This window comes from Corapipo altera, unplaced genomic scaffold, assembly GCF_003945725.1.
Source record: "Corapipo altera isolate COAL_440 unplaced genomic scaffold, ASM394572v1 150, whole genome shotgun sequence".
Taxonomy (NCBI): Eukaryota; Metazoa; Chordata; class Aves; order Passeriformes; family Pipridae; genus Corapipo; species Corapipo altera.
In genome coordinates, this window is record NW_020884941.1 from 1,584,828 (window position 1) to 1,693,328 (window position 108,501).

At 47.6% G+C, this 108,501-nt stretch overlaps 6 protein-coding genes across 8 annotated transcripts; 2 read left to right on the forward strand and 4 right to left on the reverse strand.

Moving 5' to 3' along the window:
• Window positions 1–1,358: 1,358 nt before the first annotated feature.
• On the reverse strand, window positions 1,359–5,417 carry RITA1 (RBPJ interacting and tubulin associated 1; the record flags this gene model as incomplete). The annotated part of the gene is made up of 3 exons (XM_027661551.1): window positions 1,359–3,634; window positions 4,107–5,022; window positions 5,257–5,417. Coding segments are annotated over 2 exons (696 nt in total), but the record flags the coding sequence as incomplete, so codon positions are not given.
• Window positions 5,418–5,579: 162 nt separating this feature from the next.
• DDX54 (DEAD-box helicase 54) lies at window positions 5,580–11,486 on the forward strand. The gene is made up of 20 exons (XM_027661651.1): window positions 5,580–5,621; window positions 6,196–6,343; window positions 6,430–6,500; window positions 6,583–6,768; window positions 6,849–6,898; window positions 7,009–7,050; window positions 7,292–7,387; window positions 7,490–7,611; window positions 7,806–7,867; window positions 7,984–8,115; window positions 8,418–8,628; window positions 9,051–9,185; window positions 9,420–9,641; window positions 9,731–9,804; window positions 9,886–10,083; window positions 10,248–10,393; window positions 10,472–10,585; window positions 10,672–10,776; window positions 10,984–11,087; window positions 11,174–11,486. The coding sequence occupies exons 1-20, from the start codon at window positions 5,580–5,582 to the stop codon at window positions 11,395–11,397; spliced, it is 2,484 nt and encodes an 827-aa protein (XP_027517452.1). The 3' UTR covers window positions 11,398–11,486.
• Window positions 11,487–11,587: 101 nt separating this feature from the next.
• Window positions 11,588–14,918, reverse strand: CFAP73 (cilia and flagella associated protein 73). Of its 2 annotated transcripts, none has more exons than XM_027661654.1 (7): window positions 13,904–14,918; window positions 13,277–13,412; window positions 13,008–13,112; window positions 12,750–12,941; window positions 12,437–12,658; window positions 12,017–12,085; window positions 11,588–11,921 (listed from the first exon to the last, which is right to left on the reverse strand). In XM_027661654.1, exons 1-7 carry the CDS (start codon window positions 14,101–14,103, stop codon window positions 11,826–11,828), a joined length of 1,020 nt encoding a protein of 339 aa, XP_027517455.1. In that variant the 5' UTR covers window positions 14,104–14,918; the 3' UTR covers window positions 11,588–11,825. The 2 variants fall into 2 exon arrangements, with proteins under 2 accessions (XP_027517455.1, XP_027517454.1); XM_027661653.1 differs by having other exon boundaries at window positions 12,017–12,175.
• A 98-nt stretch (window positions 14,919–15,016) lies between these two features.
• Window positions 15,017–22,377, reverse strand: VSIG10 (V-set and immunoglobulin domain containing 10). Its single transcript, XM_027661652.1, has 8 exons — window positions 21,889–22,377; window positions 21,390–21,674; window positions 17,602–17,883; window positions 16,510–16,803; window positions 16,258–16,368; window positions 15,984–15,996; window positions 15,703–15,863; window positions 15,017–15,572 (listed from the first exon to the last, which is right to left on the reverse strand). The coding sequence occupies exons 1-8, from the start codon at window positions 21,971–21,973 to the stop codon at window positions 15,502–15,504; spliced, it is 1,302 nt and encodes a 433-aa protein (XP_027517453.1). The 5' UTR covers window positions 21,974–22,377; the 3' UTR covers window positions 15,017–15,501.
• A 406-nt stretch (window positions 22,378–22,783) lies between these two features.
• PEBP1 (phosphatidylethanolamine binding protein 1) lies at window positions 22,784–25,223 on the forward strand. Its single transcript, XM_027661655.1, has 4 exons — window positions 22,784–22,971; window positions 23,299–23,408; window positions 23,990–24,090; window positions 24,392–25,223. Exons 1-4 carry the CDS (start codon window positions 22,837–22,839, stop codon window positions 24,607–24,609), a joined length of 564 nt encoding a protein of 187 aa, XP_027517456.1. The 5' UTR covers window positions 22,784–22,836; the 3' UTR covers window positions 24,610–25,223.
• Window positions 25,224–26,193: 970 nt separating this feature from the next.
• TAOK3 (TAO kinase 3) lies at window positions 26,194–87,688 on the reverse strand. 2 transcript variants are annotated; one of them, XM_027661648.1, is made up of 21 exons: window positions 87,668–87,688; window positions 73,942–74,031; window positions 72,580–72,794; window positions 70,296–70,367; window positions 69,211–69,312; window positions 68,255–68,300; window positions 67,253–67,349; window positions 64,547–64,660; window positions 63,581–63,672; window positions 61,483–61,576; window positions 60,000–60,081; window positions 54,749–54,916; window positions 51,719–51,925; window positions 42,826–42,960; window positions 34,134–34,370; window positions 33,438–33,566; window positions 32,345–32,548; window positions 29,790–30,029; window positions 28,428–28,640; window positions 27,870–28,052; window positions 26,194–27,765 (listed from the first exon to the last, which is right to left on the reverse strand). In XM_027661648.1, exons 3-21 carry the CDS (start codon window positions 72,697–72,699, stop codon window positions 27,604–27,606), a joined length of 2,697 nt encoding a protein of 898 aa, XP_027517449.1. In that variant the 5' UTR covers window positions 72,700–72,794; window positions 73,942–74,031; window positions 87,668–87,688; the 3' UTR covers window positions 26,194–27,603. The 2 variants fall into 2 exon arrangements, with proteins under 2 accessions (XP_027517449.1, XP_027517450.1); XM_027661649.1 differs by lacking the exons at window positions 73,942–74,031; window positions 87,668–87,688 and adding an exon at window positions 75,656–75,661 and having other exon boundaries at window positions 72,580–72,665.
• Window positions 87,689–108,501: the final 20,813 nt, after the last annotated feature.

The window sequence follows — 108,501 nt, forward strand, 5'->3', positions numbered from 1 at the left end:
TTCCCGTTGGCTGCAGGGATCAGTGCGGCCCCGAGTGCACCCCAGCCACACAGGTAGAGCAGGTGCTGTGAGGGCCCCACCATGGAACACACATCCCAAGGCCGCGGGATTCCATCTATGCCTGATGAGGTGAGGATTCCCAAGCTGGAAGCCAGCAGCCTGTGTAATGAATAAACCTGTTCCAGTGGTCCAGGCTGGGTGTTTCTCCCACAGGCAGCCCCCAGGACAGTCCCTCTGTGCTGAGTCCTAGTGGTAAAGCCACCAGGCTCTGCCCAGTGGCTGAAATGGATTTTGACACTGGCAGGACTCCTGTCAGTGTTAGGAAGGGGTAGGAAAAGCCTCTGTCTGGCTGGAGCATCCCCCTTGATATCAGAGCAAAGCTGTCCAATCTTAAATTACCCACACCTTTGCAGCTCAGCTGATTCTTCCATGTGCCCTCTCCTTCTCGGTGGTATTTCCTTCACCATCCAGGGCTGGATTTACCAGGACAATGTGATGTGAGATTCCAACAAAAGCTTGCAGGAGCTGGCTCAAAGTTCAAGACCCCAGACCAAGTGGGAAGTGATGCATCATCAGGAATGGGAGCCACAGGCTTCCCCAAAGGAGGTGTTGAGCTACAGGACACAACCCCCCACACCTGTATGGGAGCACTGAGAAGCAGCACTGGCTCTCAGGAAGGTCCTGCAGGAGATTAAACCTGTTGTAGTGCTGCAGATCAGGCTGTTGCTTGTGCCAGGCAACCCCCTGGCTCCTGCCAGCTCCTGGTGCACATGCTGGTTTTTGGGGTGCCCCTGCTCCACTTCAGCACTCTGCTGATTTCACTGGAAGGCAACCCTGCAGCAACACAACTGCAACCCCCAAGCAAGCAGCTTCTTCACAGGACTACCTTTTCTCCCCATCCCCTGCCTCAGCCCCAAAACCCGCTCCTCAAAGCACTGTTCCAGGTCAGAGGGGCTGCACACCAGCTGCTGCAGATCTCCACACACACAGGTGTCTGTGTAGAGAAACAAGGGAGCTGGTCTGGGCCAAGCAGAGCAAAGGTAACACTGCCCACACACCAAAATGTCTTTTATAGTTGTTTGTAGCACCTAGGGCTGGGCACAGGTGATTTTGGAAGCTCCCAGAGCAGCTGGTACTTAGCTGAGAGACTCAAGTCAAAGGAGCCAGGGTTGAGTGAAAGGTGGAAAGTGAGATTTATAGCAGTGCTGAACAGACAGAGAAATGAGAGCAGCAGCAGGCAGGAGTCCCAGCTTGATTCAGGCCTCTGCATCAACAACTCTTGCCTGAGCCAAGCATCAGTGACATTGGACAGGGTGGATCTGGAGCTAGGAAAAAAAATGAACGTTCCTCCTGCCTCATTTTATACAGATTTAATGGTTTTTTACCACACAGGCACCAGTTCCAGCAGGCAGGGCAGCCCCAGCAGTAATGGAGCAGCTTTTGCTCTTGTGCTGGGCTGCACAGCCCCGTCAGAACAAGAAGACAGAGCAACAGTAAAGCACTGAGAACTGCAGAACAAAATGCAAACAACCCATATAAACCCATTTCTATTTCACCAACATTGTCCTCGTGGTATAAATAGTGAGGAACTGCCAGGTCTGACCTCCTGGAAGCCCTCGGTGACACCCTGGGACAGGAAAGTGTGTGGCTGATGTGATGGGCTTTGAGTTTTCCCTGCTGATTCCTTGGAGCCTGAACACAACAGTAGGAGCAAACTGGCCATACAAGCCCCTGTCAACTTGCTTTTCAGATTAAATCTCTCTTCATTTTAAGAGGCTCCACCTTTCAAGGTCTCCAGCTCCCCAGTATGGCACTGGTTCAGTTCTCTGCTGTTGAGATCTCGGGGCAGTTACCCCAGTGGGCTGATGATTCACTCCACTGCATCCAACTCATCCCCCTGCCGCTGGGGAACAGTGTTCCTGCTTTTCTGTCTATCCTCAACCCTCTTGTCTCCATCTAGTGTCCAAATCACACCCGGATTCTCAGCCTTCACAGGTTGCACATCACTGTGCCCACATCCCAAATTAAGCTGAGCAGGCTCAGGTTCACCCCCAACCCCTCTTCTGAGAAGGCCCCAGTTGTTCCATGTCCCTCCAGTTTTTACCCAGGTGGAGAAGAGCTGCTGGACTGCCACAATGGGAAGTGTGGGGAAAGATCTGAGAGCTTGGAGCTAATCCCAAGGACCCTCACTCACCTTCTCAGGTTTTAACATCAGGCTATTCTTGCTTTCTACCTGCCAAAGGTGGCGGGAGCACCAGGCCCAGGAATGCTGGGTCCCCTAACCCTCCTCCTGTGCTGAGTGCCACCAAACCCAACTGTCCTTGGCTTTCTGGGGGAGGTTCAAAGGAGCATGAAAGTATTTAGACCTGGCACCTCTTGAAAAGTCCCGTTCAGGCACATTTCCTTCATTTGGTCCCTTGGGAAGGCTCAGTTCAGCAGCCAGGGGCAATTCTACCCAGATCTGGGATAGGTAAAAGGATCCCTTTGTAGGGATGTGCAGGAGGAACCTGCTCAATGCCCTCAAGTTTGCAGGAACTGGCACCTGCTGCCTTGGCAGGCTGAACCAGAGGTACTTTGTGCTGTCTGCACCCAGGAAAGGGCTTGTCCTGAAGGAGAAACACACCGTGCTTACCTGCTGTTCCTGGACACAGCAGGAGAATGAGTGGGATGGGAGGGATACAGCCACAACCTGAGCTGTACAGCCACAATACCCACATCCAGAAAAGCTGCCTATTCCAGCCATTCCTCATGCTGGAGATAAAGAAAAAGGGAAGGGGCAAGAAGGCCAAGAAATAAGCACAAAATCCCTGCAGGGCAGGCTCCTGGCTGGCTCCAGCTCCACGTGCTGGAGTGGGTCAAGGCAGATTCCTTGCTGCTTAAGGTGCAATAAAATAATTTCTGGGGGCAGAATGATGCTCTTAACCTGGCTCAGTGTGTCCTGGGGTGTATTTGGAGTGTTTCCCTTTGCGTTGGAGGGAGTTACCAAACTGCCAGGACTCTCCTGTATTCCCTGAACCTCATGGGCTCCTCCCCACAGCCTCCTTCCCTGGGCAGCAGTGACTGCAAACCCCAAGTCACCCAGCCCATGTCCTTTATCTGCCTCCCCACCTACATTCCTACAGATCAAGCTGCTCTTTCCCACCTCAGGGATGGAAACTGAGGAGCTGCTTTACTCAGCCTTTGGAGATGCCCAGATGGCTCAGCAGCATCCCACGGACCAAACATGAGGTCCCAGATTTGTCTTGGATCATTTATTTGGTGACAGCATGGCACTGCTGTGAACAACCCTCAGCACAAGCCAGAGGGTTACGTGTCCACTCAGCAGCTCATCACCATGAGCTGCCAAAATCCCTGCAGCTGGTCCTCCTCTGTCACAAACCCCACCCAGCCTGGGGCCATCCCACCACCAGCAGGATGCAGGGTGATGCCATTCCTCATCTCCAAACTCGTCCTCCTTTCTCCAGACTTGCCAGAGGAGACCTTAAAGCGCCGATGACACGGAGCAAGGACAGCAGGGAGACACCAAGGCCGTCAGGGCTGGAGCACACGTCCTGTGCACGGAGGCAGAGGGAATGGGGCTCCTTCTCTGGAGAAGGGAATGTTTTGGGGGGGGCTAAAAGCAGCCTCCCAGTACCTGCGAAGAGGAGGTGTCCATGAGAGTTGGGCCAAGCTTTGTGCTCGGAATGAGAACAGACACAAATTGAAACAACAAAGGCTCTGACTGGATATAAAGGGAAAGTCCTCTTCGAGGACAGTGGAGCAGTGGGATAGGGGCCAGAGAGGCTGTGCAGCCTCTACCTTTGGAGGTTTCCAGCACCCGACTGGATAAAGCCAAAGCTCAGCTGCCACGAGCAGGAGGTTGAAATAGGGATCACCTGCATTCCCACAACCACGAGCGATCCTGTGATTGCACGTGACAGGCAGGACAGAGCAGGACTTCTCTCCCCAGAATTGTCAGCAAAGGTCCCCTTTGGGACCCTCAGACCTCAGCTGCCCTGGCTGGCCTCACCTGGGACCCCCACCCCGGTGGCACCCCCTGCTCCCTCTTCTGGGAGCTCCATGAGCTCAGCCCTGCCTGTCCCTGTCGCTCTGTGCTGTCACTGTACCTGCGCATGGTCCTTCTCCTGGATGGGCCTTGGACTGCCCTGTGGGCACTCCTGTCTCCTGCTGCTCTGACTTCCCAGCTGGACTTTGCAGACAGCAGGAACCCGACTCGTTACCACACCTCATCTGATCACAACTGGACATCCATGGAAGTGGCTGTTCCCACCAAGGCCATCCCACTCTGGTACTGTGGGATGTGGGGTTGTGCCCTTCACTGCCTCTGGTGCTGTGGTCACCTCCAGCTCCTGGCTTGTCCTCCAGCATGGAACAGCCCCATCCTTTGTCTCCAGCCACAGAAAAGCGCAGGGTCCTCACACACTTGGTCACTGGGAGGTCTCAGGTAGTTCTAAGGCTGTTATGTACATCCAGAGGGACATTTGGCATCACTTCCAGGGTGGTCTGGGCTTGCAGCCACCTGCATTCCTGGCCACAGGAGGTCCGGACAAGCTTTTGGACCTGCCCCTCATCAGAGGGCCTCCGGAGGAGGCAGGGGTTGTCGGAGCACTCTGGTTTTTCCACTTTTCTGTCCCGAGGTTGTCTGAAGCCAGGTGAAGCCTTTCCAAGGGGGCGCTGAGCCGGCTGACAGACTGGGAACGTCCTCTGACAGGAGGCCCCCAGCCTTCGGAGCAAGCATTGCTCTCGGGACACTTGCAGCCACCGGATTTGCCCCTGTGGCCGGGCTCTGAGCCCGCTGTGGCCGGAGGGGCAGAGGCTGGTGGGTGCACGGCTCTCAGGGGTGTCCCCCTGGAGAGAGGGGAAAGGCCGGGCTGGTTTCGAGGGGCGGGCGGGGGGCTCCAGAGCAGCGTATGGAGCTTGGCTATGTCTTGTTTCCTCATCCACGGAGCTGCCCAAGCGGCACCCTGGGGCTTGGCACCGAACAGGGACTCGTCGCAGAAGGACGGAGCGTGGCTTCGGGACCTTGGCGAGGCGACAAGCGGAGAGACACGTGTTGGTTAGAGCGGCATCACCGGGACCCGAGCGGGATGGGGAGGGATTCACGAGGGGGAAAGAAGACCCCTGTGGGAGACTGAGATCCCCCGCCAGACCCTCCCGGGAGCCACCGACCCCCTTCCCGCGTAGTGAGCCCCGAAATGCGGGACAGCGGGGGCTGCGGGGAGCGGGAGCGGGGGAGCACCCTGAGCCGCCGCTCACCTGCACTGACTCCTCGGCCGGGAGCCGCCGGCAGCGGGAGCCGGGGGAGCCGCCCAGGGCGGTGCGAAGGCGGGCGGCGGCGGGCGGGACCCCGCGGGGCGCCCGAACAGCGACTCGTCCACGAAGGAGGCCCGTGCCCGGCGGCGGCCCCGGGGGACCCGCGGCGGGCGGGCGGCGGCGGGAGCGGAGCCACCGCCCGGGGCCGGTCTCGGTGCCGGTCTCGGTGCCGCTCCCCCCGCCCGCATGGCCGCGGCCCCGGGGCGGGCACGGCCCCGGCCCAGCCCCTTCCGCCCCCGCCACGTGGTTCCGCCGCCGGTCCCGCCATGGCGCCGCCGCGCAGCCGCCGCCAGCCCCGGGGAGCGCCGGTACGGGGAGAACGGGGGGAGCGGGGAGGACCCCGAGGTGTGTGCGGTGTGTGCGATGTCCGCCGTGCCCGTCCCCGTGTGCCGGTGTCCCCGCTGCGCCCGGGGCTGGCGTCCTCGGCACCAGCGTTCCCGGTGCCCCTGTGCCCCGTCCTGGTGTCGCCGGTTGCCGTGTGCCAGCGCCCCCAGTACGGCTGTCCTCAGTGCCGATGTCCCCAGTGCTGATTTTCCCAGTGCCACTGTCCCCAGTGCCGATGCCCCCAGTACCTACCTGTGTCCCTAATGCCAGTGTCTCTAGTGCCAGTGTCCCCAGTGCCGATGCCCCCAGTACCAGAATCACTAGTACAAGTCCCCGTTGCCAACGTCCCCAGTACCAGTGTCTCCAGTACCTACCTATGTCCCCCTTGCCGATGTCCCCAGTACCAGTGTCTCCAGTACCTACCTATGTCCCCCTTGCCGATGTCCCCAGTGCCAGTGTCCCTGGCACCCCCTGTCCCCAGCATGGATGTCCCTGCCCTGGATGCCGGCAGTGCAGAGCTGCAATGCCCTGGCCCCACTGTGACACCCATCCCCACAGGCGTGTCCCCGGGTCCCCGCGCCCGCCCTGCCTGCCTTCCCCACCGCTGCCGAGGAGGACGATGGCGCTGACGCCGAGCTGGACACCCAGGCGATGGTTCGGGCCCAGAACCAGAAGAAGAAGAAATCCGGGGGCTTCCAGTCCATGGGTGCGTGTGGGGCAGGGGACAGCTGTCCCTGGGATGGGGACTGTCCCCTCCTACCCACGCCCCCTCACCTGTCCCTGTCCCTTCAGGCCTCAGCTACCCTGTCTTCAAGGGCATCATGAAGAAGGGCTACAAGGTGCCCACCCCCATCCAGAGGAAGGTGAGCGTGGGGGGCGGTGGGTCCCCTCCCCGAGGGGTGGCGGGGGGGCGGTGGCAGTGACGGTGATGGCACTGTGTCACAGACCATCCCCGCCATCCTGCGCGGCCGGGACGTGGTGGCAATGGCACGGACGGGCAGCGGGAAGACGGCCTGTTTCCTCATCCCCATGTTCGAGCGGCTCAAGGCACCCAGCCAGGCCGGGGCACGTGCCCTCATCCTCTCGCCCACCCGGGAGCTGGCCCTGCAGACCCTCAAGTTCACCAAGGAGGTACAGGGGAGAGAAGGGGCGAGTGGGGACAATGGGAGCGATGGGTTTGGTTTCCAACATGCTTCTTTCTCACCCTTAAGCTGGGCAAGTTCACAGGCTTGAAGACAGCCTTGATCCTGGGAGGAGACAAGTAAGCTGTCCCTGTGTCCCCCACCGGTCCCTGCTTCCCTAAAACCTCCCCAAAACCTGGTGAGGGGCTGAGCTGCCCTGTGCCACTCCAGCCTCTCCCCTCTCTCACAGGATGGAGGACCAGTTTGCTGCCCTGCATGAGAACCCAGACATGTGAGTGGGGCACAGGGAGGGGACCTGGTGGGGAAATGGCCCCTGGAAATGATATCTCCTCTCTAGGGATATCACTGATATTTAGAGCCAGTGTGCCTGAGGGATGTGTCCTGACGGCCTTGGTGTCTCCCTTGGAGCATCTTCCTGCGGAACTTCTTTGGGTTGGATTTGGGATCTGCTCCCAGCATGGGGTGGGGACACTGTCACCTCCCCAGTCCTGTCACCACATCTGTCCCCACAGAATCATCGCCACCCCCGGGCGCCTGGTGCACGTGGCAGTGGAGATGAAGCTGAAGCTGCACACTGTGGAGTACGTGGTGTTCGACGAGGCCGACAGGTCAGTGGGGCACAGGGGGGTCCCGAGGCTGGCAGTGTCCCCATATGTGTCCCTGCAGTGGCAGTGAGGGACCTGCCACATCCCACGTCCCCTGCCCTGCAGGCTCTTCGAGATGGGCTTTGCTGAGCAGCTCCATGAGATCATTGCCCGGCTCCCAGACTGCCACCAGACCGTCCTCTTCTCCGCCACACTGCCCAAGCTGCTCGTCGAGTTCGCCCGGGCCGGTGAGGAGCAGGGGGCAGGTGGCACTGGAGGAGCCAGGGGACGGGGACACAGCACGGTCCCACAGCTGGGCTGAGCCCAGCATTGACAAAACTGAGCTGGATTAACGCTTGGTGTCTCCAAGCCCCTCAGTGGGGCTGGTCCCAGTAGCACATCCCACGTGTGACCTGTGTCCCGCGTGTCCCACATCCCACAGGCCTCACCGAGCCGATGCTGATCCGCCTGGATGTGGAGTCCAAGCTGAGCGAGCAGCTCAAGGTGAGACAGGCTTTGTGCCCGCACCTCCTACAGCCACTTGCTCCTGAGGAGGGGACAAGGGTGGCAGGGCTGGCACAGGGTGGGGCACAGGGCTGAGCGCTGCCCTCCCGTCACAGCTGGCGTTCTTCCACGTGCGCGGGGACGACAAACCGGCCGTGCTGCTCCACCTGCTCCGCAGTGTGGCGAAGCCCCAGGACCAGACCGTCGTCTTCGTGGCCACCAAGCACCACACGGAGTATCTGAAGGAGGTAAGTGGCACTTGGAGGTGCCCAGAATGTACCCCTGGGGGTGCCTAGGATACCTTTCCAGACCCACATGGGGTCTTCAGCCGTGGATATCCCTGCTGGAGCTTCTGCTACTGTTTCAGTGGCTTGAAGAAGAAATCCCAGCATATGTAACAGTGGAGGTGCTGCATTCACCTACCCCTCAAAGAGGTGGAGCACAGTGGGAGTTGGGTGTCTGAGTGGGCACCCTGGAGCCTCAGGCCCTGTCTGTTGGCTGAGGGCACATGCCCAGGTGGGATCCCGTCTCTCTTCCTCCCCTTCCCCAGCTGCTGACAGCACAGGGCATCCGCTGCACCCACATCTACAGCTCTCTGGACCAGACCGCCCGCAAGATCAACATCGCCAAGTTCTCCCAGGGCAAGTGCCCGGTGCTGCTGGTCACTGACGTGGCCGCCCGCGGGCTGGACATCCCCATGCTGGACAACGTCATCAACTTCAGCTTCCCCGCCAAGGCCAAGCTGTTCCTGCATCGTGTCGGTGGGTGCCAGTGCCCCACACAGGGTCCTGGGGGTCCCTCAGGGTGATGGGGAGGGTGTGAGTGGGCTGTGCCTTGTCCCCTGTTTTCCCCATCCTTGTGGCCTGCTGAGCTGGCACTGGTGTCCCTGGCTTGGGGCAGGAGGTCACCAAGTCATGACAACAGGGGACAGGCTGGAGACAAAGCAGTGTCAGGAGTGTCCCCGATGTCCCAGTTGGACTGTGGGAGCTCTTGGGGGCAGAGCTGGCACCTTCTCTTTAGGATGGCACTGTGGTGGGCTCCTTTTTGCCCCTTCCCTAGCCTTGCCCACCCAGTAAATGTCATGTGCATGAGCTCCCAGGGACACCAGTGGGTCCTTATCTGGGTGGGGACAGGCTGGGCTGGCACGAGGTCTGGTTTCCCACTCTCCTCCTCCCCTTGCCAGGTCGCGTGGCCCGAGCTGGCCGGAGTGGCACTGCCTACTCACTGGTGGCTCCTGATGAGATGCCCTATGTCTTCGACCTGCACCTCTTCCTGGGACGCCCGCTCGTCCTCGCCGGAACCCAGGAGATGCCCGCTGGTGAGGCAGGCAGTGGCTGCATGGCCAAGCTGAGACAGTGGCCACGGGGCCGCTGGGGCATTACCTTTGGCCAGTGCTGGAGTCTGTGGTCCTATGGTTGGCCCTCACACAGAGGAGCGATGCGGAAAACAGGGTGTTGGGGGTGCTGATTGAGCACTGCCGAGCTCCCTGGGGCTGCTCTGATAAATGCAGGGTGGGTGCTGGGGAGGTGACACGGTGTCCCCTGTGCTACAGACGCTGGTGGGGTCCTGGGCCGTGTCCCCCAGAGCCTGGTGGATGATGAGGAGTGCCTGCTGCTGACAGACCATGAGGGCTCGCTGGAGCTGCGCAGCCTGCGCCGCGTCGCCGACAATGCCCAGAAGCAGTACCTGCGCTCCCGGCCCGGCCCCTCGCCTGAGTCCATCAAGAGGGCCAAGGACCTGGATGTGTCCCAGCTGGGCATGCACCCGCTCTTCAGTGAGTGCCTCGGGGGTGCTGAGAGAGGGGACCCCGTTGCCTTTGCCAGGGAACTGATCTGTGCCACTCTCCGTGCCCGCCTTCCCCAGGCACTCGCTTCGAAGACACTGAGCTGGAGAGGCTGAAGTTCGTGGACAGCATTAAAACCTACAAGTCCAAGGCAGTGAGTTGAGATGCCTGGGTTTGGGTGGGAGGGAAGGTCCATGTGGCTCACTGGGAATCATCCTCCCACCCTGGGCGACAGACCATCTTCGAGATCAACGCCACATCCCGGACGCCGGCCAGCACCGTCATGAGGTCCAAGCGGCGCCACGACAGTGCCCTGATCGAGAAGTTCCAGCGTGGGCAGCAGGAGAAGCGGGCAGCAGCACTCAAAGGGCAGTGCCCCACCCCGCCTGGGCCCCAGGATGGGGAAGGAGAAGGAGAGCAAGAAGACCTCCAGGTAACAGGGTCATGGACAGAGGAGCTGCTGCAGAGTGGCTTTGGTCCGGTGATGGCAGCAAAATTGTGCCCCCAAAATGTGCTATGGCTTGGGGGTGGTGCACAGACTTGCAGGGATGTTGGGGGGGTTGTGGCTCCCCCAACCCCTCCACTGTCCCCATGCAGGATGTGTTCTCTGATGTGGTGGGCCAGAAGCGAAAACGGGGCCGAGGGGGAGAAGATGGTCCCAGGAAAAAGCCACAGCAGCCGGCACAGCAGGTCGAGGACTTCTACATCCCATACCGGCCCAAGGACTTTGAGAGCGAGCGGGGGTGAGTTTAGGGGGGGGGGTTCCTGCTCCTGTCCTGTCCCAGCCTGTGCAGGGGCCACTCTCATGACCCCCCTTGCAGGCTGAGTGTGGGCGGCGAGGGCAGCGCCTTCGAGCAGCAGGCGGCCGGGGCCGTCCTGGACCTCATGGGCGACGAGAACCACAACCTCAACAGGAGCAAGCAGCTGCTCAAGTGGTGAGTGGGGTCTAGCCATGGGCTGGGGGCAGAATTAGGGCTGGGGGTCCCACCACCTGGTCTCACCGCACTCCCCTCTCTCGCAGGGACCGCAAGAAGAAGCGGTTTGTGGGGCAGACAGGCCAGGAGGACAAGAAGAAGGTGCGGACAGAGAGTGGGCGCTACATCAGCAGCTCCTACAAGAACAACCTGTATCCTGCCTGTGGGTGCTGCTGCCTGGCTGGGGGCTGGGGGCTGGGGGAGTGGGACTGGACCCACTGGCAGCTGCGTGGCATTGGACCCTGCTCCTGCGGATCCATCCCCTGCCAGGGCAGGGGCCGGGAAGGGAGAACAATCAGACACCACAGCAGCTCAAGTGAGGAGAGTCTCCACACATTCCCTTAACCTGCCCATCCCAGCTATGAGAAGTGGAAGCAGAAGTACAAGGTTGACGAGCGGGATGAGGATGACGAAGGCCAGCACAGCAGGGAGCAGTTCAGAGGGAAGCACAGGCGCGGGCACGGTGAGTACCCAGAGCAAGTGACGGAGCCCCACATCACCCCCCCCGGCTCTGCCCCCCGCCCTGAGCGTGGCCATGTCACTCCACAGGGCCCACACAGCCCCCGGCCCAGGGCAGGGTGCTCTCAGAGCTGAAGAACAAGCAGCAGATCCTGAAGCAGCGCAAGAAGGCGGCCAAGCAGCGGTTCCTGCAGAGTGGGGGCCTGAAGCGCCTCAAGGCCAGGAACCGGCAGCGGGTGCAGGAGCTGCGGCAAATGGCCTTCGGGCGCAGGGCGGGCACCACCAAGAAAGGCAAGCTGAGGAAGAAGATGTAGGGGAGGGGACTGTGCCCCCAACACTCTCCCCACACCTGGGCTGGGAATCAGGGAAGGAGACAGTAAAAACTTGGCTGGTTTTGCATCCCGACTCTTCTCTGACCTTGCTCCAAGCATCATGCCTGGGGTAATTCCTCCTCCCTCAGGCCACCCCCAGGCGCAGTCCTAAAACAAGTGAGTCCTGCATCTGCACAGCTGGGATGTATTTTGATGGGAGACACCTTTGGAGATACCAACAGCAGCTCCCTGTTCCTGCTCCAGAGCAGTGCCACCCCAGTGTGCCTGTGCCACAGCCGTCCACGTTGCCTCTCATCATGGAGTTAACCAGATGCGTCAGAGAGCAACCTCCATCCCCAGGGGTCCTGTGTCTCCACACTGGCCCTGGCAGCCTCTCCCTAGCCCTGGGAGCAGCCAGGTGTTCCCAGGGGCTATTCCTGGCTCCAAGACAGCCTGGCACCCCTGTGGTGCAGTGGGTGCCTGCTGATGGCACAGATGTCAGTCAGGTCCCGCAGGCAGAGCAGCAACTGCAGAGATGGGAGCCTGATGCCACAGCCATCCAGGGACACGAATGTCCCTGTGTCCCCCAACCCTGCTGCCCAGGGGAGAGGGCTGCACTGACCATGTCCAGCTGGGCCTCAGTGTCCTCCAGGGCCACATCCATGGGGATCCTGAGCCGTGCGGTGGAGAGCTGGAGGAGGTTCAGCACGGCCAGCTTGATCTGCCCCAGCAGCAGGATCTTCTGGGTGGCTGTGCTCTGGACATGGGCCCAGCAGGACTCCTAGGGAACAGAAACAAAGTATTGGCTCCCTCCCACCACTGCCCTGTGTCTTCCTGCACCCCCCAGGCCAGGATGGGGGACCCAGGAGTCCTGGCTGTGGTGTATCTCCCCATGCAGAGCTGCTACTTTCTGGGCACGTGTGGGGACCCTTAACTCAGCCTAGGGGGTGGAACCCAGCATACCACCACCACTTTGGGCATCTCCCCTCTGCAGACACCAGGGGTCTGTGCTTTCCCTTGGTCACCCCATATCCCCTCTTACCCACTGGAGCACTTCTTGGCGGGCGGCCTCCAGGCGCCTGTGGAGCTGGGCCAGCTCATTGTTGGTGCTCAGGAGCTCAGTGCTCATCTCCTCCTGGTACTGCTGGAGCCGTGCCCTGCCCTGGGCCAGCTGCTCCTGCCCAGCTTCTGCCTCCTGTGCCAGGGCTGCCCGTGCCTCCGCCAGCACCCCAAAATGCGCCAGCATGGCTGGCACATCCTGGAACTGGGCAGTGGGAGGTGGGGCTGAGAGGCTGCGGGAGCTGCTGCCCTGGACAGGGCTGGCCCCCACCACAAGGTGGCTCCGCAGGGCTCACCTGCCCCATGCTGGCCAGCGCGTCCCGCAGGTAGTCCCCGAAGCAGCGGAGGCTCTGCAGGCGCCGGGCCAGGCGCTCCCTGTGCTGCAGGAGCCCCTCGAGCTCCCGGTGCAGGCGGGCGGCCTCGGCCCCATGGGCCACCGCCCGTGCCCGCTCCTGGCCCGCCCTCCGCTCCCACCTCGCCGCCGCAGCCTGTGGGGCGGGACGGGGTCAGCGCGGCCCCCGCGGCCAGCCCAGCCCCGGCCCCCGCCCTGGCACCTTCAGGAAGGCGTCGAATTTGAGGGCGACATCCCGCAGCTCCTCTTCCCTCCGGGCCAGCTGCTCCCGGCGTTGTGCCAGACGCTCCATCCTCCGCCGAAACTCCTGCGGGACAAACCGGGTGAAAGCATCACGCTGTGCTGGCGCACCCGAGGCAGGGGTGGGTGCCCGCCCGGGGACAGCTGGGGACATGCCGGCTCTCTGCTCGTCCCCAGGGCACGCCACAACCCCTGGGGAGGGGGAACACGGCGGGCTGGGGCCGCCCTTACCTCCCGCTGGCTCTGCAGCTCCTGCTCCACCTCTGCCACCTCCCGCCTCTTCAGCAGCACGCGAGTGGAGGGCATCAGAGTGGCTGCATCCCGCGCTGGCACCGTCCTGCCATGGGCTGCACGGAGCTCAGCATGGCTGGAGGGAAAAGAGAACCCGGGCAGGGGCATCTGCCATCGTGGCATGGGCAGGACCCCCATGGACCACCACTGCCTGCAGAGCCTGGCCACCCCCCGCGAGTGCAGAGACCCCACAGGGTTATCTCTACCTGCATTTGGGTTCTTACCCACCCTCGTTCCTGCCCATCCCTCCTGCTTCAGCCTCCCCCCACCTGGAGACCCCCAGCGCCAGCGCTGCCCCCCAGGGAAGGACAAGTCACAGCACAACCTCTGGTTAGACCCTGGCAAATCCCCCTGCCTCCTCCCAGCCCACAGCTGGGGTGCCCTCCTCCCCAGGGACACAGCACCCACACCCAGTGACACCCACCTTGGCAGCGGCAACACAAACCGAGACCCTCGGGGACACAGGACATGCTGGCCCCATCACCAACCCCTTGCTCTGCTCCAGCCAGCAGTGCCCACCGTGGGAGCAGCTGCCCGTCCCCGGGAGGACAGAGGGGTCTCACTCACAGCAGCAGCCGTAGCTTGTCCTGGAAAGCCGCACGCAAATGCTCCTCCAGGTCCTCCGAGTCCATCTCGGCCGGGGTCTCCTCCTCGCCCCGGGGCCTGTGGAGGAGCTGGGAGCGGGGCAGACGAGATGGCAGCAGCACACAACACTGTTGCCAGGGGCAGCCAGAGGCTCCTGCAGCTCCCTGGGATTTTCCTGGCATGGCTCTGAGCGTCGCTGTGAGGGTTCAGTGCTGGGCACCGGGAATGCACCAGGGCTGCCTGGGGACAGCTGCAGGCGGGTCCCACCCTCAGCCCTCTAACCACAGTTCACACTCACACTCCATTCCCTCCAGCCCTCAGATCCTGCTCCAGCCCCTCAGAACTCTCTGTTTGGGTTCCACAGCCCTTCAGAGACCACTGTGCACAGCCAGACCCCAACCACCATCCCACCAAGTGCTCAGGTGTCCCCACCCCTCTGTGCCCCCAAATTCACACTGTTCTTACATCCCAGGGATGGCTCAGCCCCCCTGACTTCACCAGTGCCCACACTGCCCCTCCCCACATGCCCCAGGAGTGCTTCCTTTCCACTCCATGTGCCATTAGATTCCTTTGATCCCCATGTGAGTGCTCATGCCCCCCCCATTAACCTGCACACACAGACCCCCTGTGTGCACTCCCTCCCTCCTCCATCACTCTACACACTCTCACACCACTCCCCACTTTAGTTTACTCCTGTCCCCTCTTGCAGAGTCCTCTGCTCCCCTATCCCACCCCACACTCTGCTCCATTTGGCCATTCCCATGAGTGTGTTGATCCCCCCACTCCCTCCATGCACACTCAGATCCTTCCCTGCTCCCCTCTGTGCCTTTTCACCCTTCCCTTTACCCCGCAGGGTGCTCAGACTGGACCAGTCCCTGCACCCTTCCTGCACATCCCAACCCTCTGTCATGCACCCCACAACTCCCGTGATCCCCTCTGTGTGGATCCTGCTTCCCTCTTTCCCTCCCTGTATAAGTTCTCTCCATGCTTTCCATCATGCTTTCCATGCCTTTCCACCAGGCATCCCCCTTAAAGCCACCCTGCAAGGAACAGACTAACTCCCGACTCAGACACAGAGCAACATTTCAGACAGAATAGGGGAAAAAATATTTATAATAAAAACAATTCAGCCTCCCCAGAGTCAGCATCAGCCAGGTCCTGCCTGCACACTTGTTTCTTCCCTTATCCCAGGACCACTGTGGCCCTGTGGTGACTTTCCCCATCCCAGCACTGCTCATGGGGACTGAGCCAGAATCCCACGCTGGAATTCGAGTCCGTCACAGGCACCAAGGTGAGTGGGTTACTGTTCCCATGCTCTGCCTGTGCTGGGTGTCACCTTGTTTTAAGGACACCCAAGACAAAGAGGAACACGAAAAGAGAAGAGAAACAGAGAAACATGGCTGGGGAAGGACGGAGTGAAACTGTGGAAGGGGCAAGTGGAGAAAGGAGTGGGAAGGCTCTGACTGAACTGGCCTGTCGCAGGACACCGACAGCCTGTGCTCAGCCACACGCAAATGAGGACGTGCTTGATGCTGGATTCCAGCTGGAGCTCCATGTGCTTCCTCAAGGAGGGATGGAAGTTATGAGCCTCGTGTCTCTTCTCCCCTTGCTTCCTGTAGAGACACTCTGCCGTGCAGCTCTCCATCGTCACCTGTGCAAGGCACAGACCAGCAGCATCTCAGCTACAGCCAACAGGCAACAGGAACTCCTCCCTCCCTGGCAGATGCTCCAGGAAGACCCACAGCTTAGCAGGGAGCAGGTGGCTCTGCCCCAGGGCTCACCTTCCATGAGGTAGTTCAGATAAGCAGCCTGGGCACTGTTCCCATCGACCAACGCCATCACCTCCTGCTTGGTGCAGCTGCTCGTGGCCTCCTCATCCCCCTTCCCCTCCTCGTCATCTTCAGAGTCCACCAGCACTAAGACATCACCTGAGTCCGAATGCCTGGGAACAGCAGAGCACGTGGAGGTGGGCTGAAAGGCTGAGGAGAGCCTGTTCCCTGCCCTTCAGGAAGGCAGACTAGTGAGGCCACGCAGGACTGGGCTGAGGAATGTCAACACTCACCTGAACGCAGCACCTGAATGGGACAGAAGGGAAAGGCAGGGTTAGAAACCATCCCCCTTGGGCAGTGCTACTGGTTTTATTGGGCTGCACAACCCCTGCCAGTCCTGTCTCCATGTCTGTGCCTCCACGTGGAGCTGCCAGCAACCGGACAGTCCCCACGCAAAGGTACAGACACAAAGGTGACCTGTCCACACATGCAACCCTGACTGACTCCAGAATACCTGGAGGGACAGGCAGGTTAGGAATAAACCAGGAAGGAGGAACCAATCCCTACCTCTCAGGCACAGGAGGGGATTGTAGTACAAGACAACCCCGGTAACGGTGAGAATACCCAGGAGGGACAGGACCACCACAGCACCCACGATCCCAACAATGTTCACTGGCTCTGTGGAGAGGGGACATAGGCTTGTCACCAGGATACAGATGGATGAAGAATTCCCAGTGCAAGTCAAAGAGCAGGTTCTCAGTGGCAAATGTGGTGTGTCCCCACCCCCTCCCGACTCCCTGCCACGGCAGCCCCACTCACCCTTCACCGTGAGGCAGACGAAGAGCTCCCTCAGCCCCACGGGGTTCTGGGCCTTGCAGACATAGCAGCCCCCGTCGGTGTCCTGGGAGCAGTTCTGGATGGTGAGCCTGGACACGTTGCCCTCCTGGGTGATGAGGAACCTCCCTCCAGGCTGGATCTCCACCTCTGGCTGGGTGATGTCCCGCAGCCAGCTGATCCGTGCCGCCGGCGTGCTCTCGGTCACACGGCACGTCAGGGTCACGTTGTCACCCACAAAGCAGGTCTTGGGGGGCTCTGACTCCAGTGAAGGGATTTCTGAACAGCCCAAGGGGAAAAAGAAAAGACAAACAGGAGTCAAGGAGGGAATGGAGGCAATTAACATAACAAGCAATCAGCCATCTGACTGATTAATAATCATTAACAGAAGGGAGCCAGGCAGGAGTCTGGCAGGTAAGCACTGTGGGTTCAGCATTCAGTTCACTCAGGAGCCTCCTGAGCAGTGACCTGAGCAGCTTCCATGGCGCTCAGTCCCTTCTGACACCTGTCTTTATATCCCCAGGGAAGAATGGTCTGAGGGTAGCCAGAGGGAAGATGGCAGAGAGGAGAAAGGCAGCCCAGGAAGTTTCCTTGGGATCAGAAGAGCTCTTGTGAAGCCCTGACAACCCCTGGGAGATAAATACAGCCTAGGTTCTCAAAAGCCACTTTAGACAGATCCCTAAAATGCCTGAAGGAGTCTGGGGGCACACACGACCCTTCTGTATCCCCCACCCTACTGAACTTAATCTCAACCTGAGCAAGGCACTAAAACCAGCTTTCACTTTCACACAGGCACGTGCAAAAGCTTTCCACAGGTAAAACCCTGCTGTGCTGAGATTTGGGTTCCCTGAAGGTGGACCCAAAACACAGTTCACCTGCAACTATGTCATGATGGATCTCAGCTGCAGGATGTCTGTGCCTTATGCTGTCACCTCTGCACAAGCCAAGCCCTGCCATGCTGCCTCCTGGCTTCCCTGACCACCTCAGTGCTCCAGAGGGCAGGGAACGACTGGAGTACCCACCTGCCCAACTGTTAGCAGGCAAATTAACAGTTAATGAGGCAGCAAATCAACTCACTTATCTCCACAGTGCACGAAGGCTGCTCCTGCCTGACCACATGGTTGCCGACACACTTGAAGACTTTGCGGTGGGAGAGGTGGGAGCTGTTCAGTGTCTCCACATGGGTGTCCGAGGAGTTCGTGGAGCTGATGACCCAGCTGGAGTTCTCCAGATCATGCCCCTCTTCTCTCCAGTGCAGGGTGGGGTGGGGGTAGCCCCCAGGCCAGCTGCAAAACAGCTGCAGCATCAGCCCCGACGAGGAGGTCTCAGCCCAGCACTTTGGGGTTGACTGTGGTGCATCTGTCAGCAAGAACAGCACACGGTCACAAACACTTCCAGGTCACAGCTCTCAGCATCCCAGGGTTGGGACTCTAGCAAATGTTCATTTGTCACCATTCCCCTTGAAAATCTTCCTGGTTTGCCTGCTAGTCTTGTTACCTGACCCGTGTCCCACAGTCCCAGGGGAGCACAGCTCTGGGTGACAGATGACAGGGACCAAGAAGGGGCTGTCACAGCCCCCACAGCCAAGCCTTGAGGGAGGAAAAGAATCACTGCCACAGCTTTATCCAATGGAAAATTGGATAAACACCTAAAAATGCAGTGGGAGAAGGAAAACTCCACACTGCCCTGGTCCTCATGTCACAGCTACAAGGGGGTCACACCGACACGAACTCTTTGGGAACAAGGTTTTGCCTCTCCCTGTCATTGATACAAGCACACAATCCACCTCAGCACAAGAAAGAACTGCCCAGGGAGGGTGTGGACCCTCCCTCTCTGGAGACATTCCAAACCCATTCCAAATGAGTTCCTGTGTCACCTGCTGCAGGTGACCCTGCCTTCGCAAGGGGGTTGGACTGGGTGATCTGCAGAGGTCCCCTCCAACCCTAACAATCCTGTGATTTCCCAAGGGAACATGGAAAACATCAGGGCTGTCGCCCAGGGACAAGTAACCAGTTTCTCAGAGCCACCAGCCCATCCCTGGCTGTTCCTGGCTACGAGGAGCTCTGCCCACAGGGACCCTGGTGACTCCAGGGTCAGTGACAATGAGGCCAAACCAGGCGTGCTCCCCTCCTTCCTGACACCTCTGGCAGCAAGCAGTGGGGACAAACTCCAGCCAAGAACACAGGTAGGGCAGGTCCTTGTTGGCCTTGTGCCAGGGCCACTTCCCAACCATGGAGAGGTATGTTATTAAACACAGGAATACCTACGGGAGCGGGTCAGAAGCCAACACAGAGAGTCAAGTGCAGTCCCCTCAGGCAGGGCAGAGCAGGGCTCACGTTTCAGGCACAGTCCCATCTGCTCCTTCCACACACAGATCCACACAGATGTGCTTGGTTAACAGCCACAAAGATCCTGGACTCTGATCCAGGCAGATTTAACACACCATGCCCCTGCGTGTGCCTAACCCAGCGCTGAACAAAACCCCACTGAGAGATGAGACCAAAGCAAGCCCCACACCAGGTCTGCATCCCCAATGAGGTTGCAGAGGGATGCCTGAGGTTTATTTTGGGAAGCATTTATTCAAGTGACTTTCAAATGACATGATTAAAAAAAAAAAAACAACATCATGGCAAACCCCCAGGTGAGCTATAAGAACATACCTTCCTGGGGCTTGGCTCTCCAGGAACTATATACACACATCTCAGGTGATCTTTGAAACCACCCAGCTCTGGCAAGAAAGTTCTCTGCAACACCTCCTCTGTCCCAGCTCTGGAGAGGATCATAACTGATCCCAAATCCTGGTCTGGTCAATAGAGCAACCTGTCAGTTTGAACCAGCAGAAAGTGCCCCACATCAAGGTGGACACAGTCCTTCCAGGACACCGGGGTGCACACATCCCTTCCGGGACCTCCACGTGGACACAGCCCTTCCAGGACGTCCACATGGACACAGCCCTTCCAGGATGTCCAGCCAGAGCTGCACTTTTTGGCCTGGCCCCAGGAACACACCTCCTGAAGCCACCAGCTTTACATCCTGAACTTCCAGGCTCTCCCAGTACAACTCTGTCTAAACATAACAGAGATCTGCTCCCCAAACATAAACAAACCAAAAACTTAAAAACCTCCACCCCCCCCACCATAAAACCGCACAAACCACCGGCAAAAAGGACCTGTTGTTTGACCCACAGAAGAGCCAACAGTGCTTGTATCAAACCACACACAGACACGCCAAGGAATCCCTGGGAGGTGTGGAACTACACGTCTCCTTCACACCAGGTGCTTCCCATCCAAAACAAACACAGAACCGCAGCTCAAGGCAGGGCTGCACCTTTGTCCTGTCACTACAATGTTTACTCTACTGCTTGGGGGGGTTTTTAAGTGCAGTTTTAAACAAAAAGAGAACTTTTGGGTACTACCCATGGGACGGGTTGAAGACTGCCAGCTGCTAACTCCCACACAAAGCCCCTACAGGTCCCAGGAGGTTGGTTTACAGCGGTGACAAGTCTGTGTCCAAAAAGGTTCACTCCAGCCCAAGCTAAGTTGTTTATGGGTATTCCAGTGTTCCACATCACCTTTGTCATGGCTGGAAATTAGTTGGCACATTCATTCCAGGCTAATAAACGAAGTTCAGAGTGCAGCACCAACACCTGGCACATCATAACTACAGTTTGCTCCTGAGTGTTTTGCCCCAGTGCTCCAGATTTGGGGCTCCCACCTCCTAAGACCCATGCCCACGTATATATTCCCTGAAGCAGTGTGGGGTTTGATTCCTTCACTCCAGACCTCTGTGCGACCTTTCACACCCCATCTGAATGTTCCTTGCTGCAGGAAGGAAATTTTTAATCCTGTAAACTTTCAGAGATTTAATCTGTACAAAACAGGTACAACATTTACATACACGGAGAAGGAAGGAACACCCCGAAGGCAAACAGCAAACAGGTCACACATGGCAGGTGCTGACAGAAAGAGCAAGAACAAGGGGCCAAGAGGGCACAGAGGGTCAGTGAAACAGGCAAACTGGCAGTGGATTTTCCTCCTTCTCAATCCTGAAGTGACCAGGAGTGGCACCAGCCACAGGACCTGTGCTCCCTGCTAATCTGGAGGGGGCTGTTTCCATGGAATACGTGAGGAATCCAGGCAAGATAAAGCTCCCTGGCAGAAGCAGGAAGGACCTGCAGCAGCTGTAAGCAAACTAATCCACCTGAGTACACTCCAGCCCGAACTTCCACACGTGCTCTGAAGATTTCTGAGAATGAATGAACCAAATAGAGATGGAAATGGAAGAGAGCACCAAAAGGCACAACAGGGCTGAAGGAATAGCCTGTGCTGATAACAGGGGCAGTTCCAGGACAATATTGCCAGCAATAAATCCAAGGAATGTGGTGCTTCCATTGAGAGCAGAAGGCTGCCCTGTAAGACTCGACAACTGGGGACCCTCCATTCTCCCACCAAAACCATGGCACAGCACATCTACTTCCAACATGTATTCCAATCAAGGGAAAAAAAGACAGTGAGCAGCAGCGCCATCCTAAAGTTTATGAAGGCTCAAGTCAGCCAGATTCTGAGGCAAAAGGAACAGCTACACCCTGGAACATGCTACAGGGAAAGATCTACCCAAAAACTTATCACCAGCAATGAAGAAGAACTGAAGAGACACAGTGAGGACTTAACAGCTGGCATTGCACACACCTGATCTGTGACAGGCCATCTGGACTCATGTTTTGGTGCTCGTAAGTGGATGTGAGAGAGATTTTGCACGATAAACCCACCTTGTGCCTTTTTTATATTATTTTTCCACCTGTGCCAGACAGATTTGGGGACCTGCAAGACCGAGGGGAGGAGGTTCAGTCAGTGGGACTGACTTACTGGCTACCAGGAGCTGGACCCTGTGCTCGTGGTCCGTCTTGTTCAGCACTTCCCTGCAGGTGTAGTTGCCTTCGTCCTGCACTCGCAGCCCCGAGATGCTCAGGGAGCTGTTGTTGACCAGGGAAAAGCGGACGTCCGGGGGTAAGGAGAGCCTCGAGGAGAAGAGAGGCGGGAAGGAGTGCGGGTCCCCTTGGAACCAGGTCACCTCGGTTGCCTCTTTGGAGACGTTGCGGCATAAGAGGAGGATGCTTCCTCCGACCTGCCCAAACACCACTTCATCTGTTCCTGGAAAAGAGAAGGGACAGTGTTAGGGATGTAGGGAAGGGGCGAAGTTGCCTTCTGTCAGCAAAGACCAGGATATCTGATATACATCAACGCTTTGAGGTGCTTGTTAGGGGACTGCTGAGGGATCTCCAAGGTGACCAAAAACATCCAGCACAGACACAAGATTAGGAAAAGGGACACAGCTCCCTGCTCCCCTCCCCTCAGCCCGTGCTACCTGCGGCCTCCCTGCGCGGCACCAGCCTCCAGACGCAAAGGGCGAGGAAGAACCGTACCGGCGGCGTCCCGCCGGGGAGCTGCATGGCTGTGTGCCGCTGCCACAGTCCCGCGGAGGCGGTGCCGCCCGACCTCCACCCCGGCGAGCGGGCAGGGCAGGGAGAGCGGGCGGACCCGTCCGGGGGGACCCGCCCGCCCGCCGGGGCCCGTGAGGGGGTCGCGGATCAGCTCCCGCCGCTCCAGCACCGCCATCTTGAGCACCCGCCATCTTGGGCGCCCCCCCGGCCCCGCCCGCCATCTTGGGGTCACCTCACGCCCCCCCGGCCATGTCGGGCGGACCCCTCAGGGCGGCGCGGGGCCGGGGCGTTGCCCTCAGGTGCCGCCCATGGACCGGGAATGTTTAACACAAGGAGAATGGCGTTTCCTGAGGGCAAAACCAAGTGGGTAAGCGAACCCCACGTCCGGAGAGCTTCTGTAATTCACCCTCTTAGAGACACCCCACAGGCAGTGCAGCGTGAAGAACAGTGATAAAAGATCACCCCTCTGTGTAACCCCGCTGCAAGACCTGTAAAGCATTCAGGTATCTTTTAGGTTTCTCCAGAACATGTTACACCTGGGGAAGGCACGTGGCCATCACATAGAGCGCTCAAACCCCACGGGGTTGCCCCGCTGGGCCCTGGCACATTAATTATTAATTAACCTAATTAGCGGCAGGGGCGGCAGGGCTGCCCCAGGTAACCGGAGCTCGAGTCCCGCTTCCCTGGGCGGCACGGCCTGCTGCGGCCCCGTCCCGCCGGGGGGCGCCATAGAGCTGGAGTGGGGGGGGCCAGCGGTGCGTCTTCACCAATGGGAGCGGAGCGCGGCGGCGTCTCCGCCAATGGGCGCGGGGGGCGGGCAGCGCGGAGCCGCCGCCGCAGCCGCCGCAGCCGTCGCAGTCACAACCACAGCCATGCCGGTGGACCTGGGGCAGTGGGACGGGCCGCTGAGCCTCGCCGAGGTGGAGCAGAAGCCGGCGCAGCCGCTGCGGGTCAAGTATGGCTCCGTTGAGATCGACGAGCTGGGCAAGGTGCTCACGCCCACTCAGGTGAGCAGCGCCCGGCCCCCCGCTCGGGGGGGTGCCGCAGCAAAATGGCGGGAGGCGGCCGGGCCTCTTGCGCCGTCTCTGCGGCAGCTCCGGCCGGAGCTTCACCTGGTGCGGGGGGACAGAGAGGGGCTGAGCTTTGCTGTCGACCCTGATGCAGGGACGGCCGTGCCGCGGGCAGAGGCCCGTGGCTCTCACAGCCTGGTCGAGCTGGCACGAACTTCGAACTCCTCGGATGTCGCAACCAGCGCTGGTCACAGGTGGCCCTGTCTGCAGGGCAGGTGGCTGGCGCGGGCAGCGGGGCCGGTGCTAACGCGGTCATTCCTGCAGGTCCAGCATCGCCCCACCAGCATCGAGTGGGATGGCTGCGATCCCCAGAAGCTTTACACCCTGGTTCTCACAGATCCTGATGCGCCCAGCAGGAAGGACCCAAAGTTCAGGTATGGGAGTGAGCCGGGGTTGCCTGGGGAAAATGGAACATCCCTCTTGGGCTGAGGATTAGGAGGAGTTTGGGACTGTGCTCCGCCTAAGGTGCAGCTGTGGGGCTGTGGCTTGGCATAGAAACGGTGTCCTTGCATCTCTCCTTCAGCCAGGGACAGCATGGGGAGGACCAGCTGCTCTGTCCAGGGGTGTTTGGAGATCTCTTGCAGCTGGAGCAGCACAGCATCTGCTGCTTCCTCTAATTTGGCCCATGTTTGAGTTGGAGTTAGGCTTGTGTGTGTTGGTGGTGGAGTCTTAAACCTGGGGCCAGTTCACTTTTCTCAGGTCAGCTCAGAAGCTTGTGGAACATCCACTCTTGGGGGTCAGGCCACAAGGCAGGCTGATGGAGCTGGTTTTGGCAGGTTATGCATCCCAAAGGAGCAGTACCTGCTCTGGGACCGCTGCTCTTTGGGTTTGGCAGTCCAGGAATCAGCTGTTTGTTTATCCTTCACTGACAGCCTTATGGAAAAGCAGCAGCTTGGAGTGATAAAGGGACTGTGATTGTGCCACAATCTGATTGTTCTTTGCTCTCTCCTTTAAGGGAGTGGCATCACTTCTTGGTGACCAACATGAAAGGCAACAATGTGGGCAGCGGGACCGTGATGTCAGATTATGTTGGCTCCGGGCCTCCCAAGGGAACAGGTTGGTACCTGCCTGCAGCAGTTCCCAAGCAGTGCTACACGGATCAAACACAGTGCACAAGGGTGGGGGGAAGCCAGCAGGAAACCATCCGTGCAGGATTGCCCGTGGCTGCATGAAGCCACACCCAGCAGGAGCACGTATGGAGCATATCTAGTGCATCTTCTCTAAGCTGCCTTAAGCTCCATCATCCTCAGCCTTCCGATCCTGGAGCACACGCAGGCACCTCCAGGGGTCACTTCAGAGCACACCTCGGCCCTGGAATTCCGTGTGCCCGGTGTGGTAACACTGTCCCTCCCCGCAGGGCTGCACCGCTACGTGTGGCTGGTGTACGAGCAGCCCAAGCAGCTCTCCTGCAACGAGCCCGTCCTGTCCAACCGCTCCGGGGACAAGCGAGGCAAGTTCAAGGTGGCCGCTTTCCGCAGCAAGTACGGGCTGGGGGTGCCGGTGGCGGGCACCTGCTACCAGGCAGAGTGGGATGACTACGTGCCCAAGCTCTACGAGCAGCTGTCGGGGAAGTAGGGTGTGCAGCACCCACGGCTCGGGCACGGCGCTGTAGTTTTGTTTGATTAGTGAGTTGAACCCAAGTGTCCCGCTCTGACCGCTGGGGCTGTAACCCCGTCACCGTCCCTGCTCCGTGTCCGTGTGTCCAGGCCTGTGCTGACTGCCGTGGTACAGATGATCCTAGCTAGAGCTGCTGACAGGTGTCCCTGGAAGGGCCACTCCCTCCAAACTGATCTGCTTAAGGGAAACAAAAGCCTTTGTTAATTAGTGTCAATTCAGGGTGTCTCTGCTGTCCTGGGATGGCTTTAGATGTCAGGGGTGTGGGTACAGCACCACTTCTGGGCTAGTGCTGGCTGTGGAGACTCCCTCTTCAGGAGAGGAGAGGGCGTAAGGGAAACTTTCCCTCCTCCCTCTTTTTTTTTTTTTCCCCCCTCAACCTTTGGCCAGTGCCTCCCTGTCACCGCTTCAGTAGTGAAGGTGCAGCTTGAGGGGGAGGCAGGAGCTGGTCTACACCACTTCTTCTGTTCTCTGCTGCCACTCAAAGCTGAGACCACTTTGTTTTGTTCTGTCCTGTGGTGACCTGATGTTACCCTGCTCTTTGCTCACAGTGCAATTAAAAACTTACCAAGGTGTGTGGTGTGCTTGGTTGTCTTCTTGGGGGATGAAGGGAGTGCTCAGGAGAGCAGCTGGATGTTGTAGGGCTCCTGTCCTGCTGGGAAGAGGCTGGACCCTGTACCAGGGGCTCCCCACTCCTGGAATGTGCTGATGGCTGGAGTGACACAGCTCAAAGCAGTCATGTCTTTCCATCCTTACCTACCTTTAGTCCCTGTCCCAAGGATCCCCCTGGCTCTGTGGAGGTTCCTTCCCTCTGCAGGAGCTCCATCAACCCCCCAGTCTGAACCCTGACAGCAGTTTGGCCTCCACCAGCTTTACTGACCTGAAGCCAAGTCCCAGCCAAGCTGCAGATCCCAGGTGTTTCCTGCTCCTCCAGCAGCTTTGCACTGAGGCCTGGGGGTGTGTCCTGAGTGCTTAGAGAGAAATGAGCCTTTGGTCCAGCCTGATGGCTATAAAAGAGTAAAAAAGGTGAAGACAGTGCAATTCAACTTCGTGGATCCAGGAGCCTCCCCACCTTTTTCAAGCTGCTGTCTCAAGGGTCTGCACTGACATAGTCTGACAAACAGGAATCAGGGGCCCTGTGACAACTGGGGACTCCCTAACTCCAGAAGGTGGGTGGTGTCTGCCCCAGGGCAGTTTTTCAGCTCAGGCATTAAAACATTTCAACAGGATTGATGGTTTTTCAGGAAAACATCCCCAACTACTCCAGACCAAGGCCCACAAGACTAAGGCTGGAGCAGCGCTCACGTGGGCTGATCCATCCTGGGACTGCTCAGGCTGGAAGCAGGACATGAACAAGCCACAATCCATTACCCTGAAAACCTCCACTGTCAGGAAAACGGGCTTGGAATGGAGCCCTGAGGTTCCTGCAGCACCACGCTGAGGGACACACCTGTGGAATGGGACACGTGGGGAATGTGTCACCTCCCTCTCCCCACACCTGTGCTGGGCCACGAGCCGCCCCTCCCGCAATGACACAGCCAGGCATTGTGATGAACACTTTTATTTACAAATATAATTAAAAGCTCTGACAGTTATTCATGCTCTTCCCTGGAACCTGAAAAATGTTTTTTGTTGTTTTGTTGGTTTTTTTGTCCTTTTTTTTTTGTTTTTGTTTTTGTTTTTTTTTTTTAAAGTGCATGCAAAAGAAGTAAAGCCTTTTTTTTTTCTCTTTTTATTGTAAGAAAATACACAGTTTGAAAGTGTGAATAATGCAATATTTATGACCAAGATCATGGGGTTGGGGGTGGACTTGGGGGAGGAACAAAAAAAAAAAAACAAAACAAAAAACAAAACAAACAAACGAACAGAAAAAAAACAACCCCAAAAAATAAAAGAGAAACTCAAAAGGGCTGGGATGATCTAACAGACAGTGTTGAGCTCCGGAACGGAACTGGAGAGTGGGGGGTGGCTGGAGCAGGAGGGAGCTGGGGGGGGGGAAAGAAGTAAAAAAATTTCTGATCAGAGAAACAGTTAAAATACAATATGAAAATAAGTAAAAGCTCTCCTTAAATTCCTTCTATACACAAAATACACGATTTGACAAAGCCCAATTTGTGCTACTGGGATCCTGTGGGCTCATTTAAGTGTATTCACATTCTCTGCGACAGCAGAAAATGATTATGATACAATCAAGAATATGCCGAGGGGGGCGAGGGCTCGTCCCTGCTGCCCCTGGCATGGTTCTCCTAAAAATCACCACGTCGTCGCCCGCCCCTCCCCACCCCCAAAAAAGTAATAATATGTCACCACTGATATGTACAGCACGATTAGGTTTTTTTTTTTCTTTTTCTGTAAAATGTATCAAATTTTTTTTTTTCAATCTTTAATAAAATTTTTTTTTTATTATTTAATTATTCCTGATGAATAAATACCAAAAAAATAAAAATAAAATAAAATTATGCAGCAGCTAGTTAAGGTAAGGCTGCGGATTCAGTCTCTCTCCCCCTGGGATCGTAGATATCTTTTAATTATTAATATTTTTTTTTGCTTTTACTTTCATTGATTGGTGGTAAAATGAGTGATTGCTCAAAAGCAACATACATCCACTTGAGTTTTTTTTTTTTTTTTTTTTTTTTTTTTTTTTTTTTTTCTCCATTAAAATTGTCTCCAAAGTTTTCACTGAAACATTTTTAATCATTGCACAGAGACATCAATACTGTGACATACTATGGAAAAGACTGCCAGGAGCTGTCCTGCACCGGGACGTGACGGGGGAAAGGGGCCCCTGATGGAGTAAGAATATACAGGCACTGGTCCGACACGATGTCAGTAAGAGAGACAGAAAGAGAGAGAGCACGCCCGTCAACATGGGGAATGTTGGGTTTGCAAGTTTTATCCTTACTTGGTTTGCTTTTTATCGGTTTTGCTTTTTTTAAATGGCAAAGAAATTTAACCTCATCTATAGTCCTCCTTGGGATACTCTAATGTGACCAAATTCCCAAAGCCCATTCGCAAGCTCTCCATGTCAAACGTCTCAATCTCTCGCTCCTGCTTTTCCAACAGAAACTTGATCCTCTCGCTGCGTTCCTTCTGGAGGGCGGCGAGCTCCTCTTCGATCTGAAACGAGCACAGTCAGCAGCCCCCCAGCACAGCACCCCTGCCCCAACCCCGTGTCCCAGCCGAGCTCCAGGGACCCCCTGCGGCCTCCCCCAGGAAGGTACCTTTTGTTCCAGGTGTGCCCTGCGCAGCGACACCCGTTGCTCCAGCTTCTGGAGTTCCCTTTCGTGCTGTGCTTCTGTCTGCATCTTAATTTTGCTCTGGTACGCGTTGAGCAGCTCCATCTCCTGCTGGAGTTGCAGTCTCAGGGCTTGGCATTCCGCTTCCTGGGCCTCGTCCAGCCGTAGCTGTAAGGACATCGGGAAAACAACACTCAGACCTCCATTGGTAATCCCTCTGCTCCGACACTACTGGCATGTTGCTCTTCTTTCCCAAAGCCAGGAGCCTGTGGCATTGGGAAAATCATGAAGGAGCAGCTTCCCCACTCACAGAGGCAGAGCCTCAGGGAAGATCCAATTCTAAACCCCAGCACACGAGGGGCAGCAGGGAAACCACGCGTGTTCTGTGGGATCCTTATTCCAAGAGGGAAAGTGCCACCTGCTGCATTATTTAAACAGCTCTTATAAACACAACCATCCAGTGGCTGGAGAAGACCATCCCAGCCTGCTGTGAGGCCTGACTGTTCCCCCCTCCCAGCCCCTTGCCCAGGGACACCCACGTACCGCCTGCGAGGCCATCATCTCGTTGATGCTCTGCTCGTACTGCTCGGCCAGGATGGCGAGCTTCCGCGTCTGCTCGTCCTTCAGGCTCTTCAGAATTGTCTTGTGCTCACTCTTTGGAGTTACTTCCAGCTGGTGATTCTTCAGTGCTTTGTACTGCTTAGTTTGCACTTTGCATGTGTCCTGGAACTGCTTTTTGATCTGCATTTCCATAGCCTGCCAAGGAAGGAACGATGTGAGGAGCGCAAAGAGCTTTGGGGACGGAGAGGTTATGGTACGTCCAAATGGGTGGGGGCTGGTGAGAACCACAGCTCCTCTGTGCTGTCACCTGCAGCTCATGAGCAGGGTGTGCTTCACACAGGGACCTAACCAGGAGCACCAGCTCAGGCCCTGGCTGGGCCAGGAACAGGGCCTGCTCAGCCCTCCCCGGCCCAGGGGACTTGTGTCCTCCACCCCTGCTTCCTGCAGGTCACCCAGCCCTTCACCTGCCACCTGCCTCCCAAAATACATTTGCTTTTTCACAGCCTCCCTCCCATTCTGCTTCTGTGCCCTATGAGGAAGCCACAGATCTGAAAACTAGCAAGGGTGTGACAGTGACAGCAACCTGCCTTCTCCCTGGTGACCAGTGACAGGACCCGAGGGAACAGCTGGAGCTGTGCCAGGGAGGTCAGGATGGATACCACGAAGAGGTTCTTCCCCCAGAGGGTGGTTGGACACTGAACAGGCTCCTCAGGGCAGTAGCCATGGCCCCAAGGCTGCCAGAGCTCAAGGAGTGTTTGGACAATGCTCTCAGGCACAAAGTGGGATTGTTGGGGTATCCTGTGCAGGGCCAGGAGCTGGACTGGATGATCCATGTGGGTCCATTTGAGCTCAGGATATTCCCTGATTCTATGACATTGGGAGGAGGAAGAGGCCTCTCCTACAGGGAGCAGCTCAGAGGTCTGTGACCAACCTGCAGCTGAACTGGGGCAGTGCACAGTGCTCAGCACACCCATGTTCCTCTCTCCTCTCCTCTTAAAGCAGCACCCAACCCCTCTCCATATCGAGGTTTCCAGGCTGACACCAGTGAGGGCCTGAACAAAGCACAGCTCCTCAGAAGCAAATCCTGTAACACTTTTCTCAGAACTGGACTATTTTTACCCAGCAGCCTCAATTAGCACAGCACCTAAAAAACCCTCCCTGAGCTCTGTGCTGTCACAGCCCACAACTTCCTTATGCAGAGCAGCCCTGTGCAAAGGGAAGGGATGCAAGGGAGAGCACAGGGTGTGGAGAGCAGCGGTCCCACAGCGCAGATGAGGCAGCCAAGCACGGCAGGACAGAGGCAGGAGGAGGAGGAGGAGGAGGAGGAAGGAAAGCTTCCGGCACCTTCAGGTTCTTTGGTTGCTGCCGGAGCTCCATGAAATGCTTCCTGTGCAGCTCCCGCTCCCGCCTCTTGTTGTATTCCAGCTGGTTCTCGAGCTCAGTCTGGTGCTGCAGCCGGATCAGGTCCATGCGCAGCTTCTGCAGCGTGTGCAGCTGCCGGTACTCCAGCTCGCGCGTGGACTCGTCGTGCCGGATCAGCATCGCGTGCTCCATCTCCTTCTGCGTCCGCTTCTTGTTCAGCTCCTGCACCAGAGCACAAGGAAGGGCTCAGCAGGGACGGATTCTCCACCTGGAGATGCTGCAGTCGAGGTCACGAGGACGAGTGTCCTGGTCACTCGTCTACATGACACCGAGGACTTCGTGTGTCACCGGGGAACATAAACCCAGCAGCACCATGGAGATGCTAACAGCGACCTCCATCCACCCATCCATCCATCCATCCATCCATCCAGCAGCTCTGGGATGGCCCCAGGAGTCCCCAGCAGGTGGCACTGGGACCCCACACAAGCCCTCTGTGATTGCTGAGAATCGCAGCAGCTTTTAATAAGTACAACTCGGGGCTGGTGGCACTGACAGAGCTGACGGCTCTTGTTGCCTGGTTTAAATTCCCCTGTGCCCCTGCTTGGCACTGGAATGAGGCTTCTCCCAGATCACTTTCATGAGAATGGCCAAAGCAGTGATGAAGGGCTCCAACACCACCTCAGGTGCGAAAAAGAATAGTCCAGGTGGGTTTTGGCCCAAGGTGCAACACATTTTTAAACTGAGGACAGAACCCAAGGCTCACCGGGTTTCACAGTGTGCACTAAAGCTCTGCACAGTCCAGGATAACCCACACTGAGCTACAAACCAAGGAAGGGGGAGACACCAGTTCCCTCCTTGATAACTGCCTGTATTTCTGCCTCAATGTATCAGCCACAACCTGTGGAGCACGGAGCTGACTCCAGCTCAGTGGAGCTGTGATTCCAGCTGTACCCCTTGCTGATACTTGGAGCCCTTCACAGATGGTCTGCTGGTACATCCCAGATCCAGCCCTCAGGTTTACAACCTCACTGCTCCATGCTGGAGTCAGACAGGCACAGCAGGGTTGCCCCACACCACACACAGTGCCTGGCCTGGGAGGGCCCAGTGCTGCCTCAGCCTAATGAGCTTCTGCAGGAGAAGCAAAAAAAAAATCTAATTATTCTGAGCTGTTGCTCACACGTTGTAATCCTGTTGTGTCTCTCAGCAGCAGCACCTGCAAACAGGCACTTCAGCCCCTCTGGCTGCTACAACTGGGACAGGTTTGAGCTGAGAGGATGGGCAAGGAAACAGGGCCTGGGCTTGTCTCTGCCTTCTTGGCCATAAGGGTGTTGCACGTCTTTACATTTAAGAAAAATTTTCCCCCCACAGCCAAGATTAAAAATGAGATCATTTCCCAATGGCACAAAGGCAGCTGGGACACTGAACAGGCTGTGGCATGTTTGTCTTCACCTCAGGACAGCTCAGCCTCTCTCGAGCCCATTCCACACCTGATTTCAGTCCACACAGCATGAACACACACAGTCACTCCACTCCTCTCAAACACTTTCCCACCTGCACAAAAAGAACCTCCGTGGTTACTTAAAAATATCATGAAAGCCACATTCTGAAAGTGTTATTTACTTCAGGTTCTGATCCAGCGTATTTGAAGTAGTTAGCAGGGATTTTATTTTCAGGAAATAAACAGTCAGATCATTCTGAAAATTATTAGGTCCCTCTTTAGAGCTTAAATGCAGGAGCTCAGGGGTGTGTTCACCAGTTAAATGCCACACTAGGTAACTGAAATCTGTTCTCATCCCTGCTCTTACATGCTGTGATAGGGGTGCCCAAATCTGATTTTTCACACTCATTCATTCTCAGTGTGCCTGAGTTGAGATGTCTGGATGTGATTTGCAAAGCAGCTGAGCAGCCCCAGGCACATCTGAAGTCAAGCTCTGAACAAGTGAAAAGTATGCTGGAAAATTTGACGGTAGCAGGCCAAGTGCAATTAGACATTTTTGACCATTCCTCACTCAGTCTTCGCTAAAATACCCTCTTATTTGATAGTCTTCATCCAAAAATAACATTAATGAAGAATTCAGGTACTACAGAAAAATCTACAAGTAGCAACTCCTCCTCCAAGATAGTATTTGACCACAGGCAGTAACTAATGAGGGAAAGCAGGATGGGAATAGCTCCTCCTCAACAAACTATTGCCCCATCCCACAGCTCTCTGTGGCACAAACTGCCCTGTGCTGTGAAGGCAGCCCAAAGGATCCCCCAAAATCCAACACCTGGGAGCTCAGATGAGGCATCTGGCCCGGGGTGGGTGTCCCACATCATGTTTCTGTCTGCCAGTCAACGATGCCACCCCTCCTCAGCTAACCAAAGCAGCCACAGCTGTGTGGAACACTATTCCCCACAGCTTTTCCCCCACTTTTTTCCCAGTTCTGTCTAGCAACTGCAAACATGAAGATCTAACCTCAGTCAGCAGCTGTTTTAGAGACATCGAGCTAAAGCAGCTAAAGAAATGCTTGGAAAGGAAGTGAGGAGTGCCATACTTCCCGAATGTTCTGCTGCTCCATCTCGTGCCTCTTGATCATCGTTTTTCTCTTGAAGGAACGGCAGTTTTTGTCATAGTAGAGTCTCTGCTGGCTGAGAAGTTGGGCCTCCTCTTCAGCCTGCGTGTGCTGCAGGTTCTCTTTATGTTTGGATATCCTTTCTTGTTTCTCTTTCTTGGGCGTGCTGTGGTCCTCGTTCATTTCCTGCAGGGTCAAAACAAGGCTTCCCTCAGGATCACGGTCACACAGGGCTTGGAGGAGTCACTGGCTACATCCCTGCCATTCAAGACCCCAAAATCCTGCTACAACAACAGGTGCCAGCAGAACCAGCCCCATCACCCAGCCATGCCCAGCCCTGCTGCCTCCAGAGTTGTTATGACCCACACCAAGAGGAGGAAAATTAGCCATTAAATACGAACATTTGGGCAGTGAACAGCACAGAAAGAGGTAACACACCACTGCAGGCTCTGGCTGCCCAGGAGGGAGGACAGGTCAAACCCCTCAGGTCCCTTCCCAGCTTTACAAAGAGTCCAGTCTGGGTTTAAAGTTTTACTTCAACAGGTCTCATGCCTGTAAATCACAAAACAGGGCTCCTTGCTATTCATTTTCTCACCTTTACATTCTTAACAGCAAATTATTTTTGCAGTGTAGTGGGGACACTGTAGTTAAATAATATACTATATTTTTATACATACTTCTTTTTCTAATTCATATAGGTGATCATAGGGCTTTTAGTCAAGGGACACCAAATGGCTGCTCTGACTACTTACACCTTAAATAAAAAAAAACAGATGAGGAGAAAGGGGAAGAAGAATTCACTTCTCTGTGAAGCCCCATTTTCCCTCATCACCCTTGGTTTCAAAGATTCTGCTCTACAGCTAGTTATGAAGGCACCTCCAGCACCCTCAGAGATTCTTCTGAAAATGCTGCCAGATGGTCCCAGTTCCTGAAATTTTATTTGCTGAGCATCTAAATTTGCTTCCAAGCCTGACAGGATCCCTTAAACCCCTGGGCTGGCTCTGGTTTATCAAAACCAAAGACTGGCTTGTGTTCATTCCACACCCCTTCAGCCCTGAAAATGAGGGTTTCTTGCCTCTTTAATCTTTTCCTTGCAAAGCTTGTATTGTTTCTTCTGACTTTCTAAAAAGGTCGCCAGGTCTTTCTTTTGCTGAGCCAAAATCTGTTGCTGGAATTTCTTTTCATCTGCTGCAGCTGCCTTTGCCTGCAAGGTACAGAGAGGAAAAAAAATAACAGAGAAACAAAGGGTGAGTAGGTACAGAATCCAGCACAGATCAGTCTTGTGCTGTGTTTTCTGGTCATTCCTCCCTCACTGTGCTAAACAAAGCCATGAGCATTAAGCCACAGGAAAACTGCTTGCACTGAAAATCCATGATGGCCATATAAATGTAAGAGTTTTCTTGTGCTTCTTATCTCCCCACCGAAACCACCCCAGGAGGTACAAACCCCACTAATTCACCGCGTGGATCAACATGTTGATTTTTAAACAGAGCAAGGAGCAGCAGCAAGGTTTGCCATCCCCTCAGCCATGAGGCAAAGCTCCTACAAGGTCCCCACAAGGATCCCAAGTCCCTCTTATCCAGCTGTCACTGGCTGTGGTACTGGTGGATGCCAGTGGAGTGCCCATCATCCAGAAGGACGACTTGAGGCTGGTTCACCAAACTGGCCAGGGCAGCTCTGGACAGTGACCACACAGAGCACGTGGGGTCGAAGCAGCAACTCCCACAACTTTCTCTTACCTGGACTCACCTCTCCCTCCAACCCCACTCACCTCCTTGTCCATCACAGCCACCTGCTTCTTGGCCAGCTTCTCCAGCTCGATGGACGAGTTGTTGGCGTGTGTCTCCACCTCCTTCTGCAGCTTGAGGCGGTGCTCGTCCATCTCGGCCTTCAACTTGTTCTCCAGGGCGATCAGCTGCTTCTGGTGCTGGCGCCGCATCCGCTTATATCCTGACATCTGTTCCCGCAACTCGTTCTCCTGCTCATGCTCATGGATCTGTCTTGTAACCTGATGTCAGGGAAAGGGGAAGAAGTGCTGCATGGCCTTCCTTTCACAGACAAGCTGTCTCCATGGTGGAGCTCACCTGTAAGCCGGGCCCTGCTTTGCTGTCCTCTCAGAGATCAGCTTTCAGGGAATGCTGCTCCAGGTTTCAGAGGTGCTGCTGTTTAATGTCACAGAGACATAAGGTTTCTCTCTCCTGGTTTTTAGCCCCCCACCTTTTCCTGAGACTGTTGCGTGTGTTTTCGGTAACGCAGCAGAAAATGCCATGTTGCAAATAAAGGAAGTTACTGGTTATTTATCACTCCAGGAAACACGGGAGGAGATCTGGAAACAAAGGTGGCTGACGGACAACCTTCTTCAGACACAGGGGATAACTTTTTTCAGACACAGGACTCAAATCCTGAGGGTGACATGGACTTACAAGATGGGATCCATTTTAAGAACCCCTCGACCCACCCATTCTTTCCTCCCTCCTCAAGAAATGCCCCAATACCAATTCAGTCCCTCAACACCTATTTCCTGCTATGAGTAGCCTCCTTCAAAATTTCTCCTTAAAATTCAAGAGGATGGTAGACTGAGCTCATTCCCTCCTAGAATTGAAAGTTTTCTAACAAGGGAACGCTGTTCTGGAACTGTGTGCTCTTAACAAGATTGATCAGATGGTCTAAGCAGATTTTAAACCCTGCTCAGCTGAAACAAACTCACAAGTTCCACATTCATTTCCATGCCCAAGTGTATCCATGTGAAAGGAAGGCAAAAAAAAAAAAACAACCCCCCCGTAAGTCGTGCCAAAAATGTTCAGAAAAAAATGCAAATGGTGATGCTTCCATTTCAAAAAAAGAAAAGTGTCTAAGAATGATTTCTATTTTTTTAAAGACAGTCTCAGGAACGTCATATATAAAGATCTGCTGATCCTTTTTATGACCTGGGAGCCAAAACTGGAGGACCTGATTCTGTGTGAGGGGATCTCTGCTTTTGTGCTGAAGTGTGAAGCAACGAGCTCAGCCCTTTGAAGGCGATCAGTGACACTTTACAAACCAACAGCCCTTCCTGCAGCCTGCAAGAGCCCAGCCTTGCTGATGGATTCCTCCAGAGCAGCCCAAAAAACTGGCCTCTACTACAGGGTTGATGTCACTTGAAGGCAGTTTTTCAAGGATTTTCAAAGTACAGAGGATGGGATGTACCTGCAGACTTGAGAAGGTTCAGGTTCAACAGAAGAGCAGCTGCTTTGCAGAGCAGCAAACCCAGCACACTTGCTGGCAGCCCTGTGCTCCAGGACCAGGAGGTGACAGGAAACACTGATCAAGTAAGAGCTCTGAAATCACCAGGCAAGATTTAACACCCCAACTGATGTCACCCAAGGCAGGCAGCTTGTGCCACCTCTCTCAGCTCAAATGACTCCCAGCACTTGGGAGGAGTGTGAAGAGGAGCTTAGGAAGAGCCTCTCAAAGCCTTCACCTTGGAACAGATTAACAGCAATTTACAGCAAATAGGTGCCAACCAAGAAAGCTATTGCCAGAGCCCCAGGAGAGAAATGAGATGTGAAAGGATGAAGGTATGGAAGGGGATGGCCTCTGTCTCCCCCCATCCCTTCCAAAGACAACTCCAGAGGGAAAAGGAAATGTCTGGATGCAAAGAAACCAAAGGACCAGCCTGCCTAGAGCACTGTGTCAGACCAGGGATGGTGGTGGATTAGTGAGGTCAAGCATTCACCACGAGGTAAGAGATGAGGTGTAAATCACATCCTCCTCGTGCAAGGAATTTCAGGATGTGTTTTTGAAGTTGACTGGATTAAACATATACTTACACCTCAGCAACTGGTGTAACAGAGCAGCCTTCAAATGCCTGGGACTAGGTAACAGAACAGATCTCAGCCAGCCACCAGGAGTGTGTGAGATTGTAGGAATGATCATGGAAACACACACACAGCACTAGTCCTGTGTATTCCTACAGTTCAGAAAGCTTTTGGTTTTTCCAAGCATACCAAGGACAGCCACGCCTTGCACAAGCTGGGAAGTGTTTGTAGGAACTGGCACACTTCAGTCAAGTAAGACAAGAGTAAGATCTCTGCCAGAAGCTTCCAGGTGAGGAAAGTTCTTCTGAGAAGCCATTCAAATTGATTACAAGAGACAGATGCCAGGTAAGACAGGTAAACCCCCCTACGCTTCACACATGCCATTTACCATGTCAAATGACACCCAGCTTGGGGAGAACAGACTTGGTCAGGCACTTGCAGAGACACGGGAACCTCCACGCAGCAGCACAAGATCCTCCTGGATGTGCTATTTTCGAGGCCCAGCCCTTTTGTGAGCAGTGGGACGTTCTGCAAGGCACACTCCGTTCCCAGGAGTTGGCAGAACAAAGCAAACAGCAAGAGCAGAAGAGAAAAATGGATCTAGGAATTCTCTAAGAACTTCACCAGTCTCCCCTTTGTTCTGATCTCTAATGAGATGTAGAACATGCACTTGTTTTATTTACAGCAAAAATCACTAACTGTTATCTTTTTTTTCCCCACCCCATTTCCAGTTTTGCTCAGCTTTATCATGACAAGAATTCCATCTTGGAAAGATTTCCCATTAAGTCTGGGATATTTATTCCTAACAATAGGATGCAATTCCTAACTATAAGCTTAGCTGATAAGGCCTTTCAGAAGATGAGACATTAAAAAGCCTGAAGCAAACAAAAAGTGGCTTTTCATTCCTGAAGATGAGAGAGAAGAAGAGCAGACTTGGTGGTCATCTCGTAGATTTAATGCCTGCATTCAGGTGCTCATGATAAGGACTTAATTCATCACCATAATCTCCCAATGCTCTTCAGGACTCTGACTTCGAAGACAAAGTCTGCACATGGTGATCTCAGGGAGGGATGGATTTGGAAGGAATGAACATTAGTTACTGAACATGCCCAGTTGAGCACCAGAGAAGTCCTTTGGACTAAGCATGAATGAATAAAGGATTATGGCTTTAAAGATTAAGCCCCTAATGAATGAACAGCTCCAGCAACCATTTTAAAAAGGAAATTTGAGGATGTTCCAGTAATCACCTTTCTGGTGTTCTTAGACAACGACACTTGGAACTCCATGAACTATTCAGAATATCCTGAGCTGGAAGTGCCCCACAAGGATCATCAAAATCCAACCCCTGATCCTGCACAGACACCCCAACAATCCCACCCTGTCCCTGAGAGAAATGTCCAAACACTCCTGGAGCTCTGGCAGCCTTGGGGCTGTGCCCACTGCCCTGGGGAGCCTGGTCAGTGCCAACCACTCTCTTTGCCTGAGATCCAACCTGACCCTGCCCTGACACAGCTCCAGCTGTTCCCTGGGTCCTGTCCCTGCTCACAGAGAGCAGAGGTTGGTGCTGCCCCTCATGAGGAAGCCCCCAGCCATAACCCCGTAGATTAGGATGGGGAAAAAGATGACAACTGAACTGCTCGTTGCCAAATCTGTTCTGCACATAACCAGAAAATGTCAGGTTCCTTCACAGCAGAAAGCTGCAGTTTCCTGGAGCTCTCTCTGCAGCACACAATAATCAATCAGGTCATCAGCAGAACCAAAAACCTGTACAAACCAGAACAGCTTTTATTAAGGTATGACATTTTCTCAGTTTCTTATCTCTCTGTATCTTTGGCACACACAGAACTGAGAAGAGAGATGTCTTTTCCAACCTACTCCCACAGGCAGTTCACTTGCCATAAAATCCAAACTTTCTCTCTTTCACCCCTCCAAGATTTTTGCTTTACATAAGGGAGTTGAGCTCACAACTTCTCCTCCAAACCAGCAGCTGTTCAGAGTTTCTTCTTCTATGTTGTTTAACCAAGACACTGAACCCTTTCTTAAAGGACAGTTATTCTCACCTCTTGATAACCAAAATACTGAGCTCCTCTGTGCTGGATGAAGCAGAGCACTGAGCAAGACTCCACCAGCAGCCTCTCAGAGCAAGAGAAGAACTCAGAGACGAGAAAGAACAAGTTCAGAAATTTTAGAGCAAAGGTCTACCAAGGCAGCAGCCTGATGAGTCCATTTGGAGAAACTCAACCCTCTGGAATAAGAAGTCATTGCTTCAGCAGAAAAGGGTGCAAGGGAACAGCTTCACGTGAAGGCACCTGGTTTGGGAGCCAGACTGCCCTGGTGTCACTGTCCTGGCTACATCCAGGGAATCCTGCTCACACGGATGTGGACATTTGGCTCTGCAGACCCTGGAGATCACACCCTTCTTTTGCTGGCATTTGGACTTCTAAGAGAATGCCAAGGCCTTTGAAACAGTGTGCACACTGTCTGATCTTTCTAGGAAATCAGATGTCATAGGTGTCAGGAAGAAATCCTTCCCTGGGAGGGTGGGTGTGGTGGTTTCCCATATCAGTGGGGAGGCCCTGGCACAGGTTGCCCAGAGAAGCTGTGGTTGCCCCATCCCTGGAAGTGTCCAAGGCCAGGTTGGACAGGGCTTGGAGCCACCTGGGCAAGTGGAAGGTGTCCCTGCCCATGGCAGGGGGTGGAATGAGATGAGCTTGAAGGTCCCTTCCCACCCAAACCATCCTGTGATTCTGTGATGGCTTCACGAAGCTTTAACTATTTGATCATTTAATTTGAGAACTGTAAAAGCAGCTTTTGTGGAGATGCATGAGGAAGTGGGGATTTAAGGGGTCAAGCTTGAAAGGCACCCAGAAGTGCAGATCAATGCATCTCTGAACACGTTTAAAAAACAACTTTCACTTGAAAATATGTATATGTGTAGTCTTATCACCACACAGAACCTCTGCCCTTCTTTTTAAACACAAGCTTGCTGAGCTTCAAGGCTTAGATTTCTAGTAGTAACTTTTAATTTAGACTATCATTGATAGTCTGCAAAAGAATATGGAGATGTGGTAGGTACCTAATCTCCATTTCAGATGGCAACTTTCCCTGCAACAGCAGAAATATGCAGGGTATTTTCCACCACTGTTCCATGTGAGTGATGGTTTCTGTTACCACAAAAAAATGATTAAAGAGAAAAGTGATCTAGGAAAAAAATGACTATTAAAATTGATGATTGAATTATGACCAAAGTTAAGCTCCTTCAATTTTCTAACCCACATTTGCTCATTTTTTTTCTTTAACCTGAGTAATATCAAGGCACTCCTGAAAGACCAGAAAGGTACATTCACAGCCTGTTTCTTTGGGGATAGTTCTTTTCACTGTTTTCTCTGGAAGACTGTCCAGTTTGCTTCTGATTCACATGATGCTTCTGCAGAGCAACAGGGCAGGGGAATCACTCTGAAGATCACTGGGTCATCTGGAGTGTTCAGCTGCCTAATGTGAGTTCTCCTGTGACCCCTGCACTCGCTGAAACTGCTTCAGCTTGTTTTTGAAAGAGATCCAGTTTCCTTTCAGCAATGCCAGTCTTCCCTCCATCTGCAATATCCTGATCTAAGGGTGAACAGCAAGGAACTGAGGCCCCCAGACCCTGGGCTGCACCACCAGGAACAGCTGTGGAGTGAACAGCCCCCAGACTTGGTGCCTTTCTTCTATCCCACTGCCCTGCTTTCATGTTGGAGGGTGGTGTTCAGCAAATCCCATGAAAAGAAGTTTTTACACCCAAATACCACCCCATACTATTGAATTTGGGGTCAGAACTCCCATTTTCTGATTCTCTGCAATACAAGCCACCTGATGCTCCCAAGTGCACAACCTTCCTGTGCCCGGGAAGGTGTTCCCAGCTGCTGAGAAACCCACTGATGGGCAGCAGCAAGGATGTAGGGAACCATCAAAGCTTGCTTTTAAAACACTGTGGGATCTTGGACACCCATTCACACAGGAATAATCTTTTCCAGATGCCATAGAAAGAGTAAATTAACACGGAGAGGTGAATAAAGTCTGAATTTCTGATCCGCGCTGTAAAGTCCAGACACCTTTTGGTCATTCTCAGCTCCATGACTGACCCTGCCCTCTCCATAGATATTTCAGCAGGAGACAGGAAGGCTGGCAGAAGTTCTCCCTCAGCCAGAGGAGCAGCAGCTTTTGGCATCACTGCCCACTGACATCACCCAGGCACAAATCCACTGCGATAGGAAAGTGTTCTGACACCACGTGGGCACCTCAGACACAGGCACTGGCACTTGGGTTCTGTGCAATAGGTTTAAACTTGGGGTTTTTTCCCTCCCTCTGGATTTCCATTTTGGAACATGAAGAGGTGGGAATGCAAGACTATTAGAGGGAAAGCTCATCACAGTGAAATTTTTCTGTGGTAAACACAGGGAAACTTCTCCCTCAACCGTGTAACCCCAGAACCTACGGACACACCAACACTTCCTGGAGTACCAAGGTTGGGAACTTCCCTCTACACTTGGAAGGGGATATATGTGTGTGTGTATGGTGGGGACAAGAGAGCTTTTGCAAGACACATAATTCCATGTGCTTTTCCAAAGGCCTGCTGGCCAATTTAGGAGCTAATGAGTGTGATTCCCACTCCCCCAAAGACACTGTGCTGTGCAGGTACTGCCCACCTGAGGTGTGCACCCAAAGCTCTCCCCACGTGAGCCCAGAAACGGTCCCTGTCAGAGCATGTTCCACAGGAAACCCAAAAAAGAGAAGTTTTCCAGAAAGCCAACCATCTTCCCCACCCAGGATTGATTTTATCTTTATCATCACCTGGTCACCGAAGCAGAGAGATTTAGCAAATCCAAGTGACTAAGGAATTAAGGCAGACACAGTCCCAGCCCCACAGGAGGCTGCCATGGGATTTAGGAGTGACCTTGCGACATGAGCAGTCTTCCCCAGAGGTCTGGCAATACCTCACAGTCCATGATTTCATTAATTCCCAAAGGGACCTGGTCATGCAATCCCTCCAAGCCACCCAAGTAGCCCCAGGGGTGACACATTCAAGGAAGACAGGAGTTATGGACTCTGCTGCTCAGGCAGGACAGAAGGTGCAGCAGCTTTCCACAGGGAGTAAAAGAACATGAATATATTCAACACACATATCAATTTATCAATGAAATTGTATGTATGTTTGGAGTATGATACTTGAGTCATTCATCATTTCTTCCCTCCAGCCAACCTAACTGGGTCCTACTTTTATCTGCTCAGTGCAGGCAGTAGTGCTGGCACTACCCTGGGTGCAAACACACACACACACAAAAGGGAAAAATTCCCAGGACAGAGGGTCTCCAGGAGACCAGGAATCATTGCCTGTGTCAGGTGTGCTGCATGAAGTCCTTTAACACACACATTTCTAGGTCACTCTTTAAACTGGGGGGGAGCAGGGAGGGAAAGGGGAGCAGGGGACACAGGCCTGGGGAGCACTCAGGGTACGGGGACCCCAAAGCACACCTGCAAAGGATGGGACTTGGACGCTCCCAGGAATGCCACAGCATCATTTTAGATTTTAACAGCAGCAGCAGCAACAATCACACAGGAAAATTTTGGCTGCTGGCACTGCTGCTGCTTTTTCCCCTCCCCTCACAACCTTTTGCTGTGGTCACACTCACACACACACACACGCACACACTGTGTCTTTTGCAGGCAGAAATGGGAAGGGATTTGGGGGATCAAGAAATGGTGGTATGGAAGGAGAACCCCCACGGTGGAGGGAGGGTGAAGCGGGAAGGGGAGGGCTCGCTGGTGTAATTTCGGGGTTGGTCCAGGATGATGTCATAGCACTGAGCAAGTGCCATGGCCAGACCGTGGGTACTTTCTAACGCTCCCCGTCCATCTGACCTCTAATACCATCGGGCTGAAATATTTAATATGACATTCATTTTAGCTCTGAAGGGCCATTTTTTCAGTGCTTTCCCCCGAAAAGGCTGTTTCCCGACCGCAGCCCGAGGTGGGGGAGGCGGCACACAACTAACTCTTCCGGCACACACCCCTTTCCCTACTACAAAGGCATCCACAGCAATCACATTTGCAATAGTACAAATCTTGATGGATTCATCCCATCCCCCTCCCCTTTGTAAGCCCACAGCCCGCTGTAAGCCCTCTCTCTCCCTTATCGCAGCCCAGCAATCCTTCCAAGGGATCAAGCTGGAAAATGCAGTCACGGTACAGTTGCTTGAAATAAATGAATGAATGAAAAAACAAGGCAGCGGCTCAGGCGGGCAGCAGGGATCTTATTGTTCCCAAACCCCATCTGCATCTGCACCTCCACAGCGTTTCAGCACCTCTCACACAGCTCATAACACACTTTAAGCACATGCAAATAAATATATTAACAAAAGGGTTAGGTGGGAAATGGGGGGGGCGGGATGAAATGATATTAACTACACACAGGAAGGTGGGTTATCTTGCATACAGTGGAAATGCACAGAGAAATTAAATATATTCCACATTTACATCTCTCTCTCTCTCACACACACACAGAGGTAAAAATCTCTTTCAGTGCAATATCCAGTTGCTATGCCAACACCACCAACAGCACAGGGAGGAGAGGAAGGCGATGGGGGCTCGGAGCTGGGGTGGGGTGGGATGGGGTGGGGGGGCTCTTACCAAAGATGCTGATTTGATTGTGGCAAAGCGCTCTCGGTTCCGGTAGTGGAGGGCCTGATTCTGCACTGACTGGGTAGGCCGCACCTCAGGCCTGCGATCCCTGTGGCCCACCTCATCCCTTATAAATACATGATCCTGCAGAAATGGATAAAAACAAGGAGAAAGTCCGGCTGTGCTCTTCCCGCGGCGGCTGCCTCTCTCTCACCCCTCTGTCTGCACAAGCGCGGCTGTAGGAGAGGCATAGTTCAGCTCTCTGCTATTCCCGGCAGCTCCCACCGTACAAAATGAATAAGCAACACATTGCAGCTCGGCTCGGCGCGTCAGCTGATCGCTAGCGGGATGCCTCCGAATCCCTGGATCGGGCTGCCTTGCCTCTCTCTCTCTTTTTTTTTTTTTTTTTTTTTTAAACCTCCAGTATTACATATGTGCGAAAAAAAAAAAGCGGCTGGGGAGCGTGAGGCGGCGCAGAGCGATCGGAGTCCTCGGGAAGGTCGGGTTCAAGCACTGCAACCCAGCGATCCTGGTGAAAACGTGATTCCCATGTCTAGGCACGGAGATGATGTTCCCTTTTAACACCAGAGCAACATCCTGCCTCATTCCCTTCGCCGAGCGGTCTGTCCTCAATAGGGTTTCTTTGTCCCTTGTTTGCTATCTGCTGTGGGGGACGAGCATCCTGGCCAAATCCACGGCAGGCTGGAGAGGACCAGGAAAGCCTCCGTGACCACTCAGGGATCCTGCTTTCCAGTCATGATCCTGCACAGTTCTAGCACTTTCTCTCCACAGCCCACAAAGGATTTTTTTTTTTTTCCCTTTTAAAGCAACAGCTCCCAGGTTTTAGCACGAATGGTTCCCGGTGCAGCCTCACTCCTGCTCTCTGCCAAGGCTTCGCCGGGAGCGGCTGTGCCTCCCCGAAACGGAGCGGGCAGGTTTTGCAATGGAACAAAGCTCCAGGAGAAACCCTTGGCGGAAAGGCCAGCAAAAAAACACCACCACAATTTTCCTAATTGGGATGGTGACTGCCCCGAGGCTACACCTTTGGGATGGAGCAGCCCTTGGACACCAGGCACATCCCACTGCCCTCACCACACCCGGACAGCAGCACCCGCTCCACAGGGCAGCAGTGATGACACACCTGCCACGCTGTCACCCACCACAGTTCTGCGACTCCTGTCCTCAGCCTCCAGCTCCTAACATTTCCAAGGAAGACTGAGATTCTTCCTGAATTAAATCAAGTTTCCAACTGTCAGGGGTGCAAAATAAAGGCTGCCAGAGCCTCTAAAGACACCACCCCTTGCAGTGAACAGCTGGCTCCATGCACCATGTGTTTGCAGGTGAGCAGGAGCAGCCCAATGGTGAGAAACCAGCCACCATGGAGTAGCATCTCCACCAGGACACTGCTGTTATCCCAATGTTCCCTTTCCACTCCACAGACAACAGGTTTCCCTCTCTACTGGCCTCAATTTCCAGCTGCTTCTCGCCCAGACCCACACACCTTCAGCCCCTTTCAACAGGATTCTGGAAATGGTCTCAAGCAAAACCCAAACGGGTACAGAAATGCTGATATCAAGAGCTGAACAACACATTGATTGAAAGTGTTTTAAACCCCAAACCTTTCCTCATATCCTTCATTTTGAGTGTTCCTGCTCCACGCTCACCTTTCCCCTTGCCTTGCACAGAGAGCACAGTGGCCAAGGCCACCCCTGAGCCTGCACTGGCTCCTCCACACCCACCACAAGGACACAGAATGAGCCAAAGCAGTTAAAAAAAGGACAGTATTCCACAAAAATAGTAGGAAGATGGAGTGTAATAAAAAGTCACAGTTTCATTTTATATTGGTCATCCTTATACTGGACATTTGTGGCACTGTCTGACAGGGGGAGGCACTGTGACAGAAGGGCAGTTGGGCTGATCTTTGATTTTCAATTCGGGCATGCTGGTGTGACAGGCAGGGCTCTCAGACTTGCACACATTCCTGAGAAAGGCATATCTTGGCTCTAGAACAGTCATCCCAAAAAAAACCTGATTAAACATTTAAAGTCTAAGAGTATCGGTTTAACCGGACTTGTGGCTTCACTGGAAGGACATCAATCCCTAATTTTCCACAGCCTTGCAGCACTTCCACCTCAATAGGTGATAGCAGGTGTAAGGAGGACTCTGTGCAAGGCAATCAGGGATACTGTGGATAAACCAAAGCAGTCAGGCTGACCAACATCACCTTTTGGATTGATTTTTCTACTGATGTGCTTTGGAGCCTTCTGGAACAGCAGCCCCCCAGCCAGGCAAGGTCCCTTCCAACCAAAACCATTACATGATTCTGTGAACTGCCAAAGGGAACTTTTCTACAGGCTGAAACTGGAACAACCTCACCAAAAAGTAAAGCTGAATAAAAAAAGGCCTGTGGTAAAGATTTATTCAAGATTCACCCACCTGAACCATGGAGGAAACAACAGTACACAAGAGCTACTACTCCTCTACTATAGCTCTAAAATGAAGGTGGAGACAGGACAACTATCACCCATGGTCATTCACAGGGTTCTTAAGGTCTGCTGGCAATATCCCAATGCCTGGACCATGCTCCTTCTCTCCACTACATTGGTATGGCAGGGGGAATGTGAAATATTAAAACCAGAGAAAGAGCAAATTACCAAAAAAAAACCAACCCAGACCAAAAACTTTTAAAACAGGCATTCAGATTTTTCAGAATGCTCCAAAACATCCCCTAAAATGACAAGTTGAAATTGCAATTACTCCTTATACAGGAAAATTAATCCATGATTTACTCTCTTATCTAAGAGGTGGATTTTTAGAGGGAAGAGTGTCACCCTGGTCTTGTTTCATGGGACTTCTCGTTACCTCAGTGCAATAAGAAGCTCAGAGCAGAAGCTAACTGCCCTTCAGGAATGTGAATTAACCCCATTCTCCATTTCAAACTGAGCTGGGCAAGGAATGGGAAAATTCCTTTGCAACTGAGAAAGCCAAAAGACCAATTGCAAGGGGACAAAAAGCTCAGTGGTTGTCCTTGGCACCCCTTAATCTGGGATTTGAGGATTCTGCATCAGGCAGCCATCTACAACTAACTCTCAGCTAAGCCCATGGAACTTTCACAGGCTAAATTCTGTGACATAAGTATTTTTATCTGAAAAAGCTGCCACACTACCAGAAATAAAAACACTTGGCACAAACAGTTACCCAGTCTAACAGGTTACACTGCCACAGAGATTGCTAGTAAGAGAAATAAACCTAAGAGCAGCCAGCTCCACCTTCCTCAGATGATGTGACTGATGGCTACTATGACAAACATCCACCTGCAAACCCACAAAATACATCTCTGTTCTTTTAATTTTATTTTCTTTTGCCAAAAGCTTGCTAAGAGACACTGCAGTCATTTTGCCTTTCAGGTTTTGGCACGGATCAGGAAATTTTGTTTCAAAACTTTTAGCTCCAGATTTGTGGGAAACAAAGACTCAAAACTGGCACCTGAGCTCGAGGTACTCAGTAAGTAAAATCTGACTGAAAGCACCTCAGAAACTCATCAAGTTTGGGTCAAGGTATCCCTCAGCCCCAAATCTGTATTTCAAACCCTGGTTTGTTTTTAATGTAATTTATCATCTGTGTGTATTTCACTTGTCATCTGTTTTCTGTGGGGTTTGCAATTATTTGCCTTAAGGATGCAACTTTGGGCATACTCAGATCACATATCACAATAAATCCTTCTATTTAGGGTCAACAATCTGGAATCTTCAACTTCCTACTGAAGGAATAATTTGTTATTCTGACTGTATCATCCACATAAACAGTTTTCAGGTTGATCACAACAAATGGGGGTATTTGGCTGATCATATTTACCAGGACAAAAGCCTCCCAAATATTTCTACAGTATTGTCTGACCAGAGATGGTGGAGCTTCCAGTTATTTAAGTGGTGCTTCCAGCCTGGTATCTAAATAGCTGCTCCTGGTGTATTGGCTGAGCATCTCACAATGCACATGAGTTCCTGCTCTAACCATGAGTCTTGCCCAGGTCATCTTGCAGAGTAAGAACCTGGATTTTACTCCCTAGAGTCCATCCCAGTTCTACCAGTGTCTTTTCAGCCTCCTCACTTAAAAAAGGGCTTTATCATCCAAACTCTGACCACCCTGGACCAGCCCAAAGCCAGAACAGCTACACTTTCACCTCAGAAAGAACAGTCACTTGCCCACAGTGGTTTTTGTTATGCACACCAAATAAAACCCTTCACAAACGCTGTTTACACAGCAGGATTCACTAACTGGAAGGGCTGCCAGTCTCCCAGACAAATGGGAAAGGCAATTTCCGAGCCACAGTAAGGACTTCAGTGGAACTGCAGCAAATCCCTGCCTTCTAGGAATTTAAAGAGCAAGGAAAACAACACTGTGCCATCATTCATCTTAATACACTAAATCAAGGCACTAAATGCCTTGATAATCTACAGAGAGGTTTAAGTATCAAAAACCTTTCAAGACAAGGCTTCATGTCCCCAACCAGCTTGACTTGATTCCAGAAGGTATATGAGGGGTCACTGCTGCCAAGCACATGCAAGCCAAAACTAAGTAATTACATAAATATCCCTTACATCCCATAGAAAACATCCTTTCCAAGTGGGAATCATAAATCTTGATATGTAGGAGAACACCCTCAGCTTTGCCTCAGCTGTAACTCTTGTAGAGCCACCACACCAGAGCACTCTCCATGCACAGAATTCTCCATGAATGCTGCATATTAATTATGGCAGCAACAGGCAACATGCTCAGGGTAATTTGATGGATTTGGGAAGTCACTCAAGTTGCAGCAGTTATTACAGAGGTACCTGATTATTACAGACATTGGGCAAGAATTTGTGATGATCAACTGCAAACATCCTCTTTTCATCTTTTGGTTATAAACTAGATTTTAATCACAAGGTTTCCCTGACATTTTATTGCCCAAGTTTCAGAGAGTACTGGTGATTTTACAGTTGAGGCAAGAACTAGCAACAACTGAGCACTGCAGCTGAGCAAAATAATACTGTGGTGGCTTTTTATTTAGATTAAAAGAGTACGACATTTTACTATTATAGTTTTGTGGAAATAAAATAATATTAAATTCACTGAGGGCAACAAAATATTTCTGGGAAGCCACCTGTGCCCACACTGCAATATAACAGCAGTTGAACAAAGCAGGTGACAAAACATTTGATATATCAACTGATGTCTATAACTCTTATTTTATTGTCTTACTCTGGGAGCCAAACTCTTTATCCTAATTTTTAAGATGAATTAACTGATATTTATCTGCTTTTAAAATCTGGGTTATGTGTCTTTCAAGCCCAGTGTATTTGGAGTTTAACTCCCTGCCCCTTTTTGGCTTTTTTTGGGGGGAATCTCAGATACAGTTGGGTTTGTATCAGAGGTGTCATTTACTTTTCATCTCCCAAACTGTGCAGCTGAACAAGCTCCCAACAGGAGATGGACATGAGAATATGTATCCATTGGGAGGATGATCCTTGGATGGAGAAGCAGAGTTATTTAACTGGCTTCAGAAGAGAGGCTTTAGAACACCAGAACTCTTACACTGAACACACTGAGATGTACATGGCCACCCATCTGAAACCTGCAAGGGGGCAAGGAAAAGCTCCTAGTGGGACAGCTCACCCAAGCTGGATATCTGAATTTCCTGTAAAGAATGTGCTGGTGATTAAGGTATCCTGAGGGAGCAGGCTTTGATCCCAGGGATGGACTGAGATCCCAGGAAAGGAGGATGCAGCCTTCCTGCCCAAGTAGCAGATATTATAGCCATTTTTTAACTCCCAGGAGTTTAGGACACAGATATAAATTAAATTATACAAAAAGCTACACATTCAATTATGGCTTTTTATTGTTATTATTGTTTTCTTCCTGTCGAGTGATTTTTCTTCCACCTTACCAGTTGCACTCTGGGAGTCACCTTTGCTCTAAGCACAAGTTTAGAACACACAGTTTGCTGGCCCAAAGCTTTTGTGTTGTGGAAGGGGTGAGGCTGTGCCTGTTTTCCACGGAGGAATTACCCCAAATGTTATCCTCCACCAGGCAAAACCCAAGCACCTTGGCCATCATGTACCAGTACAGCCAGTGAAAACCAACCAGATCAGAACAGGTCATTTCACTTACCCTGTGACCACAAAACATTTTTGGAAGTTAAAGCCAACTAGCAGCTGTTAAAAAAAAGAAAGAAAATGAGTTGTTTACAACTGCTTTTTACTACATCAGCCTGTTTCTTACGCTTTGCCTCTGCCTCAGGGGGCTGGTCAGAGACGCCAGGAGGGCTCAGTGCAGCTGCCTGAAGCCTCACCCAGCCAAGCACCACACAGCTGATGGTCTGCTCCTGATCTACCCCAGGTCAAGGCCACCCCAGACTGGCTCTCTGAAGCACTCAAGGCTGGGAACAAGACCTCACACAAGACCATGGGCTCTTCCATCCTACGCTTTGGTTACACACAACGTTCTGGGGCTGTGGTCCAAAAGAACTAAAAGGCCTCTCACACTTTGGAGCTTTGAGCCTTAGAAAATATCAACAATCCAGGCCATTTTGCCATCTTGGTCCCTTTACACAGCCTGGTACATCTGGAGGTTGTTAATTAACACATTTGTGGAATAGCATAGTTTTACAGAACACTTTTGATTTGACCCATGTCAAAAACACCTCGTATGTGACCCTATTGCCCACATAATGCAGACAGCTGGCTGATCATGTTCATCAGTATTTTCTTTTCAGCTTTTAGAGGCTGATTAAATGCAAAACAAAAGCTTAAATTAAACTTGAACCCCAGGTTCTTCCCATTTTGTTTGTGCTGGGCCCCAGAGTGATACCCAACACTTCACCACAGCTTCATCACACCTCCCAGAAACACAGTTAAAGCACAAGGATAAACTGAAGTCTTGTCAGAACAAGGAATTTTACCTTGAAAAGTAGGATCTATGTGTATATAAACCCCCTGAAGTGTCCTGCTCCAAATTTAATCTCTTCACATGTATTAATATATACCTAATATACACATGAAGCAGTTTTCCATTTAAAATTGCATTCGCCAAAGTAACAGAGAATTTTTAAAAAATCATGTACTAAATTAAAACAATATATCTGCAGACTGGAATACATCCTGCTGCACACAGTCTAAATCTGCCTTATCCATACATCCAGCTGAGGGGAGCATTTTCCAATGCAGAAGGAATCTACTCCACTGCAAGGATCAGCAACTGCAGCCAACTGTTAACTCTTTTGTGAAGACCATCAGTGCAGACCTGGTCTTTGTGCTTCCAAAATTACGCTAAAACACCTGTGTTAAAGGATCTACAGGTGATTTCTTTTTCAATAACTCAGTTACAAGTGTGCAAATCACCCTGGTTTTCCAAAACAGATAAAAATTTCCATATGGTGTCATGTTTGTGCATCCTACTCAACTGAATGCCTTTATCTCAAGAGAACAGCTATGCAGAATTCTAAGAGGACTGAATTCACAGCATCAGAAATCCTGTATTTGTACTTCAGAAGTGCCACACAACCATTATAAAACACAACATTCTTCTTAAAACAAGCAGGAACTCTGCTCCTTTCACAAATGCCATTTATGTCTGCTGGGAGCAGCTCACATTTTGCTTTCATCAACTGCAATGACACTGAGCAGTAACATTATAACCCATGTGTAAATCAGCCCCTCAAACTCCTATTTTAATGCTGCAGTAAATATGACTATTTAACAGTGTGAAATTAAAGTTAAAACACATTTCTGAACCTACACAAAATGAGAAAGAGCTTCAACTAAAACCACCCAGAACACACATCAGTGTCACTGCTCTTCCTTCAGTACGGTTCCTTGGGCTGGCATTTGGTACCTAACACTAGTTTTTTCAGAGAGGTGAAACCAAAATCTTCTGTAAAGGTGCTTTCAAATGCATTTCAGAAAGATGTAAACCCTGAAACCTGTGCAACTTATCTGCCAGTATCTTTAAACACGTAAGGCCATCTTTTGTTAAAGACCAAGTGTCTCAAAAGCTCCCTTTTGCAGGTACTTCAATATTCAGTGACACAAACACTGTATTTCAGGAGGAAAAACTGCTTACAAATATTTAGTTAGTTAAAACCAGGCTGTCCTGTAACCTTACAAACAAGAAATTCATGGCTTTCACGCTGCTGTAATGTTTTACCTCCTCTGGCAAAAAGCAAGAACGTACACTTTGAAGTTCCTTGCAAGTGCAATCCCACAACCAACCTACATTTTGCTGCCCACTAGCAATTGACACTGCTAAGGCCAAGCCAAAACTATTTTAGTCAAACAAATTGTTGAGATTAGATGCTGACTTACAGCTAGACAACTTTAGCTTGGTACCTAGCACCAAGAAAACGAAAGGCAGCAGATCACAGCATGCAGCAAAAGAGCAGAAAAGCATCGAGTGGAACTTGACTCCAAACATACCTCGTGGGGAGGGTCCAAAGTTCTGCAAACTTCCACTTCTCATGAGGGAAATCCAAGTGCAAGCGGATTTTAATCACACAACTGTGACTGGTAAAGGGTTAGCTGAGCTGCTGTGACCACTTGTCAGCACAGCACAGGGCACAGAACAATCATTCCCGAGGAGACAAGGACTGATGTCCCAAGCAGAGATGGAGAAGTGCACATGCGGGGCAGGGCGAGGAGGCACATGCAGCAAGTCTGGGTGAACCCTGCCTAGGCACTCACAGCTCTTTCATGAGCAGCCTCTTTCTATTCTCAGAGGTTATTTAAAAACAACCCACAGAACTTGACTGTGGCAAGCCCAGCACCAGCTCCTGCTCTCAGCAGATGGCTCAGCACAAGACCAGAGCACACGGACCGGGCGAGCCAACGGGGACTGCAGGAAGCCATGGAGAGCACCAGGCACATACCTTCTTGTGAACAACGGAGGAACTGGAATTAATGGTGCTCTCGTCACTATGCATCATGACCAGCTCAGGGCTGCTCTCATCCAGGACCTCCTGCATGCTGCTCACACTGCTGCTCTGGCTGCCCGTGCTCACAGACATGCTGGGGATGGAATGGTTGCTGCCCAGACTGTCCATCTTCCTACTCAGGTTTGATCCATGCTCACTGTCCTATAAAACAAGGGGCATCAGTTACAGACACTGCAGGAGATCACCTGCCCAGCATGAGCCTGCAATGCCCAAAGTCTGTTTTAGAGGTGACTCTGCAGACTTCAAGGTCATTATTTTGCCAACTACACTTCTCGGGGCTGCTTGGGTTGTGGAATAATCTATATGGGGCAGGCAGCTTTTGCCTTTCCCCCTGTAATCTCACTGCATCAGGCTTCAAGTCTGTTTTTTTTCAAGTATCAGTAAGTCTGGGCATGGCTCTTGGCTTGATAGGAGACATCCAGGCATACTGGATGACTGGTGGAAGGAGTCTCATAATTAAAAGAAAAAAAATCTAAGTTTTAATTAAAACAATGTTCCAACACATTTCCTGAATCAGAAAAAAATGTAAGACAATGAGCCCACTGGTTTCTTACTTGATAAATTCTACATGGTGCTTAACAGGTGTAGAGGTTTTAACCTCCATGTCCCAAAGAGTCAGCAATTATATTTTGTCAAGCTAAAAACCCCTTGAAACCTTGTGTTTTCAGCCAAGATGAAGGTGAATGAAGAATTTTAGGAGCTGACTCAGAAAAGCCTGCATTATTTCAGGGGTTAAAACTTAAGATATAAATAAATAAATATTCCTCATGTAGGACGTATTTTGGATTCTACAGACAAATTTCAGAAGTTAGCAGTCTTTTTTCTTGTTTCATACTCAGAGAAGAGTAATCCCAGAGTATGTGCTTAGTCTGGACTGATTTAGTGAATTCATGGAGTCCTTTGTAATTAACTAGTGGCATTGAAGAGGCTTGCAAGGAGTTCACAGTGAGGACAGAGCTCTGAACATCCTTCAGCTCCTGGTCTTAAACAGCCTTGACTCACTAAAACAAACAGCCTGCTGCTGCACCCAGCTTGTCCTGGCCTCCAAAGGGAGCTTGGGGAGAATTACATTACAAATCAATTAACAGGGAACTCATTTTGTTGGAGACTGACAGAAAGATAAAATTGAGACTTGACAGATTTGTCTTTGATTGTGAGATCATTTTTTAAGCAATCAGCAGATCATTCAGAGCCTGCATGAGAGCACTTAAAATCCAAAATAATACTGGTTTACAGAGAACATGAGAATGAAAATATTTTCAGGATGCTTATATAAAGTTGCAGGAGAAATAACATAATGAAGCATCTGAGATGAGGCAATGGCTGTGTAATTAATGAGTGTCTATGCACGAAGGACAGAGATGAGACTGCAAATGAAACCTTAACACTGGCTTCCTGGCTTCAACGCTTTCCAAATGACCTTAACCTTCCTGTGAGAGCTCTGAGGAAAGCATCAGTAGTATTCTGAGTGTTAAAGATTTGTAAGGCTCCTCTTCCACCTCAGAAGGCAGAGCAAGGAAGTGTCTTGTGGCATCCACAGCGGAGCAGGTGCTGTAACCAGTTAGGCAGCAACTGAAGCACGTGCTGTTCTCCTTTCACTGCTGAGTTAGTGACACACACGAGTAATAAATACAACCTCCTCTGGTGGGACACAGGCTCAGGGGTCAAATGCAGTGCAGAGCATGCTGTGCACATGCAGAGTGTGAATTCCTGGAGGTACAATAGCTCTTTCCCCTGTTTTTTGAGGAGTGGGGACAGGAGGAACAAGAGAGACATCTTTGAGCCTGCTATTGCCACGTGTATCCTGTTGAGCTTGGAACTGGTGAACAGTCAAGTGGGAAACCCATTCCCTGGCACTTTTCCTGCCCTTTCAACGTCCTGACATCTTGCCATGCATGGGGAGAGAAACTTGGGAGGTTTAAGTGCAGAAGTCTGACAATCCCTCACTCCCCAGCTAAGCTCCAGGTCTGGAAGCTGGAAGGTCAAAACAGGAGCAGCACTTGGTAGTTTTAATCACAGCAGATGCTGCTCTTGCTCCTTTTGTGCATCTCCATCCCAGGGAAGGAGAACATGAAGTGCTGGTCCCTCCCTCCTGAACCTCTCCTACCTGACACCCAGGTGCCCATTTCTTAAACCAGAGCTCTAGTTCAGCTTTAAAGGAACATCTGACTTCAAAACCAAGTCCCTGAAGACGTGCTGAGCTTGGGCACCTCTCTGTGTATTATCACCTCACTACACTGCAGCAAAAGCAATACAGACATCAATTTGTCTATCAGTGTTTTTCAGTGAGAACCAGTCATGGATTTATTTATCCAATGTGCCTGCACCAAGTGACATTAATTTCCATCTAAGCTCATCAATTGAAAAATGACTGGTTTCTTTCTCCACAGTTAAGGTCAATTATCATACACTGATTAAGTGGGTTGTTTATTACAAGATTTAAACTGAAGATGAGTTTTATGCCTTTAACCTTTAACTTTTTTCTCCTTTAATATTAAAGAATTTTTAAAAATAAGTCTTACTAATCCAGTGACTTGTTTCTCAGCTCATGACAGGCTTTACAGTAAAATTATGGCAATTGAAAAAATATTAACACTGAGTGGTTTTGACTGTGCTGATGAGAAAGAACAGTTTGGGCAGTCAAAGACCCTCCTTCACACAGTCTGGGAACCACCTCTTGCAAAGAACTTCCCTCTGAGCGAGTTTCTTCCCTAAAGCTTCCAGAAGAAAGGCCACCATTGGAAATAAACCCAAAGTTTTAGATGTGCATTTATTGGCAGCTTTAGCACTCACTAAGGGCTACTATCACTCAGTATCCTATCCTGCCTCTCTGCTGATCCAAATGATATTCCAAAAACATTCCTCACCTAGGCTGTGCTCTTTCTGCCACCTTAAGGAGAGGAACATCTTGCTTGCCCTGAAACTACTCGTAATGGTGCAAATGGGGCGACAAAACAGAAGTACCTCCTCCTCCTCCTGGGACTCGTTCAGAGGGCCATTCCGTGTCTCCTGGAAGAGGATTTTCTTCATTTTCCGGTACTGCAGGTTATCCAGCTCCCTCACTGCATCCTTTGTCCTTTGGATGAGGTCTATGAGCACCCTGGGGGGTCGGTCCCGGCGGACAAAGTCGTGCTAAATCAAAGGAAATAAAAAGCACCTGACGTGATGCTGGAATGTTTGACATGAAAACAGGGACACTGGGGGCTTTTGAGACCCCTGAAGTGACAGTTCCCATTCAGTGATTGGTCTGTTAATATTCCATAAGTGGTAACACCCTTTCTGAAAGACTCCAAACACACTGAGCTTGGGACCAGGGTCAGGTTTTCTGAGCTCTCCAGGCTACACATTTGGTTTGCCCCTTCCTGAGGGGGTTCACTTGAAGCAGGTACAAGACAGAGCCACTTCAAACCTCAGAGGGCTTCAGAACGAACAAAACGCACAAAGGACAAACAAGGGTCAATCCTGACTCTGCAACACTACCTGCAAAGATTTCTCCTGCATCCATCTATTCCAAATCACACATAAAACCAGCAGGAAGGCTGCAAGGTTTATTTATACCTAAAGCACTTGCAGCCAGAGTTAAAATAAAATCAGGTTTTTATCAACTCCTGCACAGGTCTTAAGGGCAGACCTAATAAATTCTTTAATGGTATTTAAGTACATGATTAAAGGCTCTTCCCTGATTTATCAGATACGTTCTCCTGAACTGTACAACTGTCAGTACAGTAGGAAAGGCTCCAGCTTTCCCATTTAACTTTGGCTAAAGCAGCCAGCCTGGGTGTACGTGCCAATATTCTATATGGTATCACTACAGCTCAGTCTGTTGCTTAGTATGTACCCATGGAGGTGGCCTTAGAGCACGAACATCCTCTGCAAGTCTGTAGAAAAATTTACAATTAAAAAAAAAACTGAGGGGAAAGAAGTTGTTCTCTACTGTGCATTGCAAGTGCCACAAGGGGCTTTTGTCAGAGCCTCAACAGCTGGACCCACCTGCAAGGAAATCCTCAGGAGGGTCACATTTGCCTGCTTGGCCTCACAGCTCTGCTGTGGGCTCAGGGTCTCAAGAGCTAAAACATCCATCTGGAGCTGGAGTAACCAGCACATGAAACCCCAGTCCTCCTTAAAACAGGAGCCTTCAACAAAAGAGTTGAAAGGATGAGCTAATAATCTTTTAATGATTCGTAAATAAACAAGGGAAGTATCATGCCACAGGCTTATTTCTAGTTTTTAATTGAATTCAAACTGTTGTGCATTTGAGTTTTGCTAATGGGGACAGCCAGTCATTTCAGTATCCATTTTTTGCTTGTAGTGATGGTGTTTATTTCTGAATCAGAGCTAAAAGTTCTAAACATCATTTCGCACAGAAACAAAATGAATCATTTCTGCTCCTCAGTGCAGATAACCACCATTTACTTCTCTGTGAACAGTAACAATCTGCAGCTTATTTATGATCAGAAAAAAAAAAAAGGGACACATTTTTATCTCATTGTAAATCATTTTTAGAAAGCAGCAATGCATTTGGAACAGTGATCCTGAACTTAAATCCGTTCTGTATGTCCACTCAGATATTAAAGTGTGACCACATGGAAAGGGCAGAATATAGGGGAGAAAACCAAACCAAAAGCTTCTTGCATAATGAGAATACAATTGTGACTCCTTACTTGCATTATTTGTCTAAATTAAAATGGATTTTGTCAAAATTAAAATGTCTAAATAAAAATAGAGTTGGACTTGATGATCCTGATGAGCCCCTTCCAAGTCAGCATATTTTATGATTCTATGATTGATTTGTCTAAATTACATATAAAAGATGTAGAAACCCCTCTGCTGGGTACTGTGCACCTCCAAGAAAAGATGGCTGAAAGGACTGAATTTATGTACTTTCTCCAAATTGCAAGAAAAACCCCCAAACCAACAAACCCCAGACTAAAAAGGAAGAAGCTGTTAGTCTAAGGGCAAGGAGCACATTGACTGGAAAAGTGACTGCCAGAGATCAAACCTTCTGGGAATGTCAGGCAAGTTGAGAAAAATAGGGGGGGAAAAAGGATTTTAAAACACATTTTATAATTGATTTTAATTTTAAAAGTGAAAAATATTAGTAGGATCGGTTTTGGTTGTGGTTTGTTTGGTTTTTTTTAAATTTCAACTGCATTTTAATGTCACTACAGTCATTTGACTATTTTCATCTAGGACAGCGCATGGAAACTGAGTTAATTTTCAAACACATCATTTAAAACTCAGTTTCCTTTAAGAAAATACGGTCATGAAGATTGTCTTTATTCCTGTTTATGGCACACAAGTGAAAAGCCCTCAAAAGACAAAAATATTCCAAGTCTTATAAAGTAAGAAGCTTTTGGGAGAGCTACTGCAGGAGGGAAGCACTGCTGTGGAAGTCTAAAAGCAAGTAAAATACTGAATATACATCATTTCAGACTCAGATCTCAGCTCTAATTGTTTGTACAGGCTCCAACCGAAGGTACTCACGAAATCACATCCTTCAATGAACTCAGCCTGTTCCTAGAGAGCAGCAAGGCTGCCAATCCACAGGAATGAATCATTCCAAAACCCACAACATAAACCTATTAGTTGGTCAGCGTGCTACAAGCAGAATCAGAGAACAAAATGCTGGTTATTTGCCACAGCACAAGAAAAAAAAATAAAATATATATATATACCAGGTACCAAAGAGAGCACAAACAGCTCCTTCATCAGCCTCTACCTGGAGCGAAGGCACGAGAGTTAAACACACTCTGTGGTCTGGGCTTAAAGAGAGGACAGGAGTGAGCACAAAGCTGGCTCAGAAACACCCAGAAAAATGCATTTTACTGAGCTGAAAGAGCACCAAGAGGAGCCATAAAACACAAGCTGATGGAAACCTTAGCACAAAAACCAGCATGGAAAGGCTGTCAGGTGGACACAGAGCAGCAATCGGACCGACTGTGGGAATGAAGCAACACACCCAGTGGAGCCAGCAATGCCTCTGCTCAGGTATTTAGGGGAAAAGCTGACTCCTGTTTACCTGGTGTGGAACAGCAGCATGTCATGCAATTGGCACCAGCAACCAGAGGGATAGCAGGGCTACTAATCAATTTTAAAGAAAGGTAAGACTTAAAAGAAAAGGAAAAAGCCTTATGGAAAGGGGGCTGAACAGGATTTCACACACCTCCCTACCTTCTAGTGGAAGGCTGCTCCTGAATTTCCCAAACACAAAGCCCTTGGAGTTATAAACAGTTCCTATAATTTCTCAGGTAAACTGAAACCAAATGACTTAAACTGGAACTGATTTATGATTCACTGACAAAACCTTGGCAAACATCACTCCCAGCACAAGTCCCCCTCCCACAGGCTCTTGGCAATTATGGACCTGTAGAGGCCCTTTCCAAAATGATTCAGTTATTTTCAAAACAAGTTTAATTAACTGGGTACAGTACAGAAACTATTAAAGAGAAATAAACAACTTTTGGGTTTGGTGGTTTGATTAGAGGAGGAAGTTAACCTTGGCCTATCCTCTCAGTGCTGCTTTTAGCTGCTAAGTGTGATGCATGAATGTAGGAAAAGAAGAAAACAACAACAAAAAATAAACAAAAAGAGGATCAGAAAGACCCAAATGGATGATTTACAGCAGAGCAAAAACAAGAGCTGCAGTGACCCTGAGATGAGCTCAGCTGGTTAGAGCATGGTGCTAATAACACCAAGGTTGTGGGTTTGATCCCTCACTTAAGAGCCATTCACTTAAGAGCTGGAGCTGATGATCCTTGTGGGTCCCTTCCAACTCAGAATATTCTGTGAGATCAGGCAGAAAGATCATTACAAGATATATACCCAAAAGGTATGAACAGGTAAAGAATTAATCATGCTCACATTAGTATTATCAGAGGAAAAAAAGGTCAGGATAACCCCCCTGAACTTCATCTGTGTCTGTCAAAAAACCCCACAAGACAGGACAGCTCAGAGCATTCCACAGAGACCAATCCTGCTCTGGACAGGAGACAATCATAAGTCATCCAGTGTCTTCCCATCTCCAGCACCCACATTCCTTTCAATAATCAGCCACTATCTGCAAATCTTTATTTAAGACCTCAATCCTCTGATCATCTCAAAGCACTGCCAGCTCTGCCAAAAGATCTGCTACTTCCTATGTATCTTATGAAGACTGGTTAAGTCTAGATTTTGAGCAGCAATTAAATGGCTTTTTAGATTTCCTATCACCTCCAAAAGCAACAGCCTGTAACAAATTACAAGCCTTGAATCTCACAGAAACCCCATAAAGGTTTGGTAGCAAGTATTGCCTGTTAAACAACAGAGAAATAGCATTTTTCCTTCCTGGAGAAGGTAAGGAGAAAAAAAAAAATAAAAGGAGCATCAGCAAGTTAACAGCTGCATCACTTTACACAAAACTGTGCAACTGCTCCAAAAAGGTCTTTGCTTTCACTAAGCTTCACCAAGGTGTAGTTTTCCCCATTCCCTCTGCATCCAGGGTTGCATCCAGTTTCCTCCCTCATTTGTCTGCTTTTCCAGGGACCACACAGTGCAGCTGGGTCACAGCTCAGGGCACAGCATGGCAGAGAGGCTGCTGAAAATTCCTTCTTCATCCCAGCTGCAGCAAACACCCCCCCAAGTGCTGCCTACACAGAAAACTATGAGCTGGAATTCACTATTGCAACACAGATTTAACTCACCCAGCTCTGGACCTGCTTCTCACTGGTAATACTTTCACTAAAAGTATCATCTTGGGGGGAAAAAAAATCAGTTAAAAAATAAAAATCAAGATTAAATCCTTCTACCCTTCTTGGGCTGACAGGTTCTTCCTTCAGCTAAAATCCCTGTTACTCATACTGTTATCCCATGAGGATTACAAGTTCTCCAACATAAGTAACTCCTCACCCAACAGCAGAACTGGTTTAACCACACAGCCCACCTCTGCTTTCCTCCACTAGTTCAAATCTTGAGCATCAGGTTACAAAGAGAATTGACTGACATAGCAGACAAAGTCAGGAAATAATAAACAGCCTAAAAGAAAAGTCTCAATCTCTATTGATTCAGATAAGAGCAAAACCAACCTTTGTTTGTTTGTTTGTTTTTTGGGTGTTTTTGGGGTGTTTTTTTTGTTTTGTTTTTTTTTTGTAAGGGCAAGTATTTGTTCACCATCTTTACAATTATCCTGGTAGACAAACAGATTTTCCCCCACATTTCTGGAAAAGATTTGATAAATTACCCGTAACAAATCTGTTGATGATGGCCTTTCCTGAGGTATTTTCTGTAAGCAGTAATCAACAAATCCCCTAAAGGAGTCTGTCCTGTAAATGAAAAAAAAAAAAAAATAAAAAAAAAGTTCTAAATGAAAAAAAGAAGCTTAGGATGTGCAATATATGCCAACTTATAAGTGCAAAGCAAAAGAAAAATCTTGACTAATTTGTTCTTAAGTTCTAGGGCAGAGAAACTAACTGAATTTTCCAAGTTGAGTGAGTTGATCCCATCAGGTCTTTCACAATTAAAGACTGTTGAAACAAAAGTGGACACACAACTATCCCCACCCACAAACCAAAAACCAAGGAAGAACTACATGTGCCAGTCACTATTTAAAATTTTACTGCAACTACTGAAAAACAGATGGCAATGAAATTATTGGGAAGTCCAGAAACACACTCATTATTACTCTCTGGGAGCTTGTAACACTGCCTCATTAAAGCCTCTCAATGCAATGTTTAGTTCAGCAATATTTTGGGCTTTATTTGAGGTTGTATCACAAGTGGAAGGAAGAAAACTGGTATTTTAGGTGCCACTGAACTTGCATAAAAGCCACCTCGCTGACTCCCTGTGCCCTCAGAGCCCCAAAGAGCAAATAGGGGACCATAAAACTGATTTTTATGCTCTATTCAGTTATCTTTACTCTGCTTTGCAAACTCTGCACAGAAAATGGGTATCAGTGTCCAGGCAGGAGATCAAGTTCTTCAAATCTCGAAAAACGGATGAAACAGAGATGATAAAATAAGGAAACTGGAGCGGTTCGGATAAAACCATCAGCATTAAATAGTTATGCTGCTCAAATGCCCCACAGAGAAACGGGGGATCTTCATGTTTCTCCAGGAGCTTTTGTTTCAAGCCCTCTGCAGATTCTTGCCAGGCACCACTCCACAGCAACACTCCACTCCTGGGAACAGGGAGCAGGAAACGGAGCAACCCCTCTGCTCCCACAGAATAACAAAAGCATCCCTGTGTCAGAGCTCAGACTCTGGAACACGCCTGTAGCGTGGGGAGCATTTACTGGCCACAGAGCTCTGATGGCTTTTGGAGTCACTCACTGAAAAAAAATATCCAATTTCCTCTCTGTTCTGTGCATCCCTCCCCCCCTCCCTTTCTCCACGTTTCAGCTGCACAAAGGTACCGACAATTTTTCTGTCAGGGATCTTCCGCAGCTGGAAACTTCGCCGACGCCGATTTAACGCGTCTAAGAATATTTTAATTCCTACAGCACCCACAGCCCCATAATTAACACCTCCACTCACTTGGACTGCAGCACAGCCAAAGTGACAGAAGGGCAAAGCTGAGCCAGCCTACACAGGAGCATGACTTGAGAACAGAGGCAAATGACTGCACTGCAACCAACACTTTCCTTGTCAGAGTTTAACCGTGCAGAGCATCCCAGAGCATTTTCAGGGAAATAAGCAACAAAAATAATCTGTTAATTGCTCTCTTACCATTCATTTGATTGTAACGTAGGGGAATCGTTCTGGGCTATGTGATATAAGGCACTCATTGCATTCATGTTGAAAAGTGGAGGCTTCCTCTCAGCTAGAAAGAGAAGAGAAAGGTGTGATAAGGCAGCCTGGAAAGAGAGGAGAAAGATATGGAAGTACAAGCAGGGTATCACTGCTGAATCCATGGTTCATTGCTGTCGTCATCTCTTTTAGGCTAATTATTTTAATGTTCCAGGTCAGATCAGGACACCCACTCCAGAGAAGCTGCTGTTCACTTGGAGAGGAATGATGAAATCCAAAACCGGCAGGACACAAATTATAAGGAAACGCTTCCAGTAAATTTTACCTTTACTGCAACATCTCCCACCTGACTCTCTGTGGTAAAATCAGCTGCAACTAAACAAACCTGAGCTCAGGCACAGCAGGTCAGGGCCAGGACATGCTGTATCAATCCCTACAGATCTCTGATGTACTGCTGAAGCATCTGAATCATGGGAAAGAGGGGCTGCCTGCCTCATTTGCCACAGGCAGCACATGCAAGTGGGACAGTTCACCAAATTCACTTGCCAGCTGTGTTGTTAACTGCCTTTAACTAAAATCCGTCCTAGTCCTTGCACTGGGAGGGCAGCTGGCTACCAGCCCCTGACCTCTCAGGAGAGATCTCACACAGAAATTGGGAAAGGCTGGTTTTCATCACCACCCAAGGTCAGTCATGCCAGCCAGTGATGCCAAGATTTTTCAGTTCATGTCAGGTCAGAGCAGTCACTTGTTCCTGCCATGCACATGCAGGCAAACCACCATATTTGCTTTTCTTTAAGCACTACTTGCTTTCAGCTACACAAGTAATTAAGAAGAAATAAAGAATTAATAAATTAAGCCAAGTGCTGCTCAACAAGAGATTTCCTCCCACTTCTACCTGACCCCATGTTCAGACAGGGAATCATGCAAAGGCAAGGTCTGAAGTTTAAAAAGAAGTTTAATACTTCCCAAAGGGATAATACTAAAAAAAGGAAATCCATCAACTCTGTAAAGTGGTTTTGAGGTTCCTGAGTGAAAAGCTCCACAGAAATTCTGGTACCAAGGGTTTTGTCCACATAAGGTTGCACAGTATCTCTCCTAATGTTGTGATTTACTCCTTGAGAGGTTGTAACATTGCTGAACTCCACACAAACAAAACCCAGTGGCCATGCAGAAGAAGAGAAGTCTAAAACTTCTGATTTTGGCATTTTTTATATCAAAATACAGAGTGTGTCAGCATGCTGGCACATGAAATACAGCACTTGGTTACCAGTCACCTACATCATCACCATCTCCATACTGGAGACAACATTTCTTCCCGTTCTGCACATCCCCTCTGTTATCTCACATGTATTTCTCCTGGTTAAACACTTATCAATACCATTTTCAGTGAACTCACCCTCACAATAAGTTATTGATGTACTGTGTTAAGCATAATCCATATCAAGACTATTTCTGAGAATACTCTACTCAGCACATGTAAGGTCAATATTCAAAATGAAAATGCACTCCAAATCTGCTCTGTATACCTGCCATCACATCCACATCTGCTCCAGGCTGTGTATCATTTGCCCTTGCAGTGCAAACACTTCTATTCTCATGTAAAGAGCCTGTCCGCAATGATTCATGGCCCAAACTTTCAGCTGAGATTGAAGATTTTTGTTTCAGAGAGCGGGGATGTAAGAAGAATTGAAAATTAAACATAAGCCCCTTCTGACACACAATCCTTAGGACACCAGTTCCCTTGACATAACAGCTGGAACAACTTTCTCAGAATCCAGCTTGGAAAATACAGATGACAAATGATGGTTTCCTCCCATACAAGAGTAGAATCCTCTGGTTGTTAAGGGAATAACCAAGCACACCAGACTAACGTGGAAACACAGCACATCAGTGACTCGCTCTGGATTTGCCAGCGAGTTAAATGTTTAACTCAACTGTCAGTGTTTTCCAAGTCAGGCATTTTAAAGGGGGAAAAAAAAGGACTCTTATGAGGAATAAGAATCTTCCTTTTTTTCAGGACTTCCTAATATATTGCAGACAGGGAATTAGTCATCTCAGCTGCCATGTATTTACTCACCTAACTCAATACACGTGATTCCAAGGGACCAGACATCCACCTTCCCGTCGTACTGTCCCTCGTCCATAGCAAGGATCACCTCTGGTGCCATCCTGCCAACCACAGAGCAAAGGGCAGGTTAGGGCACGTGGATGTCACTCCCAGCACATAAAATGAGGGAGACCCCCTAATCCCAAAGGCATTGTACCTGCAGGCAGACAGCAAGGAATGGGAGAGCCCTAAAAGGGGGAAGAGGATCCCCTACACTCTCACCAGAGCTGGTGAGCTTCCCATTGGCACACCAGGAGCATTTTCCAGCAGATTTATGCAGTCTGTGGGCGTATCTATGAATGGAACAGGGAAGTCTGGAACAGTGGGGAAATAAGGTGGTCCAAGAAAAAGGGATGAGTCGGGGGAAGAAGAAGAAGAAGCAGGCCCAGCCTGCAAAAATCCAGCCTCTTAAATTGTGTTCGTCCAAGACAAACAGGTTTCCTGCCAAATGGCCTCATTCAGGGCCATGGTGACCTCCCAGCAATTCCTGGGGCCTCTGCCACAAAATCAGTGGAGCATGGAGCTGTGCTGGTCCACTGTGTTAGGAATGCCAAGGAACTCAAGTGACCCTTCAGCAAGTTCCTTCAAAACAGGATTTAAGTAGCTGTATGACTTGCAGTCTGCATGGCCAGATTAACAGGATTGCCTTTCTCCATGGGGCTGTTTTAGTTCCATTACCTATGGCAAATGTTAATTATTTTTAAGCCCATGGCATTGCAACAGTGGAGTCATTAACTGGTGGCATTTCCAAGTGCTGCACAGCTTAAAACTCTACTCATGGACACTGAGGAAAGACACACTTCCTCAAGACCTGGATGCAGGGATGTTAGGAAAACTGCTTGGTTAATAAAAGTTCTTATGCTACATATTACTGTGAAATACTGAAAATGGAAGGTAAGTTTTATAAAGGACTGAAGTACTACAGGCTTTACTCACCAGTAAGGCGTTCCCACAAAAGAGTTGGCAGGGGAGACTATAGATGCAGACCCAAAATCAGCGAGTTTCACTTGACCTGGTTCTGTTAGGAGAATATTTCCAGCTTTAATATCCCTTTAAAAGAAAAAAAGAGAAAAGTATGTGTGCAAGAACGAACACCTCAGAAGCACAAGAGAGACAGAGAACACATGGTGTCCCCTTTGCTGTCACCTCCACTGCCACCTTCCCTGTACAACAACCAAGGGGATGGAGCACCTCTCCTATGAGGAAAGGCTGACAGAAGTGGGTTTGTTCATCCTGGAAGAGAGAAGGCTTTGGGGTGACCTAGTTGCAGCCTTCCAGTACCTGAAGGGAGGCTACAAGAAAGATGGACAGAGGTTATTTGCAAGGGCCTGGGGTGACAGGACAAGGGGAATGGATTCAAACTGACAGCCAGTAGGTTTAGCTTAGATATTAGGAAAAAATCTTTACTGTGAGGGTGGTGAGGCCCTGGCAAAGGTTGCCCAGAGCAGCTGTGGCTGCCCCATCACTGGAAGTGTTCAAGGCCAGGTTGGACAGGGCTTGGAGCAACCTGGGCTAATGGAAGGTGTGGGTTGGAACAAAATGAGTTTTAAGGTCCCTCCCAACCCAAACCATTCTGTGACTCTATACGACGACTCAGCAGCCACGTCAAGCCATCAGCAATATATCCACCGGCCCTGTGCCTGCGATTAAACAGCGACAACCACCTCCTCCTGAGCCATCGGCGGGGTGACTCGGGATGCAGCGGGCGCAGGGATGCGCGGCAGGCCGGGCCTGCAGTGCCGCTCCCTCGCCACCAGGTGTCCCCCCCGCGCCAGGTCCCCGCGCGGGGCCCGACCCCAAAATCCGGTCCCCGCTCCCAAAATTCGGTCCTTTCTCCCAGGGCCACAGGAGTGGTGCACAGCAGCACAGCACTGCTCCCCGCCCAGCCAGGACTGGCTCCCTCGCCTCTCCTCCTCACACACAAACCCAGAAATCCCTTGACAAGTTTTTTTTTCTGGGAGAGCAGATTTGCCTTCCCATCCCACAAGTTAAAAGGTGGAATATACCCCTTGGATGAAAAGCACATCTCAGAACCACAGGATAGTTCAGGCTGGAGGGGACCTCTGGAATCACCCAGCCCAAGTTCCCTTGCAAAGGCAGGGTCACCTGGAGCAGGTGACACAGGAATGTGTCCGAGTGGGTTTGGAATGTCTCCAGAGAGGGACAGTCCATGCCTTCCCTGGGAAGCTGTTCCACCCTCAACATAAAGAAGTTTTTCCTCGTGTTGAGGTGAAACTTGTGTTTTAGTTTATGGCAGTTTCTTCTTGTCCTGTTGCTGGGCACCACCAAAAAGAGTCTGGCACCATCCTCTGACCCCCTTGGAGATATTTATATGGACTGATGAGATCTCCACTCTCAGTTTTCTTAAGAAGGTCAATAGGAACAACCCACATGGCCCTTCCAGCAGTATGGGTGCTCCCAGAACTCTGCAACAGCAAAGGAACTTCCCAATGGGAAAGAGGAATAACCATTTTGGTGTTGATATGGAACAAGGATGCTGATGGAAAGGCCACATGGAGTAGCTGGTATTCATCAGGGGAAACTGCTGAATTCACAACACATAACTGCACCATGCTAGGAAGTCCTATCAAAAAAACCCCTCATTCTCAATAGTGTCCATACAGGGAGTCATTAACTATAAATAACAATTCAATGCACTTTGAAAACATGTAAAATACTTCCAAACACGTATTTTATGCACAAATACAGGAAAAGGACTCGCCCAAAATAATATTTTCATTTCATAAATTGGAATGCATTAATTTTTTTTAATTTAATATAATTTAACCATGTATAGATATGCCCCAAATAGCTATTTTAACAAGCAGCAAATAATTCCTGTCTCTAAAAATCCCTCACTGACTCAGCCTCACATACACCAATTTTTCATTTCAAGATTTCCAGTAGACTACAAAGAGACTTTTAGCCCCATAAATCAGTTCCAAGTTGCTTTATTCTGATGAATTCCCACCCATTAATCCAGTTCTCATCCACTTCACAAGTCCCTGACATATCAGTGGTACCCAAAATTAGACCAAAGAAATGAAATCAAATGAGAACATGCAACACTGCTGACAAATGAGTAAAAAAAAAAAAAAAAAAAAATCCAAACTCCTGAAAAATACCACATTATGAATGACAGATCTAGGAAGTGCCTGTATAAAATCTTCCTCTGCCTGTGAGCTTTGATTTCTCCTAAAGTGATTTTATCCCTGACTTACACTTCCACTGCCTGATTTCTGAAAGCACAAAGCTTTACACCTTCTAATATGTAAAACATTCTCTTAAAAACAGTGTAGCACTACATTCTAATTGGCAAATTTAGGGTGATATTTTCCTGTTAGTGTTTAATGCCAACATTCTTTTTCATCAGGGTCTGCAGAGAACTATTGCCAACATGGAAGAGAATCCAGCACAGGACAGACCCACATTAAACTATTTCAACCCAAAAAATTACACTCCCTAACAGCCAACAGCTTTTATTTATACATCTACCTTGGCACTAGGAGTACTGACATGTCCATTAGAGAGACTTCTGGTAGAATAACTTTTACCAAAGTTGTTTAAACACAGTGAAGCAGATTTTAGACATCAGAAAACAGCAGATGGAAGGAGCTCAGCAGCCCCAAGCTCCAGCCTTACCTATGGATCTTACAGTGAGAGTGCAGGTAGGCCAGCCCCTGCAAGGCACCGTGGGTGATGGCAGCAATCTCCACTTCCTGAAGTGGCTTCTTGTGAACTAATAAAAAATAAATTAAAAAAAAAAATCAAGAAAAAAGCCAAAAAACCAGAAGAAACTAAGAGTGATCTTCTCCCAAGAAAGTGGAAGAGAAGGAACCCCACCAAATCTGCTAGAAAGAGGTGCCCCGAAGTACCTTCCATATATCCCTAAATATGACCAGCACGTGCTTTGGCTTGACTGTATCTTAATGGCATTAAGCTGCCACTTTAGATGGGATATTGGGATGAAATTCTTCCCTGTGAGGGTGGTGAAGCCCTGGCACAGGTTGCCCAGAGAAGCTGTGGCTGTCCCATCCCTGGAAGTGTCCGAGGCCAGGTTGGACAGGGCTTGGAGCAACCTGGGCTAGTGGAAGGGGGTGGGACTGGATGACCTTTTGGTCCCTTCCAACCCAAACCATTCTGTGATCTTACACACAGAAGACTTGGCCTACAAGGAATACCAGTTTTTGCAAACTTTGGCTTAGATTCCCTATTTTGACTTAGATTACCTATTTCTCTGCAGGTGCTGTTCTAGTTTTGAGGTCACACCAGCCTCTCGTTCTATACAACCATCTGTAATTATTGCTACAAACTACAAGGCAAGGACAAAGGTGATCTCTGCAAGATTTTATGATGGATTTTCAGAAAACAGGCAGGCTGCTTCAGCCAAGAAGGCACAAATTACAGGAACATAGCTATACACATTTATACCTTCATTTTACAACATAAAAACATGCATACAGCACTGGCCTCCTGGGAAAGCCTCAGCTTACCCTTGGTGTCCCAAATTCTAGGCACAGAATGGAGCAGGACAGACAGACCACCTCTACTATCTGCAAAAACCCAGTCTGTGAGAAAACAGCCTCCCACCATACTCAGTAGGGGCACCAGCAGAAAGAAAACCAGAGAGTATATAAAACTTACCTTCTAGCAAATCAGAAGCTGATCCTAAACAGTACTCCATAACCAACTGCAAGAAAAAAAAAATCAGGCCTTTAAGCACTTTTTGAAGCATTTTGAAACTATAAAAATGTCTTTACTACTAAGGAAGGGCTGCACATAGAAAATTTAAGTCACGTGGTAACTTTAATGCCCTGGTTTAAAAAAAAAATAAAATATTTACGCAAGTAATAGCATTTGTTACTTTTCCATCAGAAGATGCAAAATTTGACTTTATTTTAGTACTGTTTCACCACAAAACCAGTACTGCTCTACACCTATTCAAGTAGGAAATTCAAATCAGACTTTGAGACATGTACATGGAGGACAGTGTTGCAGGTTAGTTCTTGCTCTTTATTCTGTGCCTTTGCCTTGAATAATCAATAATATTGTTGCTTCTGGAAGGTGTCCCTGCCTGTGGCAGGGGACTGGAACAAGATGATCCTTAAGGTCCCTTCCAACCCAAACCATTCTGTGATTCTGGAAGTAACAGGGGTAGACACTTCCTCACACACAGTTCCTGCTCGAATGGCTGAGAAACAGCCGCAGACACAAAGAAAACCTGAAGTTGCAAGAAACGCAACCAACAGTGAACAAAATAAGATCCTGCAAACACTTCAGCAACGCCAAGACATCTTTCAAGGTTGTGAAGAAGGTTTAGACACTGAGAAGTTTGTGGGTAGAAGCTGTAGAGGATGCTCCTTAAGTAAGTGTTTAATCTGTATGAACACAGAGACCTGCCTCAGAGAAGCAGGGATTTCTCACAATATTTTAAGTATTTATTTCCTGTGGATTACTTGGAAGATGCTTCAGGTGAAAGAGTCTGCAGGCAGCATGGGATGAGTACTGCTGCATGTACAGACACTGCCTGCACTGAGTATTTGACTACTGTGCTGTACATTCTCTGCCCATGCAGATCTAAATGCCCATCACTCACTCACCCATGCCGTGTGCTCTTTCAGGTAACAGCCCTTATACTCTATGGTGTTGGGGTGCTTCAGCTGTTGCAGAAACTTGACTTCTTTGATGATATCCTGCCATTTCTAATGCAAATAAAAAGGCAAAAAGTATAAATACATTTATCTGCTTAATCCTCTGCATCCTCTCAATCACCACACACTGTAGGACAGTCTGAGAAGTGACCATAAAACTACTGTACAATATGAAGATGGTAAGAGTCAGACCTGCAAAAGCACAATTGAACATCAGCTGTGTGAAACCTTACTGCACTGAGATATCCCCAAGACACATTTAAACAGCTTGAGGATCGCAAAAATTATTTTTTCCCCCTCATTTTAACTGCAATACATTTTACTTAAATGCTTCTGTTTTACACAGTGGGTCTCAAACTTAGTAACAAACCCACCTGCCCCACGAGACACCAGAAGTGCTACAGGGAGTGGCAATGAGCTGCTCACCTCCTTCTGTAACGCAGCATAAAACCACTGACATTTGGGAGACCAACAGGGAAGCGAGGAAAAAATGAGTTTAAAACATCCCTGTTTGCTCTTAACAAACAAACACACCCTGCAGTGCATGTCAAAACACCAGGCCAAAGGAACAGTGGACCCAAGTTCACGGCACCTCAACGCAAAAATAAGAGGAACGATTAAAAAGCAACAGTTGAAATGAGACTGATTTTCTCAATACGAGGTCTCTGCAATTTTAGATTATAGATCCTGAAGAGTGTTTCACATGAGTTATACATTACAGAGAGCTGTGGTTATGGCTCCAGTGGCCAGTGTGCTCTTACTGCATTATTACTGAAATCATTTCTGCAACAACCCCCATACAGGTATTTTGAATCCCCATTCACTTCCTTAAACTGAACTATTTGTCAAAATTTGCATAAACTCATTTTCCCTCCACAAAACTCCATGCTTCCCATGGAAGGAAGGGAGCAGCAGCTCCTGCATGAAAAGCTGTTCTGCTGGGGTCAAATCAAACCTGCAGCTCATTTCACTGCTCAGATTTACATTAGGGCTGCCACAGCTTCTGCAGGAAAAATTGCCTTTATCCATCTTACCTCATTCGTTTGCTTTCCACTATAGGACATCTTCTTGACTGCCACCACCTCATTAGTGTGGGAATTTGTAGCCTGGAGTAGGGAAAGAAATAGATTGAAAAAAAGCTTCATTTTTTTTTTCCCCTCCCCATGGAGTGAGCTGTGCCTGTGGCAAACGTAGGCTTTTTTCCTCCTCTATCATATCCTTGAAAGTTCCTACATCTCAGAGATGTCTTCCTTGTGATAAGATTTACCAGACAACTATTAAGATACTTTTCCCTGACTTTCTCTCTCCACACCTGTTGTTCCTCCCTCAGAGTTACTGCTCTTGTTACCTCTGTATTGATACACAAACCAAGCTAACATGCAAAATACAGTTTTATTGCAGCTGCACCAAAACCAGTTTTAGATACACCTTTGGAAAAACGTTTTCTAAGGAGACAAATAGAGAGGTGTACCAAAATCTCTATGATTTCATCCAAAACCTCCATACAATACGGATACTCTTCAATGGCTATTTCAATTCCCAGCTTCAAGATGATGATTCATTCTGGAATTTTTTCAATCATAAAAGCAACCTCCCTTTCACTGCAGCAAATCTCAGTTTTGCCAGGTACCTTATGTAGTAGTGACATGAAAATTCTGTACTGACTCAAAATTGTACTTTTCTGCAGCCTGTTTGATGCAGGGATGGAGACTGAAAATTCAGTTTGGGAAAGATTTCTCCTTGCCTGAACTGGCACTGCCCTCATTTCTGCATGTTAAGGACAGAAAACTTCAAGCTTTTGCTGTTAAAAGAGTTGTTGAAATCTCTGTACCTCCAACCATTTTTGGGACAAAAAAAAAATTAGTGACAGTTAAAAGCTTAAACTATAATAGGAGCTAAATGTGGTAAATCCTCCTTTCAAACTGCTTTCAAGTAACGCATTAACAAAGACCTTTCGTGATGCCTGCAGTGACTTCAAAGAAAAATGATGTTGGGTGAGCCAACAGAGCACAGGAATTACTGAAGGGAGGTGACACAGAGTCCTCACAGCACACACTCCTCAAATGAGAAAGCTGAAAACAAGGAACTATGGATAAGGTAAAACCCTTCCCAACCACTCGCCTTCCTGATTCAGCACAGAAAAGATCAAGAGTATTTGACTCAGACAGATGTATTAACGCTGTATTTCTGTCACATTAATTCCAAGTATCTTCACCTGACCGTGGTATCTCTCATTCCAGCTGGAATTTGCCCCTGAAGGACACAATGCCATGTTGCCAGAGCTGTGGGTAAAAGTTCTGGCTGTACCAAGTGCTTGGGATCCTCCTGGCTGAACCAACTGACAGGGCTGTACGAGCACACTTGACAAACAGCCACGTGCTGAAGCAGTTTTGGCAATATCTGTAGATTATATCTTGAGGAATTATATCATTATCCCTCAAAACACACATGCGCTGCTCATCTGACACAACATTTCGAGCTCCTGTCCTGTTCTAGCAATACTTCCATCACTTTACACAGTTCCAGACAGTGAATTGGAGTGCTTAAAATAATTCATGTCAGCTATTCCCAGCTTATGGAGTTACAGGTGTAACAGATCTTATGTGAATACTTTAATAATGTCTGGTATTCAGAAACCCCAATTCCAGTGAATCTGATCTTCTGAGTGGCTGATCATGCTACCAAGCAGCTTTAATTTGTCTTGGACTGATTTTTTATACTGATTCAATTTTAGTTTCACTGATGGCAACTGGATTACAACGATTTCCAAACCCAGTATTTTGGATTTGGCTTTGTTTGATACCAACTGTAAAAGCACTACTCTTCTCACTTCCTCAATTAAATTCTCTTGACTGTATCAATTAATGCCATAAATTATTCCCACTTGAATTCCCATTCCTCTTAGGACTTTCTCTTTGCTCTTGTCATGTAAGAATTTCCTGTTGAAGACATTAGAGCTATTAATTTGCAGTGATTTACAGGCATATGAACTCCAAGTAGAGCATCTCGAAACTCCAGGTCTGGCAAATTAATTTCCAACTGTTTAAATTCAATTTTCAAACAGCACAAAACACCATATACTTGACCTGTATGGCTGGGTGCTCTAATAAGACTATAGTGATAAAGTGTTATTAGAAAGAGCTACTGTAAAGAGCTCAGGAGTGCTCTGGAAACACTTATTTTGAGATGTTTTATCAGAAAACTAAACACACACAGAGTACTAAGCTCAAAGGATGCTAATTTCTACAAATGCTGAAAATCTCCAAAACCTCACTAAAAAACGACTCTGTTTCCCAAAAAGGAGAGAACCATACTCACAAAGTAAACTGCTCCAAAACTTCCATGTCCGATCTCGTGCAAACCCACGAATATTTCCTCCGGATCATCTTTGTAGAACAGGTCGGCTATTTCTGGGTCCTTTGGCACCCCTTTGCGCATCTTTGAAGTGTGTTACGGACTCCTTCGTGCTCTCAGTTCCCAATCAGTTTCTTCCCTCATGGACAAAGCAGTTTGCAGCAGGCAGCATTCAGCACCTGGGGAGAAAGTTCATCTTTCATCTGCTTCCTTCCCACACGTCTCCGCTCTCGCTCCTCTGACGGCAAAATAAGAGGAAACACTTTCAGGAGCAATAGGCTCCACTATCGTTTCCTTCAGCTAATTCTTTTTAATTATTAGTCCCATTTAGATATAGAGATTACAATGCATTCAGAGTACAACAGGTCTTTATCTCACACAGGAAGCAAGTGCTGCAGTTACACTAAAATCCACTTGAAGACAAGAGTCCTGTTGCTATGCAAAACATCCTGTGACAGGAGTTTGTTATTCTTCATGCTGGGCTCCCAATGTGTCAGTTTTTAGGCTATAACTGTTGTTCCTCCTACTTTTCTGAGCTGTTTGCTTTGTTTTTTCACTCCCACTTGCCAGCTGGTGCTAGTAGAAAAGTTAGCTGCTATTCCACAGCAACACTTTGCAGCCATATAATTGTTATTTCTCTATTTATTTACTCAGAACTGCAAGACAGTCAGTGGTGCTGGACTGTGATCGCTTCCAGGACATGGAATTGCTTTTGAAGGATCCTAGACTCCACCACATAAGACAGATCTTTGCCTCCTGAACATGTTTCCTTACCATAAGCATATAATTAGGCAGCACAGAACTGGGCAGTATCTAAGTGAAGATTTTCAGTATCCATCCCCAAAATTTTGTATATATGGGAGATAAAAAAAATAAACATCCAAACATCAGAAAGTTCCCCATTTCCTATCAAAACACCCTGAAAAATCTATATTGGTTCATTAAACACTGGTGTGCAAAGCAATGATGGGAGTCTTTACCCATCTGCTTTTGACTTGTGAAACCCAGCAGACAATCTGTAGATGAGTCACCTGGAGCAAGTCTCAAAACTACTGTCACATGTGTAGTTCAGCACCTCATCTCTTGAGACCACATCTTCTCTGTGCATGAAATGTTCAGGCTACCTCATGATATAAACCAGTGTAACACCTAAAGAGAGACCAGCTGCAACCCAACGATCAGATAAAATTAAGACACACGTAAAAGGCTTTAGAAGGTCTCAGACTGCAAGTGCCATCTGAGACTGCCTCCTTGACTCAGGATCACTGGTGGAGCAGCAAACACCACAGCCTGTGGTTCGTTAGAGGTGCAATTAGAGGAGCCCACCTGGGTAACTGTGGCACCAAACATGCTCCGTGGCTCACATTCCTTTCAGCAGCATCGTCCTGCGCTCCCGGCCCCCCTGACTCTCTTATTCTGCAAAGGAAAACAAATAGCAGAGTTTAGAAAAAGTATTTTAAGTTTTGTACCTTATTTATACACAAAAATATCACGTCCAGTAAAGACCAGTGACTACAAGGCCCCGATGGAAAGTGCAGTTAGAGGAGCACTGGCTGGGAATGCTCACGGTGCCTCTCCGGGTGAGGATGTGCACTTCCTGTGTTCCATATCATTGCAAGATAAAAAAACCAGGAAAAGGGGTTAAATGCCAAGTTCTTTGGCTTTCAAAAGGACTCTTTAGCTTGCAGGGGCACAGGCAGAGTGTGGAAGCTCCCTCTCAGACCACACTTTTTAGATTGCCTATAAAAAGGACAAAGCCCAGAGAAGCCATGAATGCCCCATCCCTGGAAGTGTCCAAGGCCAGGCTGGATGGGGCCCTGGGCAACCTGATCTAGTGAATGGCATCCCTGCCCATGGTAGGGGCATGGAATGAGATGGTCTTTAAGGTCCTTTCCAACCCAAACCATTCCATGATAAGCTGACACAGCTGAGTCCATTACTTCTGTCTGTATGTTCTACCCGATGACACACGAGATTCTTGAGAAAGTCCTGGGCATTAGTAAGTCAAACATTGTTGAATTCCACCAGGGAGAGTATAAGAAATGAAAAGATGGAAAAGGAGGGCAACCAGTGAGACTCATCAGCTGAAATCAGGTCTCAATTACTCAGTGTCACCCACTCCTGTGGGTGCAGGAACATTCCCAAAGAGCCACCACTGTCCTCTCAGAGCAGTGGGATACAGGGAGAGCTGGAAATCAGCTTGAACTCATGGAAAATGTCATCATGTGGTTACATCCACAGCAGAAATGCTTCCAAGTTAAGCATACTGCAAAAGTTATATTGCCAAAATCTGAATTCATAGGCACCTGATTTAATGACAAATACAGTAACTCATCTTCTCATTTATTAGGAAAAAAATAAATGAGCAGAAGTCTTCCTGCTAACAGTTAACATTACCAAAAACTGTTATTTTTGTCTGCTGTTCTCATTGCAGGGTAATACTATTGAGCTGTTAAACAGCTACTTGAAGAGCACCAAAAAAAGGTTCTGCAGTGCTTAGTTTTAAAAAAAAAAAAAAAAAATCTCTCAAGTATAAACAAAAGCCAAATGAATGAAATGATTATTCATTCTCAGCTGACTGGCCTCACCCACAGGTGCTGTATTTACTACAGGCCTGCAGACAGGGCAAAGAATGCAGTATTTCAGGTCTGGCATTCTTCAGCCAACAGAAAAATCCATTTGGCTGTAGAACAATAAAAACAAACTGACAGAGAAAGCAATTTATCCATCTCTAGTCAAATGAACTTCTCTGCCGTTAACGAAGTCTGTGCAGCTCTAATATTCAAGGTATTTAAAATGGGAAGCTAAATGTCAATACTTAGAGCTCAGCCCCAAGTAATAATGTTCTTTTCCATTTGGGACAGGCATATGTGGTGAGGCAAGTAAATCTTCTCAGCAGGAAGCTGTTATTTCCCAGTAATGATTATCAGAAAAACTTAGGATGGAAAGTGTATCAAGAATAACTTAAGTCCTGATGATTGAACATGATCACAGAGTGATCCATACGATCCCACAGTGCTGGCAGTGCCTTGGGACAAACACTGAGAACTCTTTGTACAACCACATCACAGCATCAAGTGCACAATTTGTCCATGGGACAGACAGTGTAAAACACAACAGATACACATCCCACCACTCCGAGGTAACCTGGCAAGGTCACAAATCCTCAATATCACAACTCTCTTCTAGATATGTGAAGAGTGAAATAAAAATGGTTTAGAACATGCAGAGCACTGTGGGAGTCAAGTGCCATTAGTAGACAACCTCAAGTTCAAGGTAGGTCAATTTGGGCAAGTTCTTTCCAGTACCAAATTACTGAATTAACACAGTAAGAAACAATTTCTCTTAGAAGCCTGATTTCTGCTCTTCATCCTTCTAAAGCAGCATTTGAGATTCTGCATATTCTGAAGACCTCAAATGGAAACAGCATTAATCACACTGGTGGTGACTTGGGGGAGTGACAAGTGACTCAAGACTTTCAGGGTTTGGGAGATCAGCATTTTGTTCAGACAAGCCCTCAAACTGCCTACCTAGAAATTAAAGCTCTCCAATCAACAATTACCAGTGAAAAATCCCTGCCTTGGAGGAAAAACCACTTGTGCCCCATTTCTGAAATCCTGCAAAGGGGTAGAAATACAGGATGAATTCTTGAGAGCAAATGCAGCATCAGAGATGATGGTGAGAAAAATATTCAAAAGATTCTCTGGGGAAAAAAAATTCTCATAATGAAGATTACAGAGCACAGTTGGACACATCTATGTGGCAATGCAACATCACAGGCAGAGGAATGCAAAATTACTCCAAAATTCCTTATGGGAAATGCACCTGGCCAGCTGCAGTTTGCCCAGGCCAGCAGTGCCCACAGCAAGAGGGAAACGCTGGAGAACTGCTCTGAGAACCACAAGGTGTTCCTGAAGCAGTGAAGCAATTCTGCTCAGAGCAGTTTGCTGTAATTCTGCTCTCCTCTCCCTTCAAACCCAAGTTCTGGAATGCAATCCAGCCACGACGAGCCCTCTCCAGGGAGTGGGCACTTACTGCCAGAGTTTTGGCCTCGTTGCCATCTCACCATGGTGTTTCAAGGATTCTCTATTCCTTCCTTATGCTAAATAGTACAATAACCCAGTGCTTTTAGGGGCTGGGGCATCATCAGAGAGTTTCAGGAGATGATGGTGGAGAGTATGGGAAGAGCCAGGCCAGGAAGCAGAAAGCAGGATGATGTTGATGAACAAGGTACACTAGGGACTGCTCAGAGACTGGGCCCTGGATAATGCTGTGACAAGTGACACTACCAGAGCAAACACACAGGGTTTTCCAACAGTTTAAAGAAAGCAAAAGTTTCCTCAATCCTAGGAAAGCCTCACATTTAAAAAGCACGAATTCCTGCTTTTGCACAAGGATTCTCTCGCCGCCAATTACAGTCTCTAGGTGCTGTATTAATAATAACAGAAAAGACCTTGACCTGAATATAAAGGAAAGAACAAAGCATAACTGGAAGTGCCTTTAAGAGGGGCTGAACTATCCACATTTCCAAATAACCCATGGATCTAAAATTATATCCATGAATAAGATAAACTTGAGAACTCAAATTCTGTAACTGCTAATGAGGTGTCTTTTCAAAGCGCAGTAGCAGAAGAGTTATTTCCCTCTTTGTCAACCAGCAGCCTGCCCAGCATCCTTAGTTCCCTCATCTCCCAGCACATCCAATACACCCAAGCACAGCTCCCACACCCTCCAAGCATCCCCACAAAGTGCAAGTGTGTGGCCTGTAAACACAGCGTGAAACGCGTCTCGCAGCACCAAAGGCCTGTCTGAAATGTGTACAGAAATACACAACATTAATTTTAGTTCCTAACTACACCAGGGTACTTCCCAAAACAAGGACAAAGTTTTCCACTTTGTGCAGAAAAACAAACTACAGGAAACAGGGTGGACCAGCAGCAGATTCCACTCAGAGGAGGAGCAACGTGACACAGCTCATGCACCCATTTTTAGATGAGTATTTTGAGGGGAATAAATTGACACCAGAGTTCTTTTCCCAAGAATGACGAGCACAGAGTCCCCTTCCATCATTTCAGTCTCTCCAATATCTGCAAAGGAGGAAATTCTGAGATAAATTCAGCTGGTAACAACTGTCCTGAGTAAGAAACCTTGAGAGCCCAAAGTAGGCACATGCTCAAGTCCCACTGCAGCCCCCACATGCAAATTGACATTGTTTTGTTTTTTTTTTTTTCTGTTGTCTTTAAGAAGCTGGAGCTTTTTCCTTTTCCTTGAATTGGTACATATGGCTGGCCACCACGGCCAAACACAAAACACTTCATCCCAGGCTATTCCAGCTGGTCCACTCACCTGCAGACCACAACCTTGGATGAACAGCCCATTACTTTGCAGAAGCAGGTACTCTGGCTTTTTGGGAAACACTCTTCCACCTCCATATTTTAAGCTTTTCAGTGTAATTTTTTGATTGTAAAAATTACGTTCCCAGCTAACTTTATGAAACTCAACACAGCATACATGTTTTTTCCAAGTATATTAGCACCTAACTTATTTTAATGCTTGAACCAGTCATACACAGATCTGGTACAGAAACTCAAGCTACTTGCAAGTTTGCTGATGGTGTATGTGCAAAAAGCACTTGTACTACAGCCTTTGTTTGCTTAAATTAATTACTGATTTCCAGATACTGAGAGAAGATTTCACTCTGGTCCAGAAGCAGCAAGTCCTCTCATGTCCTCTCCACAGATTTCTCAGAAGTGAAATGATCCTCTTGGTACAGAACAGAAAGGGAAGGGACCCAGTGACCTTCAGCAGCAAAGACAAATATTCCTGAGAATTTGAAAACGGTCTGCAGATATCAGGACAGCGTTCCCTGAGGGCACACAGCGGGAGGACCAGGCTCAGGAATCGGGACACAGTCTGCTAGGAAAGCTGGATAATGTAACAGAAGCACAAAAGGAGCTCAGTGATATCATTAACAGCCGAGACTCAAACACCAGTTCCTCAAACACCACTTCTACTGCTTTGCTTTTACAAGAAATAACTTCCCAGAACGCTCCAGTCAGTGTCACACACCATTTTTCTTAATATCTGGGTGCTACCACAGCCCTTCACCATCTACAGCTTCTAAAAAGGACTGCAAGACTCAGTCTTTGCCTGGTACTCTGCTCAGCAATCCACCTGGAATTCCATCCTAACGCTCCATACTTTGATTCAGCATTGTCCAGTGCTCGTGCACCAGGTCATGTGGAGTTCACAGGATTACTCATGCTAATAAAACCCCTGAATCACAACTGTTCTGACTGCACGGTGCCCCTGGGATATGAAATCCAACTAATAACTTGCAGGTCTTATTGTACATACAGACCTTAACCAAAGCAGCTTTTTCTTCCTGAGGAGGAGCAGTAGTTTTAAAGGAAATTTTCCATTTACAACTCCCCTATGACTATTACTTATGTGTCGTAAGACAATAAACTTCTTAATAAAAATATAAGACAATAAACTGATTAAAAAAAAATAAAAATATAAAACCAGTGGGCTTAAAGTCAAGAGAAAAATCAGTTTTAGTCATCGGGAACATTTCAACAAGTATGAAGTCAAGCCACAGGCCAGGCCTCCCCAAGGGAATAGTCCCAGTTGTGTCCACTGGAATTCCACTGCTTTGCTAATTGTGTGTAACCTTAGTTACCCAAAATCATGGGGTACAGCCTGGGCTTTTAGAAGTCAAACAGCATCATTCTCCACAGCAGGTACATAACAAAAAAGCAAAACTTCACAGCAAGAGACACTGGGTGCTGCTTCCCAATGGTTTTCCTGTTGACTTTAAAACAATTTAATGAAAATATGCATGCCCTTGTTTTGCTTAAGGGTAATTAACATGTCTTGGACTAGAGCATGTATTTTACCATAAATCCCAGAATGCATTATTAAGGCTTTTCAGGTTTAGTTAACAAGATTAAAAACTTTCAGTCATGAAATAAACCTTGTCTAATTAAAAATAAAGGAAAGAAAAAGGCTTCCTGCTCCCAGCAACAACATTTCATAATATTTCATCATGGCACACTTGAAATAATTCAGTCGTACATCTGGAAGGGAGGAAAGATCCATGAATCATTTTAAGCCCTGATGTACATAACCCCAAATAGCATCATACACAGAAATACAAATTTCATCAGATCTTCTCATCAAAACATCTCTAAAAAGCATCACATGTGGGTCATGAAATTGAGAAAATTGCCTCCTTATTTTCGTCAGATTCTTTTTTTTTTTCTGTAGCATTTTTATCAGGCTCTTCATCATGTTGCTTAAAAGACAGTGAACTGCAGACCATTATAAATTGATGAGTATTATGCTGTGTGCTACTCAGAGGCACAAATAAGTCATTGGATTTGTTTATGAAATGAAAGCCTCAAGAGACACCAGCACACTCAGAGTTTCCTACCTATTAATGTACTGGCTTCCAAAGAGCTGTATCCATTTTGTGGTTTAAAGCTATTTTTAGATACTTTTCAAAGAGTTTATATTTTGACCATCACATAATCAAGGGAAAAAAAAAATCCCCAAACTCCAGCAACTGGCTAAATCTATTCCCAGAGCTTTCCAGACTGTCCAGGGTGATGCTGACCAGCTCCTGCTCACCTGCATTGCAACTCAGAGCTGTGGGATCCCCACTGCTGACACTGAACCCACCACAGGGGCCACCAGGTCATTTAAATAGCAAAGGCATAACAAGGCTTGCAACCACATCTCCATCTCAAACTGAGTTTTTGTGAAGCGTAGGAAGTGACTGCTACAACACCTCTGAAATACAATAAAATTATCTGAGTTTTAAAATTACTTTTCTTATCGTGACTTGATAAGGAACGATCACTTGATGGCCTGACTTCTGGTTTGCCCCTGAAGTCAGAACTGCAGGGAACTGTTAGATTTAACTAACTGAGGTTAACATATAATTATGCTACTGGACAGTTACCCTGTGCTACACAAGGAAAAGGTGTATTTTAGGGGAGGGATATGTACATATTTACACATGAAGAGCCTGTGATACCATTTGGGGCAAAATGTGATTTCATTATGTAAGTGTAAGACAATGAACAGAACCCTCTGATGTAAGAGTGTCCTGGTGTAGCTCCATGGATTTTATCACACCATCAGCTGACTTCGAAAAAAGAGGTTTTCATTTAAAAATCCTGGTTTCTCCTTTTGCAAGGAAATGTAACTGGGATGCTAATTTTCTGGAAGCTGTATCACAGTAAAACTGGCCAAAGGGAGTCATGCAGTGGGTCCTTAACAAAACATAAGGAAACAGATGCAGGCTGTGTGCATGGAGGAGGAAAGAAAAGACATTCCTTGGTCATAGAGGGTCAGAGCATTTCTCACAACAAACCAAACTGTAGGGTTTTTTAAAATTTTTTTACTTCTGTTTCGAGACAGGCAAAGGTAAGTGCGAAGTATGTTCTTCATGATTCTAAGAAAATCCACAATCTTCATTATGAGCTTATTAATAAAACCACCCTGAGCATTTTAATTTGTACAGAGAGTGAGTTGCACAGTGCACTGGGTGTTGTTTGTCCTCTCCAGTGACAGGGTTTGGAGGGAAAGGCTTCTGCATCCTGACCTCGTACTGCTGCTGGTTTAAGGAGCAGAGAAACACACAGCATTCCACAACATTCCCAACCTGGCATTCCATGATCTGTGACATATATCCCCCAGCACATCTTGTCTTCACTGTGTTAAACTTCCCCCTTTCTTTGCTCCCTGAATCTCTCCTTTCTAAAACTTCTCCTTTTGCAGCCCCTCCTTCCTTCCTGCCTCCTCTGTGCCAGCCAGAGATAACTCTTTAGGAAACAGCCCTTCTGACTATGGCAGTTTCTCATCTTTGCTCCACCCACCCTCAGTGCCTCCAACTCCAGCACATCCAGCTCTCCTGACCTATTTAGAGGCACAACTGCAACCATTAAGAGAAATAACAGGAATTTGGTCCATGCTCCTATCATTAAAAATGGCTTACACCTGTTTCATTCAGGTGTCAAAGTCGGGAATGGAGTTAAACACAAAAAAGCTGATTTGGAAGAACCCACAAAAACTCAATTTCATGTGGAAATACTATTATTAAAAGACAACAAACCTGGTCTTGCACATACCAGCCAAGGAATTATCAGTCACTAAATATTACATGACTTAGTCACTGGCTTTCTAAGTTTATTCTCCTATAACATGTATTTTATGGCTACTACTAAAAGACATGCATAGAAGTGAGATATGGATGGCTACTGTCCAAAATGTCATTATTATGATCTAATAATTGTGAACAAGAAAAGAGGGTTTATACTCTTTGAAAAGAAAACTGGATGCCTGAAACTCTGGAAAGAAGAAGGATCCTGTGCTGCTTTTATCCAACACCCAGAAAGGACTCAAAGTTGGTTCTGTTGGCCATCACATGTGCTTATAAGACACCCCACTCGTGGGTCCCTCTTTTTCAGGATCATTTTAACACCCTTATGACAATTACAGCATTATTTGCACACAGCAGTTATCACACTTAAACACAGAAGCTGCTAAAATTGAGAAACAAACCCTGTTCAGGGTCACCCAAAGAATAACCACAAATAAAACTGAGGTTCCCAGATTAGAAGGAGCTGGGGCAGCAATCCCACCGAACAACCATCTGCTGCTTCCACGCTGATTTTTTGGCTGATTTACCTATCACGCACATCGCCACGGCAAGCTGGCTTCCTGGCTGACTGAACAGCCATGAAAGAAATCACCAAAGAGCTCAAAGATCTGAATAAAAGCAAACAAGGGTAATGAAATTATAAATATATGCAACCTTGCCAAGGTAGTCATTTCTGCAGTACCTCAACACCCCAAGCAGGAGGGATTTACTCATCAGTGAGTGCCCCCAGCATCACACAAATGCTGTTTAAGCAATTCTCCTCCCTTCAAACACGTTCACACACGTTACGGGGAAGGGAAAAAGAAAATTAAGAAAGCATAAGAAAGGAAAACCTCAAATCCCGCTGAATTCCGAACTGAAACAACTATTTTGTTTCAGCAGACAACAAATTCTGAGCTAACAGTGAATTTATAGCTACCACAGAGTGTCATCACTCCCATTACATCAGAACATCCAGACTCTTTAAGTAGCTGGATAATGGAGAGGTCCAGGTCTGTGATTTCAGCCTTTAAGTTTTGTCTTCTTGGGATTTATCAGGTCAGAAAAGGCCCTTAAGGTTGCTTTAATGCAGATTTTTAGCACCTTTAAGTAAAAAAAAAAAAAAAAATTTAAATTAGAACTGGAACAGAAGTTGCTCCACTGGGCACTGGAATCAGATATGTAAGGTGAACTTAACTCTCTGGGTCAGCTCAGAGCCTTCTTCAGGCAAACTCAGTTTTGGTTCCACCAAAGGGAGATGACAGAGGCAGGGAAGAGGAGAAACAGTCAGCTGGATTAGGATATGCCAGGTATCCATCCCCTCAGCATTCTCTGCTTTTTAATTAGCATTGCTGTTGTGAAGAATCAATATACACTTTTAACTGACATTAATTCTCATTTTAAATAATCTATGCTTCGATTTAATTTTTTCCATGTGAAATTCCAAATGCAAGTTTCAGCACTGCATCGTTCTGTACAGGCACACCCTCAGATGAGCTTTAACATACTGAGATTTAATATTTCAGAATGTTAAACCCGGAGAGAGAAAAAAAAAATTATCAGTAAACTCAAACTACTTGGTGTCCTCAAGAAAACAAGACAGAAATAAGGGGAAAATAAGGGATGTGACTAATGTTCTCACAGGCAAAGAAAGTAGAGCCTGTCTCCCAGGACCTCGTGGGTCCTTTTAGGAAAAGTGGAAGGTAGATCACCATGGCAACAGAGTATTTTATGAGATACTTTAGCAGTGCAATATGCTCTGATATGAACATAATCAGAGCAGCAGTGCTCTGCCAACCAACTAGAAAACCTTTTAGCACAAACAGGGAGTGCATTTCTGTCTGCTGGAATTCCCAATAATGAAAAACGGATGCTGCAAAAGACACCACAGGTATCACAGGGAGAGAAATCACGTGCAAAGCTTAAAATGAAATTCTCTGGTCACTGGGCTCCCTGATGGAAACAGCTGAAGACTTACAGAGTCCATGACAAGGAAGGTATCAGGAAGGGAGGGTCAAACTTAACTGCTGGCCCAACTTCTATGTCAAATACCTAAATCACATCAGATCATTGCACATCTGCACAGAAACACCAGGAGACAGCACCTGGAAGGGGAGCTGTGGGGACAAAGGGGCTTCTGAGGCAGTGACAGACACGCTGGCATTTGAGGGCAGGAGGAACAGGCAAGGGAAATTCAGGTCAGAGGCATCGCTAAAACAAGAAAATGTGACAAAAAGGACATCAAAAGGAAAGGAAACACCCCCATAATTTAGAAGTGTCTCTGCCTGAGAGCAGCCAAGGGACTGACAGCTCATGTTGGAATGTGTGTTCAATGGCTAAGCAGCAACAAAATCCAGGCTCATTGGCAAACACTGCACAGGAAGAACCATTAAGAGATTGCTCTAAGATATGGCTGAGTTTTATTTTTTGCTCTAATCATAATTTACTATCTTGAATCACCACCAAAAAAGCCATTTAGTAGTTTGCTATTTTTGAGACAGCAGCTAGAGTAATGACACAGATTTGTATATACTAAATTAACACCACCAAATATGTTTTGGTCAGTTATCTTGTAGATACATGAATTCGTAGCAGAGATGATAAATCTTTTATGTTAAAAAATCCCACACAGCCAGGTCCACCTCAAGTGGCTCAGACCTGAGAGATCTCAGCAGCAGAAGAGTGGCTGATGAAAAGCATTTGGTACAAAAATAGGGTAACAGACAGCAGTAGTAATATTTTCAGCTACTCGCACACATTGCTGAATTTTAAATTAATTGTAACCACACAGGAAAAAGACCTGGGGGTTGCTGTAGACAGCTCTCTGAAAACATCTGCTCAGTGTGCAGAGGCAGACAAAAAAAAAAAAAAAAAGGCAAATGGAGTGTTGGGATAAATGCAATGACAGAAAGCCATGCCAAAAGTACAACAGAAATGAAAGGTAAAAAATACTGTATTATTCAAATACAATATCCCACATCAGATACATGAGAAAGGCTGCAGAAATAAAGCAGAGAGAGAAATAAAAATATTAGATGTAGAGGAAGACATCAGCATGAAGGCAAACTGAAGATAAAGCCAGCTTACACTGGGGACAGATAGAGGGGTAATGGTGCATTTAAGAAGAGCACATGGCAAGGCTGTGCTTTCCTCTCCCCTCTGAGAAAAGGTAAAGAATAAACGTAGCCAAAAGTATGAAGTTTCAACTTAAAAATACAGCAACTAATTCAGACAGATGGACATAAATATATTTCATGCTTTTATTCTGGTTTTAAAAACAATTAATGAATTCCCTGATTTTCAATACCGAGTGCAAGGCTCAGAACAGAAAGCTCAGGTATAACTGACATTTCCACCTGGCTGAGGAGACAACAGGGATGCCTGATCCCTGTATGAAGGCAAAACCCCAGCAGCAGCTCCATGGGGCTTCTGTCCCCATCCCTCAGAAGATCCAGCTCAGCGCTGCCCTCAATAACATAAAACTGCATCACACCCACCCCGTCCCACTGCTCCCGGCACCCACACACTACACCCATTTCCCTCTGGATTAATTTGGGAGTTCTCTCTCTTGACCCACAGTTTGACAATAAATCCCTGTCAGACTCCAGCACGTTCCCTTCCCACTTCACTCTTTTCATTCCTTCAAACACACCTGCTCAAACCATCTGACTCCAAACCTGCTGTTAATAAGTGGCACAAACTGTTTTCAGCCACCTTTATCATTCCTGGTAAAAAGTTATCCCTGCCAAATATTACAGTTCTGTTTGGTATTTCAATGTATTTCAATGATGTTGAGAGTGAATAACAGCTGAAGACAGGAAACACATCCACAGGTTTTTATTCATTATTTCTGTGGCAAGTTTCTGGAGCAACAGCAAGGAAAGGAAAAGTCACTTTTTCTAAGGATTTGTTTTCATCTAACAGATGAATTCCAGTTACACTTTCTAAAGCTCCCTGGAGCTGTCAAACTTATCCCAAGGATGTTCTGGGAATAAGAAGTATGGTTACTGGAGATAATACAACAGTAAAAATATTATGCAGAAGCATAATACACAGATCAGCATTCCACGGTTCCCATCACCATCCAGGCTGGTTCAGGACTGGTCCCAACTGGCAAACAGATATATTTGATCATGGCCAAAGCTAAAACAACACAAATATTGCCATTAAGAACCTAATTTGATCTAAACAACGTTCTCACAGCCACTTGAGCAGCCACAGCCTAATGATTTCCAGAGAGAGATGTTTAGGCATCACTTGACCACTTAAAGCTTTGTTTATTTGGACAGATACTGAGATAAAATAGCCCCAAACCAACATGACTGTGCGAGCAAGGCCCTCCTTACACAAGTGCTTATTTTTAAACTCTGCAAGGTTGTATTTGCAGGCTAAAACACAGAGTTCAAGACCACCAGATAAGCCTGGGCATCCTTAATTTTAAGTCTAGACTACAGAGCTTGATTTTTGACAGAAACTCCCCCATTTTCTATTTAAAAATCCTCCTCATTATTTTTTTCTGCAAACCTTGCCTTGCCAGCATTGGCAAACAAAGCAGGCTTTGAAGACTGTAGTAGAATTTCAGTATCACAATCTTAAATCTCATGCAATTAAGCCATTAAACTTTTCTGATAGAAACCAAAACGGTCTTTTTGCTGAATAAAACGTCTAAAGTTCATTCACTGATATGGTCTCAATGCCCTACTTGTTACCTTTTTAACAAGGGGGAAAAAAAAAAAAAAGCCTGAATAGAGATTAAATAAAACATGAGGTTTTTGTCTAAAGACAACTTAGCTTAACTGCCACAGTAAAGCTTTCATCACCAGGACTGTCTTTGCCAACAGTGTTTTCCCCTGCAGCCAATGTTGTTGGACTTAAATCAGAAACAAATCAGTCATTTACGTCAGCCTATTCCAGTTCTGCTTTCTATTAAGACAGACTGAAGTCCTTTCCCATCACCAGAGCTGGGTAAACCTCCTGTTTTCCCACATTTCATTCTCCTCTCAGTTCCCAGGGTGAATTTCACCTGTCTGGGGATGGATATTCAGCTTACATTCCTCTAATAAATGTATTTATGTGAGACAGAGGGATCTACACCACAGAAATTCATCCTTCACAGCATTAAGGCAAATTCTTCTGAAATAATCCAACTTTTTTTTTCCCCAAGTAAATTTATACAAACATCGATGCAACCACTCCTACCTTGTGATTACAGTTTCCTTTCCACTGAATATATTACTATTAATAACTTAGACTTTGGGGAAGTATGTCTCGAGGAAGAAGAGCAGGGAAATGAGGTTTGAGTTTTCTGATACCTTTTTTAAGCAAGTTTTCAATACATGAAAACAAACTTCTCCTGATAAAGGATATTACACAACTTTCCAGCAGTCCCAGAAGCACCAGGCATGCCCACAGGACAAAGGTTTTTCTGCTGGTTGATGATGTTCTGCACTGCACTTCTGAAGGCATTTGTGCAGGGAGATGTCAGTGTTCATGAGAAAATACTCATTTTTTGGATCCATAACAAGTTTATGTACAAGAAAAAGATGTTCAGTTTCCCAAAGAAAGGATCCCCACACTTGACCCTTGAGAGAATATAAATATTATTTTGTTTTGCAGATGGGAGAAATTAAAGTGTTTTGCCTGACAGTGAACATTTTCAGGACCACTTTATCAGGCTGAGCCGTACTCACAAGCACAGAAAAACTATTTTTTGGGAGGGGTACATATTTTTAACAAGGTCATTCTGTGTTTCTTATATCCTAAAATTGCCTTTAGGTGTCTAAAAGAAAGTCCTTGTGAAGGATTCCGCACACGCCCCTGTCAATTCAACACCCCAAATAACAGTAATTCTCTAAAAACCACAAACAGGATATTTTTTAAGTGAGAGAACAGACACAAACTTACTCATCTCAAATGCTGGTACATCCTTTGCCTTCCCATTCCCTGAAGCCAAACTCCTACCTGCTCCCCACGCTCTCATGGAAGAGCTTCCCTTTTCATGACATGTTCTGTACAAGAGTCTTAAACATTAATTAAGTCTAACAGTCCTCAGAGATGTTAGCACAGCTATAAAAAGGTTCCTGGATCGAGTGGCTACTGAAGGAACTGGCATCTGATCAAATTTGCAAGAGTTATGCTCCCAGCTTTATGAATAAATCAAGGAATTATCAGTTTTTGAAAGTCTCCAGCACTTCTTGGTGCCTCATGTACATATTAACAGCCCTATTTTACAGATTCAGCATCTAAGGCATAATGAACCTAAGGGGATACTAGCAGTAAAACTATGAAAGAATCCAATCTCATTTCTAAGAGAGGGAATATTTTTAGTTGGAGACAACTTCTCAATTGCAGGGCAGCTTGGAAGGCTCATTATTTTGTTCTGGTTAATTTTAAACACAGTCCAGACACTCTGTGAATGAAGCACGTTTTTCTGCAGGCTGAGGCATATTACCACTAATTAAAGAAATGATAAATTCTAGTACTAACTAATAAATTCCTGATAGTTCAATATTTTACTTCAGGGTCATATCAGCCCAAAATGTTAAAGGAGCTCAGGGGATTTTAGAAAGTCACCTGCACCAGGGTTCAGTACTCTACAGGAGCTTCTAATCACTCCTGCCACTAGAAAAGGATACTCTAGGCTGGAAAAATGGGGAAAAACTTCTTTCTGGGTCTTCCTAACTAATCTATACCTATTATAAATGTATAACTAATATGACAAGAACAAAGGCCTTGAAAGGATTACCAGAGCTACCATGAATTTTACACAATATAACTAAAAATTTTAAAGCAGTTGCCTCCAAGGAGAGAAAGCTGCACTGGACTCTTCTCATCAGTCCTTTTGTATTCAGCAACCGCATAGTTTTGTGATTTTCTTCCTAATATTCGTAATACTGGAAAAAAAATAAATCAACACTTTCAAAAGTGTAACTACAGGAGAAAACCACCAAATATTTGTATACAAATAACAGACACCACAACTGAATATTTCAACCCAGCCAAATTTGAGTATTACGAGACTTGGGGGGGAAAAAAAAAAAAAAAAAGATAAATAACTAACCATGGAATTTGTTTTGAACACAGAGGCTTCAAACCACTTAAAATTATGCTGAGTGAAGACACTGTTGAAAACAGCTACCGATTTCCCTGGTCAGAAACAAACTTTCCCAGAGAACACGAGGAGCACAGCGGGGTTACAGAGCAAGCCTATACTGTGCTTAAACTCTCCATTAAACATGCATGAAGCCCAACAGAGGAACTGCCTCTCCTCACCTTGCTCTCTAGGGAAGTGCAGCACAGCAAGGTTCAGCTCCAGGCTTCCCCTTTTCCAGGCACTGCAGGGACAGGGACCCCTCCCTGCCCCATTCACCCCCCAGTCACGGGCTGGGAGGCACCAACTGGGTCTGGCTTTGCAGAACTGGCTCCTCACCCAAACACAACGCTGCAGTTTTCCACTGAGAGCTGTTGCTGCTCCCTGCACTGCAACTACAGGAAAAGCCCATTTCTGCAATCTAGAGGAGGCACCAGCCTGCACGAACTGCACTAGGAAAAGCACTTAAGGACTGAGCCTTTTCCCATGAAAACCTCGAGTGACAGTGTAACTCCATCCTTCCTCAGTTATGTCACTGTGTGTCCCAGAAGATAAGGCACACGTTGCTCGTTTAGTGTTTCTGAATAATAGTATTTTCCCCCCAAAATCCCTGGCTGAAAAGCCCAGCCAGTATTTTTCTGTTCACTTCCAGATTAGTCCCCAACACCAGGATGAGTGACCTTCCCAACCTGCCAAGCCCCAGATTAAAATATATTCATAACATACACCAGGAAAACAAATACCATGTGTCCTGGACAACTGAAGGAGCAAATTCAGGGAATATTCCCCAAGCATGAGATGGCCACGTGTCTCCAGGTCTTAAAGCTTCTACACAAAGGGGCTGTGGGTAAGGGCATCCCAGAGCCCTGCACACCAACAGCCTGGAATTCTGCTGCTTCCCAAAGCTTTAAATTTTACCTTCAGCAAAGCCAGCCCTCACTTAACTGTGGAACAGGGCCAGCCTTATGGCTCTCTTGGATCTGACGTGGATCTGGACATGACAGCACTCCACTCACATTCTGAGGCTTCCCTAGAGCACCCTGTGTGCCTCCAGGGAAGATCCATCCCTGGGTGGGAATCCAGACCTCCACAGTGGCAGCAAGAGGCCCATCAGCTGCTGAAGCAGTAGGCTGGGTTTATTTGGATAATGCTGAAATGAGAATTGATTCCTAGACTCTGCAAGCCAGAGCTGGGTATCTTGCACGTTCAGCTTGCAGGAGAGCCACTCCCTTTGATATCCCTCCAGACTGTCCCTGTCCTCTCCTCTTCCACCCTCCTGCCTCTTCCGTGGCAGCACAGAGCTGTGTTCCAGGCCAGGCATCCCCATCACCTCCAGCCCAGGCAGGTCCTTGTCTCAAATTCCCAGTTACAGGTGGACATCCCAGCAGGGCACGGTTCCATCACATCTTTAAGCCCATCCTCCTCGTGCTGCTGCACACCCGACGTGACCCCCCCAAATGTGAACCTACACCATGACACAGACCCTTCAGAGGCCCTTGTGACTCTGCTGGCCATGGCACAGCCCTCACAGGCTCACTTCTCCATCTGGGACCAGCAGTTTCCCAGAAACCCCCCAGCAGCACAGACCCAGCAGCCACACGATCTGCTGCTGATAAGGGACTGGAACTGCTTGTGAGTGGCTCAGGAGTCACTTTAAAGAGTTAAAAAAAAAAAAAGGAAAATAAAGAAGGGGAAGGTCTCTCAGACTCATAAAGTACTAAAATTGGAGTCACTCCCTGGTGACAGCAGGGTAAAAATGACATTTCAAAGTGGAATCACATTTTCACAGTAGTGCTAAAAGACAGAAAGGGAAGGAAGCACCAGGACCTTTATAAAGATTTGGCTTAAGTGTTCTCATTAGAAAGGGATAAATAGCAGCAGTGTGTAATCATTAAAGTAATCCAATATATTTTTGAGTCCCCAACACTCAATTATATTTATTGAGACTCCAGAACTATCATACACAGCTTGAGAGCATGTAGCATCTGCTACTTCCAAGATGAGTCATGGGAGGAAATTCCCCTGTATTTTCTAGGAACCAGTTAGGCAGCCAGTGATTGAAATAGTGATGTGACTATATATACACCCACACAAATGAGAGGAAATCATTTCTATCAATAAATGTTCATTATATTTAACATACTGACTGCAGATTTCACATAAGAGATTACAATTAGAAAAGATTATTTTGGGAAAACATTCCCCTGTTTGAATGCAATGTAAATTTTGTCAAAGGTCAGAAGAGACTGGAATAGAAACTAATTTAAATAAATTTCAAGAATTTGAGGACATCTTGAAGGAGGGAAGTAAATATGCAACAAAACTTCAACACCCCACAGCACTTGCCTCCATTTTCAAGTGCTGCATCATTAACTGTATAATCACTTACCACATCTGTCCCTCCCCAAACACATCCACAGCAGCTGCCTCTAGACTGGCCTCAGGAGTAAACCCTGAGCTTAAAAAACACCCAGGTCCTGTTCATCTCTCACTTTCCAAACACGCTGCCACGCCCTTCTGTAACAGAGGGACTGTGATGTGCAAAATCTAAATTTACCTGAGTTCCATGTTGGAGGCTGGTCAGTCGGAACAATTTGGATTTTAAGAGTCAGGTCACATCACCAGATGGTCTCTAACGAGGGAATGCAGCCTCACTGACAGCACAGAACTCATTTTTACTTTAGCAGGTACCGAAGAGATGAATCTTTTCCTATGCACAAATTCAAGGTCCAAGCCAAACTTTTATGAAGTTATTTTATATTGTTTTGACCACTTTCAGCATCTTTACTCCACAGTGAAAACAGCTGCAAGGAAACTGGGAGGATACTGGATTGCTGTGAAGATTCATACAGTCCTGGAGCACTGGTTGTGTGTTTAAAGCTAAGATGTTTTTAGTTTTGACTTCTAATCTGACAAGGAGAGCTCAAACATTTGTGTGCAAGTAGCCAACTAATAACCCTTCCAGATAAGGCCTCAGGCTCTAGAATTACTGAACAGCAGCAGTCTCACCTTCAGAGAGTACACGATGGCCTTCTTGAATTACCAGGACTCTTGATAAAAATCCAGTAGGACAAAAGAGAAATTCCACCTCACTTTTGAATACCTGAAAGTCACATCCTCATCCATCAAAGGAGTGAGCCTAAAAAACCCACCACAAGCCAGCAGCTGGAAGGACAGCTGCTTACACAGGACCACTGACACAGAACAAGGTTCACTATTTTTCACCAGGGAAGTGACTGCAAAGAGAGCTCCAAGCCCTAAGTTTGAGGACAAAAAACTATTTGCTATCCCAGTAACAGTCCACAAGAAAGTTTAATTTTACTGAGAATGACCCCAGACTCATGCAGGCTCCCTGTGCAACCCCAGCCCAGTCTTCAGCTCTCTTAGCACAGGAACTTTCTGTAAAGTGTGACATCACCCATTTATCTGCAATATTTATACTGACAATGAATTTCTCCAAGCATGAGCTTAAATATATATTCTCACACAGCTCAGCTAAACGTGGCACACCATTTCAATAGTCTGTGGTGTTGCTGAGTCCATTATAAAAGTTGCTTATTCTGAAATCAGTGGCATAATCAAGTCCTCTGTATCAGGTGATAAATGTTGACTGTAAGAACACACACAGCTTTTCCCAGCAGGACCCCCCCTGCCAGCAGACATAGCCTATGGTTTTTTTTTTCCCCAGACACTGAATTTTCTTTAAAAGATCCCTGATCAGGAGATTTTCAGGTATCACCTGCTGTGAAGCAGCTGGATTTTTTTGCAAATATTTATGATACATTAAGGGTTTGTGCCAAAATACCAGATCACCACAGGTGGTAGCAACGAAGTAAAGGACAGACCACCACTGCAGCAATCATAGCTGGTTTTAGTTCTGAAGGAGAATATCAATTTCATCACTATTTCTTCACTTTTCAGACATATGGCCTTCAATTGCAAAGCAGCATTCCTTCGATACCAAAGCAGAGTCAAAAGATAATGAACACAAGCATATAAACATACACAGTATCTTGTTTCAAGCTGCAATCAATGCTACAAAGATGAGATAAAGATATAAAATCTGAATATTATAACCAAAACTTCTACGTATGTAAATCCATTCAAATCCCAGGTCCCTCCTGCTTTCCAAAAAACACAAATCCAAATTCCCTGAAGCCACAGGAAAGTGCACAGACAGGCCAACGCATACAATGGCCAAAATCTGCCCTAACATATTTTAAGTTATGCTACAGGAAGCACTATTTAAACACAAACCAAACCAGATTTGTCAGAGAGATCTCTGGGAGTCTGAAGAACAACTCACAGGCAGCTGCTCCAGGAAACCTGCTCAGCAAAATGGCCCTTGTCATGTGTCACCTTTCCAGTGAAATGCCAACTGTATGGCCAGGAGTTTATAATGTAAGTAATTATAGGCATTATATAAGGTGTGCTTGCAATGCTCCTATTTCCTTCTCCATAAAGATTAAAACTGTGGCTTCTAAGCAGCTTAATTTTTGATGGGAGACAAGTGCAGTACTGCTGCTCCTGGGAACTGCATGAACTGATTTTCCAAACCCAAGGAGGCTCAGGATCCGGCGGTGCTTCCGAACACTAAGGGCTGCTGGGCACATGAGGTCACTCATGGCCAGAAGCTCCAGCCCAGGAACATCTGCAGAACCCGTGCAGTGACCTGGCTGCCCCAATTTGGCTTTCAGCTGACAGTGCTCACGAAGCACAGCATCCCTGAGGGGCCTTTATGGGATGCAGAAGGAGTTCAGCCTGACTCTGTTCTCACCCTTAAGACCTGGCTGAATTGCACTCACAGCCATCAGGAATCTTCTGCTGAAGCTCTGCATTCACCTAGTCAGGATAAAGGGAGGATCCAAAGATTTTACCTGTGCTGGCACTGGATGAATAAGTAGATTTAAAATGCTCTTTGCCACGGAGTATGATGCAGCTACCCCATTATACACACACAGAACATGTATAGCTTCAAAATGCTTCTTTAAAAACCAGCAACCCACCCTGAAGTACATCTGCATGAGTCCTTCAATATAAAGATCCTCAGCCCTCAGCACTGCTTCATTCACAGCTCTGGTAAACAGTTGAACATGAGCACTGACATGTTTAAGTGGTTTTAAAAACTATTTCATGTCCATTACTGCTATATAAGTGTTACTCAGGAAGACAGAACCATTCCCACAGCCTGTTCAGAATAACACAAACACTCCCAAATTGCCATGGGGCTATTTATTAACCAACTACCATACTGTAAAAATATGGCCATTAAACTTCATTAAACTTTATTTTTTGTCTGCAGTGTAAGACAGTTCCCAAATCTGAAAGTGAAATGTCAGTATCAAGCTTAAAAACTAATAAATGAGCTGAGCAGTGGAAGCCCCTTCACCGTGCAAGAGCAGAACACTGGAGTGTTTAGTCACCAAAGATGGGCCAATACCCCAAAACACCAAAGGAAGTACAAGCAGCAAGGTCATTTCACATCTGAATGATTAAAACATTTAACCATCTAATTTATTTATATAATCATGATAACTTTACAGCTCTTTCAATCATACATTCAACACAAAGACTAAGGGAAAAAAGAATCCAAGCACACACCCTGAAGCACAGCATTCCAAGCACAGGCTCCGAGAACATCCTAATCCTCCCATCCTATCACTCATGGCCAGAAGAGACTGGACTTACTGACAAAGTGAGATAAAGTAACAGTCAAAACAAACTGTAAATCTCAAAGGGTAACCCAAGGCAAACACTCAACAAACCTGATAGATTTTAAAGGCTGCACAGACACCAACGTGGCCTTCAAACAGCTCAACTATCTTCCCAAACAGGGACACACAGAGTTCAAGCACTCTAAGGAGAAGGAATAAGCTGACCAGTATAAAAAGAAATATCCTTCGAAATCATCTGAGGCACAATTCTGACAGCCAATTAAAGATATATCTTAATTAAAATTAACTGCAGCTCAGCAAGTGTCCTAATACTCAAAAGCTTTTCAAACATATTGCACGGTAGAATTTGGTTTGCTTTCTGGTATGGTTTGGGAGTTGGGTTTAAATCAGGCAGAAGAGCTCCTTAACTACCTGCTCTAAGTTACACACCTCAGCAGATAAATTTGGCAGCCTTACACATGGGCTCAAGATTTCCACTTGAACCATCACAGGTTTCTTGATTCAATTCAGTAAATGCATAATTTGGCATCTAATTTAAGAGGGAGGACAAAACTTTAAAGCTGCCTCTGAAAACAGTGGAATATACACAGACTACTATATAAAGATTCTGGAAAAGCAACAAGGAATTTAGAGAGTTACACGAACATCTGCCATGATCAGCCTGGAAATGCCTCTTCACCCTGTGAATGTCTCTTAGCTCTGTCCCTCCTTCCAGAGTGGGTTCATTCCACCAGTAATTGAAAGCATTCCCCATCAGGTCTGTCCTATTTCCGATCAGACACTCTAAATTTCCAAGCAGAAAATGTGAAAGGGCCACCACAAACACCAGCAAACTGAGCCCAAACAGGAGCTCAGTGAGTGAAATGATCCTTGGGGAAAGAAAACCACAGCGAGAGCAGCAGATCCTTCATGATCAACAGAAGTGTTTTGGTAACAGAGGAAAAAACCTGACCTCTAAGATACACCTGATCTGCCAGTAAAAGAAAGCTTGCTTTAGATCATAAGTCTTCAGATTTTTACAGCCAAACTAAGTCAGTAAGAGACAGTTTAAGGCAGTATAAAAATAATTTCAAAACTCCATGCCCTTGTACACAACCAGAGCAGCATTTCACTGCCACGTGAGCACCACGCTGTTTATTAAAGGTTACCATGAGCCATACCTACCTCTGCTCTTTCACTCCCAAAATTACAGCAGGGGCCTTCCCCTGGACACAGAGAGCTTTCCCTTTCCTAAAGGGAACAGCTATTCCTCACAAAGGGCAGGAACACAATTCCTGCAGCTGGCAGTCTGATCAAGGACCAGCAGACAACTCGGGATCCCCAGCTAACTAATCTCTAGTTACCAAAGGCTGAAGAATATTTCCTGGTGTAAAAAGCCCATTCTACTACTGCTTGTGTGGTACTTCCTGTGGTAGGCTTCCATTTATTAAAAACTTCCTTAATTTTCTTTATGGAAGCTGGAACAAACACTATTAATTCTGCAGCAAATGCGCTTGACCTGGGGATTGCTGAATTTTGGTAGCATTTAAGAGCATCTAATATGGGGGGGGAGAGGCAAGGAGCCAGGAAAACATCGCTGTGTGCCTTCAGAAAACTTGTTCTTTTTAGCAGTGCACTTTAAGATCAGCAACCCTGCAGCATAATGGTCAGAACATTTTCTTCCACGGGTGTTCCGGTGGCACACCAAGAGTTTCCAGAGGGCGAATATTTTAGACCAGTGCAGCAAAACAGAGAGATCCCAGGGAGGAAAGCTCACCCACTGTGGCAAAAGTCAACATAAGGAAGGGTGAGTTTATTCATCCATTATGCTGAAGAGCTTAAAATGGAAACATTCTATATGTCTCGCCTCAGGCCAGGATGAACAACTGAACACACGTGAATCACTGCTCCAGCAAGTGACTGGAAAACACACCGATGGAAACTGCTGGTATCTTTTGCCTCTCCCTCCTACCCATGAAAAAGTCCTCATGAACACATTGCTGCCTGTTTTTGCAAGGAAAGAGCAAAATCAGATCCACTATTTTTCCTCTTTTTTTTTTTTTCCTTTAATTAAGCTGGAGAAACACAGAGGATACAGAGGTTGATGGATGAAGTCTCACCCCTCCCTGCAATCCCTACTGTGCCAACATCCTCAGATGCACAACTGCGAAAGCCAACAGCAAACAGAGATACTTGTGAAATGCATCACACCAGCTTCAGAGGCTTAAAAAACCTTAGAAGTTTGATGAATAAAATTAGGAAGAAGAACTCATCTGTTTAGTGCATTTTGGTATGAAAAAAAAACCTTCAAAACAGTGACTCACAGATTACTTTACCAAACATTCTGATTAAAAAGAAAAAAAAAAACAACAAACACCAAAAAATTCACATTCACAATGAGGTGGTTTGAAGCTAAAAATACCCAGCCAGCTGCAAATCCCACCTTAGGCAGGCAGGCAGAAGTGCTTCTCTCTCCCCCTCCCCAGGCAGACACGTGCTCACTTCCTTCTTCATTGCAACATCAGAAGCTCAACTCAATGCTAACAAGCCACAAAGTCCTGCCCAGAATCTAAAGTCACGCCCCAGTAATTACATAAAATAAGCTCTAAGTGGTTCAAAAAAAAAAAAAGAAAAAAGAAAAATCAATTTATTCAGCTTCGATTTTGCTTTTAATTCCAAAATATTTTGACAGTTCATAAAACAGAAAAGCAATTTTCCTCTCTGAGGTTTGCTCCCTCCACCCAAACATCTCATTAAATGATCAGCATGTTCATTTGTAGTGCTGCTGTGCCAGTAACAGGGATCAAACCCCTGAACATGCAAGCTTTTAAGGAGAACATTCAGGTGTATTTGATGTTCAGTTTTTGCACATAAAACATAAAGGAGAATAGTAATAGTGGGGGAAGGAGAAAAACCAAAGGTAATGCAGGAAAATGTAAAAGTAAAACTCGACTGTGCAGATGCCCCCTTCAAAGGTGGTCTGAAACAAAAGCAGCAAAGATGCTACAAAAATCTTTGGAAGCTCCCAGTAAAAAGGAAAGTGTTATTCCCTCACCTTCCCTAACAAAAAGGCAGCACACAAAAGTTCTTGAACAATAAAACCCCTGTATGTTACATACAGCCTTTCCCCTGAGAAGACAGAATAAATCATGGGCCAGTTTACGGAATCAAAATTAAAAAATAACAAGTTTTGGTCTCCTGGTGCCGTGACACTGAAAAGACCAATAAAAACCCACTTAGCCCACAAGATGGCTCCAGGTCATGGAGTTTGTATTATCCCCCTCCAGAAGGAACAGTACCTGCAGCCTGGGCAGGGTGTGCCACATCCCCAAAGAGGAACCAAAACCTTCCCTATTGCACTGTCACGCAGCTCCCTGGCCACCAGTTAACACCAGGCTCCTTGGTGCTTAAATACCCTGTTCTTTCAAAACCAAACCAAACCAACCACCACATCTCCCCCAGCTGCCCCAACCAGGACAGACCCCAAGCTCAGCCATCCCCTAATTCATTAAGGCAACGAGCTCTGCATCAGTTTTCTCAGCTGGGGAGGCAGATCCTGCCCGACATCCCTCTGCTACTTATAGTGGCAGCAAACAGTTGTGGTTCTGCGACGTCAGCAGTAGGAAGTTCCTTCTGCCAGGCCCCACCACGAGTGGTAACTCTTCACCTACACAACCTCACCATCTCCTACTCAGCTACTGAGCTGCAGGAATACAAAAGCACAGGATACAGAGGGGGTTCCATCCAGACACTCAGCATTCAGCTTTGCCGGAGTTCTTAATTTACGAATGGTGACGCTAATTAAGCGTCCCCTTTGTTCAGAGATCAGAAATGTGAAAGTTTTTTGACTTCCTCTCTCCACACCCTCGAGGCTCTTACCCACAGCTTCACTGACAGCAGCTGCAAACGCTCTCTGGATGGGGAGGTCCTGCCACCAGGAGCCAAATGTTCCTTAACTGAGATGTTTTACCCTTTGCACATCCACCACAAATTCCCTGGATGGCTTTGGAAGCCAGGTGGGTTTAGCAGTGCTCGGAAACACTTCTGTTGTGCTGCACTGCTTACCCAAAATAATGATCTTCCTAAGGGAAAAAAGCAAACAAACAAACTTTCCTCATTGGTATAAAGGAAACAGTCTATTTGTAGACAATTAATATGCATTGGTGCTTCCTCTTCTAACTTTAGGATCCTGGTTATATACTGAAAGTAATTCTCACACTTGAAAGAAGAAATAGGACTTAATATTAAGAAATAACTTTTCACCCCAACAAAAGTTAAAACACAAAAGGTGAAAGGAGGGCGTGTTAATGCTGACTTGAGTCTTCCCCAAGACAACCCAAATGCTGCTGGACCCAACCAATGCCCAGGAAAGAGAAACTGAAACTCGCCAATTTACTCATTAACTGAAATCAAACAGTGCTATGGGAGGGGTTTTGTTTGGTTTCTTTTACGTTTTTAAGAAAGGTACTCCCAGTATAATTTAGCAGTGCTGCCCCTACTCCCCCAGGGAGAAGTTTGTACCTTCCAGCCCCATCCTCATCCCACCTCTGTCTGTTCCCATCTCCAGACCACTGGCTTTGCTGCACACGGATATTTCACAGCTGGATCAGCTTCCTAATCTGTACCACAAAGGTTTGTGCCAACACAACTCAGTGGGAGAAAGGAGAGATGGAGGAGCAGCTGGTTTCAATTCAGCACTAAAATCAGCTTAAAATTCACTTAATTTACAGACTCCTGATTTAAAATTCACAACCAATCCATTCCCTGCTCCCAGTCCCTGACCCCCACCTCCTCAATCCCTGTGTTTTGATAGGAATCCAAGTTTCTGTTTGTCTGTCAGTCAACACATTCCAAATCTGCCAAGACACAGAAAAAAGCTTATGTACATAATAATGAAGAGATGAAGCTGCAAAGATAAATAAAAATGTCTGGATTTAGACTACAGTTGTCAAATCTTGACTTTCAAGTGAGTGTGTGAATTTTAAGAAAGTTATTAAAGTTTAATAAGATACTATTACTAATGATTAACAAGACTATTTGGTTTGGGTAAAAAAAAAAATTATATCTATCCTTTCCAAAAATGAGGTTTTCTCCTTTTCTTGTATAGTTACTTATTATACTGGTGGGCAGAAGGGATAAAATTCTGACAGATGTTTTCTAAACATACTATGAAATTAATTTAAAAAAAAAACAAACACAAAATGAGCAGTCACACAAAAGTTTCACAGATTGTCAAAAGACCTGGGCTTGAAAATCACCAAATATTAAGAGGTTTTTAATAGTGGGTTTACACCTTTTAATACTAAGTGCTAAAATTTCTGTTGCCTGATACATTTTTAGAGGTGGTTTTTATTTTCATGTTGTTCAATTTACAAAGAGAAAGCATGGCAAATTAAAAGAGTTAGGCAGAGACACAGGAAAAATTCAGCTGATTACATGGTATTTCTTTTGGCATGGAGGTGCTAAGGGCTCACTAGTGGCAGAATAAGTAATCATCACAATGCTAAACTGCCAAAATTCACTTAGGCTACGGCCTGACCTGCATGCAAAACCAGCCGTGAAATGGGAATGAAGTGCTCAAGGCAGACTCAAACATCACTGCATATGCTCCAGTTCTGCTCCAGACCACTCCAGAGCTCCGGAATTGCAGCAGCCTGGATCTACCCAGGGTAATTGCAGGTGAAGCCAGGAACAGCCACTATCAGAGCTTCAGCTATTAAGGCTCCTTAATGAATGGTCTAACAATAACCCAGGCTTAACCAGTTCTCTCATTGCGAGGACTTTACCCATAATAAGCCCCTTGAACATTCCTACATCATTTTCCAAAGATCTCACAGTATGAGGCTACTAACTGTGCTCTCACAGCCTGTGAGGTAGGTATTAGTCAGCCTTTTTTTTTTTTCTCATTTAAATACAGATAAAAAAAAAAAAAACTGAGGCAGAAAGCTGGCAAACGACTTCCCTGTGGATACACAGCTGACTACTGGCACACAGAATCCAGATCTTCCAGATTCCAGCCCTGTCATCAGCCAAAAGGCCATCATTATGAGGAAAGAAATTAGTCTGGTCTTATAAATAGCATTTGAATATAAGCCTTGCTGTAATATTTGCAAGGAGTTGACCTTAAACACCAGCAGAGCTGCACTGGTAGCCTGGGGCTCCAAGCACCAGCTTGCGTGGCACTATCCTGGAGTTCCTGTCCCTCTGCCTCTCTGGATATCTCCAGAGCCTGGATCCAGTACAAACTGTCCAGCAGATCAGACCACAATCTCATTTGACCACTTCTGGTTTGAGCTCAGCACATCAAAAAGATGTAGGACTGCTCTAAAAATACAGTGTTGTTCTAAAACACTCAGGTAGCCAGGAATAAGAAAATAAACAAGTCTGAGTCAGCAACTTTCTGCTCCTTTAAGGGACCAAGTCACCATGGTCAGAGTGGCAGAAATCTCTCTGTAACAATCAGCTGGAAACCTGCATGGTAGAAAATGTCCCCAACACACATAAAATCTGGAGCACTCATCCAAGTTAATCACTTGAACTGCTCTGACTGCATATCATACATTTACTCGTAATTTTTGCAGCTCTCAAATGCCTAAGTGAGATATATTTTGATTTATGTCACGTTCACATGGTGCTACAAAGAAGCAGGTCCTTTCCTGCATTACAGCTTTAATACCTGCAGCAGGTCTAACTCCTGGGCTACGTTTCCTGCAGCAAAATACTAAGCCCAAGATTGATTTTGTACCAAAAAGCCCCTTATGTCTGATTCTATAACTCTAACGTCATTTTAAATTAGGTACTTTCTAGTAAGGCAACCCCACAATACCAAGTTGAAAACTGCAAAAGGAGAGTTAAAGAAAACAGAGGAAAAATAAAGACTTTGTGTAGTAAAAAAGTAATTGCAGTAGTTACTCGTTTATTCTGGTTCTAGATACCTGCCCTGCTCCCTCCCACCCACGTGGGCCATCACCAGGTGCTGAACACACAACCTCTACAACCACAACAGGAACTTTGAGTCCAGAGGAAGAGCTGAAAATGGAAAACTCGTTAACTTCCATGGGGATCCTCCACAAGGGAAAGACACCACGGATGAGAAAGCACACCAGAAATTTTGAGAAACAACCGCCTGAGTGGAACAACAAGTTGCAACATTTTTTATTTCTATTCCTCACTTTAAGAGCAAACTGTGGTTACAGGCAGGAGAGCCATAAAATCCTCCTATTTTTGGCTGTCTCCTTCCCAAATGACAGAAAACTCCTGGCTATGAAAACATGAGCATCTCACACTGGAGCTGAAGGCTTGTGTCTCTTAAATGCAAAAGCAGCAGAGCCAAAATTCCCTGTGATTCTCCCCAGGATGACCAAATTCCCTACATTATTATGCATTAAAGCACTGCCAGACTGTGGCACAGCAGATGAGACCTGACTCCCAACAGAGCCTGTTTCCATCCCAGCTCACATTTAGGGCTCAATTATCTTATCTGCTCTGCCACTCGCATACTTTCCAGATAAGAAATGTTTTTCCTCCTCTTTTGAAGAGTTAAAACTGACACCACAGCCAGTGTTAAGATTAAAAACGTTATAAATTAAAATTCATTTAGGCTAATACTGTTTAAAAAAAATACTCTATGCACAGGTTAAGACTGGGAACTAGAGTTAATTGACAGGCTGTGTAAGTTTTAATAACAGCAGTACATCCTGCAGGTGGAGGGGGATTTTGTTCTCCACTTCAGTTTCCCCACATGGTTTAGGTCAATGATCAGTTCATCTCAAGTTGAGAAACTGCTCAAGACTTGGGAGGGGGGAAAAAAAAAAAGCCTGTTTTCCTCTTCCAATCTATGACTAAGAATGAGGCAAGCAAAGGGAGGATCTAAGATCCTGAAGGCGATGGCAACAAGAGGTCATTAGTTAATTCCCTCAACAACAGATACTACTTCCTTTTATTAAATAACAGCGGGTTTCAATGATGTCAAATAGTTTTTGTAATTCTAAAGGACACAGCACACTCAAAATTTACCTGAACCAGGCAAAAGAAGCAGAAGCACAGAAGAAATGCTGAATTGAGAGGGAGATTGTCATAAACCAAGTATGAAATACATAAGACTGATCTGATTTTATGCCAAAAATTTAAAAGGTTACACAGGCATATATATTCTTTCTTACATTATGTATCTTTGGCTCAACACAAGTAGTACCCAATTAAGCAAGAAGTCTGTTTTAACCAGCACTTTAATGTTTACAAATAAATTTTTTCACGAGGAAAAAAGATAAACACGAGCACCATCCTAAGGCTTAAATGAAGGTTCATTGCTGCTTATAGCTTAAGTAATTTTTGAGAAAGCTCAATCAATGTACTTTTATAACCAACTCTTTATTACCTGTATGACTACAGCACCTGGGAGCTTCAGTTAAACTGCAGCAGGACCTGCAAAGCCAGAACAGGAGCAATGCCTCCTCTGAAGAGATTGCAATCATCTAAAAGATGAATAGTTCAGAAATGTAGGAGGGCACGAGGAAATAGGTGACTGGAATTTATGTTCTCTGTAGCTGCACTTTAGTCCACTTTCCCTCGTGCACTGGAAAGATCAAGGTGTGTGTTTGCTTACTCTCCCTGCCCCAGAAAAGAAAATCTGTCCAGAAGTCACATAAAGACAGGAAAAAAAAAATAAAACATGGAAGGAAGGTGTTTTGGGTAGTAAGACTGGAAGAAAACTATTTACACATTTTAATATGTCTGCTTCCCATCTAAGAGAAAAAGGATTTCAATTTTTTTCAAGCTGTCATCCCACAGAGCGAGACTGAACCATAAGAAAATAAACAGGCACATACACAACTTTTGGAGGAATTCCATTTAAAGAAGAATTATTTGAAATTACCACCCGACACAGTAGTGCACCCAACACAAACCAGCAGCCAGAGCTGTTTACAAGCTTTCTGCTCAGTGTTAGACTGAAAACCCAAACTCTTTTTGCTGTGTAATAAATCAGTGCTCCGCGTTTAACAATTTTCAGCAGTGCCATATGCTACGTAGTCCCATATGTTCCATTATGGGGAAGAAAAACATCATCTCAACATGAATCATCAGTGACTGTGTTCCTGTAAATCTGGCTTAAATGCTCACAACGTTCAAGGGCAACGCTAAATAAATCTGCTCAGTTTTATGCCAGATTCTGGGCAACAGAATCGCAGATCACTTACTGAAATTAAGGAAAAACGAGGTTTAACCTCGGAAGTGAGCACACTGTTTGCATCTCTCCAGAAACAGACTCACTCTGCACAACATTTGGCACACATTCATCAGTTCCAATCTAATAATGATGTCCTGCTCGTAGAATTATGACAGTATCTCGTAGTCCCAACACTTTTCATCCTAAACTGCCTAATGCACGTGCAAATACACACAGTGCATACAGGTGCCATGTTCTGCACCACGGTGATTCTGGGGACGAGTTTGTGAGACAAGTAAAACCCCAAACCAAACCCAGGTGTGGGTTTTAGACTCCAGGGAAATGCAGCTGTCACTGTACAGTTTACCCGGGATTTTAGGTTAACACCTCCACTCTTAAAGTGACAATTTCTTAGGTAAGTATACAAACAGCTTTCTCTCTTTTTCCCAAAGACAGGGTAGCCCACAGCATAAAAGCTGCTTGTCCTGAGGCAAAGTCGTGGCACACCAAGGTCATCACTTGCCCTTCTTTTGAGGAATTTCTTGGGCTCTGATATCAGGAAGACAGACTGGATTTAATGCCCCAAATTGTGAGAATGCCCCTACTTGAAAGTGTTTAGTAGCCAAGGAGGAAGGCTGTGTAGTTGAGGCAACCAGGAGCTCCCACATAAAGATTGGTTTCATTAAATCCAAAATAAACCAGAGTCCAGTTTGACCTAATATTCAGGGTGGGGGAAAAACAGTAATTACATCAACATCAAGCTATTACCTGTTCAAGGGCATAAGTGCTTAAGTTCATTAGCAACTCAGACAAACTTGTTTTGTAAGCTCCCTACATTAAATTTGAAATTTCCCTGCCTTTACAAATTAAACTAACAATTTCTGACACAAAGGGAAAGTCCAGTAAGACAATACAAATGTGAGTACATAAACAAGAAAACTTCCAACCTGCTCAAACCCAATATGTTCTCTGCCACTCACAATAAAAAGATTACCCAAGGCATCAAGTCAACCTAATTTCAATATTATTTAATACATTTGAATAAATTATTTTAAAAAAAATAAATAGCAGTACTCCAGGTTTCTTCAATAAGAGAGCAAAACCTACTGACCTCTACAAACATATATTTTTCACACCTCCAACAGGAAGTTAAAAGTGAATTCCCGTGGTTTAGTTCTACAGAATAAGGACAACATGTCACATTAGAAACATTGCTCTTTAATGCTGGAAGTGGGGCTTTATAAAGATTCAGAACCTGCCACAGGACCATGAATAGCCAGGAGGGCACTCAGATTTCCACCATCCTTCAGTAGCTCAGGAGATGGATGACCACACCCAATTAATTTACTTGCATTTCTATTCCAACTTTCCTCCTCATTAATTAGGAGCTGAGGTTCACAGAGATGACAGTTCCTGGCACGCAATGCCCACGATGACTTTAAGTGGTGCACGCTCTGTGATCAAAATGGAAAGTCACAATCTGTGCTGCCCATGTAAAAAAATCAGAGATTTCCTTCTTCTTACCCAAAGGGAACCTTTACTTTAGCAGATCAGTATTGTCTAAAACATGTTTCACTCAATGAACTAAAACAAAGCTACCACAGTGATTTCAGGGGAACTCAAAGAGCTGCCCCTGGAAGAACTGATGACCAAGCAGGCACCAAGAAATTGCATCATGTTTATTACACAGCACGAAGCCAAAGGCAATCAGATCCTTCTGGTTTAATCAATGGCCTTCAAATAAGGAAGCAGTTTGAAAATAATAAGCATAAAACGAAATACTCTTTTGGGTTCACTTTTTGAATTTTTCCCTGTTGTGTAGAAAACCTGAGCATGTGCTGAAATATAATCTTATAAAAATTTACTTCTTGAATATCTCTGATACCAAAATGGCACTTTTATTCAAACTCAGTTTGCCTTAAATGCTATGACTGAACTGCAGAGGGGTCCTGTTAAAAGACTCTGTTTTCAAACAAAAAGCCTGTTTCCTATTTAAAAACATTAACCAACATATAAATAAAATAAAGAAAACAAATAAAATTTAGTGTTCCACGAATACCTCCTCCCCTGCCATTTCTTTTCACCTTGATATTGCAGCATTTCACAAGGCTGCAGAACAACCTGGGACAAAAACCTGTAAATGGAGGAAACAACTGGTCTGTGTTCCTGGTCCAAACTCACTGACCACTGCTCTGCCCCTGCTCCCAGCAGCCTGGGGCCACCCTGCAAACTCCAGCCCAGCTCCATGCAAACAGGGTTTTCCCTTTAAGGCAAGACAGGAGATTATTCAGAAGAGACAGAGCCCAGTTTTTCTGAAAGACCCCCACATTCTGCAACACGTTATGAAACACAAATTTAACAGCAAAAGCCTGATACGAGATTCATACTTAGAATGCACACAACTAGAAATATCTCATCTTTAAAAGCTTTGACTTGCAAAGATCCTTTTTAACTGATAATGATGTAACAAAGCAAAAGGGAAGTACTTAGAGAGAATCACTGTAAGTAATACACACAAATTAAATACATACACAGAATTAGTTTGTAATCTGAAAGCTTTAGTAGGGGGAACATGGAAACAACTCAGCTCAAACTCTCCTCAAATCAGATGCCAAAGGAAATTATGTGATGAGTTAGAGGGTAGATAAATCTGGATTTTACAAATTATACACTAATGTAGATATGAACAGCTTGCAGCCTCACTGTGAGTACATGAAAGAACTGTCAGGTATTTGTATGAAGTTCAATGTTAAATGAGAGTTTATGAAAAGGAATTTACATTTAAAACACACCCTATATTGTTGCATTACTCCCTGAGAGCTCAGAATTAGCCACCTACCAGAAAGAACTTGGTTTTAAAGACATAAACAGAGAGGAACAAGCATGGTGCATTATCTCTTTCCACAAACAATCCACTATCAATGTAGAAATACCAACATGTGTCCTCTAATAAATCTGGTATAAGATGCATCAAACTAATGACCACTGGCAAAATAAGTTGCATCACTCTAAGCACTGCAGCATTCCAAACACTTACTGAAAATACACAAGCAGACCCTGGAGGACAGACTGGAGCCCACTTATCCTCACCCCACACGAGCACCAGGAACCACAGGCAGCAGCTCCATTCCCAGCTAACTTTAAACTGTGCTGTGCTCCATAGGGGAGGTGAGGAGCATCCCCATTGAGCCAGAACCCTGAGCTGCTTCCACATTCTTATGTGCATCACTATCCCATAAGGTGGTCAATGGGATCTGAAATCCTCCTGGACAGAGAGTGGAGCTGAGCACAGCCAGAGTGAGTCCTCCTGCCAGGAGGGAGCCTGGACCAGCACCACCTGTTTTGCTGTTTTTCAACAAACACGGAGCTGCTACTCAACTGTGTGTGGAGGCCAAGGCACTCCACACAGCTCCAGTGCTGGAGCACAGTCCCAAGGAAAACACTCTGGATGGGGACAGCAGACCCAGCACTGAGCTGCTCAGCTCTGCTCAGGCTAAGAAAGCAACCAGGGAAAACCTGGCTGTTACCAGGGCTCCTAAAGTTTGGAATTACCACAGTCGTAGGATTAGGGAATTAATTCTACTCACGTTCCTGGAGGAAAGGAGGTGGGGAAGACACGAGGAGATATATATATATATACAAGTAAAACAAAACTCTGAAGGCTTAGTACTTGCCTAGTGTCCTCCTTCCTTCTCCTTCCCACGCAAACACGAGTGCTGCTCGATGGCATCCAGCACCTACAGCGAATCATTTCCCCGTGTCATTAAAAGGACAGAGACATCTGCTCACACACACCAGACCTACGTCATCGCTTCCAACTCCGCTCAGAGCCGACAGAAACGCGGCTCCCTTTTCCCTTCAATTCACCGGGTCACATTCCCGCTGGCAGACGGATCCCGGGGTGATCCCAGCGGAGCAGCGCCGTGCCCGGCTCCAGGTGAAGGCGGGCGGCCGCTGTCCCTCCTCTCCCCGCACGCCCACGCTCCCACCGGGGCGGTCCCGTCCGCTCGGGGCTGCTGTCCTGGAGCTCCAACTTCCCCAGAGCTCCCGGGGACAGCTCCCGGCACACGGCAGGGACAGAGGAGGGGAGACAGGGAGCGGCTGCCCCCGCTCGCACGGACCCGGCACCTGCCCCCGTCCTAAACCTCCCACCCCGAGCCCATCCTGGCCCCGGTCCTCTCCCTATTCCACCTCCTCCCTGCCCCCCATTATGAACCCATCCTGCCCCCTCTCCTCTCCCTGTCCTGCACCCCCTCCTGCTCCTGTCCTGTCCCCATCCTACCTCTATCCTGCCCCCTCTCCTACGCCCATCCTGTTCCCCTCCTGCCCCTGTTCTGCTCCCGTCATAGCCCTGTCCTGTCCCCCATTCTGTCCCTCTCCTGCCCCCAATCCCACCTCTATCCTGCCCCCTGTCCGGTCCCCCTCCTGCCCCCAATCCCGCCTCCCATCCTGCTTCCAGCCGGGCTCGCCGGGTGCTCTCCGACCGCCCCAGTCTCACACTGGAAGCCCGGCAGGAGCTGCCCCAACCCCGACCAGCCCCGGCTGAGACTCCCCAGCACACTCATCACTGCCTCCCACCCCCCCGCCCTGCCCGGCAGCGAGCGCCCCGCGCCGCCTCAGCACCCAAAAAGTGGGGGGGTTTAGCCCCAAAAAGCGCTGCCAGCCCCCGGCGGGACCCGCCTGTCACCGGCGCCGCTCCCTCCGCGCGGTGCCTCACCTGGTGCCGGCCGGCGGCAGCGAGCCACGTCCGCGGGGCCCGGGCGGGGCGGCAGCAGGAGGAGGAGGAGGAGGAGGAGGAGGAGGAGGAGGAGGAGGAGGAGGAGGAGGA

Bases quoted from the DNA above. Each gene is read 5' to 3' on its own strand.
- DDX54 (XM_027661651.1), top strand. From the start codon at position 5,580: ATGGCGCCGCCGCGCAGCCGCCGCCAGCCCCGGGGAGCGCCG. The intron at 7,868-7,983 runs GTGAGACAGGCT...CTCCCGTCACAG, and splicing joins AGCTGAGCGAGCAGCTCAAG to CTGGCGTTCTTCCACGTGCG. The intron at 10,084-10,247 runs GTAACAGGGTCA...GTCCCCATGCAG, and splicing joins GAGAGCAAGAAGACCTCCAG to GATGTGTTCTCTGATGTGGT.
- CFAP73 (XM_027661653.1), bottom strand. From the start codon at position 14,103: ATGCCAGGAAAATCCCAGGGAGCTGCAGGAGCCTCTGGCTGCCCCTGG. The intron at 12,942-13,007 runs GTGCCAGGGCGG...CCCGCCCCACAG, and splicing joins AATTCGACGCCTTCCTGAAG to GCTGCGGCGGCGAGGTGGGA. The intron at 12,659-12,749 runs GTGAGCCCTGCG...CCCACTGCCCAG, and splicing joins CGCTGGCCAGCATGGGGCAG to TTCCAGGATGTGCCAGCCAT.
- VSIG10 (XM_027661652.1), bottom strand. From the start codon at position 21,973: ATGCAGCTCCCCGGCGGGACGCCGCCGGTACGGTTCTTCCTCGCCCTT. The intron at 17,884-21,389 runs GTAAGTCAGTCC...TCTTGCTGACAG, and splicing joins GGTCCAGCTCCTGGTAGCCA to ATGCACCACAGTCAACCCCA. The intron at 15,573-15,702 runs GTGAGCCCTGGG...TGCCTTGCACAG, and splicing joins TCTGAACTACCTCATGGAAG to GTGACGATGGAGAGCTGCAC.
- PEBP1 (XM_027661655.1), top strand. From the start codon at position 22,837: ATGCCGGTGGACCTGGGGCAGTGGGACGGGCCGCTGAGCCTCGCCGAG. The intron at 22,972-23,298 runs GTGAGCAGCGCC...TCATTCCTGCAG, and splicing joins AGGTGCTCACGCCCACTCAG to GTCCAGCATCGCCCCACCAG. The intron at 23,409-23,989 runs GTATGGGAGTGA...CTCTCCTTTAAG, and splicing joins AGGAAGGACCCAAAGTTCAG to GGAGTGGCATCACTTCTTGG.
- TAOK3 (XM_027661648.1), bottom strand. From the start codon at position 72,699: ATGCGCAAAGGGGTGCCAAAGGACCCAGAAATAGCCGACCTGTTCTAC. The intron at 70,368-72,579 runs GTGAGTATGGTT...TCCCTACTCCAG, and splicing joins GTTTTGGAGCAGTTTACTTT to GCTACAAATTCCCACACTAA. The intron at 28,641-29,789 runs GTGCCGGAAGCT...CTTCCTTGGCAG, and splicing joins AGCAACCAAAGAACCTGAAG to GCTATGGAAATGCAGATCAA.